At 37.1% G+C, this 144,179-nt stretch overlaps 2 protein-coding genes across 11 annotated transcripts; one reads left to right on the top strand and one right to left on the bottom strand.

Moving 5' to 3' along the window:
* Positions 1-46,340: 46,340 nt before the first annotated feature.
* LOC139672940 (uncharacterized) lies at positions 46,341-68,934 on the bottom strand. 5 transcript variants are annotated; one of them, XM_071557726.1, is made up of 4 exons: positions 67,997-68,934; positions 66,817-67,572; positions 65,772-65,843; positions 65,076-65,086 (listed from the first exon to the last, which is right to left on the bottom strand). In XM_071557726.1, the coding sequence occupies exons 1-2, from the start codon at positions 68,512-68,514 to the stop codon at positions 67,209-67,211; spliced, it is 882 nt and encodes a 293-aa protein (XP_071413827.1). In that variant the 5' UTR covers positions 68,515-68,934; the 3' UTR covers positions 65,076-65,086; positions 65,772-65,843; positions 66,817-67,208. The 5 variants fall into 5 exon arrangements, with proteins under 5 accessions (XP_071413828.1, XP_071413829.1, XP_071413826.1 ...); XM_071557727.1 differs by lacking the exons at positions 65,076-65,086; positions 65,772-65,843; positions 66,817-67,572 and adding exons at positions 46,341-47,149; positions 63,948-64,069; XM_071557728.1 differs by lacking the exons at positions 65,076-65,086; positions 65,772-65,843; positions 66,817-67,572 and adding exons at positions 46,341-47,149; positions 63,948-64,039.
* FLRT2 (fibronectin leucine rich transmembrane protein 2) lies at positions 64,810-133,611 on the top strand. Of its 6 annotated transcripts, XM_071557720.1 has the most exons (3): positions 64,810-65,408; positions 68,080-68,496; positions 120,305-133,611. In XM_071557720.1, the coding sequence occupies exon 3, from the start codon at positions 120,724-120,726 to the stop codon at positions 122,710-122,712; it is 1,989 nt and encodes a 662-aa protein (XP_071413821.1). In that variant the 5' UTR covers positions 64,810-65,408; positions 68,080-68,496; positions 120,305-120,723; the 3' UTR covers positions 122,713-133,611. The 6 variants fall into 6 exon arrangements, with proteins under 6 accessions (XP_071413821.1, XP_071413823.1, XP_071413824.1 ...); XM_071557722.1 differs by lacking the exon at positions 68,080-68,496; XM_071557723.1 differs by lacking the exons at positions 64,810-65,408; positions 68,080-68,496 and adding an exon at positions 66,223-66,583.
* The last annotated feature ends 10,568 nt before the right edge of the window (positions 133,612-144,179 follow it).

Here is a 144,179-nt window from a genome sequence, read left to right as displayed (position 1 = left end):
TCTAGGTTCACTCAGCCTTCTGTATCAGTGTGGGGCTTTATAAGTACCTTTCAGCTTTTAATGGAGGGAAGTAAGTCATTCTGTCATATGCAGCAGGTAGGTGTAGGAGCCATACCTTAAAAAGTAGGTAGCATAATTTCTAACTATTACATGCTTTGACCACACATCCTGGACCTCCTCTTTTCATCAAATAATGTGTCTTTTCATGGCTCTAGAATGCAAGCTGTGATGTCTTATGTCCACTAGACCTGGCAGAGACAACATGTTGTTATTAACCAGTACATATAGCATAGGTAAAATAGACTTAAAAGTGGAAAAAGTTACCTGTCATGTTTTTAGGGATCTGAAAAAAAAACAACCCAAGAACATTAATTTTTTGAAAGACTAGTATTACTTGGGCACTTCTTAATTTTTACTGAACCTGGATTCTATAAAATATGGATGATTCAAGTAACAATGATGCTAAAAATCTGATCTGAAATCCACATATAAAAGCACCCCTAGAGATTATTAAAGCAATATTTTGATTGAAAGACGAGATTATCAAAATTTTTAGAGAACTAGAAATTTTATGATAAAAGTATTGTTTTCTTCCTAGGAGTTCTGGGTTTGCTGAGTATTTTTATAAGGGGTTTTATTCTTTCCTCTACAGTTTAATGCACAACTATATTCTAGCATCTTATCAAACTAATGTTCAAACCCACAGAGCTATTTAGATTCATATTACTTATCCATATTACTACAATATCTTGTTAGTCTTCTTATCATATAGGCCTTCCAACTAATACATGAGCACATCTAGTTTGTTACTTTCCCAAGTGCCTGGAAGTTCAGATTCAGTGTGCTCTTCAGATCTGAATTTTGAACTATTTTTCAGTATCATGAGATTAACTAAATGCACTAGTTATCTCATGCAGAAATTTGGAAATGTCCAATAAAACTATTTTTTCCAATAATTAGTCATCTACTTTTCTCACGTGGCTTTCAGAAAGTTTCTGCTAAAAGTATTAACTTCGTGATATTGATATATTTTTCATAAGTTATGATGAAAGAACTTGTCATACCTAATGCAAGGCTTAGCACAGGTAGAGAAGCTTTGCATGGAGCAAGCTGCTTAAGTTCTCAAAAGTGATTGGTACCTTTAAGATGACATAATCTACCAATGAACATATAATTTAATAATATTGCTGATACTGAGATTTGTGAGACATTACACAATATGAGTCACAAAAATAACTGTGTCTTTATTGGTGATTGATGTGTAGATATTCTATCCATGTTTGGTGGTTCCTTTTCTGACTGCCACTATTCAATTATTTACTGGTTTTTTTCATGAAATTCCTGTATTTTCTCTTCAAGTTGGAAGTAGATATAGAAAAAAGCAAGGTATGTGATGAGCTTCTAAGAAATTATACAGCAGAACTGCTGTAACTAAAAATGGATATGCCAGCTGGATATGCCCAGCTACCAAAATTTTCTAACAGTGCTTGAGTTTGGGCAAGGTTGCCATTCACACCTGTAGCAGGCAGCAATAAAATTACAAACTCAGGCTCTAGATAAACATGTATACTATTTCTACTTCCCAATATCTTCACTTGGATTGCTTACTTTGTACAAAAATAAGATATGCAAAATAATTTGACAAGAGACATGACATGCAACTCCAAGATTTTTGTGGAAAAGGGAATTTCACTCAGAATAAAAGGCCTCGTTCGTTCATCCTGTTAGTGTTAAAATTTGTACAGGTTTTCAATATAAAAATTATAAATCTAACTACGGTATTTCTTAAGTTACAAGTTTAATACTATTGACCTCTGGAGAAGTTTTGTTCAAGTAAAGACTGCAAGTGTGAACCGTAGATACAAAGGGATTTTTAAGCACTAACCTGGATCTGTCCCAGGAGGGAACTATACTCAGAACAAATAAAATTCTTCCCCAATTACTTGTTAGAGTTGTATATAGATACCAGCTGAGATTGGTGCATCTCATTTCATAAGGAATATTAAATATGACTAGAGAACACTGGCAATCTGATAGGCTTGAGGTTTGACCCAGAAGTATTTAATCTGTCACAACTTTCTTAGAAGGAAGTGGTGTCCATCCTGCAGTAGGTCTGAACACTCTGCTTTTTAGAATTAAATTAGAAATGAGACCCAAATGAGATGTACATATCACTTTACTTTTTAATAACCTGCTTCTTAAGGTAGTGTTAATGGATTTTTAATGTTGAAGAACAAAGTTCTTGTTAAAATAATGTATTTTACCTTAAAATTGCAGTATTAAACTGTTTCCTGAAGAGCCTCTTTAAGCACAGGCCCTTTAAAACAAATTGGACACTCTCAGTAGAAGGCATATTTGCATTCCATATCACAAAGTTGGTATTATACCATAATAGTCATTCTCATGATGAGATTTGATGGCTAACCTGCCAGAAAATGGTTGATTTTTTTTTGGCTTTCTTCCTCCATTTTTTCACCCGCCCCCCTCTGCTCTTTATAACATATTTAAATAGAGAAAAAAATCACACATTTTTGACAAGTAGGAACTGGGGTCAGAATCAACCCCATCTCTTTCCCAGCTTTCATCTGCATGAAGCAGCATGGCTTGTTTCATCTCATACCTAGGAAACAAGCCAAATGGAACATGCCCTAAGAACTGACTCTCATATGAAGAGCCTGTCTTTTCTGGACAGACGCCTCCTTCCCTTCTCCTTATCTCAGAATTACTTCCTACAAAGTTCTCAAAGAAAATAGAAAAATTCTAACACTCCACTAAATATTAAATTTTTCAGTAAAAAGGACATAAAAGTTTGGACTCTTAAGGACTAAAAGGTGGGAGAACAATAATCTTTCTTCTGGAACAGGAAGAGGCCATAACTGCAGTGCTCATATGAAACAGGTAACTTCATAAGAAGTTTGCCACTGCCACGAACAGAAGCATATCAAGCCTCAAAAAGGCTATGTGATTCATAAAGAAGTCAAAATGGCAAGTGCAATTTAGCTTTACAAGTCAAAGGGGTGTGGGTGGGGTTTGCTTTAGGTTTTGAGTTCTTTTCAGGTTGAAATTGTTTTGCTCTTTTCATAAAAGAGTAAAATAAAACAATTTGTACCTTGTTCAAACATTTCAGCAACATATATAAAACAGTTGCCAGTCACCCACTGCACTAACGGCATTTCAGAAGTGCAGTAAATTTAAAGGTCTCACTGCTCCATGAAGGATCATAGCACTGCTCACAGAAGGTAAATGACAGGTAGAAAAGGACTAATAACAGTGTCAAAACTACTTTGTTGCCTCTAGGCAAAAAGAAAAAAAGCTGTCTGAATGAAGATGTGAGCAACACATTCTTGTGACAGCAGGGTAGAGCTTCCTGTATGATCATTTATTAGTTGTTTAAATTAGATCTGAGGAATCTGACTGCTGCAAACCCACCCTAGGAAATGCATGCAAAATATTCAGGGGAAAGAAATACATGGCTTGTCCATATAACTAGTTCGAACTCTTTCTTTTTACTTAGGTTCCATGACTTTAAGTTTTATAATAATGAACAAGACACCATATGCAAAAAAGTCCATAAAATGAAGATATTTTTTCTATCCTCTGAGAATCTAATAAAACTCATATTAAAATTATCTCAGATATCTAATTCTAATAAAATAACACTAGCATATAATTTATTATTTTCAGATGCAGCAACATAAATAGGAACTGCATTATAAAATGTTAAATATCAGTGATTTGCTATTATTTACTTATACATACATAAGCCAGATTCCTTAGACAACATCTCCTAAGCTTACTGGACAATTTCAAAGCACTAAGGAAACATTCAGCATTTAAAAGTCAGTGTTATTGTTTAGTTTTAACTCTAAATAGCATCTTCTTCATTGATGGACTGCTAACATTTTTAATTTCTCAATTAACTTACCTATGATACATAATAACTTTGACAGGCAGGTAACACTTCACAATAAAGGCCTATCCAACCTCTTAGGAAAAGACGATCTTATCTAATGATTGCAAGCTGAAGACAAGCAAATTCCAATCAGAAACTAAGCACACAATTCTTAGAGAGAAAGTGAAAAAGCACTGGAAGAATTTTGGAGGTAAGCAGCTAAAGGAAGCAATGTGATTCTTCAGATTCTGAACTGGATTTTTTTCATCCAGATTCAAGCATTTTAATAATGCACTAGCCATAAAGAGTCTTCACTCTTCCAGTAGATAACTGAGAAGAGAATATATCTTGCAAGCATGATTCTGGATCTTAATATCTTTAGGGTTTTCATTTACACAAGATAGCAAGGTCAGTTCAGGGAATATTTGGTGAATTTAAGATTTTATAGGGAGTATGAGAATGACAGTTCAGTTGTCTCAGATGATTTTAAATTTCCCTGCTCTACTTTTTCCATATTACACTGCATACATCTCATTTCTGCTTTGAAGGAGCTACTTCTAGAGCTGATAGAGCAGTTACTTCATTCCAGTCAGGTGTCAGTTTCTACTGCAGTAATGAGCATCTATGCCAAAGAAGGCCTGCCGTGGAAGATATTTTAAGTGGTCCATTCACTATAACGAATATAGACAATTTAGAGACCATGGAAGAGTCATCAGCTAGTGATGACTTGGAATACTAAAGTTCAATATATACAAACTGTTGACCTAGAGATGATTGTATAAGTCATTACTAATTTTCTGAGACACCTAGATGGCTCTCCATTGGGTCTTAGATAATGTCTTATAGCTGAACTCAGAACTGCTAACACAAAGCTATAGCAACTTCTCACCTAACGATTACTCATCCTCAACTCTGTTGGGTGTAAATTTGATATGAAACATTCCTCAGTAGTTTCTGCCCCCACACAGCCTACAGAACGTCTGTTCTGAGTGAACACTTAACTTCTCTACATTTCTGTAGCCTTAAGGGAATAAACTTATTCAGACGAGCAGGACAAAAAGGCTGGTTCATGCCCTAGTTCTTACTTCCCTTGAATTCTAAGCAGTCATCCATACAAATGTTGATTGTGATATGGATGTAAAGTGAACCGATGTTTTAGCGTGGTGCTTCTCACAAGTGTAAATGACTACATAATGTGAGTACTGAAAGAGGCTCAGTAAGCACACTCTTCCTACAAAGAGCAATCTGATATTGAGGTACAAAGTTCATATTATACTTCAGATAAGTGAATTACTTTCAGATATATCAAGCACTCGACTAGTCAGTGAGAGGTTATATATGAAATTAAACGGAATCTTTTGTTTTGAATAGAGTAGCTGTAGAGACATATAGAAAAAGTAAAAATCTGAGTGTTAACTCCCTGTTTACTATGGTGATTCACAAGCTGCATGTTTTCTTTCCCTATCAAAAATTTAACTTTTTTTTTTTTCTCTGTAAGACTTTGAGTACCAGATTTTCTTTGCCTTTCTGGTCTTGAGCACATGTTCATCTGATTGTTTACAGGCATTTATTTTACAGTCTCTGGCTAGGTGCCACCTTCCAGCTTGCTTTCCCACATTCTTGAAATGATCAGTCTATTCCCCAAGTTAGGGGGGAAGAGACCTCATGGTTCAGTCGCCTTTCCTCTGAGTTTGCAGGAGCACTTCCAGAGAGCTTCCTTTTACCTGCCAAGATACTGTTCCACATACACATATCTAATATCTTTCTTAAATATATTTGGTCATTTTTTTCCCTTAACTTAAAAGCAATACTATTTTGGGATTGTAATTTCTTTTGTTTTTGCTACACAATGCATACTCATATTTATATGTATGTCTGTATGTATATGTATATAGGTCCAATAGTAATTTTTTCTTCATGTATTAGTTCAAGACTAAATAGGTTTGTCTGAGTTTTGTTATTTTCTGCATTCTTAATGAGCAACTAATAGCAAGTTCATTGTAGATTCTGTCTCATTCCATGGTAGTATTCAGGAGTCTGGAATTTCCAATTTTATTCTTCTAGTTGGGTCTTAACAATTCCCTGGTTTCTGATCTATTCCATTAACTTTGACAAAAAGGTCTCTATAAGGAAGGTGGAGAATAAGAAATATTTTATATTAATTATCCAGGCCATCTTTGAGGAGATGAAGCTTCAAGGTCACAGTTTTGCCATCCTTATTCTTCTTTTGATTTATCTCCAGTCATTCAGAGGAGATATCACAGAGATGCCCTGTAAGCTTACTGCAATACAAGTATTTTCCATTCTGCATAGAGTTGAAACTTGTTATTTTCCATAAAATTACACCATGCTCAAAATAGAATCTGATTCTTTTGTCCCTATAAGAAGAATCCTACATATGGCAACTGTATCCAAGTCCGTGGCAGATCAAGACTGTGTGACTGACCTATGCCCTTAAATTATAGTCATTACATAGTGTCTCACTATATATGTTTTGGCATTCACTTCACCTAATAGGATTAAAGTTTATTTTCTAATTCAGTGGTTAAAAACTTTAAACACGTTAGGCTAACATACTCTCGATCATATTGAGGAAGATAAATCATCATAGCAATTAACACAACATTATTATCCCAATGTATATTTACATCTAAAATCCATTATTAACTGTTTTATTATGTGGCAAAGTTGGCTTTGTGTTTTTCTGTTTCATCAGTCAAAATGTACTGTGAAAACCAGTCAAATAACTTACAACACTACTTTTAAAAATATGCTGTAGATTGAAGGGCACAGCTACATGCAGCATGTACCAAGACATATTCTAAAGCAATAAAATGACAAGAGGGAGTTTATGCTTGAGGATGTAAGAAGTGAAAGACAACTGTATATACAATTTATATGTGTATATAAATTCACTTACATGGTTACATATACGCTTCACTATATATAAAGATGTTTGAACTCATTTTACATGAATACATCAGTTATGATATTGAAATAGCCTTATGGAAGAGTTTATAATGAAGCCATCCACAGGATTACATGAATGAAAGGATCACTAATCACCAGCCTAGGCTATTAAAATACTCTCTGTCATAAAAATTGTCATTTATGAATATACTTCCAATATTCAGTAGAAGGTAAATAATTTTTGCTAAATAAGGATCATAATTACATGCAAAAGGTCTAGATAACCTGGGGAATTGCAGTAAAACTTAATTGATGTGTTTCAACAGAATGAAATGCAAGGTCATGCAATAAATCTTACTTCAGCATTAGACCAAGTCTGTCTGCACTAGACTGAAAGAATTGAAATCACAGCAGACAAAAAACTTTTTTTAAGTCATGTTAAAAAAAATAAATATCAAGAAATATTTTCAACAAAGAAACATAAAGCACTGAGATCTCAACTAAAACACAAAATTGTAATCACCAGTTTTCAGGAAGAGTAACTAAAATTCTGAGATGACTGAAATGAAATTAATTCGTTCTGAGAAGGAATGAAAAAAATAAAAAAAAAAACTATAAGATTTTGACTTTCATAGTACACCAAAATAAGACTTTCAAGGATACTACTTTTGCCTTATATAAGTAGAACAAGTTAGTTAAATGCTAGAACAAATTTGTTATGTGACTAGAAGGTTTTTAGTGGTAAAAAAAAAAATAAAATTTGCTTCATGATCTCTCTGTCCAACGCTTCTCCAAAAACTGTGTCTCTTTAGTTGAGCACACACAGACACAAAAATAGATTTAATATTGAATTTAATTTGTTTCCAAAATAAATACTAAAATACAAATAGTTACAGAAGTATGAGATTGGGTTTAATTATTAGTTCCCTAAGCTGCAGAGCCTAAAATACCTCACCACTTGTGACCCTTGTCCACTCACTGGGAATGCATTTAATTGAAGGGCAGCATTTAATTTCCTACACAGTAGTTATAGAACTACTACCGCATGATATGACAGCCAGTGATAAAGTACATAGACTGAATTTCATTAGGCAATTTGCTAGCAAAGTGTCCCACATCCCATTAAGAATCCCATGGGCTATTTTGTGGCCCATTATCAGTCTTTGTCCCCATTGGGGTCAAAGCCTTAAAGCTTCCTACGAGCTGCACAGCACCATATTAGTGGAGCAATTAGCAACTCAGCATTGTGTTTTCCTGGTTAATTTATGTTCGACATCTTCAGAATAGTTCCAGGTCAACATAGGTTTCATCCATTGCAATTCCAGTTTTGTAATATTTATTGAACTGGACTCTCACAATTCCATGGCTATAGGGATTTATTTGTGCTTCTCACCATTTTAGGTGCTTAAATTAAATCAAGCATATGCTACATAAAGCTTAGGGCCGTGAATGACAAGCAAAAATATTTTCTGACATTGTTTCTATTTCATGTTTTGAGATCCAAGGCCCATTTGAATGCTTTTATCTCTCATACACACAGCAAAATAAAATGAAGTTCAGAAAAGCCCATCTGGGAAGAGAATGCTAGTTGTTTTGTTTCCTCCTCAAGAAAGATTCTATCGCTATCTGTGCCACAGACCCTTTTTCCATAATTCTGAACAGTATCAAGCAGGTGCACCAAACAAACTTGATTTAAGGAGAGTTCAATAAACTCAGACTTTTCAGGATCACATCCCTGATAATTGTGTTCTTGTCACTTAATGTATAAAATGAATGTTAATCTCATGACTCAAACTTGCAAGAACATACCAATGTTTCATTCATATTGAATTTTGTTACTAGAGTTTAAATATTGATTTAAAATAAGATCATTTTGAACTACCTATAAAATATTCTATGCTTTTCAGAAGCATATTATGTTATATACCTCTGTGAAGCTGCTCAGGCTTGAGAGTACATAAAACTCATAGTCTTTCTATGACATCTTTCAGATATATTCTGGTACAGAGAAATCCTTGTTTGTGCCTGAACTTCTCTGTATACAACATACATGGTTACAGAAAAAGGGTTGCTAATCATATGAAAAACCCCTCAACCTAGTAGACCATAATACTTTTTGAATCATTACTGTGCTAGAAAGCCAAAAGAAAAAAATTCATGACAAGTCTACCAGGAAATATAACTTCTGCCTCGACTACTTTGATGTCAAATCTCACAGAATTTTTTTCAGAGGAAGGGACGAAATTAAAATATGATGCTCAATTTTAACTGAGGTAGGAGCTCCATATGAGAAGAAACCCAACATTTTTTTCATATTATTTTACATTATATTTTTAAGGAACATCATGGTATTATAAACTCTTCAACTTTGACACATCAATGAAAAGAACATATTTATTTTGGAAATTCTCTACAAGATACATTTTGCCTCTAAATCCTGCTGTGCAAAAGAGTTTTTAGCATTAATGAAAATGTAGGTGGAATAATAGTCTAGTGTTATGATTACTAAATATAGGATTTTGTGACTAAGCTACACCTACTAGTTGGTCAGTCTGGTTTTGGTTTGGTTTTTTTTTTTTAATATCTTTGAAGGAGACAGATAAATGAACTGTAAATACTTTTACATGTATCCCAAAACACTTTTAGCTTCAGAAAAATTTTCTGGAGTATAGTTTGTGCTTTTTAATTGCTAAATAGAAATTAACAGGTTTTTATACTAACTTCTTGCTCATGTCAAAAAAAGACAAGTGAAAAAAAACAAACAAAAACCCCAAAACAACAAACAACTGAGAAAGTGAGTCTTAAGTTCAATACATAGTACCTGACTGGGATTGGAAACAAATGGACAAATGCAAAATGGCTGTTTAAAGAAATAAAGCCTGAGAATTTTTTTTTGTTTGGTTACCTATTAGAAAGATGCTTAAAAAACATGGAAAGGGCTCATCAAATGGAAAACTACGAGATAGAAAGTTGTTAGTTTTTGCAAGGTTGCAGATTTTGGAGCTTGGTAAGACTTACTAAGCATTATTTATATTTATAGCAAGATTCATAAGCACAGTCAGATTTTGGGTCCCAATCCACTAAAGCACTGAGCATGACTGAATTCTGTATGATATGATTCTTCTGCTTTCCACCCAGCTGTATAGACAAATAAAGATGTGGGCACACTTCTCAAATCAATATAATGACATGAGAAGATGTAATGAAATACTCGACAATGTAAGTAGAAGAGTGGTAATAAGACAATATTTTTCCCCCAGTAAAGGAATTAGTATGATTGATTTTGAATGACTAAAATCTGAAACTAAAATTTTAAACTAATAAGATCTACTACTTATACAGGACTTCGAGGAAAACACACAGAAGAGGCTAAAAAAGTGTAGTGAGGATGCATTGAGAGGTCCATCTCTTTTACTTATCATAAAGAAGGTGTCTTATTATAGGTGTTTAAGGACCTTGAGATAAAAATACTAAATGAATAATCAGAGAAAACCAAAAGAAAGTTACTGACTGAAAGTTGAAGGTACACACTGAAAATAGCAATAAGGCTTTTCTTTTCTTTATGGTGGTGGTGGGTTTGGGGCTTTTTCATGGTTTTTTTGTTGGTTTTTTTTTTTCAGTGAGCTACCTTTTTGTTAGATGATCTAATCAAATATGTTACTCTTATCACTGTTGACCATAGTTCTATGACTAACAGGTAGCTATTAACTTCAAATGTTTATTAATGTATTATAATACTTTACAATACTAAACATAACAGTGAAATCCTTATAGCAATTGAAGAAAAAATCTCAACAAGATAACAAATCAGTCTTTCAAAGGGACTAAAGGAAAATATGCTCTTATATTTAGGAGATTTTGGGGAAGGAAAATCTGAAAAGGATGACAATATTATGGAGTAATGAATATAGTCTCCACTGTACAGTGTTATTGAGATAACCACAAATTTACATTTCAGCATCTGAATTATCTAGTTTTGTTGTACAATGGATGGAGAATAGTATAGTCCCTTGCTAGCACTTGATTCTAAGCCATATAATAAGGCCAGAAGCATACAGCTAGTAAAAATCTAGTTTTGCAATCAGTGGGGAAGACATGATCAGACCTCAACACACTGAAGTTACCTTGTTTCTGATACATGGAATATTTTCCAGTTGCTGGCAAAACATTAATCAGACACTGCCAATTCCTCCTCCTGTGCACACAGGGTACACACAAAACAAACACTGGTTGTGTGATTTGCACCTTTGTAGCATCAACACTAGCAAGTAACTCTTACCCATCCAAGTGTATGTTATTTTAAATAATCTAAACAACATGGTGCTCACTGAAAGTGAAGAGAGAAAGACCCCATTTATCTGTACCATTTGGCAAGTTCACACAGATTTAAGGGGGAATTTCCTGAGCAATGAAATAAGAGCCTAGTCAAGGTATTACATCAGGAGACATCAAAATGTAAAGGCTAAACTTATACAATTAAATACAACCACATACTTGCAGGAGAAGTCTCAGCACACTTGGTCACTTGTAAGGAATAGGTTTGCTCTACAGGAACATTCGCCAATGCACATCAGGAGTGTCATCTGATTACAAAATCCTACCAATTAGTAGGAACTAACCAGCTGGAAGAATTCCCTTGCCAAACAAGCTCAGCTGCAGCATCAGAGTGATATGAGGCCAGCAGTGCTGTTCTAGATAAGCATCTGTGCAAGACTATTTTTAAATGAGATAGAACTAACAATATATAGAGAAAATAATCTAAATAAGATTTCTCACATGATTATGAGACAGCCATTTCTCCTCACAACACTTATGAAGAGGATCTGTCTTCCTCCAAGCTTCAATTTTTTTTTTCAGTATTCAGTTTTATAACAGAATCTTTTACTCATTGTCCAGGCCTTAAGAGAAATATCTTCTCAGTTTCAGCTTCAAGAAGCAGATTATATTGAAAAACTGAACTGAGACAAGATGTTAAGGCTGATCCTGCAGTTCCTTTTGAATGCTTGTGGCCTCTCACACTTTGATTTTTAACTCGTTAGAACTGTACCTCAAAAAGTATTTGCTTCAGAAAGCCATTTGTGAGCAAATTTAAAATAGTAAAAATATAAAGAAGCCTCAATCACAGACATCCCCATAAGTATAATATATAATTACACTATGGAATTCACTGTTCCAGAGCATTACTGGGGTACATTCTGGAAAGAGATTATATATTTGTTAATAAAAATATCAAATCTTACAGATAGTTACTGGTACAAAACTTCAAGGCTTGTCAGTAAATGTGTTCCAAAGCATGAAATGGGGTCAGAAGGAAGTAACAGGATGAAGTATTGCAGTGAGTTGGATTGTGAAAGTAGGAGTGAGATGGAGTGCATTAAACTTCTGATTTCCACCATTATCCATAGAATAAGACACAGCTCTAGGACTGATAGTTCTACTAAGTCAATTCTCACATCCCTAAGAAAATAAAATTTGTAGAATTCATTCTGATAGTGAGAATTCTGGTAAAGCGATAGGTCATGATCTTTTTTAATGTGTGCAAAGAAAAAATGTAATGTGAAGTAAATGGTTGTAAAAAGTCTTAATAATAATAATAATAAATCATTATTAAAGGTTCTGTCACAGACTTGCCAATTTTAGGCTAATTTTACAGAAAAAGAAATTAAATACTGCATTAAAAGGTTAGTGTCATAACCAAATCATTTCATAGTCATCATAAAAAGGATGTTATAAATCTAAACATGGGTGACATAGTCTAACTGACAAATGGTCAGAGTGACAGCTTCGCCGTTTGTGATTTTCTCACATACAGCTCCTCAGTTTGTATCACATAGATCATCATGCTGCTCTTACTTCGAAATTCCAAGTAGAAAACACCTCACCATCAATATTATTTATATATTTCTCAAGGACTTAAAGTTTGGTTCTCCAAATATTTTTTCCCACACCTTCACTTGAGAACACAAGTAGTTCTGTGCCATACCTAGTTATCTATGGCATGTCAATAAAACCCACAACAAGTAAAACACAGGCTCAGATGTGCTTTTCACTGGGAAAGTTCTTTCACTTCTAAGTCAAGACTAAAACAACTAAAGGATAATAATCAGCCTATACTCCTCATTGGGTAATGTAACGATAAGTAAGGGATATCTTGCAATTTTTTTATTGGTTACATAAATTAAGGATTGTATCGAAAGAACTAGACAATTATAGTTGATTTCTCTTCTTGAATGAAGGATATTTTTTCCCAAGAACATAACAAAGAAAATCAAAATAGTTTCATCACATTTCAAAGTTTCTGAGCTGCATCTCAACACAGAAGCCTTCTTCCTCTCCCTGTGAGGTCATCTCTGGACAGTCCTGATTTTCTGCTTCTCTGAATCTATTGAAGCCCACTGCTTCCTCCCACAAATATATTCACCTCCCTACTCAAAACACTGCCTTTCAAAGCTCCAAGACCACATAGTTTCAATTCCCCAGGAGCTTTTCATGTTGCTGTTTTAGCATTGCTGTCCTGTGTTTGGGTAGGTTGTTTGTTGGGGTTTTGAGGTACTTTTTTGTTGTTTTATTTTTGGGCTGTATTGGTTATTTGGTTGGGGTTTTTAAATTAACCTCCTTGATTTCTCATATTTATCTAAAAGAAGAATCCATTTGCAACTGCATATAATATAGCTTTGAATATTTATAGTACAATATCTTCATAAACACAAGGGGATAAAAGAGACACGAGGAGGAATTTCTTTGTGCAGTTTACACCCCTAACTTCTTGCTTCCCACACCATGTAAACAAATAACAGATTACACTCTTCTTTTCAGCAATCCTTTGTGTCTTTAAAAACTGTCCACATATTTATCTTCATCTGTGATGCAAAATATAGCTGTTTCATTCTTGTTTTATAGGTTATCTCCTAAACAGTTTTCATTGGGCCAGCAATCACTCAAGCAATGAGCTCAAAAGTACTCATGGCTGAAAGCCTAATCTTTGAGTTTTTGCTTGTGCCTGGCAAACTACAGCTTTTTTCACATGTCCGAGGCTTGTGTTTTAGCAATAGCATGAATGTTTTTGATTTACTTTGTGGTCTACATTGTCTATTTTTTCCTGTCTATCTTGCACACATCTAAAGGTTTTCAGATCCTGATTGTCTACACTTAAAAAAACAGTGAAAAAATGTTTCAGACAATATCAGACAAAGCTCTACTCACTAAAGACAAGTCTCTCTAAAGAGAAACTGGAAAATACAGTTTTTATGACAAGTCCTAAAATTAAATCCATCCCTTCTCTGAAGACTCACGAGTAAAAATTACCTGACTTCTTGAAAAAAAAATAAAGAAACTATTAAGAAATTATGAGAGACATGGCTTGTCCTAAAGGACTGAACTAATCTGAGTCCCAGTTTCTTCATCAGGACCCAGTCTTGGATATCATCTTAGACATCCAAAATGTCTACTTCTTAGTCAGGGTAAGTATCAGGGTGACAGTGATATGCACCTGTCTTTACATTAAGACACCTTCAGGAATAATAAACTGTGACAGTTGTTACAGAATTGCTTATTGCCCAGACAGTCATTCTCTACCACCCCCATCATAAAAACACAATTTGGATGAAAAATCCCTTGTGTCTGTTCTGGCCTACAGTTTGCCTTTAGGATTATAGTGTGATGATGAACTAGATTTTATCTTAATTGCAGCCCTCTAACTCAAAACAACCCCATGAGATTTCAGGGATGTCAGCAGATTCACAGCAGCAGCAACACAGAAACCAAACCACTCCACCCCTCCCCCAGGACCAATCTGGCTATGATGCTCTCTGTTGTATTATCACTTCTATTCTTGCCAACAAAATGCCAAAAAGTATTTTAAAAAAACTACAGACTTTAGTTCTCAGATAATTCCAGATGGAGTTTTGGCTCAACATCTGAAATATTTATTAACTGACACAAATATTCTTCCACAAGACAAATATTTTTATTTTTCAATTGTAAAATCAAATATTGAAGAAGTTTGGGATTAATGCTATGTGCTGTCACAGGTTAATGGAGCAGACAAGGTTTAAAATGAATCATCCTTACTGTGAAAATATATTCATTAGTACAGCTAAAGAAAACACATCATCTTTAATTCAGCAATCAATTTAAAATTAAATTGGCATAATAGCTAAATATTTCAAACCTTGGAGGACACTGTATTTAATGGTAGGTGTTGTAAAGAATAAATTTTTATAGCAATGTAATGTTCCCTACAACTTTTAGGTTTGAAATATCAGAAAAGTAAAACTGATCCAATCAGCTTTGTTAAGGTCCTTGATCCATATGCACAGACTCCACTTTACTAATCCTGACCTTCAGGTTCATCCAATATCAGCAGTCCTGTGGGCTGGGGTAAGTAATTCTGTTGAATTTTTTTCTCAGAAGACAGACTAGTGCCTGCTTAGAACTCTAGAAACACCCTATTCTATTACCAAGAAAGTTCAACCTTGCTTGTAATGAATGAAATTACAGTAGGTAAAGACACAGAAAGCATCCATGCCAAACTGGAGCAATGGTCTGTTAGTTCAGGATCCAAAAAAATCTACAACAGTATTAGCTGAGGTTTGTTTTTAATGCTAAAGGTCACGATCAGCTTTACAGTTTTAATATGGAAAGGTGATGAGTTAGGACAGTAACTGTCCTGCAAAATCTGTTAGAAACAATACTCAGATGGCCCTGCTTGGTCACTCTAATTCATTATCACATCCCTTCTATTTTTCATCTCAGAGGAATGCAACTAAAATGAGGGTTCCATAATGGCTAAAAACTATTAAACTTTAAAAAACTATAAACTATAAGACTCTAACAGCAATTTCGTCAAAGCAGCATCATAGGAGCTTCACAGGTGTCAGCTAATCTAAAGGGGAAATCTAGGGGAAATCTAGTACCTATCTAGTACCAATCAATTTTTTATTCAACCCCCAGGTTAATCTGTGTGACACTGTAGCACATTCCTAATAATTCCTCCAAAAACTGATCCTTCCTATACCTGATTAACCACATTTCTCTAAAAGTAGCTAAAATAAGGGTGATTGTCTATATGTTTGTCCTTTAAAATAGAGCAAATAGCCCAAATGAGAGGAAAAAAAATAACAACATGGTTGTAATTATTCAGGCAAGACATGACAAACTTGACTAGGGCTAAAAACATCCTTAAGTGAAGCCTCTTTTTGAAGTAATTCCAGTGGTGGCATTTTATAAGAACAAGCGCTACTGAACATCTCTTAGATGCCAGGAAAATCATTCTGGACAACAAATTTTAAATCCTGCAAGTGATCTCGTAATGACATTAGATTATCCTTCCATTTATGGTTAATAATCAATAAATGGATAATTTACACCACTGAAACGTCAACCTGCCATAATTTAATTTGTAGTCCTTAGTGAGCCAGTTACATAAATTCTTTCTTACTTTAGTTCTCTGACTTCCTTTAATGCATATTGATCTGATGGTATACAGTATATAAACCTCTCTCATCTGTGGAGAGAATGAAACAAAGTTTACAAATGACAAGACAAATTTGAGTATTTTAACCTAATCAATCTGTCTTATCAAATGTCATTCACACTTACTGATAAACTGTTGAAGCATCTCCTGCATTTAATTCACGAACCCCAAAACCTCTGAATATAACAGGTAGATGTCAGGTTCAAACTCTGAAAATCCAAAGGAGACAAAAAAAAAACCAAACCAAACCAAACCAAACCAAACAAAAAAACCCAACCAAACAAAAAAACCCCAACAAACAAAAACCCCACAACCTTTCAGGTAATACAAATTAAATTGAAATTAATAAGTATTATAGCATTTTGTGCATAACATGGAACAATGAGATGAATAAAAATAATGTTTCTTTCCTGATCAAAGCTGAATAAGACTAAAGATCATTATTGTCTCATGAAGAGTTGACAACTTGTAGGAAAACACCATATTTTGCCTAGATTTCATCCTATTCATGTACCTATAAGAGGCTCCAATTTATTTTCAAGGTAAGAGGTATGATCAAGGAATGAATGGGCAGGGACAGTCAATTCCATTTTGTTCCATATTACATTTGGGATTAAAAACTGTGCAGATACTTGTGCTACCTAATAGGTTTGTTCTGTTAGTTCTAAAGCATTTCTTATAAACTGATAATTTTCATATGCATTTAGAAAAGCCTGCATGAAAAGAACTCTACATTTGCTAACTATGGCTCTACTAGGATGGACCACAATTAGCAAGACTGTATTCAATAGGTGTTTGTGTCAGTTATAAACTAAATTACTCACAAAAAATTCTCAACTTTATTCAAGCAGTGTTAAGTCTGAGTAATGACAAAGATTGGAAAGGACCTTGTTTTTAGCTGTCATGGTCCATTACTACATCATGCATCTTTCCAAGATGTTTAAGATTATGAACATCTCTTCTATTGCAGCTGCACTGAGCTTGATTTGAACAATTAGGTATTTTCTGGAATGAATAATTACTAGTTAACACAGCCAAGAACCATGTCAGGCACTTTCCATAAAGCTCGGAAAAATCTGAAAATACTTGAACTGTTTAAAAATACCAGGAGCTTGGGTTAGATTTCAGGGAAAGTCAACAGCCTCAAAGCAAAAGTTAACCAAAATGCCCCTAAGAATCATCTCCACATCCAGCAAAGCAGTAAATAATTTAGGATTAATTAAGTTAATTTGATGACTATACTTTCTCTGGAATGCTTGGAGTTTCTGAAGAAATTCCCAACACACAAGTGTTTTTATTAGTAGCTTTGTCTTAAGGCATCTCTGAACTTCTGTTTTCATCTCATTGGTGTTTAGGTCCTCCAGCTCTCAGAGACAAACTTCATGCTACTGCTTAGATTTAGCTCATACCTTCATCTCAGTGCCTTAATTTTACCAGTCTCCTCTACTAGTAGATAAAATAGTAGCTTATTAAAAAGCCTTGTATCTCCATAAACACAGGCCATGATATCCTGCAGCCTTAATAGCCCTGTAATCATTACAGAATGGCTCTACCAAATAATGAAATTACAAAATCTCAAAATAAACAGCTAAACCACCATAAGGACTAATATCAGCTCAGCTGCAGATATTTTCCTGTGCCAGAGGAAGGAAGAAGGTTTCCTCTTCATGCTGAGTACATAGAGTTTTGACTCATATTACTAGGAAGGCTGGAAAGAGAGGCCTCCCACAAGCTTCTGAACTCATCTGGTATCTACTCACACAAAGACTTCGATGTTCTGAGATAAATTAGCCCCTGCAATGTTTTTGTTTTTAAAACTGTGTTCTGAAAAAGCAATGTTTGCCACACATCTGGAAAAAGTGTGCATAGGTTAAGGATGAAAATGGGAAAGTCTTGAGAAAACAAAACATGAAAAGGAGCAGACTGGGTGGGAAAACTGCTGCATACTAAGTGAGGGGGTGAAAGGGGACTATCCTATCAGGAGGATGTCATGCAGAGAAGCTTACAAAGATAGCATTTTCTTCTGGGGCTTGGAGACACATTGCTTGTCACACATCACTCCCCAGCAGAGTGGGAGGACAGATAGCTTGAGATTTCATATGAAAGTGAAATCTTTGAGATATAAATACATGGAGAGGATCATAGAAATTTTACACAGGGTTGGTTGGAGATTTTTTTCTTGTTTTTTTTTTTCTTGTTTTGTTTTATTTTTTTGGTTTTTTGTTTGTATTTTTTAAGACATCCCTTTCTGCCAGAGAAATGGCTTACTATATTCTGACTGTAGGGCATAGTGGGTGGAAGAAAAGAAAGACACAGAGGCCTTAGATGCTACCTTCTTCTGGCCTGTTTTTTAGTCTAAGGCTTTCATAACTGTACTTAGTATGAAATTATAATGTGTAAACAATATGTGAGGTGTATTGCAGCACATAATATTCCCAGAATGTCCAATGCACTGCCTGCTGCAGCCTTTTCTCCAGCCTATCAGACCTCAAACCTACATCTGATATTCAGCTGATAGTTATGAACATCTTACAGTTCTTGCTCTCCTTCCAAAGAACAGTCAAATACTGTTTTTACTGAGTGAAGTTGAAGCTCATTTCTAGTAAGCATAATATTGTCATTGCTAGAAAAAACATCCCACTTAGATTTCTAATATGGTCTTTACAATTGATTTCAAATGATCTGACCATTCTCATCCCTAAAGACCTACATATATCTTTCTGTTATTTCTGTATATACAGAAAAATAAAACTAGGCAGCATTTGTATAAACAGACATGCTCTGTAATGAAGTGGGGGGAAAAGCATGCTAATAATATATAAATATAAAACCAATAATTGTCTGATAAGACAATAATTAATAGCCAGTAAACTCAAGGATATTTATTAGCTTGCAGGCATTATAGTATTGCAAAAAAAACCAACCCAAAACCACCAAACAAAAAACCCCAAAAGTCTGATTCATGATCAAGACTGAAAAGAAAGGAAAGGTCCAAAAAAACAATCTTCTTCCATTACAATTATGTGAAAATGACTCCAAGCCCAATGGAAAATCTCAAGAACGGTTCTATCCGTTCTGCAAAGTGATGAATTCTACAACTGGGAAAATGATTTAAAGCACATATCAATACAATGGATACAATGAGAGAAAAAGCAGTGAAGGTGAAATCATACTCATTGAATACTCTAGTAAAGATTAGCTGTTGTCAATATATTTTAAGGCCAGAGGTGAGTATTAGATTGTATGCAGGGTATAATCTAGGGATTTTAGTTAACTATCATTGACAGAGAGCCAAAGGCTCCATGTAAACTGTATCATTTCAGTAAAATACCCACTTGTTTTGAAAGCAGCAAGCAAGAGACAACTACCATTTTCGTAAGCAGTATGTTGGAAAATGCTGATCTGGATGTTCACAGACTGGCAAGAACTTGAATTTTGGTTTCCCATTTCAGAGTTCCAGTCAGAGTAGCTCACCATAATGGTCAATAAATATACAGAAGGTCACCACTGTCCCACCCCTATAGAACCATTTCAAAGGAAAAGTTTGAATAAACACATAAAAGTTTTGAGACTTCAGCCATGAAGCGAAGAGAAAAAGACAGAGGGACAGAATCAAACACAAGCCTTCTCTCTGTTTCTCTTATTAACTAGATAAGGGATCTAATCTATCTTTTTTCTCCAATGTTCCCTTCCCCAGCTGAGTCTTGACTGTTGAAAAACCTGGTCCTGATGTCTAACTTTCTAGCACAATGCCCAAGAAATCTGTTTGTCCAAGGTTTTAAAAATCAAGGCAATTGCCATTTAAAGAAGAGACACAGCAATAATGAATTTCATCACTCTTGAAAAATTTCACTTTCAGGATTTTAGTTTAATTTGTACCTTTGCAGGGGACAGAAAAGTGTCTGTTGGTATGGATGCCACAGTGTCTCTTTCCCTTCTAATCCTGTCATTAATCAACACATACTAACACTTGATAAGCCTCTGTTAATGAACAGAACTTTGGTAACATTAGTATGTGACACATATTTACACATAATTTCCTTATAAGCACATTTTTAACTTATCAAGAATTTGTTTCTCTAACTACTTCTTCAAACTTAGACAAGAACATACCAGAAATGTACATTTTCTGGAAAATGTTGGACACTTACGTGTCCTCTTTACATAGCAGTTCACATAGCTTTTTTTCTCTTGGTTATATGCTTACCCAGCAGTTTTTATTAGAAATTTATCACAGAATGTAATGCCATTGTGCAAAATAAGTGGTAATAATATCAGCTTAATTAATTTTTGTTTTGAAAACAAAACAAGAGGGAAGAATAAAAACTAAGAACAGCTGAGTAAAGGAAAGGGTGATGCACAATGTAAATGGGGAGGTGAAGGATGAATAATTGAAGCTGATATTAACTAGTCTTATGTTGAGCCATGTGTACACACTAACGAAACTTGCCAAAAATCATGGAGCTGTGAGCTGCCACTGTTTATGTTATACACCCATGAAAGCTGTTGCAGACATGAAAGGAGCTGTCAGCGAGGTAGCTCAGTGTCTCTTTTTTTTACCCATAACCATCAAACAAACAAACAAACAAACATCTAAGTTTAGCAAGGGTGGTTTTGATATCAGCTATTCTTTTAAAGAAGTATTTTATATAGTACTATCTCTCTGTGCCCAAGTGTGACTGCAGAGTCATTGAAACCCTTGCCAACGCAGCATATAAATATATTAAAAAAAACAAAACAAAACAAAAACCACAAGAGTATTTTGTCTTTGTTTATCTGTCACTGAAAAGCATTGTATATATGTCACATGTATGCATTCATGTTAAGAGTCCTTCACACATGAATCTCTTACTGTACCTAAGGGAAATGTAACTGAGGCTTTATACAGAGATAAATTCTGTTTTCAATTGTTTTCCCTCTACTTTTGTTTGTTTCATAGCCCTAGTCAAAAAAAATTAAAATGTTCAAAAAATTATTCTTGTAAGCATTGCTAGCAGAGATTGAACACCAGCTGGCAAACCTGAGAAATAAGATCATTTCCTTAGGTCTAATTTAGTCTGAACGAGTGTTTCACTGTAAACTATGAAATCTGAGCTGTTTTTTCTTGAATATGCATAATAGGTTTTGCAAAATGACAACTAGTATCTATTACTGGTTTTAAACCTGTGCTAATAAGTAAATCTCAAACATTTGCCTCAACTTTGTTGGCCTAGACTTGCATATTTCACTTCAACAAAGGGCATCAAGTGAATAAATTGATCTCTTTTCATGCCACCATAGAAAAATGCAAAGGACTTACATCCAACCCCTAGCTTTAAATGCATTAAGATGCAACATATACCAGTGACAGCTTCAAATTCTCTTTCAGTATTAGTAGAGATTCAGACCCAACAGGACTGACACAAGCAAAGTTCTGAGACATACATATTCACTCTGCCCCCTTTTCACTGCTGTAAAGGCAGATATAGGATTAAAGTCAATCCATCCTGCACCTGCAGCAAAAATGTTCCTCTCCTGGCTTGCATACTTGGAACATACATACCTCTTAATCATCTGTTTCTTGACTCCACTGTAGGAACACATTAAGAACATATCCCAATTACTCTGTGCTTTAGTTACCTCCAAAAGGTACAAACCATTTTACAGAGCAATCAGAAAAAGTGGAGTTATTAAAACTTTCCCAAGCCTTGGGTAAGGACCTCAACATTTAGGGAGTTGGGTTGCAGAAGTGCTGAACACCATCTGCCCCTGATGCAGTAACAGCTCTTCCTCACTGTCTTTGAAAATTAGGTAACTGTATTGTAAGTTATCATGTAATCCTTGATTATTTAAGAAAAATCATTCTTCCTTTCTCTCTTGTGACAAAAGTGATGTACTAAACAAGGGAAAACTACTTCCAGAATATAACATCAAAGCCATCAAAATTGCCCCGTCTTCTGGTGCACTGCATGGGGATCAAATGGCATACATGTGCTGCATATCAGGGAACAGCATGGCCCAGCTGCCCCCTCAGCAGCTGGGGCCAAGTGAAACAGAAGCATAACTCAGCAAGCAAACCCAGTGCTGGCAACAGAGTCCAACAGAGCCACCAGCATAGCAAGGACAAAGCCCAGTCAGTGACAAAAAGCCCTGGGGACAGAAAGAAGGCTGGAAACAACAAAACATACCTAAACAAGAGGTACACAAAGGACTAACAAGTTCACCTCAGGAAAAGACTAAACTCACAAACTTGAGCTTAAATTGGGCTCTTGAAGCTATTTCAGTGGCCCAGTGGTGGCATGACAGGTCCATTAAAGCCTATCAGCATGCTCAGGACTCTACCACTGTAAGATATTGTTGCTGCCTCTTGCTGCAGTGGAAAGGAAAGGATTTGGGAAAAAATCCCCCAAAAACACAACACAAAGAAACCCCAAACCCCATTTGTGTATCTGTTTCCTCTTAAGTTTAAGTTTTTGTGCTGTTCATCTTTGTGCTGGGGACACAAGGTCTACAACTCTTCTTAGGGAAAGGAAAAGCAAAACATAGACTTAGTCCTTTAAAAAAGAAAAGCTTAAGTGTAAATATTCCTGCAGGTCATCTCCCTGATGCCTAAACTATTTGAACAGCTGTGTATCACAGCTAGCAGAATTAAGTGCCTCCTTTAGTTAGCTGTGAGCCATTTTAAGTAAAAAATCTGAAAATGTCATAACATTTTATATTTAATCTATACAAGTGCACATTGAATGGGATGTGTGGGGAAAATATCTCTTTTGTAATGCTTTAATCTCTCTCTGTTTACAGTGAACAATTGCAAGCACAGTGGCTTTTTCTATACTTGGAGGTTTTGGGCAATTAATTTCCAGTGAGTACAGTTTACCTGGTGATAACGTCAATGGGAATGGCATTGTTGCCAGGGTTCATGAGCTTACAGTCTCATTTCATGTCTCAGTGGGTATGAGCAGTCTCAGGTTACAGTGTAACCATAGTTATAGACTGTAGAGCCTCACTTTCTTAGGCATAAACAGATGCTGCAACAGTTCCGACCACTGCTAATTTTCCCCAGCTCTGTCATTGTTACAAGGGAATTCACGGAGTTCTTGGTAGAACACGAGACAGTTCCCCCTTATTATACTGTAAAGATCACTAATATTATTATAGATTATATGATTTAAAAGAACTTTCAGCTGTGTTTTGCTTTTAATGTGTTTTCCACTCCTAACATCCATTTACAGCCCAGATCAGATGAGCAATACTGACCAAAAACCATGTTTGAAATCAAAGGAACAAATACAATGGTTATCCCTCCCTTTTAAAGAAGGGATCCTAGCATAGTGTTATATTGTTCTTTCCATGAAAGACAACTGCATGACACCAAATCTCTGGCCATGGATCTGAAAGAGAGATGCCACTGTCTCAAGTCTCCTGGGACAGGGAGAGAAGCAGTGGCAGGGGGGCCTGACATCTTCCATGAGAATAACCACTAGTCTCATGGCTGATACTGAAGCAGAGAAAGGCAAAATTAAATGTTCCACCTTTACTTCAAGGATTCTGACACACCCAAAGAAAGAAATCCTTTGCTTCTCTTGTAGTCATTCACTGAATAACAAGAAAATTTCTGTGACTTTCTCACTTCCAAAGTTAAAACCAGTTATGCTCTGGCATTATAGAATCACAGAATCGCAGAATATGCTGAGTTGGAAGGGACCCACAAGGATTATCAAGTCCAGCTCTTAGCCCTGCACAGAACATTCCCAAGAATCACACCAGGTACCTGAGAACATTGTCCAAATGCTTCTTGAAGTCTGTCATGCTTAGTGCTGTGACCACTTCCCTGAGGATCAGGATGTTCCAGTGCCCAACCATCATCCCCTGTGCGAAGAACCTTTTTCTAATACCCAACCTACACCTTCCCTGACACAACTTCAGGCCATTCCCTTGGGTCCTGTCACTGGTCATCACAGAGAAGAGACCAGTGACTGTCCCTCTTCTTCCCCTCACAAGGAAGTTGTAACCACAATGAGGTCTCCCCTCAGTCTGAACAGACAAAGTGCCCTCAGCTGCTCCTCACAGAGCTTCCTCTCAAGGGCCTTCACTATCTCTGTTGCTCTCCTTTGGACACTCTCTAGTATCTTAATATCTTTCTCTTATATTGTTGTGCCCAAATATGCACACAGTATTCAATGTGAGGCTGACCCAGCACAGAGCAAGGTGGGGCAATCACCTTCCTCAACTGGCTGGTGATGCTTTGCCTGATGCCCCCCAGGACACAGTTGGTCTTCCTTGTTGCCAGGGCACTGCTGACTCAGATTCAGCTTGCCATCAGCCAGGACCCCCAGGTCCCTTATTGCAACACTGCTCTACAATCACTCGTTCCCTGGTCTTACATACATCTGGACTTGCAGCATCTGCCACTTTCCCATATTGAACTTCATGTGGTTGGAGATTGCCCAGTCCTCTCATTTGTGGAGATCTCTCTGCAGGGCCTCCCTGCCTTCAAGAAAATCAACAGCTCCTCCCAAATTTTTATTATCTACAAACTTGCTTAGTATCCTTTCCAGTCCTGCATCCAAGTCATTTATGAAGATATCTTTGGGATGATGGCCCCTGATAAGCCTGGATGGGTTGAGGGAGATGCCTCAGGCCCCTGGAGGGGTGCTCCAGCAGAGAACAAAGGCTTTCAAACTGATGAGATTAACAAAGGGTAGAGTGTTAAAAAATTACACGTCCTCCCTTTGCGATATCTTCTATGACCAGTCAAGGAGCTACCCCCCTCAGGCATCTGTATCACCCCACCAAAAGATTGACTTTTAATCACACAAAACCACATGGAGGAAAAAAATCTATAAAAAGTGTGGAGTTTGAACTCCAGCAGAGAGGGGAAAATGCCATGTCTTTATTGAGGTAGCTGTTGCAGCTTGTCCTGCCTTCTTCTACCTCTTGGAAAAATGTAGGGGTAAAAAGACCATGTACTTTCTATTTTTCTATACTTTACTTTCTTAACTTTATATTCCTACAAAGCCTATTCCTTTATACATTTTATCTTACATCTTATGCTAACAGCTGCTTTGATTCTTACTTTATAAACATCTCCTTTACTAACTGTGTTTTGCTACCTTAATACTAATAACAGTAGCTTGCTTCACACTTTGCGACTTTATATTAGTCGTTGCTTTTTGCTGTTCTTACAAGACCAGCTCTGTTTTGCAACTACTGTGACTTGCTTTACTTTCAATGTGCAGTTTCTTTTACAACATGTGTGTTGATAAAAAAGCAACTCCTTTCTTTTTTGTTTTGTGTTACAGAGAGAGTGGTGTGCAAGACATTTCATTGTCCTATGTTATTGAGAGAGTGTCTAGAGAAGTGTTTTAAGTAGCTGTGGTTTTAGTTAGCAGTTTTTTGTTGCTAGTTTCTGCCTGTTGTGAAAATTGGCTACATTGCTGTATTGTAACTTGAGTTTAGTGTGTTTGTCTCTGTAAAAGGTGTTTTGTGCTGGTTTCTTTTGGAGGTTTTTATTAACAATTAAATACAATCTTACAGCTGAACGTTATCACCAGCAAAGCAGAACTCACAATAACTGTCACATATTTGTATTAATAAATGTTATTTTGGGAGCTGTTATGGGGAAAGTTCTTTTCTAGCTATTAAGTGTGGCATCATAAGCAGAGGTCAGAAACCCTTCCAACCTGTGTGCTGTCTGTTAGTCGACAGACAGCGTTGGGGACATAAGGATACGATTGTCTAGAAGCACTTATTGCTAATAATTTCTCCCTGGCTTAAGTGTGGTCCTCATAAGGGAGTCAAAAATCTTTCCAGTCTGTGTTGTGTCCTAGTTTGGCAGGCAGTGCTGGGTTCATAAAGTTCTGATTATCCCAAGGGCGCTTGTAGCTAATAACTTTTATTAATACAGTTAAGACTAGAAATCTTTGCATTTCTGTCTCCCTCCTCCCTTTCACGTGACAATATCAAAGAGCACAGGGCCCAACACGAAGCCCTGCAGAACCTCACTAGTGACAGGTCACCAGTCTGATGTCACTTCATTCACTGTTACTGTTTGTGCTCAACCCATGAGCCAATTGTTCACCCACTGCATGATGTGTTTATTCAGCTGTGTGCTGGACATTTTGTCCAGAAGGATATCATGAGAGACAGTATCAAAATCTCTGCTGAAATTCCAGATTACATCAACTGCTTCCCTTGATCGACTAGGTGGGTCACTTTGCCACAAAAGGAAAAAAAAATTTGACAATCAAAACTTTTCTCTTATGAAGCCATTCAGGCTGTATCTGATGATGGTGTTTTCCTTCAGGTGGTTTTCAATACCTCCCAGAATAATCTTCTCCATAACTTTACCAGGCACTGAAGTGAGACTAACAGGCATGTAAAAATTAAACCCAGCTGAGTTTTTCTTGACTCTGCTGTGTAATCTGTTCTCAGAAACAAATGGAATACTTTACAAAACCAGAGAGAAAGATTTAGATTGTACTTTGAAAGAAATGCAAATATAATACTTCATTACCACAGAATGACAGATTATGCTGAGTTTGATTCAGTCAAAATTACCTTTCCGTTTACAAAGAAATAACAAAATGGGAAAAGAGCAATGAAGAAAAAGTAACAAGACAGAAATACTTGTATTTGGTGGAGAGAGCTCTCTCCTCCTTCTCCTTCACTTCTCCTTCACTTCTCCTTCTCCTTCTCCTTCTTCTCCTTCTCCTTCTCCTTCTCCTTCTCCTTCTCCTTCTCCTTCTCCTTCTCCTTCTCCTTCTCCTTCTCCTTCTCTTTTCCTCATATGAGATACCAAAGCATTGAAAGAATCCAAGGAAGGCTAGAGAGCCTTCTTAAGACACTAATGCAATGGGTCTTAGTATATTTTGTTCTATTCTCAGACAGGCAGAATTCAGGACCACGGTGCTGACTCCATCAATAAGATGAAACTAGCTTTAAATCCTTCAGGTGATCATTATGATATCATTGATGTACTTTGGTTTTGTTGTTTTGGGTGAGGTTTTTTTGTTCTTTGCCTTTTTTCTTTTTTACCTTTTCGGACATGACAGAATTCTCAGAGTTCTCTACATGTGTTTACCTTCCTAAGAAAGCTGTAACTTGCAAAATTTAGTATGGCTCCAGAAGATGAATTTTTAGGAGAAATAGAAAATGGCTATTAAGCCATGTCATAAAATCTTGCAAATATGTGGATTAATGAGAATCCAAGCCTCTATAGTTAAAGATCTTCCTTCCTGAGCAGAAGATGGTTTAGGGAGTTGTGTGACATGAGGTCCAGGATGCTGGGGAGCAGCTATACTGAAAAGGAAGAGGCTTGAATCAAATAAGACAAGAATACACTTGATTCTAAGATGAACTATTAAAAATTCATCTTTCTATGAAGATTTTCTTAACAGCTTTTCTAGGGTTTTTTTACATATTCTATTCTTACTACTTTTATGGCAAACACAAAAAGTGATAAACTTGTTTTATTGCTCTTCAGAGGTACTTTTGTATCCAATTAGTTTGGTAGTACAGTATTCTCTAATTAGCTGGGAAATACACTTCATAGTTAATCACACTGTACACCCTTCAGGAGGCTGGAAATAAATATGTTTTCATTATTCAGCTGGCCTGGAAAATACATACATTTCAAGCACTAGTCCTCTTTCTCTTTCAGATACTGACAGTCAGTTACATCAAAACTTTCAATAAATCCTGAATAGGTTTTCAGAAATACACAGCAACAGTCCAAACAATAAGCCATATGCATTCATGTAGTATATAATTTTTCCTTAAAGGAGAAAACTGTATACCTCAATGGAACACCAAGAAAAACAAAAAGTCAAATAGATTATGTGAAAAATATAAATTTAATACCAATGAAGAACATAACAAAAACAGTGGCATATAAGCAGAGAAGCTAACTGAAACTATGCACAAAACTTTGAAAATCAAACCAGATTTTTTTTTTCAGATTTGACAAGTAATAAAAAATCAACACTTCCACTGCAAAATGTGCAGTAAAAATAGTACACTATGATATCTGAACAGGAGATGATCTCTGTTAAACAAGTTTATAGACCTGCCCTACATGTCCTCTAATTCAGCTGCAGCTTTCCTTGTACTAAAGGCTTGAGTCTAAAAAAGACTTAGGCAACTAAAAAATGGTCACAGAAACCTCTGCACTGAGTTCTCAGCTCTCTGCAGATCACATTCAGAGAGCCAGACTCTTCACAGCTGCACGCCAAAAGGCAGCCATGGGGGCTGGAACCACTCTGTGTGCCCCAGCTCAGCAATCACTAGATGAGAATTAGCCAACAGGGAGAGTCTGTGGTCAAGACCACATCAGAAATGTCACCCATACCTGCTCAGATGAGAATCCCAGTGCCACGTGAGCACTTGCCATACCATATCTCCAGTCCTGGGTATCCTTCTGGAGGTAAAACCAGTTTGTTCCTTTCACAGAATCACAAAATGGATAAGGTTGGAAGGGTCATCTGGTGCAACCTCACTTTCCTAATACTAAAGTGGACAGACTTCATGTTTTACTTTAAAAATAACCCACAGAACCAGACTATCACTGTGGCATTGTAACCTTTTCATTTTAGACTGCCAAGCCTGTCCTGAATTGTCTGAGACGTATATCTATGACATCCTCAGTTGGTGTCCTTACCTCTGCTTCACATGCACAGATCATTGGACACTTTGTGAGAGGCTCTTGCAGAATTATTGCTCTTTTACATGCAATCTGAATGGAACAGTAAAGGTCTTTTAGAAAATTTGTTTACAGTGGGAGCAGCTCCTAGAGCTGTGCAGGAGCTAGAGTTTCAATTTTGGGAAGAATTTCCAAGGTGTAACAAACTATCTAGACTCCAAACACTCCAGGAAGGTAAATTTCAACAGGGGTGACATAAGGGATAAAAAAATGCTGTGACTGGTTCAACTTTTAATGTGTTCTAATTTACAGAGTGGGAAAACACAAAATAGAAATAGAAAGTAAAATGCAAGTGGTAAAATCAGTGAAAGTTTGTAATGAAAATGTTAAAATGAGATTTTTTGATATTGTGGTGATTTCTCCCCCCCCCCCAAACTTTGAAATTGCACCCACTATAAGAAATGTAGTTTTGGAAGAATTGTTCATTTCAACAGAATAAGATCCTCTCAAGATTATTTTGTGCTGGACTAATTTTTAATTATTTCAAAAGATTAATTCTGAATAGGAAAAAAAATTACATTTAAACTTGATTCTTGTCAGAACATTTAGAAAGGTTATTAGAGGAAATAGACAACTAGAATAAAACTCTTCATCAAATTAGCTTTTAGACTCTAATATCTCTGGTAGTTTGAGAAATGAGGGGATATGCTTACTGTGAACATCAGCTGGAAATAGTTTGCTTCACCTGGCTTTACAGATGAAGCAAATCAGATACAAAATTTTCGTTAGGGACTTTGCAAATTTGAAATAAATAATTACTTTTTGAAGCTAAGACAAATGAAATTTAACCACCTTATAAAACATTTTTCTATTTAAAACTGTCACTTGTATGATCTGAATTTTTTTCATGACTGGACAGCTTCATTAAACAAAAAGAAATTTAAACCTGAAAAAAAGAATTATGCATTTGCTGTGTAATTTAAACTTCAACTAGTAACAAAATAAAATGTCAACAATGAAATGTTTTCAATTTAAAACAATATCAAGATTAGAAGAGCCATTTTCCTCTGTTAATTATGTTGATTTGAATTTCTAAACATGATTATTTCAAATTTCTGACTTATACAAATCAAACATATTTTTACTTAATTGAAGCCATTCATGAACCACCAAATTCTTTTCTAAAATTATGCAAGGAGGAGGCACAAAAGGATTTTAGGAAATTCTTGTTTACATTTTACTATAATGAGAATTCATTTGTGTAAAAGCTTCCTGAACCAAACTAAGGAAACTTTGGTTAATAAGTGAAAGCGAAATAGTCACACTTTAAGAATGATTACTTTTGTTGTAAATACTTTTGTTTACTATTGCAGTCAAAACACACATCTCTGGTGACATAGGTACATATATTCAGAATCTAACTGAAAACCCCACTGAAATCACTATTTTCATTGACCTTGAAGGGTCAATGTAGTCTTATGACCTAACCTGTTGATAGGCAACTATATCTGCTTTCCAATTCAAGGTACATTGTCCATTTATAGCTATAGGAAAATGCAACAGATTGTATACAATCTGCTTTGCATTATGTAGCAGCTACATACAAACTCATTTACATGTACATGACTGTTACTTCTCTGTCCATTGATATATAGCAGAAATATTCTAGAATTAATAGAAAAAATTAGAGAGAATAGTTTTATTTCTGTAGAGTTTTCTATCTTAATAATGGCATTGTGATTTACCATACCAGAATCATAAATGCATAATGCCTCTTAAAACTATGACTTAACCTGACATAGCATTGCTAGATGAGCTTGTTAAAATAAAAATCACCATATTGAATTTGTTTCTGTCATATTACATTTAATACAAGCCTGCAAGTGACAAGAACAAATAAAAGATTGTCAGGTTCTAAATGTTCATGCATGGAAGGCACTTTACAAGAATTCAGACTGCCTGAATTAGCCCAGTAATGCCAAGCATAGCTGTTTGGCAAATTTCTGAATGTCTACATGTTCCAGATTCAAAGGAAAATGAGGATAAACTGAACATCACATTAATATTTGCTAGACCAGCAGCTTTATGCAAAGTTGAAAACTTCAGGAAGAAGAGGTTCAGACTTTGACCTCAGGCTGGAGTGATTTTTACACACTTGAGAGTTTCACAGAGAGTCCATGAAACAAAAGAACTTTCTGACATGAAGTCCTAGGTAAAAACCAAAACCTTAACACTTCAGCCTTAAAAGAGTATTTTTCAAAACTTATTTTACTGTTAAATGTAAATAATGATCATATAAGCTTCCATAGCTTTTAGTGCTATGGGGGCTTAGGCTAACAGCCTTTTCACTATTTTATGGGTTACTGAATATAGTGCTATTGATTTCAAGGAGCTTGGAGGATGAGAGGCTGCTAAACTGAAACCTCTGTAACAGCAGAAGGTGGTGTTGGTGTTGTGACAAATAATACAGTAGTACCAATTTAATGAAGCATTTCTTTGTGTACATTAGTAAAAAATTAATTTAGAACCTGGAAGCCTGATTCTGATTTCAAGAAAATCAATGTTTAAACACCCACTGAACTGTACAAAAGGGAGATAAACTTCCAAATTATTGACTAATGCTGCTTATGTCATTTGTTTGCAGTTCAGGGGTCTGGTTTCTTAAAGGATTTTAGAAAGACTCAAAGTCTTTCCTTATCTCAAACACTGAGCAAACTCAGACAGACTCAGACATAATCTGTACCACAGAAGGATCACTCTGATGAGCCAAGGTGATGCATCACTCCCATGACACTCTAGACTTTTCTAACACAGATAATTACACTAAATAGCTGACGCTTCACCTTTGCTCTCCAGCTGTTCAGAGCAGGCAGATCCAGTTCTGTCTGTGCTAGATCAACACTGCCTCTCCATACTATTAACAGAAGGATATCTTTACCTAGACAAATAGTCATGGCTCCAACTTCTTAGTCATGGCTTCAGCTTCTTAGTCACCTTTCAGTCTGCTGGTCTTTCAGGATCTCTTTGTTTCAGTAGCATGATCACAGACATGATTGCTTAAGGCTAGGAGAAATTCAGATTTTGTAGGAAGAGGAAATGTTTGTCATTGAAATGAATGATAGTACAGCTTTCTGAGACAGAAAGGAAAAGGCTTAATTTTAAGTAAAAAGACCTCAAACCCAGTTTCTGCATAAAATGTTGTCTGCTTTTTCCAACTACAGTTGTTTTAACTTCAGTTAAACAAAATTGCTTCTCCTTCAGGGTGGGCTGTCACACCTACACACGGTGAGGATTTTTTGAAATAAAAGTGATAATATTAGTATAAATCTGATATATAGGACCTTTCATATGTAATGACATGAAATCAAATTTGCACAATTAGAACAACATATTTAGGGGCAATAAAGTCAGATTCTTTCCTCATATTTTGAAGATTCATGCTTTAATTTTTTTTCTTCCTTATTCAATTCCTTTTTGTATGTGCCATTAGGACTAGGTGTGCCCCATTTTTATGGATCAGGACAGCTCTGTATCAATCACCAAAAAAAGACAGATTTATGCTTACTAAGAATTTGAAGGAGATTGTATAATGAGCTGCAAAGCAAGGTCAGAGAGACCATTTAAGGAGCGGAGCATAAAAAAAATTCACTTACTTTGTCTTGTTATAATATACATCTTGTAAATTGGGGTTTTTTTGGTGACTAAATGGTGAAAGTGGGGCAAGCTGACTGAGGAAAGGAGAATAACAAAGCACTACAAAAACAATAGGAAGGGACTATTTAATCTTTTCAATGAAGCTGGTCGAAAAATATTTTGTATTATCTGATTCTGCCGGTTTTACTACTTTACTTGTTAAATTTTTAGTGTAATTATATGTTTAAGTATCCTAACCAGTAGAATTTTCTTACCTGCAATGACTACAAGTGGGTATAAGTGTGTGAGGAAAATGAGATTTTCTGTCTTGTAAATAGCTATTTTACTTTTTTATTGTTTCTTTTCAAATTTAATTCACAGCAATCTGGCTAACATTTTTCTGACAATCAAAACATTTATTTTTGCTAAATTTTGGATGTTTCTTCAGAATTTTTTAACTTCAGGGAAAAAAAAGTAACTTTCCTTAGTAGAACAAAAGATACATGTAATCCTTTTTCTTGCTTGCAGTACTGATCAAGGGAGATCCAATAAGAGTAGAGTCATCTACAGAGCAGTATAGAAACATTGCAAAATTTATTAATCTGCTTTCTTAGTACAATCTAACAACTTCCTCTGATCTGAAGTTCAAGGCCTTCCTGAGCAGCATGTTGTATCTTATGTTTATCAAACTTTGACAGATTATTCTTCTCTGAGTCTGCTTAATGAGTTTTTAAATTTATGTAAATTTTTTGCAGCAGCAAAACACTTTAGCAACAAGTTACATAGACTAATACTTTTTATGTAGGAAAAAAACAAAACAAAACATGTTTGGTTTGATCCTATTATATGAAAACTTAAATTGATTTCCATTGTTTCCTGTATTTAGAGAAATAGTCACTGCATATAAACACACCTTCCACAGGCAAATAATACTGCTTTAGATCTCTGTAATTTCCCCTTCATTTGTGTCTTTTTCATCTTGTATAATCTTCATCTATTTGAATGTTCTTAATATAGAAGCCATTTGCTTCCTTAATCAGCCTTCTCTCCTCCTTTCAATGCACCTTGTCTTTCTTACTGTATTCCATTTTAGGACAAGAAGATCAGAAATTAATTAGGTGTTGAATCTATGGGCACTTAACCAACATATATGGTAGCACAATGATGTTTTCCCTTTCATATTCAGTCCCTTTCTTAGAATTTCCTAAGCCTCAATTGATTTATGAGTTTGTTTGGTTTTTTGTTTTGTTTTTTTTTTTTGTTTGTTTTTTTTTAATATCAGATTTAACAAGGTTAAAAATGTCAACACTTCTGAAAGACCTCTTTTGCATTCTAGGGAGGACACAAAAAAGGAATAATGTTTGACATGAAATATTTAAAATTTAAATCTGTAAGATCTTGAAATTAAAAAAAAAATTGTCAAATATGCATTTGCTTTAAACAAAGTGACTTAACATAAATACAAACAACAACTTATATAAGTACTATACTTAGTTAATTTATTGAAAACAGTTGAAAACCAATTGCATAAAATGCCCTGTTCAGAATTCCTTCATCACACTGGCATTTTTGGACTAACTTTTCCTACCAGTGTTGTATTTGGATATATTTTTCAGCAACTGTGATGTTTTTAAATTTTTGCCCTAACATAGAACTGCCTTCAGTTCTCATAGGAAGCTACTATAAACAATATAAAAATGCATTTTGTTCATTCCAGTGTTCCATTTTAGAGATTGGAGCTAGGTGAACTAGCTCGTGCCAGCATTCCCATATCTTTGCTGAGAACAAACCATCCATCTCACTGTCTTGCTCTCTGGAGTGCTTGCTTGGCTCCTGGTCTGCCCTTCCCCACCATGGAATTTGTACCACAAGACTGTGCATGGGGGAGCATCACCTGGGCTGTCAAAGTTTCGCACATCACACCCACCACACATACCTACCTCTGCTTCCTGGCCATCTGCCTCTCCACACCTGAAAGCAAGAATGAAGCAATGGTCCTCTTGACTAATCACAAATGTGATTCCTGTTTTTGAAATAACTGATGCTTTTAAAGGGATATGTTCCTTCAAAATTTCGTTCTGAACACTCTGACTTTGTGAATCCTATTTGCACAAGTGATATTTGAAAGGAACTGTAATTCGCCTTTCCAGTTTTATTTGAACCACAAATTTAGATGAAAAGAATAAAAATATTTTTTGATTAAAATGAAAGGGAAATTGGTTAGGTGACACTCAAGAGTTTTATCATGTCTTCAGTGATCTGTAAAAAGTTAAATATTTGTTTTGCAAAGCAAATTCCACAGCACATTCATCATCACTGTTCGGCTCTGCAAGATAAAATTTAGCTGTGGGAGCACAAGAGACATCAGGGCTCTGGCACTCTACTGAAAATACATGCTGATTCTCTTCTTGACCTAGAAAATGTCACTTAACTCTGAGTCATTCACCTACCAGATTTAAATAGGCAACAATTACTTCTGCCTGTCTCTAAAGGAGCTTGTGAAAATCATATTTTACCTGGTTATTATGAGGATGTGTAAAGGAAGTGCAGATGCACTATTATTTTCCCTCAACCTCAGAATGGGTTAGTCACATTTGGTGGCATGATACAGGGACAGCAAGTATGGTAAATGCTCACTACACTCTATCCTGCTCACCTGCCAACAGTTATTATGATTGTTACCTCTGCAACAAGAGCCTATTTTAATGCAAACTGAACTGGGACCAACTGCATTCTTGTTTTAACATAATGACATAAACTGAAATTGCTGATAGATTCCGGCTGATGAGGTGCTAACCTTGAGGTGGACAGCTGCTTTCCTGTGCCTTCCACCATATCACAGCCAGCATCCACTCACCTTTTTCCCAAGAATGGGACTGCTTTATAATATCCTCTCCTTGGAGAGGGTCTCTGTAGGTGCTGGCCACCTAAAGGTATGGGAAGGGGGTAAGTGTCCACACACGTGTGCATGCACACAAACACACACACACACAGTTGCTGAAGAGGGTCATGCTTGAACAACTGAGGAGATTGCAGTAGACATTTCCCTTGCACAGTCAGAGTTACCTCGTAAAGGTGCTTTACCTGCATGATCTTTTTGAGAGGGGAATCTCTAAAATAGACTAATGAAGGTCTTAATGGAACAAGCGGACTTTTAGTTCATATTTACCCTAAAGTCTCAGCACACTGTTTCAGCAGCATAGAAGATTATAAAACTTCAATAAATTATAGTTACAGCCACTGTAAAGCCTCTTTACAGTATGAAAGTGACAGAAACAAGAAGCAGGTATGCTTACAAAGTTCTTTGAAGGTAGCCTTGTTTTACAAATTGGAAAGCATCATAATCTTTCAACTTACTATCTCAAGAAGGTTTTTTCACTCTTTCCTACATTTGTTGTGAAGAAAGGTTGGCTTCCAATCACTTTACGCTTTTGGCTGACAAGAATAAGTGGCACTGCCATCCATACGACAGTATCCCTACTAACCTGATGAGCATGCTAGGGAGGCTTGCTCTCGCCAGATCTTTCACCATCCCAAAGGCTGTCAAACCTGTTGTCACTCACATGTTTTGGAGTGTGACAGATCCAGCATGGGGGTTGTGTATGTGGGAAGCTGAAAAGTTTAAAAAAATGGGAATAAATTAGGAAAAGAAGAGGGAAAAAAATATGAGGTCTTTCTTAATGGTACCGTACAGTACTACAAACTATGACCAATAGCGTGCTAAAACTCCCTCATAAAGGTATTGGAAATGCTGATGTCATGAACAGTTATTCCTCAATCATATCTTTAACTTCCTTCCTTAGATTTAAAATTCTTCATTCAGTCACTAGTGCAGGTCTTGAAACCGATATGATTTTTTTTCCTTTACTCCAGATAAAGAATTGTAAATTTGGCCTTTTTTGTCTGTATGATTCATTTCTGCAGTGTCAATCTGAGGTCTTTAATGTTTGGGTTTGATAACTTATTGTATACAAGCAATTTATCAAATGTGTTATTAAGTTAAAGGCTAGCTGATTACAAAAGGATTTTTCTATTTGATTTACCAAAAGTGACATAGTAAACAAACATGCACACTGCTGTATGCAATTCATCTATATGACACTTTTATCTCAAAAAAAAAAAAAAAGAAAGGAAAAAGGAAAGAAAAGGGATAAATAGGTCAGACACTACAAGTTCTACTTTCCCAACAAAAGTTAAACCGAAGTGTTGCATATGCAATAAAGAAGTGCTCATGCAAATCTCCAGCATGACAGACCTGTATCTCTTCTTGCCAAAATCACTATAAATTAGAGGGCAGCCCAGGGAAGCCATTATACCAGTATCAAAGGGTACAGAAGAAAGCCACTCCCAGAGTCCTAGTTATGTAAAAAGAAACGTGCTATTTAGAAACCTCACCCTTAAAAGAAATCTGATATGTATAATTTCAGTTTTTTAATAGAAAAGAACCTTGGTATCTCTGCCAAGGAAGGCTGTAGAGGCGGATGTAGGAAATAGGAAGCAAGGGTGGCTAAAACACCACAGTGCAGTAGTTCATGCTTTCTGTTTAACCTAACATGTTTAACATTGCTTACACAAGGATATGCAGTACCCAGAAAATCACATGCCCACAAATTGTTAGAAAGGCCACATAGAGAAAAATTTAAAAAATCTATAAAGAGGAAACTATGGTACTTTAATTTATGGAGTCACTAAGTCCTACTAAGACTGTACTCATGGCCATGATACTCAAGCTAAAAATCAGTCATGGATCTCGTTAATCATGCCTGGAACTTCTTATTGCTGTTTCACGGGCCTAAAGCACCAAAGAATTAGATGTCCTCTGCCAGTGACACACCTATTTTAGCACTGAGCAGGAGTTCTGCTCCCCCAGTCTTCATTTTAAAAGTCCTGATACATATTTTACTCAAACCTTGCAACAAATTTCAAGGAAACGAGAGCAAAATAAGAATGAGATAAGTGAACACACACTTTCTAAAAGTTGTGTGAAGATTCTATATATTAAGATAGTTTCCCTTCAGAAGATATGAAAGCATGGTCTTGCCCTTGCTGCCTTCAAAGTCAACAACCCACCAAACTAGAAATATGCTATAAAGTGCTTGTAACCTTATCATTCTGTCTCACAAGTTTTGTGCTGCACTTCGCTTTAGACAAGTTAATTCTTATTTCTGATCATATTTAGTTAAGAATTAGGGCCACTGGTGATGAAACCTAACAGGTTTTGTCCACTACTCCATTTATGAGCTATTCCATGGGAGAGAACCTGAAGGCAGAGTAAATAGAACGCTGACTTTAGACAATTGCACACAACCAGCTGTCCAGTGAAGTAATTGCCCTGAATACAAACTGATCAGAATTGTAAGTTCATCAAAATTTCTTGGCTTGGAGAAAAAGGATATTTTTCAGCATGAGATCACATGATCCTCTCTCTGAGCAAGAGGCATTTTCCTAGGAAATCTATGACTATGTAAAGATAGAACAGCAGTGAAAAAGCAAGTAACTTTCAGAAGTTATACCTTTAAGTAACTGAAAAACTTTCTCTGCTGTAGCTTTCGTGAACCATAACTCACCACATTTTTAAAACACAATTATGAAATTACAGTGTTATTAGTTACTAAATAGCTGTGCTAATGTTGAATGCATGGTAGCATAGTCCATGAGGGTAAACCCTAGAAGACCCTTTCTGGAAGATAAGAATAACCAAAGCTATTTAATAGGAAAGAAGAAGCAAGGTGAGAAATGATTCATATGAACATGTTGTATACAAGTAACTCACTCTGCTGAGGTCCTTGACAAATTCTTATTTGCTGTCTATCTCTCTTGGTCTATGCCATTGTGCCAAAAGGAGCAACATTAGTGTCTAGTAGCAAAATCCTCAAAGGTATTTAAGCAATTTTCTTCTCTTTTGAACTTCAGGATACAGACAGAGATATATAGATAAGCAGACTGACTGATTCCTAAGCTTTGTTTAAAAGTAATATTTAGATTCTATCTGTTTACTCATGGGCAAAAAATGGGAAGTTTTAGCTTGAGAAGAAAACAGTGCAGAGATGACTCTGGATTTTACTTATAGCTTAAGGATTCAGCATCACTAGGAAGAGCATTATCTCTATGGGATCAGAGGTTCAGAGCAAAGTTCGAGATACAGCTACAGATATTCAAACCTTATTTCATTCTTTCAGTGCTTACTCACTGTCACAAGAACGTGATGTGAGAGCAGAGCTATTTTCTGTAAAGGGAACAATGACTAGAATCCCTATTTCCATCTATCCATGGTTTCTGTCCCTTACAATTGATCCCCTATTTAATTGTCCCTAAACTCAGAAACTGATGTTCCTCTGCTCATAATTAACATGTGCAGTAATGTTAAGCATTGCTCAAAGACAAGCTAGCAAAATAAAAATTTGAATCCATAGCCACAGTTTATCTAAGAAGATTAAAAATACAGTGTACTAAGAAGGCAGAAATAACATCAGAAATACACTGAATACAATGATGAACCTTTCTGGAGTTTTATAAATGTGTCAGGTCTTCAAAATTCAGTTACAAGATTTTTGTGGAACAATTCTAATGAATAAATTTGTAAATATATTTCTAACCTCCTCCTGAGCTCATGCATTATTTCTTCATTTATCATGGATGCAAACATTGGTGAAAAGACTAATTAATATAGTTAAGTCTATAAAACATAACTGGAAAAATCATTGTTGCAACAGTGTAGCATCTCTTTAGTTGTCCTTCCCTCTCCAAGTGATTTCGCATTAGCTCCACCCCAAAAAGCCAGCTTTCAGTTCTCCTGAAACAGCTGTGGCTGCTCTGCCACAGCATATGCCTTGTGCTAGCTGTCATCTGCTTTTGTCCTTGGTAGGAGTTTTACGCTTATCCCTGCATCTTTCCGAGGCAATTTGTAACATACCAATAGGCAATAATTAGAGTTCAAGTCCAAGTCAACCCAAACCCTGAACTAAAGATTTTTCAAAGTTGACAAACAATGAAAGATGTCACCACTGACATTCATTTTACCCAATTTAGGTTTATCTGAATAGTCAAGGAGGGAAAGAGAGAAGCCACTTATTACCTCTTCACCTGGAAATCCAGAATACATCCTGAAAACAGTGAGAGCATACTGAATAGATGGCTTCCATGCAATGCTGTCAGGGTGGGGTACCAGCCTACATCAACAGGCAAGCTGTACTCTGATTTCTGAGGCTCTCAGCCACAGCTTGAGATCTGATTTACTTGGCTAGCCTACTAATTGTCTTGACAGGGAATTCCAAGGATAAGGAAGTGAGTTTTAATGGTGAAATATAATGCACTTTCATTAGCTCTTGTAGATTTTTGTCACCTACTCTTTTAACTAACTGACTCAGTGATTTCTGAGGATGCAAGTTATGAGATTTATTTAAGGAAGTTATTCTTAAGACTGCATTCTCTCTCTCTCATGCTTTTTTTGTTCCTTACTGTAGAAACAGAGTTCCAAACTTCAGTCTTAAGTCCTATAACCGGGACCAAAGAAAACCAAAATATGATATTAGAATCATGCGGTAATTTGGGATAGAAAGGACATCCAGAAGCCACCAATCTGTGCTTGGTGTGAAACCAGTGCCTCTGTAGGGAGTCAGTGACTGGCATATAGAGAGATGTGCCCGCAGTTCCATACATGCCTAGATCTTTTGCCTAAAGTGCTTTGATGGAGCTCTCCAAACAATGAAAAATTGGTCTTCTATGTGCATAAGTGAAAAATACTCCATGGACTTCTCCACAGAGTTTTTAATGGGCTACACTAATGGATATAGAAAATATGTCTTTCCTGAGAATAATGCCGTATCTTTTAAGCATATATTACAGGCATAAGGAAAAGAGGGCTGGAGAGAATCATGGTCTCCTTAGCAGTGCACAGTCTTCCTTTGTTGCTTGAGATATCAGCTAAGAAAAGGAAGCTTCAGCAAGATCATAAGTGACATGGGCCCAAACCCAAAATATAGCCATCACAATCTTAGGGAAAAAAATGGAGAGGAAGAAATTTAGGATATGACAGACCCATTGACTGTTTCACTTCCTTTGAAATGCAGACTCTTCCTGTTTTTCATTAAATATCTTAGTGCATATTTCTACTCTAAGAAGTGTTCATTAGGTCTCCCTTTGTGTGAGAGAGTTGATAACTTCCAATCAATCAGACTAGACCTTAAGACTTCTCTCTTCCTGGCTTGCTGTGACTGGTCTAGCCATTTTCCAGGTCATTATTTCAATACGCTTCTCTTGTAATAACACCAATAGCAACCTTTACAGCTGAAGCCAAAATACACATGGTGAGGTGTAATATTAATACTGCTGACATGGATTACCTTTTCTCCTTCTATAGTATCAAACATGAATTTATTTGATGAAAACAGTAGGAAAATACTTGACCCAACAGAGACCTGCCACTGATCAGGGAATGTGCTGTTTGCAATGCAGGTAGCAACATTAAATCAGGAATAACTGTGCTTAATATAAAGACCAAGAGAACATAAACTACTCATGAATCAATCAAAGAGGTCATAGCATGAGTTGTTCATTGATTCATATGTCATTTTTATTTGATTTTGCTCTGCATTAGATACCTTTATCTGCTATTTTTAATTCTTCTTGGGTGAGAAAACTGCTCAATTTTCATATGCTTCCAAAGCCAAATATAGATACAAATTTCTTTGGATTTTAGACATATGTATGGTGTTAAAATTCACAGTGATTCATGTTAGGGAAGGATCCTGCTCTCATTTCACACTTCTGACAAGCTGGAACACCTCCTTTTACTTCAGTGAAGACACAGTAGTTCAATGATAAGAGAATGCAGGTCCCTGACTTTGGTATAACTTTGTACCTATTGAAGGTGTATTTTTCTTCAAAAATATGCATCCCATAAACAAAAAACTTTGTACACCAGTCTGCCCTTTAAAACAGAAGAATGGAATTATATCAATGAATAAATATCAGACATCCGATTTTATAAAATATTTCAAATCCTGAAGTTATAGAAGTACCTTAGAAAAGTGAGGAGTCTTAGAAAATACCTTAGCAATGTATCAGCTTTTTAAAAACTGTTTTCAAGTAAGTCAGGATGATAATCAACTACACAATAAACAGCTACAAACAGCTATGCATTCCCTTTATAAAAAAGAATCCTAGATTAAACAAGCAGATGGATTTGGCTAATGTTGCACGTTTTACACATATATAGGAACTGCTTAAATATAAGGGTAATGTTTTAAGAAAATGCCTAATTTACCCATGAAAAGGCTATTAAGGCTTCTGCAAAGCAGAAAATTAGTCAATGCACTCAAAATCTTGTTGTCTTTAAATTACATAGTAATGCTAACAGCTTAAAGGCAGTTATACAGGTTTACATTTCTTCCCATGTCCAATACCAGTTGTGATGAATTTAAAGAAAAAATATTGAAGATGTTTTACTGAAAGTAGGGCAAGATAAAGGTGCTCAGAAATATCTTTATTTGGTGAATTCTGGTATCTTCAAATTTAACTGCTCAAAGACTGTCAAGCAGAAATGAAAGAAAACTTCACCCTACAATTCAGATATAATTTTAGTCAAAATTTCCCAAGAAAATTGATTGAATGAAACAGAAGAAAGAAAATGAAGAATTACTAAATCTAGGTAAATTCTTTATGAAGTGTTTTTGGGGTTTCATCGTACAAGAGTTCATAGTTTGTATCTACTTCCTGAACTCCTATAAGTCTGTGCCAAGGTGGATGTGTATCTCCAGTGATTGTAGGCAAAAAAATTCCATCATTCTGATTTATTTTCTGTCTTTTTTCATGTTAATTGTCAATCTTAGGGGCACATTGTGGTATTCCCAAATATCTTGTAAAAGCAGAAGTGTAGAAAGACAAAGAAACACAAAGGCTTCTTTTTGTATACTCGGCAGAACCATGGCAAGAGAAGTATCTCCTTGGGCCACTGCCATCATCCTAACTCTACAGCTGACACCAAAATAGTACAGTAACTGGAGACACATAAATATCATAGATAATTATATTCCCTTTAGTTAATTCCAAAACCACAGCCATACTTTTCAAATGTCACAGTGGCACTGGTAAATCAACACTTCCATGCATTTGACTGTACTATGATGATCTCCCAGGTCAGCCAGGGCTACTATGTGGCTGTTCCCAGTCTTATGCTGTCCCAAGAGGTCCTGCTGAAAACAGGCAGTGAAATAGTCCCTGTAGGGACAGGGTGCTGGTTCCTTCAGCTGCATTTACATATAAACTCTTTCAAATGCCTTGCTGGTTCATAGAAAATTGTTTCACCAACATTTCCTGCATTTTTTTTTCTGAGTCAGTTTCCCTTAAAATAAAGATTTCTTCACATGAACATCAGCAGTTAGCCCAAATGACCTCATATTCATTATCCTCTTTGGGGATGTTCTATGTAAGCTAGGTTGTATGTTTTCTTTCTTCTAAACTTAGTTCTTTGTATTTCATATTTCTTTTTCAAGAAAGAGCAAAATGATAGACCCCTTTTTTCTGTTAAGTTACAAGATCTCCCAAACTCTTTATTTTTAAAATCAGAATTAGTGCCATATTTAGTCTCATTTTTTTCTTTTAGAACATTTTTTAAAAAATATATTACTTGCTGTTTTGAAATAGAAACAGGTAGGATGAAACATATTTTATTTGTGTCATAAATAGGTGTTTATTTGTGGGGCACAATTTAACATTGAGCTGAAAATGGACCATAACTGTGAACACCAATCAGGCAAAATTTTTCATTGTTTCATGTCTTTGTTTTTGAAAGAAGAACTTAATAGATGAAGTAGGTAACACTACCTTACATCATTTTAGAATGAATATTACTATCCAGGAAATGAATATGGAAAAATTCAAGGGTGATTATAAGATTTGATTTAGAATAAATAAAAAAAAGGATGAAAATTAGCACCTTTAAATTCTAATCAAGATGAAACTCGTTGTGTAGAAAGTGGGTAGAGTTAATATTGGAACACATAATCATCCTAATATGTAACAAAACGCCACTTGCTTTGTCTTGACTACAGTTTTAAAAAGCATAGGTTGGATTCAGTCCTGCATCAAAAAAGCTTTTGGCTGCACTGCAAAATCAAGATTTGAATGCAAACTGAAACAGCAATTAAATCCCAGAGTAGCTTTTCTTATTGTGGTTAGCTACCTATTTACAGTTTAGCTGTGGGGAAAATAAAAAAGAATATTAAAAAAAACATATTGTACATCAAAATTACAGTTCACACAATGGCTTAACTCTTCCTGCATATAAAATTTAACTGTACCAGTATATCATACTAATATACTGAGTAAAAAGCTTACATATAGACCGTACCCATATGAATACCTTTAGCCTCTTCTGCAATAAATATATAACTACATCCCTACAATGAGTTGATAAAGGCTTTCTATAACAGTCTGGAATTAAAAATAAGAAAAATGAAAAAAAGAATAAACAAACAAGAATAAATACAAATGGAAAAAAGAAAAGCTAATGTCAGTTCTTTTAGAAAAATGAAGAACGTTTGCTGAAATATTTTTAGTCAGAACAATTGCATCTGGTTTTGCCGGCATAGCAAAAGCTGAATATTTTTGTTTGTTTTCACACTTTATCTGACATATGCCACAAAACTTTCCAGAGAAGCCCACTCCAAAGTCTTCTCAGACCCGTAATTGGGATAGTTATATCGCCATTTTTCCTCTTCCTTTCCTCTCTCTATATGTTCATTATACTTCAGATTAATTTTAAACTTGAGTCTTGCTTGTGTTATAACCATGATCTTATGGTAAGTATTTTGGTCAGGTTTCTTTTTTTTTATTATTAAATTGGTGTATTATCATGAGAGATTTTTAAGGCAACAGAAACTGAGATTAGTAGATTTATGGCTCTTTATCCTTCAGGAATTGCCTGTGAACTGGTAGTGTTTCCACAGATACGTTTCAAGTGGTACAATTCCAGGAGCTGACAAGGCTTTTACATAGCTCACTTGGCAAAAGAGCAACTTACCACAGGGTAAGAGTGTGAAATTACACCAATCTGGTAGCTGCCAGGTGCATGTTCTTATCCCATAGATAGCACGATGGAGCTTACCTCTTACCTGCCAGCTTGTCAAACAAGGCATCAGGGCATAACATACAGCATGCACTGGATGTAAAAATCTTCCTGATAGAAAGCAGACAAGCACCATACATGAGAAATCTTCAGTCATTGCAAGTAACTAAGAAACTACTGGGTTTGTAGCAAACTGCAAAGAGGAATATGAACCAGAGTCTTTAGTTACTTATTTATAAACCCCATACACACCTCTCAGCACACAACTTCTATCACACTTCTTACGTTTCATCAGTACCTTTTGCCCAGAAAGGATCACTGAATACACAGGAGCTTAGGCAGTCAAATGTAAATGTCTTTAGTCAGGGGTACAGAGGAGTAGCAAGAAAACCAGCTGGATACTAGAAAGTGCTCATATAAAGTCTATTCCCTTCTATAGGTAATACCTTTTCAGGCTGCCAGCTCCTCCACATGTAAATCACATCAATTTACACTCCATTTCACTGACTTATACTCTAGTAAGTGTGTGTAAGTAGGCCTTAAAGTGTCTAACTGAGCATAAAGGACTCTAAATTACACATTCTATGCATCACCTCTGAACTTAGCTCACAGGTTTTAAACAAATGCAGAATAATAAATCGATAGTTTGGAGGAGGGAGGACATGAAATGTATGTCCATTTTGGTTTCTTGAGGTTATCCCTGTATTTAATCAAAACTAATAAAAAGGTCCTGCCTTTTTACTTGAAACACTATTGAACTCAAATTGAGGTATATACTAAACTCTTTAGGCAATTATTTAAGCAGGTAAAAACACAAATCAGAAAAACGTGAAGACAATAAATAAATCAAGCTTTGGATTGTTTTTCTGTTCTTTTTTTTTTTTCCCTCTCAGGTCTGATCTGTCCCTGAAAAGAAAGGTTCCAGAGAAATGCATGTTATTTTCTATTTTGGACCATTCTCTGAAATCTCTATTGTTAAACATCATTTTGATTCACTGTCAATTCTACAAGGGAATATGCATTTAAGCAAATTGCTAATGAAATTTGTGGCAAAGCTACAAGGCTATGAATAGCATCTCAGAGTCAGTGAAATAGTATTTAGAAACAGTGGAATCTATTTATTATGAAATTACTTACTCGTGAGGTCAATTATTGCTACAAACATTTAATTAAATGGTGATGTAAATTTGATGAGCCTACTCAGTAAAAGCAAAGTCTGTATTGCACTTTGAAAAGGTGAATAACAGAACTGTCCCTCCATCATTCTAGTTAAAATTAATTGGTCTCTTGGAAGTCTAGTTATAGAAAATATGCAAACTCCTCAGTTCATCTTCCCCAGAATATTATCTCCATTAACTGAGAATGAGGTTTCTCAAAGCAGGATAAGAGAACAATGTGACTTACTTTATTAATGGGAAAAACAATCCTGAGGGTTGTATCTCGCTGAGGAGGGGTTTTGGGGATTTGGTTTTTATTGCCGCCTTCTTTTCTGGAGCTAGGGGGAGAGTTTCTTTAAGGTATGATGTGGAACTGGAAGGGAAATAGTATTTAAGCTAAGAAAGCTGTTATTATTAGTTCTTTGCCTCCACAGTTCTGGTACTTACAAGAATGGGGAATTGCATTTCTCTGTGACTTCCTCCCTGATAACAAGTCAACTAGATGCCAAGTGCTAAATGCTGAATTCAATGCATTCAAAGGGACACTTATGAAAACAAAAGTATTTGGCATCTGAATAGCCTGTGTTTGATTCTGGAAACATTTATTTATTTAAGGCTTCAAAATAATGACAATCTGTAAAAATATAGGACTAACATTTTAGAGCACATATTTCGTCACAAAGATCTTTTATTTCAATTTTAATACAATTCATTCTTAGAAATTATAATTATACACCAAGTTCACCCTGCCAGTTCCACACTGTGCAGCTATAAAAATCGAGAGTCTCTTTTATGCATTTGCTGAACCAAAGATTTTCTTGAAAACCCTTTGTTGAAAGACTGCCCAGTATAACAAATGACAAAATCTTTTGGTCTTCATTCAGACTACATCTTTCCTGAAATAAAAGACATTTTCTGGGGTACAGCACATCAATTTGCCTTTGGTTCAAATCACTTCAACTGGTTAGAACAGTTAGGAGACTTTGTCAGTGTCAGAACCAGAAAGACCCATGAATCACTTGACTTCTTGAAACACAAATGTTGCATGTCTTTAGTGTCTCTAACAATAATCTGAAGGAGGTGATGAAATGCTCTTTCTTCAAGTTTGCAGGTGACACAAAGAAGGGAGCAAGCAGTTGATGCAGTTGATACAGTTGAGGGTGGAGGGAGCCAGATCTGCTGAAGGAATGGGGCCAACAGGAGCCATATCAAATTCAGCAAAGACAAATGTAAAGTCTTGGAAATGGGAAACAGAGCCTGTTGTGCTGTTACAGGCTGTGAATGGACTGGTTGCAGGCAGTTCTGCTGAAAAATTCCTGGAGGTTGTAGTGGTCAGCAAGCTGAGCATGAGCCATCAGTGTGCACCAGCAACAGCAAGGGCTAACTGCATCCTGAGCTGTAGGAACAAGAGAAGAGCACATTCAAGAAATTGAGGGAATTGTTTATTCCTATTTGCATGTCACTCTTTAGAACATTATAAAACTACTTTGTCCAGTTTTAGCCCACTCCATACAGTAAAGACAATGATAAAGAGAATGACAGAATCATCAAATCATAGAATCACAGAATTGCAGAAGGGTTGGAAGAGAACCCGAATATCATCTGGTTGCAAGACCTGCCTCTGTGAGCAAGCATGCCACCCACTAGATAAGATTGTTCTGGACCATATCCAGTGATGAACACTGCCAGGAATGGGGCATCCACAACGTGCTCCAGTGCCTCACCACTCTCAGAGTAAAGAATTTCTTACAAACATCTAGTCTAAATATTTTCTCTTTTTTGTTTAAAACTGTTTCCTCTTATCCTATCACTATCCCCTCTATTCTATAAGCACTGTTTAAGTACCTAAAAGCTGCATTGAGGTCTCCCCAGGAGCCTTCTCTTCTCCAGAGAGAACTACTTCAGTTGTCTCAGCCTGTCTTCATAGGAGAGCTGCTCCAGTACTCTGATCATCTTTGTGGCCCTCCTCTGGACCTGCTCCAACAGGTCCAAATCTTTTTACTGCTGAGAACACCAGAGCTGGATGCAATACTCAGGTGGGGTCTCATAAGAGGAGAGTAGAGTAGGACAATCACCTCCCTTAACATGCTGGCTGCTCCTCTTTTGATGTAGACCAGAATGTTGGCTTTCCAAGCCGTGCACACACTGTTGGCTCATGTCCACCAGAAATCCCAAGTCCTTCTCATCAGGGCTGCTCTTCCTGACTTCTGTTCTGGGCTCAGGTCTGGGATTGCCCTGACCCAGGTGCAGCAACTTGCACCTGAACATCTTGAATCCCATTAGGTTCTTGTCAGACCACTTCTCAAGTATTGTCCAGGTGCCCTTGGCTGGCATCCCATCCTTCTTCTGTGTCAATCATACCACTCAGCTTCTTGTTATCTGCAAACTAGCTGAGGGTACATTCAATCTCACTGTCTCTATCATTGATAAATATATTACAGAGCATCGATCCCAAGATGAGTCCTGAGGGGCACAGCTCACTGCTAGCCTCCCAGGCACAGAGATGAGGCTCACTGATATGTAGTTCCCTAGGTCTTGTTTTCAACACTTTTTAAAAATAAGAGTGATGGTTCTCCTTTTCCAGTGATCGCAGGCTTCACATGGCCACCCTGACTTTTCAAATATCATGGACAGTGGCTTGGCAACTACATCTGCCAATTCCCTCAGGACTCTGAGATGGATCACCACACCTCATAGACATGTGACTATTCAGATTCATCAGGTGGTCTGAAACCTGATCTTCACTTACAGTGGGAGACACTTCATTCCCCTAGCCCTCACCTAGAGGTTCAGGGACTTGAGGAATGTAGAAAGACCGACTACCAGTGAAGACTGCAAAGAACTCGTTGAGTACCTCAGCCTTCTTCATATCTGTTGTTACCAGTTTTCCTTTCTAATTTATCAAGGGGGATACACACTCCTTGACCTTTCTTTTCTGAACTACGTACTTATAGAATTCCTTTTCATTATTCTTCACATTCCTTGTCAAGTCCCATTCCATCCATGCCTTACCTTTCCTGATTCTATCCCTACAGATCTTACGGATGGAGAGGGGTTAGTCTGCAGGTGGGGCCAATGTCATTGGGGACTGGATCTCTTGTCCTGGGACGACAAGTTGTTCAGCCTGGAGAAAAAGCTGATCTGAGGGTGATCTAACATGGAGGATGCTGAGAAGACAGAACCAACCTCTTCACAGTGATGTGAGGTGAGAGGATGAGAGACAAGAAGTATAAACTGAAGGAAGGGTAGTTCTTATAATATAGGGAAAAACTTTCTCCCAACCAAAGCAGTCAAGGTTAAATAGGTTGTCAAGAATACAGTCTGCATCAGTCTGCCTCCTTGGAAGTTTTCAAGTTCTGACAGGATAAAGTCCTGAGCAACTTTATCTGAAAATCTACATTCAGTAATGTGATGAACTAGACTGAAGCCATACTGCAGTATCAACTGAAAAAAAAAAACAAACCCTGGAAGAGAATAGGTATCTTGACTGTAATGTTGTCTTGTTAAGGATTTTGTTGTGAATGCCCATATCACTTATTCAAAGGTACTATTAGAGGTAATACACATCTTTCTGAACAAAATCTACTTTTCCTATTTCATTCTAATTTTTCACCAAGGAAAATAAGCTGTTCTGGACATAGCACATTCTGGAATGACCATGTCAAAAGCATTTGTGACAACCAAGCTGTACTTCACAATATCTCTGTCCATCAGAAATATATTTCACAAATATTTGTGATCTCTGGTCTCAGACCTCTTGTTCAGTGAATTTATATTAAATATACCTGTTCCTCTTTGGTTTTGTTGCATTTGTTTTTTCTTAAGTGTGAGTTATCCTCACAAGCAAGCAAATGAAATTAAAGTAAAGCCTTGCTTATGACTTTTCAGCCAATTTCTTTTCCATTACAATGAAAGGGGAGATTATTTAAGAGATTAGGTAGTAATTGCTGAAAATTCCTACCAAGCAGTTTGAGGCTTCCAGGTAAACATACACAGGAAACTCATTTAAATGTCCTTAATAGTAATTAGCCTGTTTGCCCCTTAGTACTATGAAATATTATTGGAAAGCTTTAAGAAGTGCATTTTATTCACCCACTAAGCCAGAAAAATTTCTTTGAAACCATTATTCTACATTGTTTAAGTACGAAGCCAGTCACATAATGTTCTTCTATTTGCCGATATATTGTATTTTACAGTTTTTTTTTAATTCTGTTTACTTTACAACTGCAAGTCCAGCATACCTATGAAAAGCAATGGTAAACCTGGATATGGCAACAAACCTCCAGAAGTGTGCATAAACTTCCAGTAGGTACATAATTAATCACTGGATCTGCTGAGATCACTGTAGCAACTTGTTCATAATTCAACTTTTTGCTTAGCAGTGCCAAAAATACTGGCATGCTGCAGTCATATGCATGTTTTTATGAGATCTAAAACTAATATAGTTGCTACCAATTTAAGTCCTTTTCTGAGATGTGGAGGATGCAGAACATCTGCCATCTACTTTGCAACAGGTATAACTGAAACTAAGGATTACATCACTGAGCACAACTGACTCCTTAAAACAAATCTAAAATGGAAGGGTGAAGGACCATCCCTGAGAAAATATCAAACCTTCACAACATGATTTGTAAGTCTTTTCCAACTTTTAAGAGATGATATAATAGATTGGTCAGAAAATGGCTACTGCTTTTAAGTCAGAAACAAAACACAGGAAAAACAAGCAGGCAATCAGACTAATGTCATTTTTATGACTTGAGAGTTCAGGGCCTGCAAGAAAACGAAGTCTTTGCAGTTTCAACACAGCAAGACACTGCCATCCATGATGACTTGTGATTTGTATAGATTCTTTTGAAAGACTGGTGTTCGTGAGGGTTTACCTTCACCTAATCATTGCCTTATGAGAAGACAGAAGAGGAATTTCCATCCTGATAATACCAAAAGACTCCTTCTTTATGCAGCATTTCATGATTAGCCACTGAACAAGACGTCCAGAGTAGTAGATGCTCCATGATTCATACTCACTTAAAAAGGGCATTGGTCTTTCAAGGCTGTTCAGATGGATTTGGGATTTGGAAAAAGCTGACATACAATTAGACAATTTCCACTAACCCAAGTGGGAAACAGTCCTGTGATGACAGGATCCCTTCACAGAGCATTAACACCAGGTAAGCAATGGAAAAGAGCATGCAGTAGGACACATACCAGGAAGTGACTTTTGGCTTCTTAGCATTTCCAAAATCATCTCCCAAATGTATGGGTTGTGCAGGGTGGAAAGGGACAGGGTCCCATCTTTGATTAGTGTGCCAGTTAGTTGGCAGCTGGGGTTAAACAATGACAATTAGAAGGCTGCAGACTTGCTCAATTCAGACATGCTATGATAATACAGAGAGGCAAGTTGTATAAAGGTTCATTTTGGCTTAAAGATTGTATCAGTACAGGCAAATCCCTGGCTATGCAAATATATTTATTTCTGTATAAATGTAGTTGTACACTTCACACTACATATGAAGATCCCTGCCTATGTTAGAAAGAACTAAGGAAAAATTATTTTCACAAAATATTGCATTGCAAAAGGTAGTAAAGCAAACAACATTAATTTGCATTCAACACTGAAAAGTTATTTTTTCCATGCTGTTTCATGATTTGAGCAACACATCCAAATGAAAGTAAAAAGACAAAAAAATAAAAAAATGGCAGGCTGCTGTTAACAACACACCAAATCTTGATTAATATGAAGCAGCATTCAGATACCCACTTCTCCCAAACTTTCCTCCATCCCTACCTCACACTTTTCAGTTGACATAATTTTTAACTTTCCTTTCAGCCTTCTTCTCACACTTTCACTGAAGGTTGCACAAATAGTGTAAATTAGAATGTTCCCTGCATCTTTTTTCTTTAGAGGATTCTTTTTGTTGATAGCTTTCAAATGAAGTATGGTGCCATGAGTCATTTGGTCACTCTTTCACCCTGGAAGGAGGACCTGACAATAAGTGAGAGGTCACAGAAATGCCAAAAATACAATATAAGACAGATGAAATATCTGGATAAAGCTGTGGGAGTTGATTAATTTTAGAGAGTTTTCATAATACTTCCTCAAAATATGGCCACTGCATTCCCAAAGTGTAAAACAGGTCAAATCCTTCATTATTCCAAAATGCTTTTGTGCTCTAGTGGACAACCAGAAGGTATCTATTGAGTTTCAAAGACAGCATAGACTTATTGTTACCCAAAGATAGGGAAGGACTTGAGATAAGTGGCCTAAAACACTGTTGGACCCATTCCAGGTAGAAAATCCTTCATCTCAATTTGGCTCGTGAAGAAGACTCTTGGTGGTAATTCCATGGAGTGGTAGACCCTCTTTTTCAGCAGAAATTGTGCTACAGGGTCCCACCTATAGTCAGAGTCTGCCTCTTCCCCCATATCTCTCTAGCTTACAGCTGTCTCACACCAGTTCCTCTCATAAACTTACCTGGCAGTAGTGTGGCAGGAGTGGGATGGAGCACCAAAAACCACTGCATTTGAGAAATTACAGTTAGATGGAGAAGGTTGTGGCAACAACCAGTCAAGCAGACACTACCTCTAAATGATGCTGTCAGATATACAGACTGGAAGAGAGTTTTTGTTTCCATGTGCCATTACTAAGCAGAATTGAGAATGAAGACTGGGGTTGTCCCTGGTATACCATGTGATATGTTTAGATACAACAAAACCCCAGTGGTAAGGCAGGAGGAGAAAATTTTAAAAGATGCAGTTTCGGGGAAGGGAAATTTAAAAAAAAAAAACAACCAAAAAACAATGCATGAATACATGCATATATAATTTCCAAAAGATGTCTGTGGGCTATGGCCATTTAATCTTCCACTTCATATTGTCTTAGCCTATGGGCAGGGTGTGGCAAAGTCAAAAGTTGGCAGTTTTTGCTTTCTGTCCTACAGGGGCAAAAATGGCTGTATAAAATACAAGAACAGAGATTAATGGGGGCATTTTCCCTAACCCTTTTTCATTTTCTTTTGTAGGGTATAACAGCACAGCCACTTGTGCTTATTACATTGCACTTTGTGATTTAGGGTTTGAGATTCTGTGCTAAGATAAGGGAGAGTTAAGAAATGAAAGAGTAGGGGAAAGAAGCAGGTAAAAAGGAGTATAAGAGAAAATCAGGCAGCATAACAAAAGCTATGTCTTTTTGTGAGGGTTTGACCTAGGCCAATGAATAAACAATAAAAAAGTCAAAGTTAAGAGCTAATACTAAGAAATAGTTAATCCACAGCCTACTTCAGCATAGATGAATAAAATGACAACCTCAATTACACAAGTGGCAGCAGTGGAGCAGCCAATCCATTGACAGAAAGGAGCTATAGGCTAACACAGGGGATTAAATGGCAGCAAAGGAGAATCAGTCAATTGGCCTGAGTGTGCTATAGCATTTAGCATGACAAATTATGTGGCAGGAACAAGCAAGCTACAAAATGGCTGGACAAAAAACTGACAATTTTCCACAGAACACCAGAGATACAGAGAATAAAGCAAGTCAGAGATAAAGTCTTGCCTGTAGCCCTGAGGGGCAGGAAAGTGTATTCCTTCTGACTGCTGCAGTTGTAAAGCAGTTTTTCACCAACTGCCTAGGCAAAACTACAAACTCGTTCCATTCAGATTGTGTGACTACCTGTTTGTAGCAGAAGGTCAGAAGTTTCTCCAGAGCTATGTTATGCTTTATGCTGATGAAGATCAGGAAATAGACTAGAACTAGAATTCTTCAATCTTTCAAACACAGATAGCTGCCAGGAGTCTTGGATAAGTACCTACTTCTTGATTGTTTCTTGAGAATGAATGGCAGCACTGATAACAGGTGATGTATTCTGCTGTTTTGGATGGAAAATGAGAGAGTGGCAGCTGGGATGTGTGGGTGGGTGATGCCGTAGTCGACAAGGAACTGGTAACCAACAAAAGAGAGGAAAAGAGGAAAGAATATTTTGTTTCTTAAGGGAGCTAAGGAGATGAATCCATTTTTGTGTGTGTGTTGAGAAGGTTCATGTGTCATTTGATCAAGTAGTCATGTGAAGAAAATAATACATAATCTGTAGTAGCATTCAATAGGTGAAAATTCAGGATAGACAAACTCAAATGTATAATTGGCATTGAAGACAATTAACCATCATGATGGATTATCTGGTTATATTTCCAAGCTATAAATTCTTTCTCAGTTAAAAACTACTAGCTATAAGAAATTTCAGTTTTAGTGAAAGTATAAAAATTAATTATGGAGAGATATGAAAGTAAACTGAGTCTCAGAAGATTTCTTGTGGCCTGATACTATTTCCAGCCTAAAGAATTACTGAGCACTAAATAGTGCTTTGTTCACTTGAGCTCAAGTAAATAAAGTTCCTAGGCCTCTGAAATCAGCCTGCACTGTGCAATGATACGACATTTAGATCTGACTGAATCTCCACTAAATGAAAAAAAAAAATAAGCCGATCTACATACATTTTCCTTTTACATATATCACAACAACTTCATTGATTCCACTTAAGTTTGCAGAGTTCAAAGAATATTCTGAGTTGGAAGGGATGCACAAGGATCACTAAGTCCAAACCTTAAGTGAATGGCTCATACAGAGATTGAACACGCAACCTTGGCTTTACTAGCACCATGCTTATCCCAATGTATATCTGATAAGAATCTGAACCATAAAATGTATACTATTTTATCCTCCTACAGGACTTTCTGTCCAGTAGTCTTAACCTACTCATGAGAAGGATTTCCTTGTAAAGGAAAGGACGCTTCTTTGTCCCTTTTACAGATAAGGAATACAGTACTGGTACAGCCCATAATTAATGTTTGACATTTTTTTCTTTTTAAGCAGCCCTCTGAAATTTAGGTTCTTCATCTAATTCACAAAGGACCCTCTAGAACACAGCTCTGCCTGGTCTTTCAAAGTCAGATGTGATGAATGGTGAAACAAGTTCTTAAGAGGAAAATGATCTCAAAGACATACATAAGCAGTTATATTATAAGAAAAAAAAAGGGGAATACTTTAATTTAAAAAATCCAAAGCCATAATGCATAATGAAACCAAGAAGGAATGAAAATCATCAGCAACTGCCCTTACTCCCTTCTGGCCACTAATCTAGTCATTATCAGCTGAGAATTTTATGTCACAAAAGAAATCACTTACAACAAGGAATTTGGAGGGCTCTTGAGTTTTAGGCTATGTCAAAGACAATGTCCAGAGCATAAAAGACAGATTAGGAAACTGTCTCTAGGCAACTGTAGGGTACAACAGATCCCCAATACCGAGATTTATCCTGCCTTGCTCTGGCACACTGTACTTGTAGATAAACAGTAGTGTTGAGTATAAACACTTGCTAAATGTGGGAAAAAACCACCAGTATTTCTGCGCTGAAACTGCTAGAAGGTTACAAACACATCTGGTAATTAAAAATAATATCAAAAGCATAAAGGTGTTAGCATGCAGTAACGGATGGTCCAGAAGGAGAAGATCATGAGGAAAAATGCAGACAAGTGCAGAAAGACATACAGAGCATCAAAATGCTAATAGATGACAGTTCAATGCAGATAAATTAAATGCAATTATGACTTTAATGAGACTTCATGGCACAAGACTACTCTTTGTTCGAGATAAAATATGGGAAATATAGATGAAAATAGCTAAAAAAAAAGGGAGACAAGTCATTGTGCATCATTAATGACTGATAAGTAACCAAAAGAAAAAGACAAATCAATGTGTTTAATGAGTCTTAATAGTCCAATTGTCTGTGTCTGTAGATTAGTATGTGTATGTTTCATGAAATATGATGATTTAGGGAAAAAAAGAGAAACAAAAGGAAGCTTCTTCATGTACTGTTAAATACAAGGTGTCAAACTGAGCACTCAACTAGAGAAAGATCATCAGTTACCCTGAATTCTGCTTCTTCATCTATAACTTTTTTAATCAAGATATGTAACTTGAACAATTGGCCAGGTGCTTTATGGATTTTTTGCACATTTCTCTAGTGTCAAACAATGTCATGGCCAGAAATATCAGACTGTTGGCACAGCTATACCAATTCTTTGATTCATGGCATCAAAAGTTGTGCAGTTAAGTGTGATCTGACTGCTGACTCAACAGAGTTTGCTCTGCAATAGCACGAGACATTTTTTGTCCATTTATATCCACTGTCTCGGTTTGAGGGGAAAAACCAAAATGTTTTACCCACAAGCAGGGGAGGGGCCTCCTCCACAATAATCACACCACTCTTTATCAAATTTAAGAAAAGGAATTTTAATACAAGAAGGATAACTGCTATATATATATATATATATGTAAACAGACTAGTGCAACCCACTTCCCCAACACCATAAGAAAAAAAAAAAAAACCAACAACAAAACCCAGCAGGTTTTCCTCCGGGAGAAAAGGTTATACTTAAGTGTCCTTGTCACAGCCCGGCTGGCTGCAGAGTGAGTTTCAGTCCCTCTCCAGCGAAACAGACGAGCAGTGGGCTTTCAGATGGACTCAGTCTCTTCCCCCTGTGTTCCCCGTCCAAGAAGCAGAAAGGTACGAGCAACCAGCAGCAAATCCAAGGCAGGCAGCAGCACGGCAGGAAAACAGCCGTCCGAAGTAGGCAGCGGCAAGACAGCCAGGGAAAACCCCAGCAGTAACCAGCAGGGCAGCCTGCCTCCTTGGAGCCCCCACTCCCCCGTTCCGCCGAGCCAAGACTGAGAAGAATATCCAAAAAAAAAAACCAAAAGAGACAAACCTGCCCCCACCCCAGCGATCACAGTTAACTGCTTCTTTTGTTAACCGCTGGCCTGGGCAGTTAAGTGGCAGGGGAGAGAATTTACATAATAATCCCAAACTACAACACCACGAAGTATAGAATTCCAAACCTAATCCAAGCTAAATTGAATAATTCTACCAGAAGATAAGGTAAGTGGCAGACCACACCCAGAGGATATGGAAAATGAAGAGCTCACAGGTACTGACTGCAATGCACTCCTTAGCTCCTGTATCACAAGGCAAAATCAGGATACAGCATTTCTAGACAGTTTAAAACATGGAAAGAAAAAAAAAGGGGGGGAGGGGGGGCATCAAAACAAACAATCCAAAGCAAATAAATGCAATCTTAGCAGTAACAAGAAGTGAGATAAAACTAGACTTAGCTCCAATCTTCCTTTAGTCACAAAATTGAAAATCATGAGATTCAAAACCTGCATATCTAGTGGAAACCATAATAGCAATCTATGGTGTCCTGTGGAAAACTAACCCAATACTGACCAAGACCCTTTTTTTACAATAATTATCTTGCTAATTTACTTTGTATTTGTTGGTTGATGGGTTTGTTGGGTTGTTTTGGATGTTTTTGTGTTTTATTTTTATTTTTCTTCTAGCTTGAGGGATCTTGACAGTTTGAGACTTCTTTTTTTCTTTAAATTAGAGCTGTGACTACTGACTCATTTGCAGTGGGGGATTAAGCAGGGCTAATTCAGTTTATTACCCCTCCCTGTTGCCTACCCATCTCTTTCTTCATTCTCCCACAACAGGAAGAGTTTTCTTAGACTGGCAGCAACTCCTGATAGTTAGCAGTTTACAGCCTAGCATAAAAAAGAAAGCTGGAGATTGACCCTGATCAGTGCTAGATACAAATTTTGCTGTCGTCTACAGATGTTCAAAAATACATCTCAGTAATAACTGCTGCACAAAAAGTACCTGCAGGAGCACAGTAAAATCTTTGATCAATAATTGCTTAAACCACCTGTTTAGGTGACGGCAAAAGTCTGCATGTCTCCAGTAATCACCTTATTCTAGAAATATCTCTGCCAAAACATCATCAATAATAAGGGAAATTATAAAACAGCTGTTCAAAATGGTAATAGTGCATCTCCTCTGTGAGACTGTCCAACCTCATGTACAGCAATGAGAAAGATTAAGAAAGAAGCACTGACACCACCTTCAATGGGCTTAAAACTTTCTCACATGTAGAAGAAATAGCCTATCTTTCAAATATGTAAGGTAGTAGACTATCCAGTATGGTAAAATTACCTACGGTCTGAGGAAAGAACTGGAGCTTGTTTGTGAGCTTATGATGTGGCCCTTCAGACAGCTGATGTTATGTATTAATCAAATATTAGATTTTAAGTAAGTCAAATGCACAGCTACTGGTGGTTAGTGTCATAAATGTCATAGTCCTGGGGGAACCCATAGGCCCTGACTGAATCCATCCTTCCCTGCAAGCTCCCCCCGTCCCCCACCCCATTCCCCCCCCCGCCCTCTGCCCCTTCTGCTCTGGTGTGGGGGCTTTCTGTCAGCTTGAGGCTGACACCCAGACCTAATCTGGTCACTGCTAGAGCTGTGCAGGTCTCCAGTCCTGTCTTCTGGATGAACCTTGGGCATACATAACAACCTTCTTTCCAGTCCTGTCTCCAGTCCTGGGTGACACCTGAGCCTGACTCTTCACCCTGCCATATCTGGGACTGTTAATGGACCCTGTCCCAGGTACCCTGCTCTGCCCACCCTACCTCTTCTGCAGGACTGACTAAGGGCACTGCCTCTTACTGGGGTCACCCTTGACTTCCAGCTCATCCTCCCTTCTTCTTGCTGTTCCCTACATTAAGTCCAGCAATAAGATGAAAATTAAGATAATGCTAAGACTGGCTATAACAGTCTTCAACAGCCAACAATGAGCCAGAGACCAGAGAAATGCAAGGACAATACCAAGTATATAATTAGCTGATTTTGCTCAATAGTAGTTGAGACAAACTGTGTTTAGCAAATGCATGGAACTCCAAAGATGTTCCTGTAGTGAAAACTCAGCTTCTCTGAGCTAGTAGAAATATGTCCCTCCAATAAACAAACACTGAAAAACGTGCATATGCTTCAAAATTAAAATGAATGAGTCAAATCCTGAAAACTCTCCTTTTCTTTACTCATTGCATTTGAACTTACTAAAATTCACCAGTAAACTATGACATACTTAAGCTGCTTCATTCTCTTCAGGGAGGATGTCACTGTCTTCTCTAACCCTACCAAAAAGAATAGCTTAACTTCTTAGCATTATTTTTGCCGGAGGCACAGAAAGAAAGATCATTTTATGATGCAAGTAAAAAGTTCAGTTTATCCTGGAGGTATATTCCTGACTCTGCTTCATAACTATTCCACCTAGAACATTTTAAAGAATGAAATGTTTAACTAAATAAGATCATGGTTGATTTCAAGTTAAATTTGTCAAATTTGATAAATCTTCAAGGAAGGAGAATTAACTGAATAGAAAATAAATGAATTGATGAAGGGTCTGTTTGAGTGAAAAGCAAAGAAGGTGAGCACAACTACTTAACTATTAATTCTGCGATACAGTATAGATACAATCCTGAAAATGAACTTCCTATGTGCTGCCATCTTTGCATATAGTTAGTTTCTTATACAAAATTGTCAATACTCTCTCAGAAGCTGAATGAATATGGTATCTATAAAGGTGATATAGGTCGTTCTTCAGGGATTCTTCAAGGCTTTGAGAATTGCAAAGGCTGCAAAACGGAAAACAGAATACAACTAGAGGAGTGGAATTTCCTAGCAATGACTCCTAGCTGAATCATTTTCACTCTAAATTTGTAATCCTGGTGCAATTCTGAAGGTAGGTTTTCTCACCAGAAGGTTCCTTCAGCATCCCATCAGGGAAACAAATTTAGAATCTTTCCCAGTTCCGCTATAGATAGTATGGGAATGAAATTAAGAAAAAAAAATCTGCTAGCACCAGCCACTAAATATTCTTCATAGCATCCATTAGTAAGCAGCCTTACACCTTCCAGCAGTGCATTTCTACTTCTACATAACACATGTCCCTTCTATTTCTCTGTCAGCAGGTCATGGTTATCTGGATGGGTGCTGAATCTTTCACAGGTTCAGCACATCTAATCAGAGATCCTTGGTTATTCTGACATTTCCCTTAAGTATAAAAGGCAATGTCTTCCTGTTCATAAAGAGATTATTGAAATGAAATAAGTTTTCTGTTTTACTAGATCTTAAGAAAAAGTTTTAGGTCTGAAAAAATTAATCTGGTGTCCCATGTTTTGAAACAGTTGAAGAGTTGTTGACTGCTGTGACAACTTTCATATCCCCCTCTGTCCACCAGTCTATGATGTGGGTGCTTTGCACGGCTGAAGAGCAAGACAAATGGTTTCATAGATATTTTCACTGCCTCAGAATCCTCTCAAAGACCTCAACACTTACTGCCGTTTTTATCAGGATTGAAAACAGATAACATCTGTGTAGTCATTCTGCCTGTTTGAGAGTTTTATTCTTTCCTTTCAGGTAATTGGTGTGTACCATGGCAACATGTTTTTCTGCCCTCTGGTAACAACTGCTTAGAAAGGGGACCTCCTGGTTCTAGGAGAAGCATGCAAAGATTATTGCTGATTTATTTCTGAGTTTAGAGGTGTAATCATGTAGCCTCTGCTCCTTAACCCTGATGGTCAGTGTAACTGCTTTATACTTTCATCTTTAGGTAATTGAAACCAATTTTCATTTTCACCTATGCCTTTTACAACAATATGTTCTAAAGTAAATAAACAGAAAGGATTAGAAAAGGCTTTACAAAATAGTATTGCCAATTTATTGGAATATAGGGATTAATCCAGAAAATGTGAAAGTCAATAAATTTCAATAGAAAATTTACCTTCCCTTTTGTATCCATAATTAACTCATACTGGAATTGGAAGAAAATTAACAATAGTTGTTAGATAGAGCTCAAAGTATTTTTTAAAACTGCAGAACAAAGTTAGCTGGTCTTCTGTAAAGTGCTCCATGGAAATTAAAGCTAATATAAAGCTATAAAAGCTATGTCTGAGCCTGGGTCTATATTACAAATTGTAGTGCTTGTTTTCATGTTATCTCCTTAAATATTATCAAGAGAGTTTGAGCAGACTAATTGTTAAAAAGTAATTTTCTTCTGCCAAAATTTTATATATTCTCATAATTTTAATGTTCATTCTTGCCTATTGAGATGAAAAAACCTGTTTCCTTTAGATTTATAGGCACTCTTTCATAATTGTAGCTATCCTCACTTGAAAATACTAAACTTTACAGAAATGGGCTCAACAGAGAAAAAAAGTGAAAGAATTATTTGAGCTTGCTGAACCTGTGGATTAGAAAGTACAAATTATTCTGTTTTTTTTTAATCAGTAGAAAATTAGAATGAGTGAGTTTTTGGGGTCCCTTCAAAGACAGAGTAGATGGCAAGTAATGCTTTCTCTAGAATAGATTGACAGTCTATCTTCTAGCCTTGCCCACTTAGAATACAAGAAGAATGAAGAATGTATAAGGGGCAACTTAATGAATACTGTGTGACTTTCACTGAGATGTTTCAGCTCTATATAGGGCAGCAATAAAGTGCATGTTTTTTTTCCAGAAACGTAACAATTCAGTGACAGAACCAAAACCAGAAAATGTTCCTTTATTTTAAAGGCAGGCTATGACAATGAAAAGGACCTTAATGATTTTGCTTAGAAAATGTGAAAGAAAAAAGGTATGTTGGCTATTTGCATGCTATTCTGAAGGTTTTACTTATGTCTTCCACTCTCACCATGGTAAGCAGTTAGGTCAATCATAATTTTTATATATATATATTTGCGGTTGATTTCATCTTTTTTCATTATTCTATTTTCCCCTGACATTTCACATACATGAAAAAAACACCAAACAAAAAACAACCCACAGAAATAATGTATAACAATGTTTAATGACTGATGGATTCTTATGTCCATTATGATTAGCCACTTCATTTACCTTAATTTTATCAAATTTAATTAACTGTTGGTTGGATTAATCTATAGTTGTGAAAACTAAGTTGAGAAACAGCAACATATACATAGAATTTTGTCTTACCTATAGATTTTTTGCTTAAAATAAGATGGCATAATATTTGATGCAATTTTTCATAGTTTACTTTGGTCAAAAGACATAGTCAAAAAAAGTATATTTTCTATTTTTTTCAAATACAATGAAATGTTGCAGTCAAGTCTTCCCATTTTTACCTATTTATCTAATTCTAACATGTCCATTGGTTGTCATCTGGGTAGATCTGTTTTGATTTGAAAAAAAATTTGACATAAGTTTCTTAGGTGTTCAGAAGGGAAGGGGGTAAAAAAAGAAAAATATTTTCAACAGATTTTGATCAGCTTATTTCCTGGTTTTATTGGAAAACAACTTGACAAATATGGTCCAAACAGAAAACATTGGAATATTATTCTCATTCTGAAGTCAAAAAACCACACACAAACAAAAAGCCCCCAAACCAAAACCAAAACAAACAAAGAAGACCAGACACACAAAAGAAGAGAGAGAAATAGTTATAAGACTCACAGATTTCTGTGTCTCCTGGGACAAGGCAGTGAGGGATGGCCAGAGGCAATCAACAGAAATAGTTTATCATAACACTGTCAAAAGCTAAATGCAAAAATTGCTTGGAGTAAAATAAGGAGAACCTCTGCTCGGTCACGGCTATGACATTCAGACACCCAAATCATTAGGCATACTATCAAAAGGTGATACCTAACAACATATACAGCTCATTAAAAAAAGGTAATGGGCTGAAGGGAAAAGGTGAGGGAAGAAAGAGATGATGAGTCACATCATAAGCATGAAGAGACTAATGGCATAACTAAGTTTTATTATTAATTTTATTTGGAAATCAAATCCAATCCCTACACTCCAAAATGGTAGAAATTTACTATTTGAGTTATTGAAATGGCATTGAAGTCATAGAAGTGAGAGCTCAGAGAAAGCACATTAATGAGTATGGTTGCTTCCCAGTCTAATGTAGTTCTAGTTAAGTGCTTCATTTGTTTCACTGAAGTAGAAAGGAACACATTCATACCTTCATTTTGTCTAGAATTCAGTACAATATAAAAATATCTTAATAACTCATTTGTCTGCTATTCTAAACAACCTTCCCTTCCCTTCCCTTCCCTTCCCTTCCCTTCCCTTCCCTTCCCTTCCCTTCCCTTCCCTTCCCTTCCCTTCCCTTCCCTTCCCTTCCCTTCCCTTCCCTTCCCTTCCCTTCCCTTCCCTTCCCCTCAATTAGTTTCCTTCCCTTTCCCCTTGTCTCTTCCCTTTCCCTTTCCTTCCTCAAAACCTTTGTTTAAGAAGCTGATTTTACAAAATTTGATGAAGAATGTACTTAGTGATTTTTATCGGTCAGCTGCATGAATTTAAGGCCTGAAGTAAATTTTTACATTACTGACAAAAATTGAGATTATTCAATATGATTTAGACTAGCCTTCCACTTACAGAATTATTTCCATCTCCTTTTGTCCTCTCTCTTGCAAGCTGCAGAAATCATTCTAACGATATAGATGGGAGGCAAAAAAAAGAAAAAGACACTTCCATTTCTATATTTCTTAATGTTACCCATTTCACATTCTCTCTAAAATAAGTGAGGTTGTATTACAGATCAGTGGACCATCACGCCAGTCCAGCGATCATGTATGATCACAGATAATCGATAGAGAATATATTTCTATATTCTCCTTTCAGATTACAGCATTTCAACCATGCAAAGTGGTTTCCTAGCAAATAAATAAATAAATACCTGCCTGACACATTTATCATGTAGTAATAGGCGAGTGGGGGGGCAGCGAGGGGGAATTGTTTAAAGGCTAAGTAATCAGACTGTAACCAAGATTAACGGGGGGCTGGGGGGAGTGGAGTGTGTGCATGGGGCGTGCACCAGTTTAAACAGAGCGTGTTGGAAGGAGAGGATGGGGGAAGTTTCTCCCCGCTGGCCGACTGCCGAGTGTCCTACAGCTGTGCTCTGCTGCCACCTTGGCTGCGCCGTGGGACCTGCAGGCGGCTCCGCTGCGCGTCCGCGGAGCTCCCACTGCGCACCTGCGGCAGCGCTTTTCCTCCTGCCTGCGCAACCACCCACGGCCGGGGCTACTCACGCTCCCCCATCGCGTCACACGCTCTAATAGACAGGACAAGCATATATGCGGTTTCTTCTTGAGTGGGGCTAGGAGCTGTTCTTCAAAGGAGATTTATTTGCCTATTGTGCTTAAAATCGGAACATGGAAATGTAGGTGGAAGAGAATAATTCTTTTTCCTCCCTTTTGGTTATTGTTGGATTCTTCTCCTCCCTTGTCCAGACTTATCTTACACATTTAATGGAGAGAGGATTCAAATTCCCCCCTCATACACACCCACCTGTCTCTGTGTCCTTCCTACTGTGTGACCAGTGGGGCTGTGGAAAAACTCGCAGCAGACCAGCCCATGGATTGGCTCTCGGTGGCGTTCCGCTGCAGTGAGAAGTCGTGTCCCCCTCTTTTCTATTTTGAGGGGGGCAGGGGGCGGAAGGAAGGCAGAGAAGGTGACAGACACATCATAATGCACTGAAATATATCTAAACGAATATTAGAAAACCAATGGAGTTCACTAATCCTGTTTCCCTCTCTGTATCTTCGTGTTACAAGTGCTACTGCGTTGTCTTGACATCAGGCTCTGGGCTGGTGGTACCGACTTTGGAAAGCTTTCATGCACTTCATTTCATCTTTGAATTGCACATGCTTTTCTCTCAGTTTAAGGCTTTCTTATGCTTTGGAGGAAACATGTTCTGACATGCCGGAGTTTGGTGGTGGCAAATATTTCCTTTGACTACAAAGTGAATGTATGAAAAAGGCTTTTTTTTTTCTTTCTCTCTCATGGAAATATGTTTCTCACTCGCTGCTTTCTACGTCTTAGTTAATAGCCTGTAAATGAGCTGAATCTGGAGGTCTGAGTGAAATAGCACTTTTGGAAGTGTACTTTTAGTCATACCACACTTAAGAAAGTGCAGAAGCTCTGTATATGTATGTATGAGGATTCATGCCACGCATATGGCAGTTTGCATACCAGACTCGGTGGCAAAGAGGAACCACAGGTGAATCCCCAGCGATCTGCTTTACTGAGATTTTTCCAGCCCCTAAGCACAGAGAAGTATCCAGCTCTCCATTTGCTCCCAAGAACTGGCGGTTCTGATTTGTTTCAGGTGAAAATAACCAAGAATAGAAAAAGAAACGTAATAAAAAGTCCCAAGCCAAGTAGCCGTGTTGTCCTGTGCTTCCCCTCAAGCCAGCACCCCCCACGTGCTAAGGGCTCGGTGCCCGGACAAGAGAAAGGGCTGCAAAGAGTTAAGCCGCTGACTTGCTTGCTAGGCAAAGTTTGAGGAAGAATATGTTTGAAGCTGAGTACGCCGCAGCCCCGCGTTTGAAATCTGTCACCCTCACTTACGAGCGCCGCATCTCTGGTTGTCACAGGTGAATAATGATCGCACGGCGATAAGATCGCTCGGCGGCGGTGCGCCGGGGCTGCCGACGGAAGAAAAGAGGGGAAATTACGAGGCGTTTAGCCACTTCAGCGAGGTGTTCTTCAGTGTCATCGGTGGGTGTCAGGGTCAAACGACTGGCTGGGGAGCATCTTGGGAAGAAATTTTCCTTCCTCTTTTTCTTGAGAGAAAGCTTCGTTGATGGTGATCAGTGACAGCTATGGAAAACAGAGACCTCGGTGGTGATCCTTAAAAACAGTACCATGCCGGAGCCCAGCTGTTCCGCTACTTTCTCCCCTTTCAACCTGCCGGACCCGGTGGGCTTTGGGTGAATTACCGAGGAGGACCCATCTCCAAAGGAGGAGGTAATGCCTGGTTGAGTAATTTTCTGGATTGACACAATCTTGATTTGTCGAGAAAGTGTCCTGAGTATCATTCACTGATTTGAGGTGTGGGCTGGTTGAGGGTCCAGGGGCAGGGAGAGGAACAGGAATAATTCTGTCTAATCCCTCTGAGACTGTGGGGCAGGGCAACTTCCTATAGCCTTGCACAACTTTTTAACATTCCCATTTTCCTCGGTAACTGGAGGCACAGAAATGCCTGCAATTGACAATGGTCTGCTCTGCCTTGTATGTGGGCGACAGGTTGCTAAATATCGGGGACGTGGAGAACGGAGGAACGGGTGGCCTGAGGATGAGAAAGAGGGTTTTTTTCACCAGAAAACGCACCGGTTGTCCACAAGCTTCGTGAAGGAAGATATAAATCATGCTCAAATTAGTGCTCTGGAAAGTATGCAGAGGCTTAAAAAAAGAAAAAAATAAAAGGACACATCTTAATAAGCCAAAAAAAGACCTAGATCAGTATTTTAAAAAGGGTGTTCATTCACCTTTGGACTCTACGGAGCTCCTGATCCTATCATCTCTTTTGGGACTTGCTAGGAGCTACAGGCAGGCTCGACTACAGGGCAGCCCCCGCTCCCAGCCAGGATGATGCAGACTCTCACCGCAGATCTGACCCGTGCCAGACCCGCTTCTTCCCGGACGGCTAAGACCCGCGGAGGGCCCCGGGCTGCCTCCCTTCCACGTCAGGGGCATAGAGCAGACCTCGGCCCTTCGAAGGGGAGCGGTGTCTCGTCCTCAGCTCCCTTCCTCTCGCTGAGTCCCCTGAGAAATGTCAGGCTACCTGCGCTCCTCCTTCCGCGCCCGCCGACCTCCGCCCCCCTTCCCCCTGTCACCCTCCCATCTCTCCGTGTAGGTGAGGATACAACTTCTTTAACCGAGCGGGAGGCAGCGCGGCGCGGCTGAGCTTGGCTCCGGACTATCCATACGTGGGGGCTCTGCGAAGCTCTCTTGGAGGGCAGGGGGTGGAGGCCAGGGCAGGTGCGGTGGAGCCGGAGCTGCGCCACCTGACCCTCGCCGGGGCTCCTCAGCTGGTTCCTCGGTGCGGCTTTATTGAGCCTTTGAAGTCGTGAATAGTTTAGCCCCCCCAAGCGAAGGGCGAAGGAGTCGCGGAACTAATGGCGAGTGATTCAGCTTTTGAGGTATGGCTGAGCAAGTACAAGCCACTGACCAGCCAGGGGTGAGGGGGAAGCAAACCCCGAGGCATTTCGGTTGCCTTTTCTGTTTCCTCGACACATGGCATTGATCAGCTCCCTCTCCTTCATCCCTCCCTAATCCCTCTGTTAAAGTAACTCGCAGCAAAAGCCGTATTGTGCATGTTTTTTACTAATGGAGGAGTTTGAGGCAAATTCACTTCGCATAGCCCACGTCCTACCTTGACGGTTGTATCATATCGCTCAAGTGCTTCTCGGTATTAAATAGTCTTGCCTTTAAGTGGACTTGTCAGGACAAGGCAGTTGCCTACTAGAGAGCAGGGTGGCGGGGGTAGAATTACTCCGAAACAAGCGCAGACAGTCCGGGATGTACATACACACTCTCATACGGACACGAACTGAATCTGCACAGAGGGGGGTGTGGTGGGAGTGGGGTGGGGTGTGGGGGTAGTTTTTACTGCTTTAGGGCAAAAGGCGGTTTCTCCAGTGGTTTTAAAGTCTTTCTGACTGATGATGGAAATCAGACAGAATACTAAAGGAGATCCGTCTCTTTCCTGAGGGTTGGAAATTCTTTTATTTTGTGTTATATTTGCTGCGCACTGCTAGTGCCTACCTAAAAGTGCGCGAGGGTAGAAGGAGAGGGAAAATAGGGGGGTGGGGGAGGCGGGCTTGCGGCGGCTGCACATGAAATATCGCCATGTTGGTGGAGAGCACGGCTGCAATTACTGCTAGAGGGGGCATCTCCCAGGACCGCAGCTCCAGGGGTGGTTTTCAGCTCACTTCCCGGCTTCCGATACACCCCGAGAATCGCCGGAGCAGCGGTGCCGGGGCAGTCCCACCGCGAAGGACGGCGATACCCGCACCGCCCTCTCCCGCAGCGCCGGCCCGGCGGGCTCGGCGGTAAGGCGGGGCGGAGGTCGGGGGTCTCCGCAGCCCACACACATCCTCGGGCAGCGCCGACCGCTTGGTTCTCCTCGCTGAAAGCAGATGGGGAGGGCGAGTCCAAAGGGACGGAGCTCGCTAAACTATCCTCAGCAAGCAAGAGGTTAAAAACTAGCGGGGGGAGCAGAAGGGGGGAAATAAGCAAGAAAAAGAGAAAATCTAGCCTGACTTTGCCTCTTGGAAAGCTTTAGGTTGCAGCCCTGCCTTCCAAGCATTCTTTAAACTGGAAATGTGGGAGGGACTCCAGGAGAGAGAGAGAGAGATGGCTATCAACTGAATTCATTACTGTAAACATCTCCCTGGGGTGTCAGGCAGGGAGGAAAGAAAGGCACGACTTACATTAGCAGGGAATAGTGAGATCTGAGGCATCATTACTGCTAAGATCAGCCTGCAGTCCCGGCTGGAGGCAGGCTCAAGACTTGGAGGGAGCCAGACACACACACTCACACCCATACTCACATATGTGTCCGATGGCTTCTCCGACTTTCGAGGGTCCTGGGTCGCCGTGCCTGCTCCTCATGTGATCCTTTCAACATTTCCAGGGAACAGATAAAAAAAAGAAACTCCAACAGCAAGCGTAGCCGCGGTCCCTTCTTGTTTATTGTTTTACCGGAGAAGGAGGAACGGCGGTGGGAAGAGAGAGCGAATCGAGGAGAAAAAGTGCGTTGGGGATGCCAGAGCCGTGGGCTGCGCGCCGGAGGAGGAGGTGGCGGAGCAGGGGGGAGGACGATGCCGCCGCCTCGTAAGGGCGGAGGAAGGCGCGGGAGGCGCGGGGGTCGCTCCGAGCGGCGGCGGCCGGCGGAGAACGGGCCCACGGGGCCGGCCGGGAGTGGAGCCGGGCAGAGGGCGACGGAGGCCACCACCGAGGAGCGGCGACGGCAGCAAAGTTTTGGTGTGGGGGCCAGAGCGCGTAGGGGGATTAAGATCGGTGCCGGCGAGGGATTCTCAGACGCCTCCAGGTACAGTAGGCATTTCATTTTTCTCTCTTTCCCTGCCTGGTAATGCTAGCCCTGGGCGTTTTGAAGCTGCGGTGTTCTTTGCCTTCTTCGAGATGGCAAAGTTGAGGAGCCGGGATCAGTCTGTGTCAGTAATGTCGCCTTCGCCTCGTTAGAGCCCCATATCCGCGGCGCCGGGCACGCACACTCAAGGATTTATGAATGGCCGGCGGCAAGTGCTAGGAGGGTCCCCGGGCTGTTTTACGCCAGCGTGTGGCTCAGAGAGGGACGCGGAGCTGGCAGCTGCAGCCAGGTCCCAGGGTCCCGATCGCATTTCAGTGCCGAGCGGCGGGAGGGTGACGAGCCTGGCCCCCACCCCGTGGGGCGGGCAGAGCCGAGGACTGACCCTGCGGCAGGGGGACGGGCAGGGCGCCTGTGTGAGCACCACTGGCACTACTGTTTGGGAGGTGGTTCGGAGAAATGGGATCTTTAGAGGTGAGCCTTGCTCGGAAGAGGTAGTCGGCTTAGCTCGGCGCTGCCAAGTATTAAGGAATCTACTGGGAGAGTCGGGAGCTGCGCCCGCCAGGAGAATCCATCAGATCCCCATCAGCAGCCCCCGGAGCAGGGCTGGCGGTGAGTGGGTGGGGGTGAGGTTAAGAGAATCGGATCAGGACTTCGGAATACAAGGGAGTCGCTGAAAGACCTGATGAGTTAGACGTTGATCTGACAAAATAAGAACAAATACTTCGGGGGGAGGGAGCGGGGGGAATATGTGGGGTGGCGTGGGGGTGGTGTAGGAACAAAAAATAGCAGATCGCGAGAAGTCAAGCAGCTGAAAAGACCTCTCTTGAACATAATAGAGTAACCCATAAAAGATAAATAAACGATCAGTAAAGTAAAGGAATAACACTCTCCACCTTCTTTTCGGAATGGGAATCAGTCAACAGGAGCTTTTAATTAATTTTAATGGAGGAAATCTGTTTTAAGGCTTACTATAAGCTAATAAATCCAAGGCACAAATCCGTGTAAATTCCTGTATTGTGTATGGAAGGTACTGATTAGACTTCTTCATATGCTACTTTTTGCAATACAGAGCTCAGCTAAATAGGAAGAGGTTCCTTGTATGAGGAGCAGGAAGATACTAAAGCAAGTCAGACCTCTCCTTCTCTCCCCTTCTTGCGCCTGTCTCTCTCTCTCTCTCTCTCTGACACACAGGGTGTGTGTTAAAGACAGGTTTATTTACCATATCTAACTTTACAGTGCTTGCAGGGAAATGAAGAAGTTCAGAGGCTGAGGTTGATCACTCCTTGTGTTTAAAAAATGGAACCAACCATACAAAAAACCCCTCAAATTTCCATGGAATTAGTTCCATTCACTGACATGCTCCTTCTCCAATAGCACTTTTATGTCCTTGTAGTTGTAGAGGAAACTTAATGACTGGTTTCAGAGATATATATATTTGTGGAAGGAGTAAAATCTGTCCTGGCATTTTTTCAAAACACTTAAAAAGTACCGTACGTATACCTCTATCCACCTTTCTTTCCTTTCTTCCTTTACAGAGTCAATATATGCAATCATTGAGACATAAACTTTGCCTAATTAAAAAGATATAATAGGTGTAATTTTAAAGGCACCATTTCTGCATGACAAAACTGATGTTAAAATGTCAGTGTTGATCTTACTTCTGAAAATTATGCCAGAGAGCTTTCAAGAGGCTTGCTATTTAAAATGGTTATTCACTATCCTGACAGAGGAGCAAAGCAGTTGAATGCAGGCCTGGAGAACTGTAGGTGAAATAAGTCAAGAGTACTGTGTAAATACCGTGTCTGTAAAACTACCTGTGACTAGAACAGTCATCAGTGTCTTCCAAAGTCCAAGGGTTTAGCACGAATTGCTTCTGGAATGCACCCAGTGTTCTTAAGAGTTGCTCCTCACACACACACTCTTAATTTTGTATGAGGTGATGTTATCTGTGTTTGGCTTTGAGAAGTCTGGGTCTAATTTGAGCCAGTATTACAAGTCACATTTATATCCTGGCCTGCTGGATAGTTTGATTTAGGATGTAGACATACCTTTTTCGTGCAATCCTACACCCTCCCAGTTGGAATCTGCATTACATAGGCTATGCTTTCCTTCAAGAATCAAGAATGTGCTTGCATTTAACTGCTTGAAATAGCGGTATCTAAAACGTAGATGTCATTAGGGCTGACTTCCCTCAGCAGAGAAGGAGAGACATAGTTTTACCAAGTGAAGAAAACAAGAACCACTATCAGGCTTTTCCTGTACTGCACTTTCTATTTAAAGGACTAGAAAGAAAGCACACTTAAGATAATATTGTTTCCAGGAAGGTGAGAGCTTTATTTATAAATAATTTCTGCTACCTCTTTAATCTCAAAATGAGTTCATTTTCTTCTAGGATACTTTCATGTAACTTTCATGCTTTTAGCAGACGGATTCAAATCTAGTCCATTAGTGACCTCTATCTGTGAGAAGTGTATAGTCAATGTTGGTTTTTTTATCCTTTTTCTTCACCACAGTGGATTGGAAACACAGACTATGAATTGTGTTGGTCTTTAATACCTGAAAATCACCTAGTTTGTCAGGTTATCAATCTCATATCCTTTACAGACATGCGATTTCCTAGTATTTTAAACAGGAAAATAAGAAAAACAAACTCCAGTTCTAAATACGCATTCAAAACTTTAAAAGAGCTTTGAATCTGTTCCAGCTATTCCAGTGATAATATGATGAATATTTGCAAAAATCTGAAAAATAAGAAGTGTACAGTGGTATTAAACATCAGTACTAAAAGAATTGTATTTATGTCTGTCTGATACAAACATAATGTTTTGATACTTACCCTACAGCAGGCTGAATTTGTGTGAAATTTTATTGCCCCTCAGTGCTTACATAATAATTGAAACTTGAGACAAACACTCTGACCAGATATACTATAAGTAGAATTTATAGTAGCAAGGTGTTTCAAAAATGTAAAAAAAAAGAAAAATCCAGCTGTGTCTACATTAGGAATATATGTCAGAGATCAAGGAAAAAGGGGTCTTTGTAAACAGATGGACTCTTTTAGGGGATTATTAAACCCAGCTTCCCAATACTAATTTGTCTCTTGTTTATATCCACAGCTATATTCCATGTTTTAGTTAGTGATTGTAAATGGCAGTTAAGGACTTGATCAGCAAAATCTTTGGGTAGATGAATACAATTGTTTGACATTTTCCAGATTGTAGTTGATTACCTCAGTGCTTGGTAATATGATGTTTTTAGGTGTTTCCTTCCCTCCCCCTTGGGCAGTCTTTTTAGGAGTCTTTCTGCCAATGCTATTTATTTATTTCCTCAAGAAGCCAAAAGAGTTGGAACTTGCCCCAGAGGTATAAAAATTGCTTTGTCTTTTGTTTTTGTAAAACAAATATTTGTAATTTTTCTCTTACTAAAACAGTAGAAAATAATAATATGTAGTTGTTATTTTTTGTAAAGAAGTCTAACATGCACTGAAGATATGAACTTTAGTTCCCCTACAGCTATATGTAACCCATACCTTTCAAGTAATTGACTTCTTTTAAAGAAAAACAACTACAGAAAGATCATCATTAAAATATGTTTCTTGACTGGCATGTTTTATGCATTTATTTTAACCAAATACAAGCCTTAATCCACAGGTGATACTCAGGAAATAATTGTTTGAAATAAAAACTCTTTTCCATTTAACAAGTTATATTCTAGTCACATCAAACAATATGCCCCAGGAATAGTCCAGTTTAATATGGTATTTTCCACCACTGGTGAAGGGTGTTGGGACCTTCTTAACTTTTCCTGTTTTAATTGATGATTTATCGAGTTCTCAGGTGTTTGGATTTTTTCCCTGTCTTTGATTCTTTCTTCTGACATAGTCCCTTGAACTGAATCAAAATTAAATACTAGCAACAGCTTAAAACCAATCCATCAAGCTCTATTCAGCATTCCTGAAAACTTAATGATGCAGAACAAGATCTGTAAAGTACCCCTTCTAAAAGAAATCTTGCACTATCTCTCAGCTCTACCTGTAAACAATCTCCTGTATATTTTACTTCAAACTGTAAATGCTATATTTAATAACTAAAAAAATCTCCAAACTATTTCTGGCCTAGTTCAATACAAGGATGTATTTATAAAGGCATATAGCACAGAAAAATTCTGATACTTCAAAGATACTGTCATTGAAACTGATTCTCAAATTCTTGCAGGTAAAACTGAATAGGCTTTTCATGTACAGGATCAGATAACTGCTAGACTTGGTCCTGCAAAGTGATGGTTTTACTTTGGCCCCAGGTGAGAGGTGACCTGCTTTCAACAGGCCCTGGTCAGCATTTTGTAGGATCTGCCTCTTACTAAGCAGAATATTAAAGGTCACAGATAATATGCTGGCCTTCAAGGGAACAGGCCACTCTCATAACTCTTAAACTTCAGCTAACTATTCACAATATAAATTATCATGGTAATTTTCTGCAACAGTTGTGGAGTAAAGACTGCAGTCAAAACATTTTGAAGAAAAAGAATAATTTTGAAAGGTAGTTCGGGTAATAATCTGTAGATTACTGTAATGGTCTGCAGTGTGGTTTTTCAAATCCTATCCCAGGCAGAGACCTGTGTAGAGCCACAGAATATGGTATTTACTTCCTTTTATTATGATTTATAATTTATTTGTGAATATATCCCAGTGAAAATGTTTGGATGAAGGGACAGAAGTCAAAGTTCCTTATTGTGTCCAAGTTGTCATTGATAATCTAATTATCTTAAATATGTCATATCAAGCTAATTCCTTCTTGAAAACATGCTAGATGACCAAATTAATTGAAAAGTATTCCACAGTCTCTCTTCAGACAAAATTGTGAAGATTGTTTTTTTAACATCTGGGATCTTGAGGGAGACTTTACAATCAGAAGATTTTCAAATTCCATATGTGATTTATTAGGTATTCACTGTCATGTATTTCTACATTCAGGAAGGTCTGGGCAGGCTGATGCTAGACACTTCTCTTGTGGTAAATACTGCAAATGTTATGGAAGTACTACATGACCTATTAAGAGCAGCAACGGTCAGAGCTCTGAATGAAAAGCCTCATCAGCACCTCCTGAAAACTGAAATCCGTATGTGCAGTGTCACTTCCAGTTCCCACTGGCAGCTTTTGTCATTCCTCCATCAAAAATAACAGGGGAAATTAAACTAAAAACTGGAGATTTTCTTGACAACACTCCCAGTCCTGCCCCACGTAGCCACACTAGTAGTTTGTACCTCAATGAGCTGCTCCATAAGAGTTATCCAAGAGACATCATATTAAAAAGGGTTGCCTATGGGGGGAATGGACACAGTGCTCCATCAGCATGTCAAAGCTCGGCTGTGAGGCTTTGGTGATGCTCATGCACAGTCTTCAATCTTCACATAGGTTGCAGAAGATCAAGCCATAGTCAAACTGCAGTCATAGGATCATCAGCTGCAGACTTGTAGGTTCAAAGTAACAAACATTTATTTCTCTTTAAGATTTACTGCATGTTTTTTCCTACAGACAAAAAGGTGACATTCACAATGTCATTGGAAACTAATGCAACAAAAAATAAGTATTATTTTATATCAATATCATACTGATAGAAAAAGAGATTTAATATGTGTTCTGAAAAAGAAGTGCAGATATATACATATATATACACGTATGTATACAATTTGTGTATGTGCTACATATAGAGATGACTGTGACTTTGTAATCACAGAGGTCTCCCTGAGATCTTTCAAAGTGTTTATAATTAATCCAAAATCAATTTTGTTGGTGAACTGCAAATCAAAAAATAAGTGAAACTTACTTTTTTTCTCCAGTGTGTTGGAAGTTTCTATACTGGGTAGAAAAGCTGAGGTGCTCCCAGGAGGTATTGTTCCTAAGAGGCCAGTGGAAAGAGTCTGTAGCAAACTTACCTGTACTTGTGAAATAGAAATTCACAGCTGTAATACTGCATTTTAAATTAATGTATTTGATTCCAGACTCAATCCTTCTTTCTTTCACTGGCAAGTTAATTTCACAGGCCCTCTTCTCATGATTAGAGATTACTCATGTGAGTAATAATTTGCATACCCAAAAGTGATGTCATTGAGCTGTAATTGAAGATGATACAACCCCAACAGTATGTGTCTCTAGTTATACTAATGTATATATTCTTTCATTAGTAGTTTCTTCATGTGTGTATGGGAAAACAAAATATCTAAGTACAAGTAATTTAAATTACTAACATTACATCTCTGTTAGGATTGTAGCAGTATATGTGTTTGACACAGGTGCAGCCTGCATAGGTATACTTCTGTAAAAATCATCCATGGACTAGGCATCATGTGAGCACATTATTTAATGAATTTTGGTAAGTGAAGTGGTGTTAGTGAGCCTGTTTCATGCCTGAGATGCTACATGAACCCATATGAGGTGTCTCTAAATGAAGGAGTATTTGTTAGTAGTACATTATAATTTCATTTGTGATCTACGAAGTTTTTCCTAGGTGGTGCTTCTTGTGCCATTGAGAGATTTGCATCAAACTAAATGCACTCTGTTTAGCAGTCTTGTTCATCTGGTTTCACAGGCCACCTCATTGGCTCATCTAGGTTTAACTTATCTTTAACCACTTGCCTTTGGAGCTAGTTGCAAATGCTCCAAGACTAAACATTAATTCTTGAACCATATCAGTTGAAAAATTGTTGTTGAGTTTCATAATTTGCTATAATTACGTAAAAAAAATAAAGTCACTTTGATACCTGAATTGTTGTTGTCCTGGATCAGGTGATTGGAGCACTCCAATTTATAATACATTACTGCTCTGTATGCATTTTGCATTCATATGTGCTGTAAACCCCCACATTATTCACTGAGGAATAGAAACTGGAGGTAGGAAAGACATATAGGGCTAACCAACAGCTCAGAGTTATCTCTTTCGTACACTCATAACATTTTCATTCTTGATTTAAATGTTTTCAATATTTCATCATTTTATCCTTTGAACTGCCCATAGAAAATTAATTTTCAATGCAAAATAAGTAAACTAAACAAAGAAAAAAAGACCCTTATTCAGCCTGATAAATTTCTCCTCTTTTAAAACAAATAGTCTAACAACAAATTTCCTCACCCTGAAGATGAGTATATGTTTAGGAACTTAAAATTAGCAGAACATGATCACATACACACATACATAGAGTTGGTCCCAACTGTGTTGCTAAATCTTGTGAATCAAGTTGGTATATGCCCAACAGTGATTTTTAAAATACCTCATTCTGGCCCTGTGCCATGCTGCTTAGTGAAGAGCTGCTTCTTGCAACAGTTCAACAGTAAATTGTAAAATGCATTTTGCCAGAAGTCTTTTTTTTTCTTATTTGAGAAATTACTTTCACTGTTTGACAAAATTAATGTCAAAATCTTACTCTTTAGCAGTTGTGCAACAGAATAACAGTCTTTACTCAGGGAGAGAAGTGTCTACCACTGTAGCTTTAAAAATACTTAAGAATGAGTTAGGAAAGAGTCATAATGGCCATCTCTCATTCTTTTAAGAATCTGCACTTTGAATGCCACAGACAGAGCCAAGTTGCCCAGAGATACCTAAGCATCTGTGACAGAGCATGTGGCAGACAGTAAGGTTACGCTAATTGCTTTATCTATGTTGTGTCCTATAAAAATCTCTTTTTTAACTTTTTATTCATGTATTTATAAAAATGCACATTCATGCATTTAGAGACACATACAAACAAAATGTACCAAAAAAAAGAGATTTCCAGGAGAGAATTAGAATGGCAAAAGGCCATTTAGCAAAGTGTATTTCCTTTTGAAGTTTAGTTAGCATCTGCCTTTTTGTATTATTTAACTAGGTAGTAGGACAATCAGTGATTCTGCAGAACTTTGAAATGGAAACTGTATATGAGTTTTTCTAGTTTGGTTTTCTACCATAGTGCTTTCCTCCCATAGTTAACAGAGAACAGTTTTCACAAGTAGCACTCTGTTCAATGCAGTTTTTAAAAAAAAGCGAGGCAACTGGCTTTCTTTTTTTAATTCTGGATATAGGGTGTTGTATCACATCTTGTGATACAAAGAACCTTTGTTTTTAATTATTCCAGTAAAATGCAGTGATTAAAAATTAAATAAAGATGAAAAAAAATAGCTAAACTCCCTCACCAGCAACCAAAACAAAATCAAAAGCAAAACCAGAGGAAACCCAAGCCTACAGCTCAGGAACTATGGGAATCTCAATGCTAACAAGATGGTTGTTTTCTGTCCCACACCAGATAATCTTATCAGTATCAATTTGACTTTATATTTAATATCATATAAAGGTTTCGACTAGATGGTCTATTATCACAGAAGTCAAACACTCAGCTCTATCCTCAGATCAGCACAGTGGATCTTTATAAATCTGGAATAAATGAAATGTTAGAGGTGCTGCCAGCAGCTCTGGCAACAGAACTGTTGATCTGCCGAGATCCTCTTTCCTGCAAAAATGTCTTATCAGCAGATCCACACATCCTACATGGTATGACTGTGAATTTACAGATAAGAGGACAGAATGACCGAAAGCATATGGATGACATGAGCATAAATAGGTCATGAGTTACCAACTGTGGAGTTTGATCCCAAGCGCCAAGAGAGGCAATTACAGTTTTGGAACCCCTCAAAGATAAGGAGCTCTCTGTGTAAAAGGGTTTTGCTTTAATTCTTCAGCCTTCATTTGTCCAAAGTTGAAAGTACATGAATCAGTCTGTACGAGCAGAGATGACTCTGAAATTCATAACCACTCATCTCTATGACATTGATGGAAACTCTATTGGATAAAATGCATAGGTATTCTAATTACGAACTTCTGATATTCAGAACTTCCCTTAGGCCATCAGTATTCCATATGCAATCATATTTTACAAGCTGCTGAATGATAGTCTGGTTATGCACGTGCTGACCAAGAAAAGGCATCTTACAGTCTAGCCAACCAGCTGCATAAAGATCATCCTTTTAAAGCACAAAGAGAATAAACACCTTTAAATTTCAGGTATCATCAGTGTCAGTTCACATGTTGTTTACGTCGTATGAAGAAATATTTGTCAGTCTTGGGAAGAAGTGTTTAAATATAGTCCTCTATATTGTCTGTGTTGATCAATAGTCATAGTTTGTCAAAAGGTGTTCTTTTTAACTCTTTCAGTGGTATGTTAAAATATTGTGTCCTGTTTATTACAAGAAGAAATAACATAAGAATCTGGAACCTTGCTATGAAATTTACACTCTCAGTATCTGGGGGACTTTTATTGACATATATTTATATTCTGGTAGCAGCATTCTTCTTTCCTGTTTCTCTCTCTTTCACCATCTCTTTATTTTTGAAATAAATGCAGCAGCATAGGCCAAATCAGAATTTTTAGTTAGCTCTTTGGTTAAGTGGAATCTCTCCTATAAGCCAGATTTCATCCTCTTATGTCTGTCATGTCAGGTGGATTGAAGGCATCAGGTATTCTAAAGATACTATCAAAACTGAAATAATAATGCTCCTGGAAGCTTTTATTTTCATTTAAATATTTCTCGTATCATATTTGAAGGTCAAGCATTGCAGTATGCTGGAAAGGAAAGATAAAAGCAGGAAAGGGAAAGTGACTAGAAAATAGCTGTGAGAAAACAGGATAAAAGTGAGTAATCAAAATTGTTCAGACTAAATGAAGTGCAGAGATAAGCAACTTTCTGTGCAGCAGGAAATCAGAGTTTCCTAATGATCACAGTTTTAACCACCTAAGCTGTTATTCTTTGAGAAGAAGATGTCAGCCATGAGAGGGAGAGGTAGGACAATGCACCATCCAGGGGAGTAGCTGAGGCAAGAGGAAAGGATTTGTGGCATTCCGCCAGTTGTTTCTGTGGTGGGCATGGCACATTGGAATTACCTCAAAGAGTTAATGGTGTATTAGAGTGTGTTACTTCTAGAGTAGAAGCCTTACTGGTTTTGTGAATCTGAGTTGTTCTAAGTGTTTTCTGGCTTAATATTATTATTTGGCCTTATTTTTTGTGACTTTAGAAACTGGGCATGTGTGTCATAAGAAAAAATGGCTACAGAATAAAGCTGGGATGGATAAAGGAATTAGTGAGAAACTAGTCTCAAATTTTTCTTTCAGGAGTGGATTTATACACAGAAAGTCTGCTTTACGTGGATAAATCAAAGGGGAATAATTAATAGTATTTTTTATTTAAAATGTTATGTAGATCATAAGAGATTTTTTTTTCGGATCTCTCATCTTAAATAAGAGAACCCTTATGTGACAAAAACAGAAAGACTGAATTAGAGGAGCAATAGGGACAGTACTGCTGGGGGCAAATGACACTGAAGTGGGTCTTTATTATTGTTTCGTATTAGAAAAATTCTGAAGGAAGTGTTCATTGTGTACTGTAATACACAGAATTGTGATATTTCTTCTGCGTCATCAGTGTATTCATGCCGTCCTGTTGATTAAATCACTGGCTAGGTCAAACATTGATCACACTCTACATAGTAGTCTGCAGTATGCTTTTGCCTCTTGCAGCTGAAGGCAAGTCAGAATTCAGAACTGGATTCTGAAAACAGCAAGGGAACAAGAATTAGCACATACTGTGGACTAAACAGGCAATAGCTGCAGAAACTCTCTGTGCATGTACATATGGAAGGATTGGCATTTCTCTTCCCCCCGGCACACCAAATGCCCACAATCAGCAGCAGCATGAAGTCTGAGCACTCTATATGAAGGAAGGAGATAATTTATGGTGAAGGTTATAGTAAAGATGTACGTCCTTGCTTTGTTAGTGAGGGTGTGCAGTTTTTTTTAAAAAATATCAACCTTTTCCATGAGTGTTCTGGTAGCAATAATATTTGGAACAATATGTAACACTAGTTATTTGCTTACTTGTAATCCACCATAAAGTCTAGTAAAGCCTCTGACTAAAATTCTGTTACTGTGACTATAAAAGGAGAAGAAAAAGCTCAGTGTAAGATGGGACTGTATGAGTTAACATGTTAGCCCTTAATTCTTTCAGATCAAGCTTCCTGTGAGTAATAAAACACAAGACAGATGAATTTGGCTGGTCTCAGTCAAGCCTCTCATGGATAGTTGCCCACACGGGAATAACTACTGCATAGATTAGCTCTGTGAATAGTTCAGGACAGGTGTAGGATGAACTGCACTGGCAGAACTGTGCTGGGGAACTTGTGTGCGCTGCTTCACTCAGTGATATCTGTCTTCCTTTTTCATGAGCACTAAAATTTAGTTAAACATGTTTTTTAAGTAATTGTTTTTAGGGAATTGGAGAAAGTTTTGTCAGATTTGCAAGTATTTTATTAAACAATTCAGAAAAACATAAGTACATGTGAAAATTAAACTACCTTGAATTATTTCTTACTAGTCAACATTTCATTACTGAGAACAGGAACAATGTTACGGCTTCTGATCCATCTTTCCTAACAGGCTAAAAAAAATAACAAAAAGAAGTGCAGTATTTTTAAAGCCGACGAAGGGACAGAATGTTTGTCCTGCTGAATACAAAGTCTTTTTGTTACTATTAGAAATCCAGGCATAGTCTTTGGTGATGTGTATGAAATGAAAGGTGGACTCAGGTAAATCCACCCCTACTAACAGGGTCTTATTTTCCCAGTCTCTGTCAGAAGTGAAAAGATTTGTTGGTAAGGAGGACAAGCTGCTCCACATGCTCTTCTTCTGTTCGGACAAAGTAGAAGTAACCCTAAGTCACATTGTACAAGTCCTTGTAAAAAGGACATTATCAGAAACAAACTCTGCACTACTTTTCCTGACATAAAAGAGGCAACAAAAACGGGAGACGGGAGGAAGAGTTAATAACAGCGTTCAAACAAAGAATTCTGATGCACAAACAGATTCAGAAGGCTGGTTGAATCTAGATGTGTAGCACTTGTGTAAATCAGGGTTTGACCAATTTACAGCGGCTGAATATCCACAACATAAAACAGAAAACTTCTCTGTTGAGCTCCTTGTTGAGCCATGACTGTAGTCCAGCTTTCCTTCTTTAGCAGTAAAGGAAAAGGATTGCAGTCTGGGAGCTGACACTGCTGTTTGTGCCCTGGCTGCCTCTGAATCAATAGACGACTCTGCTCTTCAAATCTCTCACACAGAGTAAATATTTTTTTTCTTGATTTAACTGGTGATTTAAGGAAATGCTTGGTCATACAGTTGGCTAAGGTCAGGCTTACAGTACTGCTCTAGTTATTTGCCACACAATTCGGAGTTTCAAAGTCATATGTGAACAGAATTAAGGAATTTACTGAGGTATCTGTTTAAACTGCTGTTATGTTTCTTATATCTGTCTCATAGCAATTGCTATGGTCATTGTGACTGATGTATTTTCCATTACATTTCTCATGCATTCCACCATTGCTATATCTAATGAAGCTTGATTTTCACATGCATAGGACCATTGTGGGCATGTAATATGATTCTAAAAAACTCTACCAGCCTTACCCTCATCTCCTTTTGCTAGAGGACTACAGTCATAATGCTTTTATGAATGCAACTCTGGACTTGGTGCTTGCATTAAATTTCGAACTTACCAGTTTTAATGAATTAAATAGTTTCTACCGGAAGTCTCTATTGCAGGAGTTGGGAGAATAATGACAGGGGTCCACTATCAATTTGTCGTTTTAAAATTTCAGTTACGCTTATAGTTGTGCCTGCTCTGGTGTTATCTAAGAAAGATAAGAACAGCATGAGAAAATTGCTATAATGTTACCAGAGATAGTTGAGTGTTACTGCTTTTCAGGTGAATATTTACTTCCAGAATTTACAGTGAGACTTTACACTGTTGACTCCAAACAGAAACGGGCAGCAAAGTGTATGGAGCTTTGCTAGCTGGTAAGTTGTGATGTCTTTTCATTCAGGATTTAGTGGCCTTTTTCTATTACAAATTTCAGTAGTACCCCGGAGGCAGTTAATGTCTAAGAATAAATGTGTCCATTTTGTTAATCATAGTGTTTTTGCAACTAGATATAGAACAGTGTGAATAATAATGAGCAACATTATGTTTTGTTCTGTGTGATCTTATTCTGCTCATTGCTGTTCTAGCCTAACACTAATATGTAAAACTTTAATGAAAGCTGCATTACAAAATAATCTACAGTGTTCAGTAATATCAAATGTCTTTCTGTCATGCAGAGAATTATTAATATACAAGATGAGACCTGGTCAGTCAGAATTGCAAAGCTTTAAATTCCCTTCTGATTGTGAAATTCAGGGCACTGGTTTGTACACACGTTATTTATGAATGCATTGATCATACTTATAGCTCCACTGACTTTATAAAGATGTACAATCTAGATACGTAATTAGCAAAATTACATCAATTGTCCTGTATATTCCAACTGTAAATGACAGTGTTGCAAAAGTTACTTCCAATGGATTGTTGTTCTAGAAATGTATTATACAGTAACCCTCTCTCAACTTTGCTCTCTCTCTCTCTGCGTCTCTCTTTTTAACTACTATTGTAACCTTTCAAAACCTAGGTCTTCCCACCAAGATTAGCGGGTTGTGCTTTCATGATCCTATGATACTATCTTATTTTAACATCTCCTATCAGAAAGAGCTGCTTTAGGAAGGAATCTACAGGTTCACTAATAGATACCTGTACAAAGCTGTCATTTTAGACTGCGGAAAAATTAGAGCTTATCTGAAAAGAAAAAAAAATATCTCCCCTTCCTTTCTCCCATGTAAATATACAAGTTGGATTCATAAGCTCAGTGTATTGTCTGCTTTTCAGGCAATTTCCAGTAGGAAGATTATTATAAGTAAGTATTGGGGGTCTATAATTGCTGACAGTCATATGGGGAGCCTGATTTCTTTCCCTTATATACATTGCTATGCCTCAAATAAAATTATGTCTCTGTGTTTGTATTACTGATCTTAAATAGAGAAGAATCTTTAACTTTTACCTGTTTAAGTTTTCTCATGGTGTAGCACTACCGATAAGGGAAAAAGACTTAGAGAGCCTGAAACAGGAAGAAATAGTGCGTGACTGGTCCCTCTTTCACCTCTTATTTTTCTCCAGTATAAATATAGGTTTGTTCTTCTAATATCTGTACATTATTTTATACCTGTATAAATGAAAATGAAGAGATGTGCTCCTGGTTTCAAATCTTTGTCCATAACATAAAGCATAAAGAAAGTGAGTATCCTTGTATCAGACCAATTGACAATGTTAGTGCAAAACCTATTCACGGCTGTAAATAATAAGAAAGGCAGTGAATGAAATGCCTGAAGTAAAGCAGAAAGTGCTGATGGTTTATGAGTCAGTGTATAGATACCAGTAAATTAACAAATCAAATGGGTAACTACAGCTGTCTGCCTATTTGTGCTTGCTACCTATATCCATAGTAGTTTAAAAAGCAATTATGAAAATCCATGACATTTTTGAAAACAGAATATTTAGTAGTATATTTAGTTCAAAGGGCATGTTCAAAAATCTGTGTTTTTTTAAGTGTGTTAGATTTTCATTAAAAATACTAAGTAATAGGGAAACAAAAAAGAGTCCTCTATTTTTAATATAAATGTAAAAATAAATTGCATTCCATAAACTGCAAAACTGTCACATTGTTGGAGCAAAACTTCTTGATTTATTTTGATGATAAGCATGCCATCCCATAAAGAAACTCATACCTGTGCTTAGTGTGTGGCCACTTTGCTACTTGAGTATGTGGGCCACAGGAGAATAATAAAAATAAATCCAGCAAAAGAATTGTCTAATTCCAAGTAAAGCCCAAGTAAAAACATTAAAAATGCAACTGTAATCAGATAATTCCTAAGGAAGCTGCAGCTTCAAAATACCTGATTTTTCCATATACAAACTGATTTTGGATTGAAGAGAGAAAGGGCATTGTAAGGCTGTCCATAAAGTACAGTGAAAATCTGAAGAATATTGTAACAAAGAGACTATGACTGTTGCAACTTTTGTATATATCAGTTTTTACAGAGATCTCCAGGCAGCCATGACTGCTTTCTAGGGGCTCTTCTCTCTACTGTAGCAATATGTCAGGAATATTTTCTCATGAATATATCAGTGCATATTAGTGCTCCTGAGGACAATTGACTCCACATTAGTTGATTAATCATTACTTACTTAACTACATTACTGACTCAAAAGTATGTAAAAGTGTGGGGCTTTTTCCCCAAAGCTTAAGAATCATGTATCTGTACTGCTGTCAAACATGCTAAAAACAATAGAAGTCTCTTTGATTTCTTCTCTACCTTTCCACTGTTTCCCAAAAGTGACTAAGATATTATTCATATGAAATGTAGGTCTCTGTTTTATGCTACATGTGACATTGACTCCTTCCATTTCTAGCTTGATCAAAAATGAATTTGTGAAGCAGTCCCCTTTCCACAGCTAAGGTCAAGTTCTTCAAATTCTGCATACTTTCAATCCCAATCAAAGTCAGTTGGTTTTGAACATGATATTTTGAAGGGTCTCCACATATATTTAAACACACAAAAGTTTGTTACTCAAGAAGCACCAGTCATTATAGTTTTAGGTTTTTGAGTGAGAAAGATTTAGTTTCAAAACATAGTATGACCTAAAATATAAATCTGAGACAGTTTGAAATAAAAGTCCTTTCTGAAGCTCAAGGTGACTTTTTTTTTTTAATTTAAATTGTAGCAGTATTGCCTGCAAAGTCCACAAAACAACAGCAATAAACTAATAAAAGTCATAAGAATAGGCAGCAGGTTGTCTGGTGTGCAATGAGAAGTAAAGGAAAGACTAACCTCCCTTGGTAAATGTTGATATGAATAATTAAATGAAACAGTAGCAAAATACAGTCTGTCAAAACCAGTTTCCTTAGAGAGACTTGGAAGGAATTAAGATTTATTTCAAAGCAAAGTTTAATGCATGTCTCCAACATCTTGGTTTGCATGAATTGCACAACTTGTCTCTATACTAAAACTTCTCGAACTAATTTCCCAAATAAAGAATGTTGGAATATTTTTTGCAGTTTCTGAATTTTCCTTCTCAAGTGTTTCCTGAAAATACTGCAGTATTGTAGTGGGTAAGATTCAGTGGGACAGAATAATGGCATCCGGTTATTAATGTGATATTTAGTGTATCTGATGGTGCTAGAATATATACTTTGAACATGCAACTCCTCAGTTGGTCTTAACTGTCTCATCATTAGGTTAGTTATGCTAGTTCAGGACGTGAATCAAGGCGTGAACAGTCTACTAGAGAATCTGATCTGATTAGCTTTCCAGAGAAACACAAGATTAAAGAGAATATAAGATATTAATGATCAATCCATTCCTTTTAAATTTAACAGTCATAAGTTTTCCTTTCCGTATTATGTTCAGAATTAGGCAAAAATTTTAGAAATGCTTAAATAAAATTAAAATAAAACATTTTTATTTGGTGGAACAGGGTATCTAAACTGATGAAGAATTACTTATTTGTTGTCCTAAGTACTATTTTGAGCTGCATAAACCATTGAAATTTAATATCAGCCCATTGTTACAGGTAATTTTTTAATTTGGATGTAGTCCATTTTTAGGTACTTGTGTGGCTTAATAGCGTTGAAATAGCTAAGAATCTCTGTTTTAATATAAGTGATTAAAGTTCCTGGAGTCTGAGACTTAGGCAATGGTTTGGCCTTCAGCAAAATCAATAGAAATAGTTCACACTGACATCAAAGGAATGGGATAACTTCTGACTAGCCTTTCCGTGGTTAATAAAGACTTAATTCAAACGCATCATAGAGTAGTTGCTAAAATTTTAATATGCTTATGAGGTCTTTATGCTTTCTCTTATGCAAAGGAACATCCATCTGATAAATAGCCACATATAAATGTTTAACTTGTGATTTGATTGGCTAGTTTTAACTCTGCTGTAAAGTCCTACAAGCCACTGGAAGAGGATGTATTCCTTTTCTCCTTTCTCTGCATCGTGAAACATGGGCACTGAGACAAGAATGCATCTCAGAGGGAGGCAAAAAGATATTAACAGGCACCTGGAATCTAAGCTAATATAATATATAGAAGTTCTGAGTATAATGCAGGCTCAGGCATGTATGTTAGCCTTTTTTATCAAAACTGTAAAAATTACCTTGCACTTAGATGATCTAAAGAAAGTTTGCAAAACCAGGTAGTTTGCATATATACTTGAATCCTTCAAGACCCTAAAAAATTGCCTTTCTTAAAATGTGTTTGTTTTCACATAATTAGACAAAAAAACTCCAAACAACTGAGGAATGCTGAGTGTTCTTTGAGAAACTGAAAATCATGATACTTGTCTTACTAGCAGGAATGCTATCTTTACTCTTTTAAGCTTTGACAGATAAGCAGAACATGAGGATATTTTTCTAAAAGCAAGTTATTACATAGTCTCCAAGAAATTATGTAAGCCTCATTTCTAGGCACAAATGAAATTAGCTTTGACAAAGCACCGATGTATTAGTGTTGAAAATATGTCTGGAGTGGCGGAGCAGGTACAGTTGGCATAAGGTAACCTTGTTACTTAAGAAAAGTTAATTAACTGAGTTTTGTCATTTGTAATATTGAAAAAGGTTTGGCTAGTGTTGAGCCTTATCCTAGGCTCTCTCCTTTCACATAGAGTGCATTAACTACAACATCATTGTCTTCAACTGTAGCTTGAGTGAGCAATTAAGAAGAACACAGGGCACAGAAATAACATTAAGAATCTTTTGAACACCGGCAGAGTTTTTGTCCAGGCACCTATTCATAAGTTCTGTTATGTAAATAACTCCAGATCTTATATCTGTAGGCCTTATTTGCTAAATCCTTACAAATGTCTAAATATCCATTCATTTCAGGAAACCACATTCACATACAAGAAGCACATATATTGCAGCCAACAGTTCAAATTGTGTATTGTAGAAACCTCTGGAAAGATGCTGTGATAATTTATGTTATTGCACTCTGCATGCTTCTGGTTCTTCTTTCTTTTCCTGGTCCTTTCTTACTTCCACTGTGCATCTCCTCAATTTTCTTTTCCTTCCTTGTGGACTTCAGTGCAATAAATCAGTTTGAAATAAAACATTGCAAGAGAAGAAATGCCTTGCTGAGAAAAACTGCTACACTGCACGCAAGATAGGGAGGTATATTTTATACTTGAGTACTTTAGGTGGATACTTTAGGTGGCATTAATACCATCAATATTTATATTGCCATAAGCTTAGCTTGCACTAGAGTGTCATTTATATAGTGTTATGTTTCCTGCAAGTATCCTTCCTGTCACATTCATTTTTGGCTTTTTGAAGGTAACCATACGGCAGAACAAAGTCATGTGTATGGAGTTTCCAGTATTTTTAATGTTACACCTACTAAAATAATGACCTTTATGCAGCCATCATCTGCAGCTCTGTGCAATGCCTTCAAACTCAGAGGTTCGCTCAGATTATTAATAGCAGTAACATTATCTGAGTAATATGAGAACTGTGGATGTCCAGATTGAATGTCATGGGTAAAATTGCACTGGAAAAATATGCCCATCTGAATTGGTTAAAAATATATTGGTTAAATCAAAGAATCACTTCTTCCATTTCAAATATTTCTCAAGCATTTTGAGCAAAAATCTGGAGGGTCACTATTATCAGAAAATTATTAGGATTGTCAAGAAAGTGTTGAAGATGTACAGGCTTTCCACTAATTTTTGAGTGTTGCTACAAAAACACAAAAAGCAATCTGGTGTTTACAAATTTTTGTGATAAGTTTGTTAAGTAATGATTTTTTAAAAAGTAGCTATTTTGAGTAAATATCTGAACAGCTATGTTGCTTTGAAAAGGAGGAAGATTTAAATCTGCTGGCATATTCAAGGTTCTCCAGATTGATAAAAAAGTCATTTTATTTCATTTTATTTGATTCACAGTTTTGAAAGATTTAGGATAGAATATGTTGCCATTGTTAATAGAATGAGTCCCATATATATGAACAAAAATTGCTGAAGTGTTTCTAAATCAAGTACACAAATATTGCACATTATCATCATGTTCTAGGATGCAAATAGCCTGAAATAAGATCTGTCTTTTTTCAGAAATTTAATTCATAGTTTACTTTATTCAATTTCCATATTATAGTGTCATTTTCATTCTCTATAATAAGTTAATGCTATGCTGGAACTATTTAAAGGGATTATAATGTCAGTAAATTTTAAATCATGTTACTTGCCTAGGCTTATATTACTGAAATAATGATTGATAAGCACTTTTGTGAAATCATGTGAAATCAAGTACATGAGTGGGCAAAAACTATCACCAGCACCACCAACAAAACAGCCTTTAAAAGTTTAGTAACTGAAGAGTTTAAAAATTTAGCAACTGAAGAGCCACTTACAGCTGTTGTGCTTTAGTGATTAGAGGAGGCAGAATCATATCACAATTAGTGTAGTGAAATCCTGGCTATGTAGAAAATGTTGGGAAAATCATGTTGCCTTCAAAAAGATGAGATTTCACTCCTGGGGTTTATTTCTTCTTCATCTGCTGCTGACTCACAGAGCTTACTTGGTCAAGTCATTTAACCTTTTGTCCTTTTTGGTTAAAAATTTTAACCGATCCCAGAAATTTTATTCAAAGCTGCGTCAGTGAATTGTCTTTTCTCTAAAACACTTAAACATGATGCAGTTAAAGATGATCTTTGTATGAAATATCCCATAAAAATCTCAATATCTTTATTCCTTCAAAATTTCACTCAAGAGCAAGAGAGATATTTTTGTATTTGGTTTTACTGCTTTAACACCATCACTCATCCCCACTCCCCCTCAAAGGAAACATGCATTTTTCACAATACTACACAAAATAACTATATTTAGCTCAGAAGGGAGATGTCCAAAAGGAGCTGATATTATATTACTAAACTATTAGGTATATAGGGAGAAATAGAATATTCCAAAGTGCCTTTTTTGTTAGATCAAGGAATTGGAAGACAACTACATGCTAAAGTGATTGTGTTCTCTGTAGGTAAGAACCATACTGAACCAAGTGCCACAGAACATCCATAAAGTCAAAAACTTCTGGTCAGAACAAGTATTAGCTATTTTTATGTTTAACAGGGCATTCTTGGATTAAAAAAAAATAATAAATTCTACATTCCCTTGTATGGGCGTGAATAAACCAACTCTTATTCAATCAGGAGCTAGGCAGAAGATCAGAAACTTGTTTACAAACATGAACAATTAAGAGTTTAGGCTCTCTTCAATGCTTTAGTCTTCAGGGCTTTCCAACGTGTCTGGTGATGGCCTCTGCCTTTGATGGTCTGGTTTACCCCTTTTTGCCCTCTTTGATCTATAGCATATATTTTCCATATCAAAAAATTATTTTTTCTTCTCAGGATCTTGCCATTTACCATATTGTTAAAGAAGTTACACTATGTTCTTTTTCATGTATTTTTAGCACTAATTCTCTCCTACTGTCTAATATTGTGTGTTCTTTCCAGTGTTTACTTACCAGGTTAGTACTGGCTAAAGTGCATTTATCTAAGCTACCAGCCTATGTTACTCAGCTATATTCTACAAAGAATTTTGCGTGTAATATTATCTATGCTGCATATATTTTGGATTACGATTTTCAGCCTATGCATGCAATATTTTCTGCTTCTTATTTGATTCAAGGAATTATGAAGCTATTGTAATAAAACTGTAACAATTTTTGTCACTGTAGGATGTCTGTAACAATAGCAATGTTATAATAACTTATTATATAGCACAGCAGCGAAAACATAGACTGTAATGATTATATCTAGATAATAGGCTCCTAGAAAATAGCTAATGTGAGAGTTTTTCATCCAGAAGAACTTGAAAGAGACCCAAAACAGTTAGCATTTGAACCTTAGGGGTATGAGATCTCAGTGTCATTTACTGGAGATACAATTGTGCCACGAACACAAAACCAGCACATAAATACAAGCAAAATGAATCTGCTCTGAGTGACATAGATTTCATAACGGATGAGAAAATGTTTTAGGATTTCATTCCAACCAAGTAAGTTAAACTAATCTTAGTGGCAGAGTTAGAACTCTGTTACTGAGTTTTCAGTGGATATGACTTTGAAAAATTCAAGGGCAAATAGAAAGGCTAGTAGAAGCATATATTTAAGACTGATGTTTCTTCATCTGAGAATACAGCAAGTGTTAAGGGTGCATAAATTTCGCCCTGGAGATCTGGAAAACTTGAAACAATAACTCCTGATGCATCCTTCATTAATTGGACAAGATATGAAAAGGAAGGAAAAGAAAAGAAGGAAGTGATCATCTTTGTTAGTGTGGCTAAAGGTTCTTTTTCATGAGCAAAGATTTAAAGCACAATTTGAGACAAATATTTAAGAACATAAATATCTATGTAAAATGGGATGGAATACAATTTACATTAGGCAAAGATAGAGGAGGGATTCATGCTAGACTAGGCTAATAGCTGTATTTAACACGACAGCTAGTTTTCTTGAAGAAAATTATAGTGTACCTTTTCTATCTGAACTTCAAGAGAATATCTTGGGGATATGACGAAATTACTTAGCTTGAGTAAGTGACTTAGAGACTTACAAAACTTGAAACTGTTAGTTTTATGAGTCTTAAACAACTAAAGGGAAAAAAGCTGAAAAGAGGAGTAATTTTCCTCTAGAGATATTATTATTAGAATTCCTCTAGCATTATCCTTGATAGTGACAATTATTAGAATTTTCATGTAGAAATTTATTTCATTAGAATAAAATTAACCAATGATGCAAATATGAGATAAATTCTCATTGGAGTACTGTAATAATACCTGAAAACTCCGATTGCTCTAAGACAAGAGGTATGATGAAATTAAGGAAAAAGAGCATTTTGGCTATTGGTACATTTGTATTGTTATTTAATAAGGCTTAACTTGTAGGCTAGGAGAACAAGAGCTGGGAAGGGAGACTTGAATGTATGAGTCAATGGCAAAAGACTTGAGTGCCTTGGCAATGACAGGGAGAGGGAAAAGAAAGAAAGAAAGGGAGAGAGAACAAGAGGAGGAAAACATCTCAGTATGTATGAAGCGAATTATTTCCAATAGGTAATGTAACTTTGATAGTTAGTAATAGGAAGAGTTGAAACTATTTAAAGTATGGTGGAGAGTATTAAAAAAAAATAAAGTGTGAACTGGAACAGGTACACAGACCAGCTGCTTTGATAACTTAGAGAAATGAAGAACGTATTTTGCATGAGGGGACTGAAAGAACTGGATTTAGCCCAGCAAAATTATAGCTGAGAAAAAGTATGATTGCTTTCTATAAATAAATAGGGGGTGTGAGGAGAATGAGTTGTCTTTGCTAAAGGACAAGGTTACATGGGAACAAATGAATATAAACTAGCTACAAATGCATTTAGTCCACAAATTCATAAAAGGGTTTTGAGATGGAGCTCAAATGAGATGAATGGGATTATATGACATAATTACTTATGATAGCAGTGAGTTGGATTCACTGACCCAGGATGCCTCCTCTAGTTCTACAGCATGTGCTCATACAAATTATGGTTCTGTTGTTGGACTGGTAGATCACCTATTTCTGTGATAAGTTTCTTCCTCTGCTGCGATATCCTGTTCAAATTCAATTTTTGTTTCCAGCAGTGGTGCAGTCAAAGAGTTGAGTTTAGATTTGTTTGGGTTTTTTTCCTTCCCCATCATCTCTCCCCTTCTTCCTCCCCTCCACCGTCTTTCTCTATGTTTTTAATGTATACGGGAAATAGTGCTATGCTTCTGAATTTCCCAGTATTTCTGGCAAAAAACAGATCAGGGTGACTGAAGGCGGAAAACTACATGAAAGGTAGTTGGTAAACTTGCTGAGCAGGAATTATGTATGAGTAGGTATGAACAACAGCTACAACAGTTTTACAGCCACTGTAACACTATTTCAAGTATGAGCATTAATGTATACATGCATATTATATTTTAATGTTGGTATAAAAACTACTAACAGTTACTTTAAGTTAACATTAAAGAAGTATTTTATTTTACAGACATGAAAGAAATTTGCATATAGAGATGTAACTATTTATTTGTAGATTTTTTTAAGTTCTGCTGATTCTGCAGAAAGTTCTTGCTCTCTGATCACTGAGCTGGTTTTGTGAGTGACCTGATGCCTTGAAGTTCCACATCGACTTAGGTGACCTAATTGGCTCAGGTGACTTAGCTGATCAAGGTACATCTGCTCATGGTGACACACTTTTTGCTGGATGAGTGGAGTAGACAGAATTATCTTTTCAAGAACATACATTGTTAATTTGCATAGAAGGACATATGTACAAGCCTGGAAGAATTAGCTCTGTAGTCATTGGCTAAGATGTTGCAAGAGCATGTTAGCAAAAACAAAATGATTAGCTACTGGTAAAGTGCTATATATAAAAAATCTCTTTAGTAGACAGTTTCTCTTTGCCTTCTGTTTTGTTTTGGAAAATAACTACAGATATCTTTGTAGCACAGCTCAGTGATTTGGGAAAGTGGTATCAGAAAGAAAGGAAATTTTGGGAAGACTTAAATAAGTGCTAAGTTTTTTGTTCATCCACTGGGAGTTGCGAGGGCTGTTAGACAAAATGGTTAATCAGTCAATGGTGTTCAGAATTTCAGCTCTGTCTTCCTGCTGCTGAGCATGTGCTGAGTGTGAGTGTGGTATTGTCAGGCATGTTAGACAAATATCAAAGGAGTGTGAGAGCAGCAATGCAGAAAAATTCAAACTTGTGTTGCATTATGCCCTGTCAGTCACAGTGAATGTGGCCTGACACAGCATGGTATTTGTGCCCAGATGGTCTCAAGGGCTTAACATACTTAAAAGGAAAGTTTCTTGTGAGCTAGGTTATTAAGAGTTTCATCTGAATAAGGAATGAAGGTTGTGGCCCTGTAGGAACAACAGGGTCCCAAGAGATTCCTGTGTCTTTGTCAATTTAAAAAGATAGCAAGCAGTAGCATCATACTTACTGTGTAGCAGTATTTATATTAATAGCCACTGCATAACAGCTGAAAAACATTCCTTTTCTATCTAGGCATGTCGCCTTAGTACATTAGCAAAGGGTCAAGAACAGAAGATGACAGGCTTTCATAGAGAATCATGCTGTTAAAATAACATTCTCTCCTGTGCCATAGCTTCTGGCACTGGAATCCACCATCCTATTGTAAATTGCTGACATCAGTGTAGTAGAGCATTGATATCATGCCTTTAACCCTTTTGATACCATTTTTCTGAGTAAACCTCTATCATATCTAGAAGGAAGAGAAAAACTTCACAGGAAAATGTATATGTATAAACACACACATGCTGTGTTTTACAAATTTCAGAGCACAGACTTCAGATTTTCTTTAGAACTCTCATCTCTGTTTCAAATGATGACCTTAATGGTTATAGCTCTTTTCATTTACAAGTGAAAAAAAAATTAGATTCTGTATATTTAAAATGTCATCTTTCAGACTCTGCCCACATCAGTGTATTAATTTACATAATAGAAGAGTTTCATGGGGAAGAGGAGGAGGCACTCCTTAGCTGTTCCAGTGGTGTTTTCTTTGCTGACTGTCACTCCTTTCACTATAACAATAATAAATCACAGTTCTTCTGTATTTAATGCTATGCAACTTTTAGATTACATCTGTTATTGTGAAGCACAGTCTTTGTCCTTTTTTTAGACATTTTGCTCTGCTGGTTCTTTATCCATAAACATATAACTATAGATATGACTGAATGCAAAGTAAGAAGACAACTAGAATGGACAAAGATTTAACCAAGGCTTCTTGGTTTGCAAGAGGGACAACCTATTTGCAGTGTCAATTTACAACCCATGGAAAAATTTCTGAACTTCACTACAGTGAAAGCACAGTAAAACCAATCTGTGGCTAGTGACTTGAATAAATTACAGAAGATCTTGAACATTTTTTTGAAATGGGCAACACAGGTAATCTTTCACAAAAATGTTAACCAGACCTGAGTTTCTTAACGTAGATTGATGGTGGTAATCACAACTCAGAGAGAAGTCTCTAATATGTTAATACTTGAATTTAATTTTTCCTGTTGAACTTCTTAAGAAGCTGGCCTTTTTCTAGAACACATGGTAAATGAAATCTTTATTCCTTTTGTCTGCCCTGCATAAGTACGCTGTTCTGCAGCACAGCTCTTTAAGGTGTAAAGCTTTCTCATATCACATACTGGAGATCCCCTGCTACACTGGGTCTGCTTTAAATTCAACATCTTTTCTGTCTTTCAAATGGCTATTTTATTTAAAATCAATATTTTTGCAGCCCCTCATGGAATGGAAAGGATCCATTCTGATGTACATTTGTCTACAGTGAAATTCAAAGATGGTAACATAGTAAACAAGTTTATTAGATTTTCTGCTCCTGTGACCAAATTCACTGGCAGAAATTCTGTTACATACAGTTGACCCAAAAGTATTCTTGTTATAATTCCATTAAATCTTGCTTTCTGTTTACATCAAATTCTTCTCTTATGTAGAGGGTCTTATTTGATATGGGATTTAACTTACAACATGTGGGATAAGGGAACGGGAGTTGTTATAAGATACAATAGCTTAGATTGCCAAGACCGACATATTCACCTCTGAATGTGTTCACATTTTCCTTCAGTGCACATACAGTGTGAAGAGACAAAAAAATTGAAAGAATGAACTTTTATGCTGCAAAATTGTATTTAATATACAGCCACCTCTGATAAAAGCTCAACTAGTTTAAAATACTATTTTTACTTTTGTGTACTTGGAAAAGCACAGAGTTGTTCATATATGTCTCCTTCCATGTCCTTTGAAGCAAGGACAGATAAATTTCTTTCCATGAATCCAACTACCCATTAACAAAACAGAAAGTATCAGTTTGATTGATCCCTGGAAAATAATACCATACCTTCCATTCTGCACCATCATGGGAGCATATGCCACTATTTCTGGATGTGATGATAGGCTACTGAGCTTTCTAAGCTGCTTGGACTTCTGTCTCTCTTCTTCACACCAGCTCTATTTTTGCCTCTTCAGTACCTTATTAGAACCCAGCAACCCCATTCCTTTGCAAACTATAAACTTTTGCAGTGTTTTTACTGTCCTCCATCGCGATTCCAGTTACTGTTTGATTTCTGCTGATTTTATTTTCCTATTTGTTAGGTCTTACTCCACTGTCTTTTCAGCTCTTTCTTAAATTATAAACTGTAGGTGTCTGTTGCAGGGCTTGGGGAGTTAGCTGAAGGCTGCCATTAGTGTTAATGGAAATGACACTTAAATCTGTATTTAGCATAGAGAATTTTTCCTTTTTTTTTTTTGGTGAAGGGTGATAGGAATGTGATTATTTTTAATTTAATACCATACTAAGAAAGTTAAGAATAAAAACATTTAAATGACTTTTCATTTTAATACAGAGTAGAAAATATTCAGAGATGCTTATACATTCTGCTGTATTTGCCTGTCTTGTCATTTCAACGAGTAGAAAAGATTTTTTTTTTGCCTCACAAAGGCCCAGTTATCCAAATGGGAATTGTGATTTTTGCTGCTCCCAGTGATAACAGCACTGGAATCTGCTCCCTTATTTCACACAGTACTGCCATGAGTTGGTAACAGCTGTTAGGTCCAGCTGAGATTGATTTGAAATAATATGCCAAAGAATGAGGGATTTTCTAATCTATTTTTGAGTTTTTCAACAAAATAATTTCTCATAATTTTATTAACCTAATAGTTTGTATACAGTCTATGTTCTTTTCAGGACATTTCCAATCTAAAGTTTTATAGGCTGAAGCCAGGTGCAGGTGATGCAGAAAGTCTTAAAGATCTGTCATGGATTTGACATAGAAGGTAGGGCTAATTACATTTGACCTCTAGTGCTTTGGGGCAAATCTAAACTATCCCAAATCTAACTCCTGATTGTTTTCTATTTATACCTCCAAATCAATCTGTGAAAATGAGAACTATGTTGAATTTTATAATTTTAAAATATGGAGGGTTTTGTCTAACAGTATTGACAAATAGAGCTCTTGAGATTTTTCAAAGCATCTTTCCTCAGCCTTAATGAAGACCTTTTTCTTTTTTTTTTCTTAGACTTACTAGATGCTTAAAGGTAGTTTGTCTATCACTGGTAACTGTGAGACTTGGACTTGGATTTGTGAATATGTCTATGGCACCTTATTGTCAGAATATATGCCCGGAAGAAATACTGAATTCACATCTGCACTCATCCAAATCCACCTTTTCTACCTTCCTGGGAGCCAGAGTGGCTATGAGAACATTGCCATTAAAAGGTGCAGCGGCTGATTATCTGTTCCCTGTGAAAAAAGTGTGAGAGTGGTCAGAATCAACCCTGAGAGTTAACTAGTTCCAGATCAGTAGCAGGAAGATGCTGGTTTAGATGAACAATGAAAATGTCAGCCATGTTCTTGACTCCAATTTACGATTAAAAGCCTAATGATAGCAGTGCGGTAAAAAACCGTTTAATGTCATTGATTCAGGATTTTTCATCAGAAAATACACACTGCTGAAAAATACATCCCAGTCAAGTACTAAACACCTAAAATCATATTAGAAATCAAGCTACCTGTGGTTGCTCATGATCTCCAAAAGATAGCTCTTCATTTTATTGCCTCAGCTAGTTTGCCTATAGTATTTATCTACCCTACTGTCTTGGTTTGAGATAAGCAACTGCCAACCCCCCCAAGCACAGAGAGAAAAGCCTCCCTCCTAACACCAGGGAAAGGGAGGAAAAGAGAGGGGAAAGAAAAAAAAACACTTCAAGCTGCATTTATACTAAATCTACATATATTTTTCACAGAAAGAAAGAGACAATTAAAAGAGAGTACAAATATACACTCAAACAAGCCTACAACGACAAGTTCCCCACCTCAACTTCTTAACGAACACACAAATTCTACTGTCCTAACTACACATTACTTAAGAAGAAGCTTATTACCCAGGGAGACAAACCCAAGCAGAAAGGAGAGACCCAGAACAACACATTTTACTTTCCTGAGGTACCCTGTGAGCCAGTGGTGGGCCTGGTCCTCTCCATCCCCCCTGGGACAGCATCGTGCGTCCTCCCAAGAGGAGGGCTGAGAAGCAACTGCCTTAACCACTCCCACACTGGTTCCTACTTCCTTGGAGATGATGTCATAATGTGGTATGGAATACAAAATTACTGGCTAGAAGAGGTCAGCTGTTAGCTCAGCCCAGCTCAAGTCAGCTGACAGCTTCAGCCTAGTCCACACTTCAGAGCCCAAATCTAGGCCCACCTAGGTGAACCCATAACACCTACAGAAAATTTTAATGACTTGTTCATATTTACAACATACTTTTAAATGTATAAAGGCATGTAACTCAAGTGTCACAGTGATGCATGCATTGTTAACAATGCTTAGTCTGAAAAACTTCTGATCTCACTCAGAGCTTGCCTACTATACCTTTAAGCTTCATTAATTTTTGACAGTTCTTCTTGAGTCAAGATCTTACTTTTTTGTATAATCACAGTCTCTAAATAGTAGGTATAATAATTTGGCATTTAGAAAACACTCAGATGTGAACTTTGTTATAATTATGTGTTTGAAAATGGGCAATGTTATTAAATAGTTTTAAATAGTGTTAGATATCTCTACATTAAATATAAGTAGAGAATTTTATTTTTTGTGTCTATTATTCCCATTTGGGTTTTGACTCAATAATTATAGTGGGAGCTAATTGCAAATTTAGTATTTAGGTTGGCTAGCAATTCCTTTACAAAGGATTACAGTGAGTTCTTCTTTCAGAAACTTTCATATCTGTCTTATTTACAGCAGACATCTGATATTAGTCAAGAGATAGCCCCATGACTTTTTCCAAACAGTTCAGTTTTTGATAGGCTTTTAATAAAAAGTGTTAAATATTATAATTTTTATTTTCTTTCTTACATAATTAGTATTATTGGGAAAAGTACAGACTATCAGAAGCTGATATCAGATCTATCAGAAGCTGCTGGTAATGTTCTGACAACATTCTCCATTTTTGACAGGCTATAATAGTTGGGGTGGGGATGAAGGCCTGAGCTTGCACATATGTACATCATTTCCTCCCCATTAGTCCAAGAGGAGGCAGGTGAGCCGAACGCTCCATCACTGAGACCAGGGACACGCTTGAGCCCTCCCTATAAACTCTGACATATGTCCTCTTCTTGATCTGCTGATACAGTCAGTGAAGCAAATGAGATAGAAACTCCTGCATGCTTCTAACAATGGAACTTCTAAATTGCCTCAGTGGCCAAGAACTGAGAGTGAATCTCACTCAACAAGATTCATGGGCTAGGAAGAAACAGTAAGAAGTAGTGCACTGTCCCTTCTAGGGGATTCATGAGCCAAAGCCTGGGTACTCTCATAACTTGTCCTGTCACCTGTTATGTGAAAAAAAAAGTGGGGAAAAAGAAATCTCTGTGGGGAAACAGTGCGTTGTTACCAGGATTAATTTATAGACATCTATATAGCGTGCTTTGAGTAGTTCTTCATATGCAAAACACAAAATGCTTCAATTATTTTTTTACGCATATATTGTTTACCCTGTAGAGAACTGGTTTGAAGTTGTCCTGCAATCAATCCAGTTTTGCTCCAGCAGAACAAAGTAGTTACTAAGTAACACTACTTATTCCCGCTTGACAATTCCATCACTAGCCTGGCCTCCAAAAAATGTGTTATCCTGGGGGTCTGATGGGCCAGAGCCAACCACTTGGCAATCACTTGGCATCTGCTTACAATTTCTCTCACATGGCAAATAGTTGTATGGAGCCTGCTACCAACCAGAAGGGTTTAAGGCAATATCAAGTGCCTCTAAATTTTGCAAGTGCTGTAGCTACCTTAAAGCAATAGGTCAAGCATTACCGTAGAGCAGAGATCAGGCCAGAGAATATGTTTTAAAGCCCAGTTTAAGATGAAAAGTCAAAGCAATTCTGGCAATAAGAGTAATATGTGATTCAGAAATAAGAGCAACATCTCACTGGTGAATTTATTAAAGGAAACTCTCCATCTGACCTGCCATGTGTGCATAGGAAGTAGAACTCTACCCATACTAGAAAGAACCGCAAATTATGTCCTCTTCCAAAAAATAGTGTAGGTAAGAAAACATTTGTTTTTAAATCCAAACTTGACAATAGATTTAACTGTGAAACCATTTTTTCATCTGTGTCAAGCATGCACTTGAGAGACCATGCTGCTGCAAGGAGCACAGAACAGCACCAAGAAAAAGAGGGCAAGGTGCATCCACTCCTTCTCCCCTTCACAAGTGTTTTCAAGCAGCCAATAATAGAAAATGTTTCAAACGCTGAATTTTTCAACTAAACAGGCAGAAAAATATATACAATATGTGACCATCAAAGGCCTTGAAGCAAATATAACACAATCAAGAATTTAATCTTTTCGAACTCCTGTAGGTAGTAACATTCTAGGCAATCAGGACTCAAACCAAGTTTTTATTGGTTTTTATGTAGAATTTGTCTATTCTGGTTAGACACTTTATTGAAGTACAGTTTATTTTCTCTGTTTTCCAGATTTTTGCATTCATCCTAATTATGATTGTGCGGGAAAGTCTACTTTTGATTGTAGCCATGACAGATGTTTAATGCTGTGCTGCTTTTTCCATAATTTTTGAGTCTGTGACAGCTTTTTAATTCCTGATTCCTAAACTCACTGTCTGCAATCTTTTCCTAATAAAAAATCACTTAACCAATGTTTAATAGTAATTTTATTCAGGTCTTCGTTCAACTTACTACAAGTAATTATATTTGGTTATGTGGTGCCTCCATGCTGGCTACCCAGTACTCCTTCTTTGATAGTTAACCTGTCCAAACCTAGGCATTTTGTTGATTATGTATTTGCTGTTTTTCTGTTGGACTGGAGCTTCATTACTTAATGTTTCTACTGTAATTGAGAGATGAAAAGTCATTTAGCTCTGAAGTACATTTACTGTTAAGTGTTAAATGCTCTTGTTATCTCCTATCTGTACAGCCTGGACATTCTTAAATCTATATTTTTAGCAGAGAGAACCTCTTTCAAGAAAAAATTATTTATTTCCTATGCTGTTTTCATTGATGCTGCTTTGGAAAAGTATTAGCACATGAAAGGAGACAAAAAGTTCAGCTCACAAATCTAAGAGGATCTTGGAGTTGCTGAGACCTAATTATTTTTGTAAGTAAGAGGGAGAAAAAAACCCTTAGAAATTCTGTTTGAACAATCAAGAATCAAAGTATTTATTTCCCAACCAAGTACTGTTCTTTCAAAAATCTGAATGCCATTTAATTCATTTAAGTCACATGAGGGAGAGAACATCAGTCGGAAGCCAGTCCAAACTTGCTGAAATCCACAGGAACCTCCTGGAAGGGATTGTACTTCACCTTGGGGAGTGCAGAGGTGAGGGAAAAAGAATGTGGAACAAGTGTGCAGTACAGAAAAAGGGAAAGAAAAAATGGTAGTACAGACATGTGTATGTGAACTTAGGCCATTGTTACAGAATAGAGAAAAAACATCCAGTACATGGTTCCACTAGGGTTTTTCCTTAGCATTGCACTGGTGGCAATGAGATCTTCCTTAAGATAGACGTGTTAGAGTAGGCATTGATGTTTTTAGAACAATGTGAGGATACAAGTAAAAAAATAGCCTGGAATGAGTTAAAGTTCTGGCTGACATTCATTAGCGAAACTGATGCAACGTGCAGTGGTGTTTTTATCTCTGCATCAAATTAAATCAGACCATGGCTGCTAGATTTTACACAGTGCATGATGGTGCACTGCAGCACCAGATGAAACTTTAGGATAAATTTTCATTTCAGAAAGTGAATTAGACACTTGAATATCCCATGAAACTGATAGAGCCCATTATCTTGTTTGTTATTCAGGTCTTTAAAAAATCCCTTGACAGAGCAATAATTGCTTGCCTGAATCAACTGAATTTATGTAAAACAAAGTTTCAGCTACTTTCTTCAAAATATTTCTCTCAAGCCTATTACACTAAATGTCATTCAGAACAGTCCCAAGAAACTTGGAAAAAATTGCTTCTTTACTTTTTTCCCTAATGTACTGAAACTACTCCCTTTCAGTTTTATGTCCTTGCCATTCCACAAAGTATTAACTGTGTTTTTCTACTGAGCTGCCATTGTTAGCAGTAAGCTGCAGAGCTGAGTATCTTGAATGATAAAGGGGGATGGAGATATCAAGTAAAGTGATTGGCATTCCATGCAGCTAACAGAATACAGCGCTATAAGTGAAGATGTTTGGTCCAGCCCTCCAGGCTCATTGACTTCAGTAACTCTCTCTATTCACGGGCATAAAAACTCTTTCAAGGACACACCCAAAGTCAAATCATGGGAACTTGGAAATGGGAAAATTTTAAAAATGCTTCTGAAGATAAAACAAAGGGCCAACTGAAACTAATGGGAAAATTTCCATTGACTTCAAAACCAGTAGAATGCATGGGAAAGGAATCCATAACTATGATTTTGTACTAGTTTCTCAAAATTGTACTTTTATTATAGTATATATTCTACCAATTTTAATAATTTCTGGCTTCTCTTGAAATAAAGCACATAGTCTTGCAGCCTAGTGCAGACAAACCTATCTGTACCTCAAAACTACAAAATATGAGAAATAGAGCATTATAGAACTTGAATATTCAAAATTGAGCAATAAAAAAGCTATCACTCACTGTAAAGTCTTTTTTATGCTCTACTAACAATACTAGTAAGTAATTTTGTTGAGAAAGCTTACAGGAGTAGATATTATTCTGACTTATTAGCATATGATGCCAGAAAGAAAGTTACAGTGGATGGGAGGTTTTAGTTTGTTTTCTTAGAGAGGAAGATTCACATTCTCAAACTTCATTATCAGTGTGGCATCAGTTCTAAGATATAAATATTTCTCCACATATCTTAGATACATTTAGAAATGCATCTGAAAAAAAAAAAGTAATTTCTTAGTTAGACTTTAGTCTGAAATGTCAAAATACTGCTTCTCAGGCAGACAAACACAATAAATGGCTCATTTTCATTGATGGAGAATTTGGCCCTGGAGGCAGAAAATCCTGAAAATGGGAGAGATGCATTTGCTACAATCTTTTTTCCTTGTCATTTGGGGCAGATCTACATCAGTTTTGAGAAGGCTTTGAAGAGTGAATTGTGAGATGTTTTGTTCAGTTTGTCTTACCTATCTATGAACATTTCCACCAGAAGATCAATCCTAGGAATTCTGAGGACTGAATATGAAACTGAAAGCTCTCCACTTGACTAATGTGACCAACTACAATTAATGACACTTTCAGTAATAAGACATCTCATTGCTGTAATTTGCAGGATATTTTTTGTGCAATTCCAAATAAATAATATATTTTAGAAGATAGTAATATTTTAGTCAAAAGCACTCCAGAACAGAATAAGGGGTGATGTTTTCAGTTCACTATTGCAATTTCTTTTTTTTTTTTCAGTTTGAGGACTGACTCATTCAATCCAGTGAATAGTTAAAGGAATTTCAAGAAGTTCTGAAAGGCATAAATATTATTTAAGTTTGGCACAAAGTTGTCTGCTTGATATTGTTGAATCAAGAAATTGTGGTTATCTGGTGGCATTAGCAACATGAGGTTTATTTTTTTGCTCCTGTAGTAAAATAACTGCCATGTATTCTATTATGCCTCATTCAGGTGGCGTAAAAACCCAGATGCTGTAAAATATAGGCACTTCAATTCATGTGTGTCTCAATATACTAGGTTATATTTCTTTTGCTTTCTTCTGGATGTATTTGACATAGTATGTGCAACTTCTCCTGGTTTTTGCTCTGCATTGTCATTCAAAACCCAAGAGGACAGATTTCCTCTGCAGTTCAGAAAAGGCAGACTTGCAACTTTTGAGCATTTCAAAGGCCTTTTGTTACCCACTGTCAAAAAGAACAAGGTAAAACCAGCATGGTTACTTTAATAGTTGGTACTTAAAACAAAGATGGATTTGAATAGTTGCTGTGGCTTTCTGCAGCGTGTGTTCGTGCTGTTCTGTCACAAAGTGCAATAGTTTCCAATCTGTCTTAACCACAGCATCAGGGGAAGTTGTGTACTTGTTTCCCTGTAACCTTGTAAATCATACTGTCCATTTACATTCTTTCAAGAAACAAAAGAATTTCTGCAAGTGCTTTCATTAAATCGAGTTCCCCACTGTGACACCAGTCATCCTCCCTCTCTTTGCATTGAGGTTGGTAGTAAAGGCTCTAGGGAGAAAACCAAACCAGAATAACAAAGCTGGAACAATCAAACCTCAGGCCATTAAGGGCCATGTCTTCAAAGCTGTATGTCTAAGCAGAGAGGACATGTGGTTTCATTGATTGAATGTAGACTGGGAGACAGGAACTTGTAACTTTTAATTTTACTTGTGCTTCCGTCTCACTTTGCAAGCCTTAAGTAACTTCATTTAACTGTGAAGATCTAGCATTGTATTTTGTAGAGTTCACAACACCAATCCCAACAACCAAGAAAGATTTAAGACACACTTTGAGTTGTGCTCATTTTGGTCAGCTTCAAGAGGGCAAGAAGGCATCCTGAGGGAAGATCAGAATATCCCTGAACTAGTACAGTTATGTGTGATCCTAAAGCCCTTGGCCTTACTCTTTTATATCCCATGTGCTGGGATCCCATATTTTGCATTTCTTGGAAAACTCTGAGCTGGTTTTGATATTGGCTGTGCCAGAGCAGTTTCCTCTGAGACTAAAGCTTTTCTGCAGTGCCTATATTCTACCACAAAGCTGTATGCAGTCTACAGCTAAACCCAAAACACAGAGCCCCTGTGTCTCAATATCTCAATCCAAACTGAAAAATAGAAGTGCTTTTGAAATTCCAGGAGAAGGCTAATGATGCTTGTCATGTCATGACTTTGCAAGGAAACATTAGCTAACCCTGGGAACAAAAGCAGCTGAAGCACAAGACCTTACCTCCCAGGAGAAAATGGGGAGGGCCACGAAAGGATTTTGTAGCAGGAATAGCAAGCCATACATCAGCTCCTAGCCAAGGTATTACCTTTCAGTGACAGGGTTGCCTGCGATAGCAGGGGGCTGGACTCCATTACCTAGGAGGTCAGTCCCTGGCCCATGTTCCCATAACATACAAACGAACCAGGGAATTAGCTCAACTCCTGCTGACAGCCATCTGGTCAGCAACATGGTCAGTGCTGCTGTTCCGGGACAGAGCTCTCAAACCCCAAACTGACATGAGTAAATGAGCATTAGGGCAAATATAATTAACTGTATCTGGTATTATCAAACAGTACCTTCACAAGTCAGTACATGACCATATGAGGTCTGAACTTTTGATTCCTTATTTTAAGGATGGAAATCCAAAACCTTACAAGTTTTAAAAAAAATGGTAGAAAAGGAAAATGTCATCTGTTTCTACCATGACACTGGCTCAGTGAAGCCTGGGGCACTGCTACAAACCTGGTTTCTTTGCCTATTGAACACAAGCAGAAGAGAATACTTTATCTCGTTTATTTTCATTACCTTTTTGATGAGATATCTGGGACAGTCTACCCACATACCTTGATGGAGAATGATGTTTTTAGGTACTTGGCTTCATTTTGCCTTCTATTATGTTCAGGAGAGATAGATGTGTCATAAATATTCAAGGGGAAAGCCAGATAGGATAATTAAATTAATCAGTCATATTTACTTAATGCTCACACTAAGTTTAAGGAACACATCCACTGGTATTATGCCTAATTATAGGTTTTGACTTGAAACCTTATTTGACTGGAATCTTAAGATACTTGGCATTTCTTTTATGGCTCCTTCTCTTGGAACCTGTGGATCCAGAATTACTTAAGTTTGTCTTGTCTGAGATGCAAGACTTTGTCCTTATAGGTATGTGAATAAGGCTTGAAAATGTGAATGCTAATAAATGTTCAGGCCACCACATCATTTCTTAGAAAAATTAATTGCTTCATCAATAAACACACCACTTAGAGCTAATCAGGGTGCAGGGGTGTTTTGCTTGCCATATATTAGGAGAATCGTCTCATTTTCCATCCTGGTTTCTAACTGTAAGGTAGTTTTCATTCAAAGGACTTAGCACAGAAAAATCAGTATCCACCAAGAAGAGAGACTAAAGAGTGAGGTTTTTTTCCTATCAGTGAAGTGACACTTGTCTCTCCAAGCTCCGCTTTTAGATATATGCCTGACTTCTCCTATCTCAGAAATTAATCAAAGATTTGGTGTCAGGAAAGGGAAACTATCACACATATATTGCCTTCTCTTCACACCACTTCAGACTCTATTTCTCTTAAAGAATAGCCTTGAGTTACCACCTCATTTTTCACCATACTCATCACCAATTCTAATGACTGATGGCTGGACACTACTGTCCCAGTCTAGATTAGAAAGGACGATCAGAAAGTGAATAATGATATGTATAAGGACAAGTATGACTGTGCCCAACAGATCCTGGGATATAATTATGCTTTAGGAATAAAGCAATGTTTGAATTTTCATGGCTGTGATCACAATAAGATTATGTTGACTATGTCCTACAGTAGCTGATGGAAAAGCTGAGCTGACTCTCTCAATGAAAGGCTGCAAATACAACATGGAAAGGAATTTCTTTTCTGTGATCACAAATTTGGAACTGCTTTTTTGTTGTTGTTGTTTAAGAGAAGAAGAAAATAAACCTTGCTTTCTGTTACCAAGCATTTACTAACTGCCAATACCAAAGCTGTCAAAACACTGTCTCTGGATTTTATTTTATTTAGCTTTAGGGCATTCAAACAGCAGAAAAAATAGTGATTGCTTAGAAAATAGACTTTTAAAATTGTGATTTTTATTACTTCAGTTAGCAATGGCAGAGAAGAGTGAAGTTTTTAAAGTGTTCATTCACCAGACGGGGAGAAGGATTAATAAGCTTGGGTACTGAGGTATTATGGGTGCTGGTGGAATGAAATTGAGTGCAGAATTAGAAGAAGAAAAGATGTGGTTATCCTGTGTTTTGTCTCTTTTTACCACCATATTTATTCTGAAATTTTATTTGTTATAAGTGTCTAATTTAGAAAGGAAGACGTTTTTGCTAAACCATTCTTACATTGAAGCACAAGCACAGTTACAGATTCTATAGGTTAGTGGAAGATGAGGATCTTTCTAAGTATCTTATCTCAAAGGAGGTGAAGTGAGCTAGTGAGCAAGTCCTCCTTCAAAGGACTCTGTTTGACAATCTTCCAGCAGTCAAAAAGAAAACGACATAACCTAGAAAGTTCACAGACTTTATAGAGACTTTATATAGAAGCTGGTCTAATGACCTCTTTCACCAAGGTTTGTGCAGGAGACTGAGAAGAAAGATTCCATCTATATCATAAAAAGAATACAAATGTAAATGAAAAAAAAGGTTTATTCAAAAATTAGATAAATAAAAATTTCAGGTGTGTTCTAACTGAAACACTAGCTTCAAAACAGTTTGAGTTTCAAGGCAATGCAATTCTATATACAGACATTGTGGCTTGGGTTTTTCTCTACAGGAAAGGTTCAGAGGTCATTGAAGGAAAAAGCCCAAAACATGATGATATGTTTCAGTTCATTCTGCGGTCACTACTTCACTGTATAAAGTTTCCAATCCTCTAAAGCTAAAGCAGAACATTGCTATTTAGGGAACTAGAACTTACTGAAGCCCTGGGAGCACATTTTTGCACAATCATTTCACTATTTTATTTTTGTACTCACCTTAAAAACTCATGGCCTCAGAAGCAGAATAGAGAAGTCTCCCTTTTTCTTTTTGTTGCATCTGGAAATCTCAGGCATAAATAACAATTATTTGCCAATATTTGGTCAGTTTAGGTTTAATAGTATTTTTATGGTCAGTAGCAACTATCCATAGTTTCAAAATGCAGAATTTGAGCTGTGTCAATGACTTTTAAGCTATCACCTACATTATAGAGTGGCACCATATCTAATTTCTGACTCAAATACTCTGCAAATGTAATGGACAGATCCATGCATGTTGCATTTCTGTTCTTGTGCTTAGTCCTGAGTTCTGACTGTAAGATGTGACTGACTAAAGTTTAAGAAATTCTCAGGTGGCACAGGCCAATAGTCCATCTAGCTCAGTGTTTTCTCCCCAGCAGAGACAAGAAATTGTTGGAGGTGCTTTTGCCATCCAGTTTCCCACTGTATGCATCCAGCAGAAATGGTGGAACTAGACAGAGGGTGCATCCCTTTTCCTTCTCTTGAAGGGAACCTGCTTAAAGATCAATAAATTGGGGAATCCTTTCCACAGAAGTTTTCACTTTACTGTCTGCTGTGCAAAGGAATACTTTTTATCTGTTTTAAAGAGGTATCTTTCTAGTTTTAATGACTCTCAGTGTCTCTTGGTATTAAAAATACCATTTTCTTGCAGGAATTTTCCTACTTCAATGCTTCTTGTTGGGCAGTGGGAGTCAGGAGCTTCCCAGGTGAAGACTGGGATTTGTATTTGCTATTAATTTGCCACAGATACCGATGCAAATCACCTTAGATTTTCTTTTGTTACAGTGTAGCTCAATTATTTGTGGGAATTGAACTCAGAGAGTGACCAGAACAGCCACGGTGAATATATTTATACATTCAATGCTTAGTCAGTCCTTATCTGTGCTTTAAAGTAGTTGGTTATTTGTAATAATAATGAACACTTTTCCTTTGGCAAACCTTCCTCCTTCATGTAAGGCCTACACAGAAAATGTGAACATATTCTTTTTGGCAAAGAAGATTAATGCTTGAAATATTTTCAGTGAATATGGAAATAGAATTCTTTTTTCCTCTTGAATATAAGAGGATTTTCTGCTTCACTGAATCAGAGGGCAATATCTCCCAAGAGATTCAAAAACCTTGAAGACAGGTGCTGCCAAGGTGGGTTAGTTTGAGCATGTGTTTGGATGGAGCATGTGGCAGCATCTCTGGGATGTATGGTTTTAAGAAATGCAGTTTATTTTGATTGAAATAGCAAGGAAAGAATTTCTAAAGGAATACTTTGTTATAAACAAACTTGACTACTGTGGTCTGAGGTCACTTCGCCTCATATGTTTCAGTAAGTCTTATCCACTGGAATAACACAACTGTTATATTTTTGTCCTTTACTACTTCACATCACTTTTGAATTAAGGTCAGCTATTTACTATAGTGGATCAGAGATGCCTAGACAGATTTGAAGTGAAATGTCTGATAAATTCTTCCCAAATTCAAACTGAAGGCATATGGGAGTGGGGTGGTGCTGATGGTGGGTAAAGGCTCAGACAATTTTCCCCCTTCATATTTATTCTAATTCTCAGTGCCACTTTGTTGTCTAATCTGTATTCTGTATAACACAACACAGATGCAGTAGCCCAAAGACAGAGGTGGAGTAAAAGGGAATCTGCACTATAAGAAATTTCCTTGGTGTAATCAAAACAACATCTGCAGTTACTCAAGTTCACAAAATCCTTTTTCCAGGGTGCTTAGAGGCTCTCCTGCTGTTCATCTGTCCATAAAGCAGAGGATTTTGATATATTTCCCTGTCTGTTTCACAGGGATCTTCTACATCTGAATGTGCATATCTAGTATGAAATGAAACAGGAAGGTGCAAGCCTATGACTGCTGTTACACATGTATACAGTAGGAATATTTCCATGGCTGATTTGCTTTCTAGTTCCCTTAGTTTATAGCCTCCTATGCAAAGGACTATGTAGAAGTCAAAACAGATGAGCAGAGGTAAAATTGCTGAAAATATTGTGGCTTGTATGTAAAGCTAACACTGTCTTTACACCCTACATCAGTGGGTTACAACTATTTGTCTTATTAGCAGAAGCATAAGAACTGTGCCTTTAGTATCTAAAATTTTGGTGCAGGCATACATTAAGATCTAAGATTTCCCATGCTTACAAGGTATTTGTATTAGGGACCTACCTCAGTTTTTAGTCCAAAGTCCTCAGTTTTTAGTCATCAAACTCCCAAATCCCTTAGCAGGTCTTTATATGAGGTTCATTTAAAGTACCCAGAGGTCTATATGGAAAACATAAGAGTGTCTTCTTATTTGATTCATGCAGTGACCTGAATAGATACAGCTCCCTGCAAACAAAAGAAAACAATCATTGCATTTTTGAGCAGGCATGTTTTGCTGCCTCTGGAATAGCTTAAAAATATCTCCCTTTTTAATGTATTTCCCCATCTGGCCCTCTCTCAGATTTTGTTGTGCGCTGCCTTTCTGCCTTCCTGAACTCATTTGAGATGTCTAGTTTTGTATAAGCACAAAATGCTGATAAGAATACTGTTGTGATTCCACAGTAACAACTGTGCTGAAAAGTAGCACAAGGACATGTATTGATAAGGACTCCATTGCCTGAAATGGTTTGACACATGCCAGATGGAATTTGCTATTGGGCTGAAGGCCAGCTCCAGGCTTCTGCACCTCTTAGGACCCACTTAAAAGCTATTAAGAGAGTTTAAGTGATGCATGAGTCTCTTGTTGGCTGTCTGCACATGGCTAAAGATCACCTACTGAGAAGTATTAATGGTAAAGGACTATGGTCTCACTGATGCAACCACACACAGACCTCAAAACTGAAGGGGAGAATTGGAAAAACAAAGCAGATTGCTTTATGTGCTCTCTTCCATCTTTGTCAGGATTCATCCAACATGAAGGTTTTAAACTTCTTAAGTGAAATAAGCTTAGGTGAGCTATTTAAAAATGTTTTAGAGCAGTTATTGAGAAAAGTTAATGACAGAAACTTCAGGACAGTACACCAGGGATTTATTCTGCTCTGAACTGTTTCTTCATAAACACGCAGGGATGGCAGGGTCTTTCTTCCCTATGTACTCAGTATATTGTGGAGAAAATTACACCTATTGACATTACTGTATCCTCTTTCCTCTGTTCATGGCAAGAAGACTTAACGATTCTGTATATCTTGAAACTATTCACACGGAATATTCTGTCCTGCAGTCACCACCATGGGGCAGAAAAAAAATTGGCTGGAGCAGCATATTTCCAGCTTCTGAAAATGATGTCCATTTGGCTCTGCTTTGTCTTTGAGCACCCTCTGTGTTGTCAGCATCTGCTCCTTCATGGAGAGAACATAGCAGAAGGAAGACTGAGAAGTGACTTAAATCACAACTGCATTTCTTTTTCTGCTCTGTCTCTTCTTCCCTAGGGAATTGAGCTGCTGCCAGAAATTGAAGGCAGCTAGTAGTTGATGTAAACTGTTTCAGCCAGTGTTTAAACATATAATCGGTACTCCTTCATCCTGCAAGAACAGTGCTCGTGCTGGCTAGCACCACTTTCATGTATTATTTTGTGATCCCTTAAGATTTCTCATGAGCTTCTTGTGGTTTTAATTCCACAGCTGAGAATCATTGGGTTAGAAATGTCTATTTACTATTTCTAGCTTGTTCTTATTTCTACTTGTACCTAAAACTGAAGCTGCCCGGTGTTAAGTTGTGTGCAGTCCCATGCAGCCTTCTTTTCTCAAAGAACTTTCAAGTTAAATAGGAACTCAGGATGACTCTTGTGGAAAGGTAGTAAAGTACCGTTTCACTAAAGAGGAACCAAACCAGAGCAAAGGGTGAAAATGTTTGCTCTCTGTCAGAGTCAAGACCTGGGGATTCATAACCCCATTGCTGCAAAAAAATTCTTTAATCCCAGGATTCATCATATTTTCATCAGCCCTTTTAATCAGATGTGTACATTCCTAGGATACGTGCTTGACCATCAATACTGAAAAGGGGAGACATGACCCTCTCACTGAAAATAATTATTATCACAAATAGTTACTCAAATGCTGAATGAAAATTTGCCAAAATATAAATGGCAGAACCAAAAAAAAGTAGATGAGGAAAAAACACATCTGTAAATGGTCTGTATCCTTGGCAAATGGTTCTGTCCTTCTGTCTCTGGTGTTTCTTTCCTCTCTGTAGTCTTAAGAAAAATCACTGGTTTTACTGGTGTCCAGATAAAACATGGATTCTGAAAGAATGCCTACAAATGATAGATAATTTTATATTACTGTAAAATAGTTGCAGCTATATCTTTAGTGTTCTATATTGCTGATTTTTTTTGTTGTTGTTCTGATGATCTGTGCGAGCACAAGTTGTTTCCTGTATGAAGTACTGTGTGTCATATCTGCAGTAGTGAGATTATTGCACTTTTCCCACCTGTGCATACAGAAAACTGTAATTGGATCACTGGGAAAATAAACCAAATCCAGATCCCTAGACTCTTGTCAGTCAGTGTTGGTGCTGAGATATTGTACAGTTGATAAATAATTCAACTATTTAGCTGAAGAGGGATTTTGAAGGCTTAGCTGTACATTCTTCATCCATCATTTTAATGTCTTTCCCCTTTTCTGTTGACTGGCTCTCTGATGGCAATTATTAAAAAATTTTGTTTGTTAACCTTCTGTTTGCCTGTTACAGGGGCTGTGTCATATAAGCAAGATTTGTTCTACAGCTGGGGAACATCTTTTGTTCACAGGCCCCTTAAGTGACTACACCACACATGACAGGTTCTCTGAAGCAGTTAAGAGTGCAAACAACTTTATTAATCTTTCTTTATAGCTCCTTAGCAGCGTTTATGGAGTAGTTCTTAGTGCTGTGAGGGAGCAGCATGCTAACTAATATTAAAAGAGGAAGGAGAGATCTCCATCTGTCTTTGTTAGAAGGATGAACATATGATGACACTTTTGATTTTATTTGTATCAAGGTGTCTAAGAAGTTGAGGGGCAGGTAGTGTCATATTTTCTGTCCGGGCCATATGCTACAAATATGGAAGATAAGAATATGGCAGCCCACGCTCATTTGCCTACGATCCTAAATGAATGATACCCCACAAGGTAATGTGACACAGTGAAGAATCTCATTGATGATGTAGCTCCATGCAACATGTTTAAAATGTGTCAAGATGTTGTCTCCACAGAAGCAGTATTTAGTCACTTAGGTCAGTAAAAGCAGCTTTTTCAAATTCTCCACAGACGTTTTGCCAGGCTGCCCACATATCTCTAGATAAAAGCAAAATGTTTGCTTCACAGTGTAGAATAATTTATAGGTAGGGACCAATTTGCTTGGAAAGAAACAGCAGGTTGCCATCATTTTTTCTTAGTACAAAATGCATTATGCTAAGTGCAGTGCAGAACATATGTGTTCCAAAAGGGGAATTATTTTAAATTAGTTTAGTATTATTGGTTTTTCTCAAACCATTGTGTCCAGTTTTGTCAAGGAAAGCTGTAAGCCCTCTGGAAAAGGGTCAAGAAGGCAAAGAAAGAATATCTTTATTTTTCTTTCATTGTGTTAAGTGCAGCTGTCCAGGGGCAGATAATTCCACAACAACTTTCACGACTTCAAAATATGGAATGCAAACACTTATTTTACAAATGCTTTCATGAAATGTAATTGTGTCCAAATGTATCTTTTTAGGTAAAAAATTCAATTTTTTATCCTTCTTCTATCCTTTTTTCTCTATCTCTGGTCACTAAGGATCAGAAAACATTCGACTTTAGGCACATTTCCTACTGAAAACGTTATCAAAACTGACAAATCTCCATGCAAGGTTTTGGCTTCAGTGAAATCATGTATTCTAATGTAAATATACTTCGTTGAAATGTTCTGGATAGGTGCTCATGTGAGATTCTTTTCATCTGCCATTTCCAACTTTCTCAATCCAATTTTACATCATCACCCGATACATTGTAGAGTTTATGGAGTCCTAGATGAATCCATCAAAACCATTTCACCTAAGGTATGAGATCAGTTCTTTGGGACTGAAAGACTAGGGAATTGATTCACTGCCATACTAAATAGATCATTCTCACTTTTTGACATATTTGTTAAGTTTTGAACATTGCAGCATTAGACTGGTGAAAAATTAGTCTAGGCCTTGGGGGAAGGTTAATAAAGACACCAATAGCCCTTTGCTGGTAGGTGCAATACTCCAATTAATATGAGTCCTTGAGGTGATCATCTGTTCCTTTTTGCCCGCTGGAGTGAAAATATCATGACGGTCACCATCTGGAGTACATTTTTATTAATCAGCAATTTTAACATGAAAACAGAGATACTGCCTTATAAACAGATGCTTGGGCTATCAATGACTTTGGGCTGCCTTGAGAAGTCCTGCACAACTCAGAAGTTCACATTAGTTAAAAACCTGGAGTTCTGTACATTTACTGTTCCCATTTGTTCTATGAGGGAGTCCTGTCTGCTTGTGCACAGGCAATTAAAAGATTTTGCTTTTTAATTTGCTATGTCTCCTCATTACCTTTTGCTCTAACAGCTGCAATTAGTTGAAATTGTAAGTTTTGATGTTTCCTACATTAGAATTCAGGACTCCACAGGCAGGACATCCCTAGTGGCAGTTTTCCATTTTCTAGAACTCTCATCCTGGTTCTGCCAGAAACTGAAACTACTAGTAGCATAGGTTGACAAGATTAATCCATGCAGACAGTCATTCAGATTGGACAGGATGATATGACAAACCAAAAGATAAATTTGGATGGATATGTTTTCCATTAGATATTCTACACTATTTCATTTTTGTTTTTATTACTACTACATATAATCTTATTTTTAAGGCTATTTAATGGCAAAATTTGTGTTGACCTATGCGGCATTTGTGTGCACAAGCAAGGATGGGGTTTTCTGTTTTGGTTTTGGTTTGTTTTTATTTTTTTTTTGGGGGGGGGGGGGGGTGGGGGTGTGGTTTTTTTGCCACAGACTGGAAACACAGATGTGTCTGGGATCATAGGTTTGTTAATTGTCACAGGTCATGCAGTCTCAATGAAGTTGTGCAACATCAATTTTTGAGAATAACTTCCTTCTGTTGTAAATCAATAACTGTTAAACACAGGAATGAAGATGGTGTTGGTCTAGGCAGTCTGTATTCTCCAGACCTGAACTTTGGCACTTCAACGCCCACTTATGGAGAAGTCTGCAGAGCTGAGCAGGGTGTGTGGCACAGCACAGTTGCCAGCAGGATGCCTGGCAGCCTTGAATTCATGGCCCCACCTGAAGCATTAATGTTATTGATCTTGTAGCTATTTCAGCCCTGCTTCCTGGAGTACAGCGATCAATCCAGTGATTACGTCTTGTAGTATGTGCTCTCTTTTGACCTCATACTGGTTCCTGTTAATCTGTACAAGGAGAAAAATCTGCTCTATCTGAGCTTTTTCCTCCACAAACCTGTCTTTTTTTCCATTACTATCTCTCTTCCCCCGCCCTCCCCCCCGCATGCCTTCTCATGCCTATGAAATAATTGCACTTTGTAGTAACCTGCAAGTAAAAATGTCATGAACCATAAAGCATAAAATTCAAGCGGGGAATAATGCTTTTTATAAGAATAAAGAAGTATTAATTTTCCCAATAACAAACTGCTATACTACTCAGTTTGTCAGGCATCAAACAAGTCAGCAATCACAGACACCTGCAAGAAGGAAGTTCGTGCATGTGTGTGTGGACAGGCAAAGTGGGAAGAAAACGAGTCCCACATCTATTAAAGTATCTGTTTATTCAAGGAAATAAAATTTCCTGCTGGCTTAGCTCCCCCTCCTGGCAGTCAGGAATAGGTCTCTAGCAGAGTCCTGTTGAACATGGGCACTACACAAATTTGCAAAGACAAAGCTTTTGTTGATTACAATATCATGCCTTTTAAAAAGGTATTTCCTGAAGTCTGCATTCTTCTGGGCAATGTGTCTGCATAATAATTTGCAGGAACGTAGCTAGAAAGATATAAAAGACTTGTAGGAGCTGAAGATTACAGAAGAACAAGGAGCAGAAGGATGGCAAATGATATCTTTATACCCATTGTGACAATATGAACTGCTGTAAACTTTTTCCTGTCTCCACTAAGGCAGATCCAAATCAATTTCATTTGCCTCCTCAGGCTGCCTGATCTGAGATTTTGAGAATAATTATAAGCACAAATTGAGACGCAAAACCAGAAACGTCCTGATCAGAGCAGAAGAAAGCACAAGAGTTCATTTGTGTACGTTTGCTGAATCATTTTGCTAACAATACTGCAAAGGCAATAATATCTTTCTCTGCCAAAATCTGTCCTTATAGACTTCATTGTGACTGTAACAGTGTATGGAGATGCTTTAAGGTTTCCTTCCTGTACTGGGTACTGATAATTTCTGTGTCATCAATATTCACTTAAGAAGAAGACACCAAGGATGACTTTTTCTCTTCCTTTTCACTCCTTTTTCTTCACCTCTTCTTCTTCCTCCTTGCCTCTTCTTCTTACATAATACACACTCATAACTATGAAGCAGTCAGAGCAGCAGGCATGCAAAAGGGTTTCCTGTAAAAGCATTTTGATTCCTTTGGGTCATTTTCCCTATGCCTTTGATTCCCCATACTAAGATTATAGACATTAAAATTTGAATGCAAAGTTCAAACCAAAGATTTCATGGAGAAACATAAATGGCAAACCCTCACTTATGGCTCCTAATAAGAAAAAAAAAAAGAAAAAAAAAGAGATGTTTATTCATGTGTAGATATGAATTCTACTTTTGTGGGAAAAGGGAATTTGTCAGGTGTTGCTCCATAATTTTTTCTACTACCAGTTAAAGGAAATACAGGAACATTTTCCTTAAGAACTAGGAACTCTGTACTAGGTTTCATAGGAATGGAATTAGATTTGCTCTCTGTTTGTCATTCAATTCCAGACATAATAGCCTTGTACTTACTGTATGTTATAATTATAACGAGTAAGATTATGACTTGATTATAACTTTGGTCTGCTGTATAGCCAAGAAAATTTATGCCAAATGGTTTAGTGCTAAGAAAGTCACTGACTGGTAGGAGTGAAAAGAATAGGTATGACCATTTGGTTTTGGTTTTGCTTGCCTTTCAATATATGTTTCATGGCACTCAGGTTCAGATAAATGGATGAACTGCTAGGAAGAGTGATGCTGAGTGGTTAGAATGTCAGAGAAAAAAACCTTGGATTCTTGTGACCTATCGTTGATTATTTTCATGATTCCTTGAAGGAAAGAATAGTCAAGCATTGTTAATAGCCTTAATATAAACCATGGGAAGACTAATGAAGACAGACAGCCTGGCTTTAGGAGCACAGCAAAATTCCTGTGTTTAGAACGTGAGGCTGTAAGTATTCATATGCAAGCTTGAATCCATATGCTTTCTCCTCCCTTTATCTCCGTTATCTCTCCAGAATATCACTAGGCTCTCAAGTAGTCCTTGACTGCAAGTTTGGAAGAGTGCATAATGAAAGGTAGGAAGGATGGCCCTGAGAGCAGCTTTGGAGCTTGTTTAGACACCATAGTCACAGCCACTGAGGCAATATGCTGGTCAATGAGGTAGGAAAGAGTTCCATAAGCAGACAGCTAGTGAGCTGACTTTTTTTCCTCGATACTACAGATTTATATTTGACTAGCATTTTCAATAATATATTAATTATTTTGTCATGACTTGTAATGGGTTTGGCCAGATGGACCTCTATTTAGGTTTTAAAAGTTCAGCTAGGCCTGGGAATTGTCAGCTGACTTGAGCTGGGCTGAGCTAGCTAACAGCTGACTTCTTCTGGCCAATAATATTGTATTCCATACCATATTGCATCATCTCAAAAGGGGTAAGAGCTGGTTTGTGGGTGTGGCTTGGGCAGTTGCTTCACAGCTGTGGTCCCAGCAAGACACTCTGCCATCCCTGGAGGGATGGGGAGGCCCAAGCCCGGAGCACCGGCTTACCATCATGTTATCTTAGGGAAGTAAAATGTTTGTTCTTAGCTTTTCTCTCTGCTTAAGTCTGTCTCTGAAGAATTGACTTCTTTAGAATGATTTGTAGATAAAATGGTAGAATTTGTGTTTACTGGGAAGTGGGAAATTATTTCTCGTTATACATAACTTGTGTAAGTGTGTGTTATATTGTAGTTTCTTCTTAATTTCTCTTTTCTGTACAAATACACATTGTTAGTTTCAGCATAAACCTGCTTTGAGGTTGTTTTTTTTTCCCTCCCCCTCTTCTTTTTCCCTTGGCTGGTCGGGGGGAGGAGGAACCCTTTTCACTCTGTCCTGGACAGTTGGCGTTTTGCCAGCTCAACCCAGGACATGACTATACACAGGGGAGTGGCTAAAGCTAGTGAAGTTGTATGGAGGATTTGGACAAGTAAATAAAACCTTCACCTTCCCAACTTGCAGCCAGATGTTTCAACCGTTAAATATCTTTAATCAAAATGCTTTACATTTTATCCAGTACACAAAGCCAAAATTATTCTTCTCCAGCTAGTATGATGCCGAAAAGGAATTTAAACAAGGCAGGTTTGGAAAAAGACAGTGAGATTAAAAATGTTGATTTGAAATGCCACTGAAGATATGAAAAGAAACATTTCCATTGATGTTAGGAACTCGGGCCACTAAGCCAACTTTTCAGACCTGGCCACCTAATACATATGATATGCTCTCATCTATTTCAATGTGCTTTTTCAACTTCATTGTGTCATTCCTTAAGTCCTAATGGGATTTAATATCCTGGCTGTAGTAAGGCAGGAAATGTCTTACACACTTGGAAGACGTGAGTTGTGCTCTAAGGAGAATGTAGTGAAAAATAATAAAGAGTACAGGGTAGAAAAGACAAACAAAAATGACCTAGGTGATGATGTACAGATGTGTTACTATTGAGGCATTTGCTTGTTGGTTTCTTTAATTTTAAGTTAATCATGACAGCTTGCTTTTTTCTCTTCCTAGGTTGGTTTACAGAACCTTTTGACTGAACAATAAGCAAAGTTACTGCCATCTATAGTTTGAGTCAGTTGCCAAGATTTACAATCACAATAACTAAGGAATGCCCTTAATTCCTCCACTTCCAAAATGCTACTTATGAAAATGATCAGTAAATTTGCAGAGACTCATTTTAGTGCTTTCAATCATATTGAAAATAGAGAGCTTGCTTTAGAGAGCCAGCATGTCAGGAATGGAGGAAAAGCTCAATGACTCTACCTGCCTTCAGTTTTGGCAGTTTGCTAAAAATAAACTGTTTAATCTTTTCCAGCCTTCTGTAATTCGCGATGATGCTTTTCCTTCACAGTTTCTTTTTTTCCCTTTTTTTAAAAATCAAGCAGGTTGCTCAGTACTTCGATCATTTTAATGTCTTTAGGGTAGTAATTTCTAATGCAGAGACACAATTCACTTTTGCATTAGGGTCCCTGAGATTTGCTGAAAAACACTGCAGCTACGATCCCTAATATAAGTTGCTATTAAACCATTGTAAAAGACTATTGATGTAAAACTTCTCCCCAAAAAATATTAAAATACACTCAGTTGTATCCTTGCTTCTTCACTCCTTCCCTCTGTCTCACCACACTCAATCCTGAAGTCATAACTATCTAGTTAAATATATTCTTGTGCTCTTGCTTAGTACAGTTGAGAGTAGTTCCAATGCATATTATATGTACTGATTTTTATTGTATTGGTTTATTAAGTACTGCTATCCAGAGATTAGTATACTGGCATTAATAAATGGACTGCATTTCTCATGATCACAAGGGGAGAAAACATTAGGAAAGCTTTAGAAGATTTCTAAGGTCAAAATCCATTTAACAATAAAAAGCAGATCAACTCCAGAGTCTGCCTAAGTGACTGTCCAGCCAAAGCTCTTTTATATGTAGTATCTAATGATGAGGGCTGTGTGTTTGTCGCAATGTGCTTAAATCGTTACTGATATCTTTAATTCAGGTGTCATGTTTACTTTTGTGAGAGGTACACTGGCAGAGTCCTAGGATAAGGTGAATGCATAAATCAGTTTCAATATGAGTCTCTTCTTAGGAGATTCCCAGCAAACCAGGAACTGCAGCTGCCTGTGGCTGCGTGTCCTCAGCTGGGCTTTCTATTATACCTAAGAGTCAAATAAAACATAATCAGCAATGAGGCTTATAATTGGAAGCAAACTTAGTGCAGGGTGTTGGCTCTGTTAGGAACTACAGGCTGTCTCTCTTCCATGATGGAAAAGGAATGAAAGAATCTTAGAGAAGGTTCTGCATGTTCATTCTTATTTTAAAAAGAAAGTGTCAAGACAGATCAGAGCACTATGATCCAGATGGGAGCCAGGCTGTATTAAAGAGGGATAAACTGTCACACTTAGGCTCATGTTAGAATGTAATCCTGTTAAGAGTTTCTCTACAGTATCACATCATCTGACATAATTGAAAAGAAGCGACTCTTGCTGAAACACACCTGCAAGAGAGAAAACCATGAACAGTGCAGTAGGGAATCTTACTGTTTCTATAAAGGGGCAGTGTACAGTACAGGCTGCATTACAGCATGCATGCCTTATAATTTGAATTCATAATGATAAACTACAAGATTTCTCACTTTTTTTCTTCAACTGTTTGAACCTTGAGGCTGATACCTGATAATGCTCTAAATAAATACAATAATCTGCAAGTGCAAGGTTGCAGGGTTGTAACACTTGGATTCCTAAAGAGACCTTCTGCACTGTCAGTCCATAGGATTCCCAAAAGTAGCATTTAGGGCATAGTATAAACTGCACTGCAGTATCAGAACAAGTTTCATATACTCCTGAATTAAATTTCTTTCCAAATTACCTGGGTGTTACGCAAACTGCCTAAATAATTGAAAAAATAAAAATTGAAAAAGAACAAACAAAAAAACCCACACCAAACCAAAAAAGCAAGAAAACAAAATTAAATTTAAAAAAAAATCCCACCATTTTCAAACAGGATTTCTTTTCACTGAAATTCTATTTCCTTGAAATCCCAGAGAATGAGGTTTGATCTGAGTAAACAAAACCTGGAAAATTGCTGTGTTCATGTCACTGCAATTCCAGACCCTAATATCTACACACGCTTGGTACTTGCCAAGGTTTATATCCTTTCTTTGATTCAAGTATAAAAAATGCAGTATTCCCCCCCTCCCACCCCAGTCCTTGGAAACAACATATAACAAGAAAACATCAAACAACATGGTGTCTTTCATTGCACACTGTAGAGAATGAGTATGTTTCGTTATAGATCTGAATAATAAATAGTAGCTGAGAACATAAAAATATGCTAACAAGCTGAAAATACACATTAAGGAACTCATCTATACTAAAGCTAACGAATTTGTTTATGTAGCCATTCACAGACAACTGGGTAGCAGAAGTAAAAGTATCTAACCTTTATGGTTTCACAAAAAGTGTTCTGGAAAACTGCTATAGTTTGAGCTGATCTAAAACAATAACTTAGCAGATGTGAGCCTCATTTACTGGAAAGTTCTGAAATCTATTGACAACACAGTTCACATCAGAACCAATATCAAGTTGGTAGTTTTAGCAAATCCATGTTTTACAGCAAGGTATCTTATATTTGAGGATTACCATACCTTGTTTAAAAGGCTCTCCTCATAGATTTCTAATTCACTCTAGTGAGTACAATAATCTGGCAGTGTGCATTAATTTGGAGAGTATACATAATGACATTACAGAAATAGAATGTTCTAGAGGCTGGTAGGAAATAAATATAGAGTGTGATTAAATAATACAGCCTAGAGTCTATTCTGTCAGGCATCAGTGAATAGCATTCATTGAAGTCAGTGGTTCTGCAAAATTAAAAATAGTTACCTGAGCAAAAAGTCTGTCAAAGACCGGACATATAGTATGCAAACTCAAGTGACAGATCTAGCCTTCACTGAAGTCACTGAAAGTCCTTCAATCACTGCAATGACTTTACATCAGATCTATTTCAAGACTATTTTAAAATAATATTAAGCTAATGTTTAATATTAATTTTTTTCCCATTTTTTTTCCAGAAATTCACTAAAAGCTCAGTCTTTACATAGTCTTCCAATGGACTTGATCTTCCCTGTTAAACATTTCATGCTATTCAGCTTTTTCTTTTCTCTTTTACAGGCAGACCAGATCTGGCAGACAGCTGGTATAAGGACTTTGCTGAGTTCAGAAAGCTGAGTGTGACACCAACAGACCTCAGTGAAAGGAAATATTATCCCTCCAAGCACAAAGACTTTCGGTATCTTTAAATTAACCAGTTGTTCATCTGCAAAGACATGTCTACTGTTTCTTTCAGCACACATGGAGGAACGCAACAAACTTTGTAACCCTGGATAATAAGACTCTGTTTTTCTTATCAAAAGTAGGAGGTAGGCCAATTATAAAAAGTTTATTTTGTACTTAGCCTGCAGGACTTTAACTCTCGCCTGAACACTGGACATAAATAGAAGCCAGTTTTAATCACCTGAGATTTTGCTACCTGTGCATTATCATTGTTATCAGTTTTAAATACTTTGGTACTTTATTTCTTTACATTAGAAATGGGTTCATGGACTAAAATGTGGCCCACAGATTGGGCTCTTCTCGTGAAATCATGGCTTGTCTTTTCCCTGGGGTTTTACATGCAGGTCTCCAGAACTTTGGCCTGCCCAAAAGTGTGCCGCTGTGATCGAAACTTTGTCTACTGTAATGAGCGAAGCTTGACCTCAGTGCCTCTTGGGATACCAGAGGGTGTAACTGTCCTCTACCTCCATAATAACCAAATTAATAATGCTGGATTTCCTGCGGAGTTGCACAATGTCCAGTCTGTGCACACAGTCTACCTGTATGGCAACCAATTGGATGAATTCCCCATGAACCTGCCCAAGAATGTCAGGGTTCTCCACCTGCAGGAAAATAACATTCAGACCATTTCTCGTGCTGCTCTTGCTCAGCTTTTGAAGCTGGAAGAACTGCACCTGGATGACAACTCCATCTCCACTGTTGGCGTTGAGGATGGGGCATTCCAGGAAGCCATCAGCCTCAAGCTTCTGTTCTTGTCCAAGAATCACTTAAGCAGTGTACCAGTAGGCCTTCCACTGGACTTACAAGAACTTCGAGTAGATGAAAACCGAATTGCTGTCATTTCAGACTTGGCCTTCCAAAATCTTACAAGTCTGGAGCGTCTAATCGTGGATGGCAATCTGCTTACTAATAAAGGCATAGCTGAAGGCACCTTTAGCCACCTCTCCAAGCTCAAGGAATTCTCAATAGTTCGAAATTCACTGACCTACCCTCCTCCTGATCTTCCAGGTACACATCTGCTAAGGCTTTACTTGCAGGACAACCAGATAACCCATATACCACTTACAGCCTTTTCAAACCTCCACAAACTGGAACGTCTTGATATTTCCAACAATCAACTTCGGATGTTGGCAAAGGGAGTATTTGATAATCTCCACAACCTGAGACAACTCACTGTAAGGAATAATCCCTGGTTATGTGACTGCAGTATTAAGTGGGTCACTGAATGGCTCAAATTTATTCCTGCTTCCATAAACGTGCGGGGCTTTATGTGCCAGGGACCAGAGCAGGTCCGAGGTATGGCAGTCAGGGAGCTCAATATGAATATGTTGTCATGCCCCACCACCACCCCTGGTCTGCCACTTATCATCACCCCAGTCCCAGCTACAACCATGCCAACTACATTAATTCCCACCTCATCATTTCCCACCCCAGGTAGCAAGTACAATTCTCTCACTCCTATCATAGCTACACTCCCCACTGTGCCTGACAGGGAGGACAGAGAAAGGGTGACACCTCCTTTATCTGAAGGGATTCAACTCTTCATCCATTTTGTGAATGACACTTGCATCCAAGTCAACTGGATGTCACTTTTTACCGTGATGGCATATAAACTCACATGGGTTAAAATGGGCCATAGTCTGGTAGGAGGAATTGTTCATGAACGAATAGTTAGCGGTGAGAAGCAGCAATCAAGCTTGGTAAATCTGGAACCCAAATCCACCTATCGAATTTGTTTGGTTCCACTGGATGCTTATAATAGTTACCGAAATGGAGAAGACACGGTCTGTTCAGAAGCCACAACCAAGGCTTCCTTTTTGAGCAATGGCAGCAACATCCCTTCCAGCCATGAGCAGACAACTTCCCAGAACCTAGGCTCCCCATTTCTGCTGGCAGGGTTGATTGGGGGTGCAGTGATATTTGTCCTCGTGGTCCTGCTCAGTATTTTTTGCTGGCATATGCACAAAAAAGGTCGTTACACCTCCCAGAAGTGGAAATATAATCGGGGCCGTCGGAAAGATGACTACTGTGAGGCAGGGACCAAGAAGGACAACTCCATCCTGGAGATGACGGAAACCAGCTTCCAGATTGTCTCCTTAAATAATGATCAGCTCCTTAAAGGAGATTTCAGACTGCAGCCCATTTATACCCCAAACGGGGGCATTAACTACACAGACTGTCACATCCCCAACAACATGCGATACTGCAACAGCAACGTCTCAGACCTGGAGCACTGTCATACGTGATAGTGAGAGAAGATGGGGGTGTCTAGGACAAATAGAAAAAACTCTAGAAAAAGAAGCCCCCTCAACAATGATGAAAAAAATTACATTTGATAAATGTTACAAAGATGCATTTATGCATTTGAATACTCTGTAATTTATACGGTGTACTATATAATGGGATTTAAAAAAAGTGCTATCTTTTCTATTTCAAGTTAATTGCAAATGGTTTTGTAACTCTTTGCTTTTTAAATCTTTAAAATATATTGCTGAGTACTGTACAGGGTTGTACAATAAGAACCCAATGTCATGGCAAAGGAAAGAATGACTCATTCTTCAAACATTAACCACTTTGCTGTCGAAGCTGTCTGAGGGATGTTAAGTTTCTAGGTGTCCTGGAATACAGGAAAATAAGTGCATATTAAAATAGGGTCACTAGGAAAAGACTAAAGCAATTCAGATAAAATGGGTCCAAATGGGTCCAACCCTTCTGACTTGAACCCAGCAGTTGCTGTTGAGCTTCAAACAATTGGAAATACATCCTTTGCCCTTTGTCAGTTCTGCATTTCCTACCTCCAACTGAAAGCTGGAGTTCTGAGTGCTGCCAAAAAGTCTACTTTCTTGTATGAATAGTTTTCTCCCAATATACTTGGAATAAGAAAAGTAGACAGAGCTCAATGTCAAACTCAAAGTGACTTGATTCCTATTTGCAAAAGCTACTCTGAAAATGTCCGCCACTGCTATACACTTTTATCATAGAAACTGTTACTGTTTTTCATTATGATTAAAAAGCTTTAGGCATTCTATGACCCTTCTCAGTGGGAGGTAAAGGTTATCAGAATGTAGCAGAGGGCTGTCATTAGGTTGTGCCTCTCTTTAATAAAGCAGCATTTGTTGACACAGCGTGTTCAGGTAAAGCCTGAGTGGGGGAAATGATGAGTCCTCCCAGCTTTTCAGTATTCATGTGCAATTTGGAATCTAAAAGTGTATATTGCTGAAATATGGTGCAAAATATAGTGCCAAAAGAAAGGTTACTGTTGATTTTTTTGGTTCAAGCCATGTTTAACTTGGGAGTCTGAGTTATGTTCAGTATGGAAAAATAGGGAAAAAAAAGACAAAGAAAACAAATAAGAAATGTATTGTAGAAGTTTATTTAGTACTGGAAAGACCTCCAGGACAATTATGAAGGTAGTTACCCTTCTTCTTTTATCTTAAGCATTTCAAAGTTTTACACAATGATCTGTGCTTTACAAGCAGTAGGTTGGCTTAGAATTTGGTTTTTTATTCCCTCATATTCTTTACTTGCAATACCTTCTGACTCCTTGAGCTTTACATGCACTATGCAAGATGTCATGCTTGTATTAAAACCATGATTCAGTTCTCAAAATTATGCAATGTTCCAGCCACTTTACTGACTCAATGACTGCCAAGGACTCTGGATTTCTTGTCAGCTCAGTGGTGGAATCTAATTCTTTGGGTTTTTTTTCTTTTTCAGTTGTTTGGGTGGTTTAGGGTTTTTTTGTTTGTTTGTTTCTTTTTTTATGCAGCTCATTTTCTCCTGAGCTTGGGGACAAGCTAAAGTTCACATCAAATGAAAAAAAAAAAAAAAGACAAAGTTTCCCTGATGGAGTAGGGAACCCACGATAAAAGTTTTTACAGTGACTAGCTGGAAAAAAGGAGAAGTTGTAGCAAGTGGATTGAAGTAAAGAGTGAGGCACTTGCACTGTGGAATGCTTACACTTTTTACTTTTTGATGCTCCTTATGTTGGGAGAGAGGTTTTAATCCTTTCCTTTGCTCATTTCACACAACCCATTCTTGAAACTCGGCAGTCCACGAGCATGCAGTTTCTGAAATTCAAATCACATGATAACATTCATTTTCTCCAATGGCAAAATAAACCCAGTTGTGATTGATGGCAAAATAGGATCATTTTATAAGGAACTGCATCCTCCCACCAACACATTTTATAATCACATTTTGAAATTCCACTCTATATTCTATATATTTGCTATTTTCTCCAGGTCTAGCAGGTTTTTTAGGCAAGCTGTGTGGCTACTGTAATAGTAAAGTCATTAAATTTTGCTGAATAAACAGCTTCCATATGATTTCAAATGGTATAATTTTAGGTAGAAATGTCTATGCAAAGTGGTTTTCTTTCTGTGATCTATTTACTGAAGATGATGATGAGAAGGCTGATACTTTCCTTTTTTTTGTTTAATTTTTTTTTTGATGACACAGCTCAAAAGACAAGCAGCAAATAGTTGTGCTTCTGCACACTCCCATTGCATGCTAGAATTTGCTTGAAATTAACTAAAGCCAGAGATCCCACTGGGTGTGGACGTAGTTTTTTCACTGAAATAGATAGTTGTACATTTGATTTCCTAAAACATCCTTTGAAAGTACATGCTTATTAGTATTTTGTACTTCAATGACTGATGCAGGAGGAAACTTCTGTTCTACACCTCAGGATACCATAGTTCCAAGATAAGCAAGGCACCTTATTTGTAACAATTGACTTATTCAGGGAGTTTGACTGTACTGCGGGTGTATGATCCACAAGCCCAAACTGATGACAGCAAGATGTGGTTACTAACCTAACGGTGAAAACAGAAGGCATTCACAAACTGTATGTTTTGAACTTGGATGATGAAACATTCATACATACATATATATATGTAGACTATTAATTGCTTACCTACATCAAAAATCAAAATTACATTAAAGGTAGCATAGTTTATGCTTCTTTTTCAGTATGAAGAATAATACATATATTGGTATGGCATACTGACAAAAGTTTCTTTTCTATAAATACTTTTCTGGGAAAACTTAGCAAGCCAGTTATACCAAAATTTGTGAATAGAGCTGGGAGTATTACTTAAAAAAAATCAGAGTTGTAGTCAACTGCAAGGTCATATGTTTCATTTGAATATTGTTTCTCCCATTTCTAATTGCTTTTTAGCTACACAACAGTTGATGTGTTTCAACCTACAGCAGCATTTGTGACTTCTTAAATAGCTGAGACTTCATTTTGGGTCACATCTAGATAATTTTAGAATGGGGAAAATTCACTAGCAAAAATATGTAGAAAAAGTCACAGTTAAAAATGGACAATGATCAATGATCTTTTGGCAATGTAGTTTAAGATTAGTAGCCTTTTCCTTGGTCTTTGTAAAAATGGGGTCATCTTCACTTAGTGCAAATATCTGACCACATATAATAACTAAAGTCTATAGAGCAGAAATGTGTATATACAGCTCATCCAAAATTTTCACTTCAAAGTCCTGATTTGAACAACTTAATTGGACCTGGGGATGGACAAATTGTTTTCAGACAAAATCTCACCCATCTTCCTTTTTACACTGCTAATAGCTGACATCGATGTGCAGAAAGATTCGCGAGTGAAATGAAGTAAGCGTTTAAGTGAAATTATGTTAAAAAAGTATTACAACATTGCTGTGCCCAGTGCATGGGTTCCTTCTGAAGCCTTATTTATTTACAAACAGGTCCTTATTTTCACAGATTCTGTCACCATAACAAGTGTTCCTTGCATGTAGATTGCTGGCAGAATGCATGGACTTTGTGTTAACAGCTTCTTATTGGAGACATTATTCATGAATTTTCTCATAATAATATTTAGGTATTAAGTTGCTTTGGACTGAAAGATATTAGCAGTTTTCCCTGTAAGCCAGTAAAGGACTACAGTGAATGTCAAGCACAACAGAAAAATGAAGTAGCATATGCTATTTGCTACTAGAGTAGATGAACTATATTTTTCTCTCAATCATTTTCTTTATTCATGGCAAAAAGTTCCTCTCTCTGAAAAATTTATTGATTTCGATTTTGCAAACAAAAGAACCTTATGCATATTGTATTGTAATTATGGTTTTAAGGGTCTACATAAGGCACTTTATTAATGACATTGAATTCAAAGTTCAGTCTCAGCTTTTGACAGTAAAGTGGTTAATTCCCATTGAATTCTACATTTATAGTACCTCTTCACCTTAAATTTAACATGGAAATATTAGGTTTTTTTCCTTTAGAATGTGTGAATAATGGTTTTACACATGACTTATCTCTACAGCTCAGTTGAAAAACAAAACAAAAGCGAGTGCCAAACCAAAAAGTTACTGGCTCTGAGCCTCGTCAAATCCTGCCTGATGCTCTCATGTAAACACAGAGGTAATCTTAGGAAGCTGATGATAACTTCTTCCCTTAAGTCTCCTGAACAGGGCATTTTGTATCCCAGATGATACTACAAACAATATTGAAGCATTTGGCATTATACTTTTGTACAGCAGAGAATGTTTTGCTCTTTAAAAGGATGCTGGCTAGTAGTCCGTAAGGAAAACTGGCACAGAAGAGATTTGGCAACTTTTCATTATACTGGGGCTCTGTGGAAATGTGCCTCATGAGAGCTGAATTCTGATCTTCTCAGAAACAGATAAGCTACTAAACAAATTGTTATCATCAGTTGGTCCCATATATCTGAAGATGATCTTTCATAATACTGATTTTAACTGAGACATGCACACTTGATTCTGTTCTGTGTTTGGTATATTTTCTATCTTTAACATGGAAAAATAGATGGTTTGAAGTCTGCATTATCTGTTTTCTGCAATCTGCCATGTTGCACGCATTGTTAACTTCAAAACCTCACTATACACTATATATTATCTTGTTGACATATTCAGTAAAGAGTTATTTAAAAAAAATACAACAATCTTACTGTATTTATATGAGCAAGTTAATTAAAATAAGGATGTGGTTATCTGAAAGGGACAAAAATATAAATCTTCCATACTTTCATTCATGGAAATATTTCAGATGTTCTACTGTCTGTTTCCCCCCACTTTATAAAAGACAGATACAATCTTCTGTCTCTCAAAGAGTTAAATAATTTGTTACCTCAATTTCTGAGATTTACTCTTAAATTTTTAAGATTATCACTTTCTGATATGCATATAGGAAAGCACTGTAAAATGCAAACAGCCTATTCTAGTGTTTATTAGGTACACTTAAGCACCTATGCACCTCTATAACAAATATATATATATGTGAAATCTGTGACTCATTATACACATAGTTATGTGATCAATTCATTTGATATTCACCCCTGACAATCTTGAACATGTGCTTCAAGTATTATTATCTATTTCATCTGTTTCCTTGACATGAAATGTGATTTTTATTTTCCAATTCTCCCTTCAAAATTGTTCTTGAATTTCCAGAATGCACAACATTCAGATATAAGCCTTAATAAATTTTTGTATAACACAAATCTTATAAATAACATATATGGTAATATATAGTCTGTATGTAAAGAGATGTTTTAGCTACTTAAAAATGGAAATTATCCCTCTTCTACTTACATATACAAGAACAATTCTTTTGCTTTGTCAGAAAGTAAGATATTGAATGTCACAAGTTGTGTCACTTCAATGATTAGAAATATAATATTGCTGAGTGTCACAATTCCTCAAAAAATTATCTTACTCTTTTTTAACCCTGAATATCATGTAAAGCTTTTGAGGGCTGTTGTGCAATACATTCACATCAAGTCCCATCGCCTTTTCCCCTTAATATGCCTCCCTGCTTTTGATGTTCCTACTGAACCATATAAGACCCTGGTAGCTAAATATTCTTGCCTTACTATAGGAAGGTGGACAATAGAGCTACTAAATATTCTTGCCTTACTATAGGAAGGTGGACAGTAGAGCTAATGTAAATGATAAACACTTGCAATTTATGTATTTCTGACAATAATCCCATCATTATTTTCAATTGACTACATTGTTTTCTGTCAAAAAAAAGGTTGACAAACACTGACTTCATCAGATAATCTTTTAATAACCCCTTTTTTTTGTAGTAGAGATAAAACTATTTTTGATACTTCTAAGCTCAATTACCTGGAGCTGTTCAGGCATGTGTGCAACTGTATATAAGTTTCTGGGCTTGTGTATAGAGGATATAGCTACAAGGATCTCCTAAAGCAAACACATGGAGGAGCATTTTTCATTATTGCTCAGTCTTCAGTATTTTACTTTAGAAAGAGTTCTTCCATCTAAGAAGAGTACCATGTGGAACAACAGTATTCCACCAGTAAAGTAGGAAAAAAAACATTTTAATATGACTTGTGCCACTGTCAGTGAAGGCTGAAACTAAAAATCACTAGAACACTCCCTTACGTACAGATTTGGTGAGTTTTTTAACAATAATTTAGATTTCTAAGGCAAATTAGCACATTTTTATTGAGAAATCTTGACCTCACCGACTTCAGCTATACATCATAGTATTTATAAGAATAATATATCAGAAGGATTGTACAGTAAAACGCATAACATGCCAAACTATGTATCTGCAAATGAAATACATCAACTGAGTAAGGCAGTAGGCCTGTCTCTCTCTTTTGAAAAACTAGGGAAGCGGTGAAATTGACTTCAGGAAATAAGGGTTGAGGTAAATACATACTGAGAACATTGTCCAGTATAAAGTCACCCATAAGAAGGACATTTAAAGCCACAAACAGGCCACTGAACATAACAAGAATGTTCTTTTACACATAAACACATATATTTTCTGCATATAACTCCATATTACAGCTACCATGACTACAATATGAATATTCAGAGTTTATAATATAGTTACACTTGGTGGGGATATCTTTTACAGAATAAGAACCTTGACTTTGTGCACTGGGTCTATTGTTTAGTTTCTCTGTATAGAAAGGATCCGATTGAAGAACAAAAGTCGTGTTGATAGCACTGTCCTGTTTTTCTAAGTGTACAACACTTTGAAGTGTTAAGACAGGATAGAAACTATTATGCAAAAATCCTACTCAAATGCCTATGTGTGTTTACAAGTTCAGCGTGCTCCGTGCAAAAGCAGGAAATTTCTGTGCTAAATACTAGCATTAAGCTGAATACAACCATTCTTGAAAAGCACAATTGCCAGAGAGATCCTTTGATCTGTGACATCAATATTTCCACTCCTTTAAGTTTTGAACATGTGACCACATATATAAACATAAATAAAATTCTTTCTGATGAGGATTGGAAATGTGTCTAAAGATGGAATACTGTAGTTTTCCTACTTTGAAAGTATCTGCTTGTGATGAAGAAAAGGCAGATTTTGTTCTGTCAAAGTGAAATATAGTAATAACGATGTACAGAATATAGATACTCCTCTTTAATAACATTTTATGGACATGAAAAAGGCACATCTGCTGTATACATAAGTTTGTGATATAATTTTAAAATTACTTTAGAATCTTTAGACTCTTCAGATGAGATCAACTTCTAACACATGTTCAATATTCCAATGCCTTGCAATTAATAGAAGCAAGAAAATATAATAAAATTAGTGTTTACAGAAATAATGCACAGTATTAGCTCAAAGATTCATCTGTGATAGAAGGAGAGAAAGAAAAATTTAAAAAAAAAAGAATAAGAAAGAAAAAAAGACAAAAAAGAAAAGCCAAGCAGGAGAGAAAAAGAATAATAGAAAAAGAAAGAAAATATATTTTGTTTGACTAGAAAGTCAATTTAAATGACAGTGTTACAATGGTAGGAACATTGAGTAAACTCAGGTTTGTGGTTACAAGGAACTTTGTGTTCATAGGTTCAGTTTTACAGACTATTACTAGTAGCTGCAAAAAGAGAAGGAGGCAAATGTTTGTTCTTCCTTACTCGAGTATATCAGATTCCTTTTTTTTAGTGATCAAGAAGGAAGACAGCTACTTCACAGAGATAGATCTCTCTCAAAAACCAAGGTGTCCAGAACAGAAGGACAATACCTGGAGATATGGCAGAAGTAGAACTGGATCATACTATGAGGGATGCAGCAAATTACGGGTGCTCTGCAACATTATCTAGGACCTTTGGTTTGTCTAGGATCCTACCAAGGGACCTTCACTGAGATTCATTCCCTTGGAGGTACTGTGTCAAAAGGCACAATCCATGCCTATAAAAGTGGGGAAGGATCTGAGTTTTATTTTGGTTTGTGGACCTTTAGTTAACTTTTTCTGTAAGTTCTGGAGTGCCAGGTACACCACTATATTCAAGGAGTGAGGAACAAGGCAAGTTTGAAAGGTTATATTTTTGATCACTCTCCTTTTATCAATGCGAATATTATTAAGGTCCTTGCAGGTGAAATTCCAAACCATGGCAGATGTGATCATTGTGTTAGCCATCAGACAGTCCTACATGCCCATTACATCTGTCCATTACTCCTTGTCTAACTGTTTTCTTAATATCTGAAACTGAATAATTTATACTATTGCTTATTTGTCACAACGTAAAAAAAAAGTTTCTACAATACCATTATACCTGCAAACTGATGATTACCCAGCAGAGCTAAGCTACAGAAATGCTGGCAGTACAGTGAACCATTTGTCATGAAATAATGTTCTTCTACTGTGATATCAATTCAATTTATATCCAGACTGAAAAATCCAGAGGCACCAGTCTCTCAATTTCCATTGTTTTTGCCTCATTTCTTCTATGCTACATCAACCTTCATTAGCATGATTGGTTTAGAGGACAGATTGGTGCTTGATGTCTCATATGATTATGTAATTTCAAAGTGTTTAATATTAAAACAAGAAAAACAAAGCTCTTTTCAGATAGCCTGCATTTTTGGGCTGCTATAGGAGTAATTTACTGTGCTTCTGTCCACTGCACTGTTTGTTTCTCAGCATTTTTACTCACATATCAACAGGCACACACATAAACATATGCACAATCACACTTTGTTTTTACATTTTTATGTTTATATTCAAGTCCTCAAACATACACTTATATATAGACCTATGCTGTGTATATCTGTATGTATTAATACGGATTGGTCTACACTGAGTCCATTACAGATCTTACGCATCAAGCCAGTTCCCCTTAGGGTTGTGAAAGACAATGGAGATGTAGAAGAACATGAATTTTTTTTTAGGAACTGTACTGCCAGTGAGAGTACTTTTTTTTTTTTTTTTTAATAATGTATGTGCTTTGGCAGTCTGTGCACTAAAACTTGAAAATTATAGGGAAGATTATCATAAATCCTGGAAGTGGATAGTGTGCACCTTCTGAAATACAATTCCAAATGAACAAAGCACATCTGAGCAATCAGTCCATAGCGGGACTGTTCTGTGTATTCCTTAAATAAACTACAGACAGAAGAGAATGTGGGAGAAGACAGTATGTAACTAAAACCCATTATGAAGAAGAAGGGAAAAATTGAGATGTTTCTACATCATTGCCATTACAGTTGGCTTTCTATGTAATTTTATTCTCCGTGGCCTGTATTTCTCTTCCTGTATATAACAGTCTTTCATTGTCATATGAACCGTCTTTTGGCTCACTCTTCACCCTCTGCTTCATGAAGAATACTATTTTTTACCGTGATTTTTGTGCAATGCCCAATACAAGCATCTCTGTCATACATGAGGGAATGTGTGTGTAGCAGCCCAAATGGACAGTGTTCATTGCCACTCATCCTCCTCGGTTCATTTATCTAACTCTTTGAAAAAGATCTTGCTGAGATGAACCACACAGCTGCTCAGCTATTACAGGAAGACTTAGAAATTTGCTGTGAAATACTCTTCCAGTGTTTCATTTTGGTATTCTATATTTGTAGCAAACATGCAAAAAAATTTATGTGCAACAGCCTTGCCCTCTGCAGCAGCAGTAGTGTCCCTGCCTTTGTTCCTTACTGTTCCACTTGCATTTGACTTGAAACAGGAAAAGCTCAAAGCTTGGTTCTGTTGCTTGTAAACAGCTTAGATATCCAAAATCCATAATTAAAGACATGAACAGTCACATGTCAAATTCAACCCTTAGGAGATGCACAGCTGAAGATGTGAGCATGTGCCTGGACTTGTAGTATCCTACAATTCAAGTCCTCTGTGCTCTGTATATGGCTCTTGTCACCTGTGCTGCCCCTTTCTGAGGCATGTCTAGTGTACAAAGATTATTTTAGATCTACAAACATATCCATTCTACACAATTTGTGCACTTTCTGAGGTATAAGTATCACTTCTCCCAAGGTGGGGAGGAAAGGTTAAGATTGTCTCCACCCATTTCTCACAGGTGAAGAGCAAGACGTCCTTGAATGATCTGAGGACAGGCTCCCTCACTGAGTATATGCTATTTCCTTGTACTAACCAGGCTCCATACTCTACTCTCTCCCAGCTACTCTCTTTCTGTCAAATACCATAGAATAATAAAATATGCTGAGTTGAAAGGGATCCATCAGGATGATCAAGTCCAGCTTGATATATGGTAATATGTTAACTATGTAGTAAAATTTGCACCTTTCCAGGTTTATGCTGCAGTTCTGGTGATTTAGAACCTCTATGTTTTACTGTAATTTTAATTGTTAATTTACATACACTGTTTTTGAGAAGACTCCTGTCTTAGTTTTTGCTCAAGATGTAAACAGAGAAGGGCAGGGTATTTCATACAGACTTATGAACCTGACATTTTCCTCTTTTAAACACCTGCCTTTGCAAATTAAAGCATATTTTACTGTGATTTTTCAGGTTTTGTTTTAATCCATAATACAACATACATATTGCTGTGTGACAGTTGAGGGGCATCCAGATCTCAGGAATTAACCCATTACCTGGAGGGGATGTGCTCCTTTGTTCCCCACCACGTGTCCCCCGAGATGCCCCAGGAGAGACACATAGAGACCACCAGTGGGGAAACCAGAGAGAGAGCTTTATTATTGTGGGTAGGGGTATTTAAAGGTTTTGGTGGGATTCAAACTACAACCAATAAGAAACCAGGGATTACAACCAATGAGAGAGGGGGAAATAGGGGCTAATAAGGAAAACTTATACAAAATTTCAAGGCCAAACTCAGGCGTTCTTGGTTGGTGAGATAAGGGTCTCTCAGGGGATTTTGAGAAGACAGTGACTCAGGGTAAAAAGAACAAAGAATCCATTTTGTAACACATATTTACACAACTGCAAAAGCTTCTGGCTTTAGAGCATTTGGGCTTGCTGCTTCATCATCTTCACAAGCCCATTTCTTACAAGATTTTTTCCATTTCTGATACTGGATGTCCTCTGCCACCTTGCAGAATGTATATATATCATTTTCATAAATAGAGAAGCACAAAGAGTGCACATTATCCTAGAATTTGTCAGTAAACTTACTGGTTTTCAGCTAGAGATCATCCCTACTAGTAAATGAAGTGATGCAAGTAATGAAGTTCCATCTAATTTCTGAAGTTCCTGTGACAGACTACTCTGAACTTCAAAGTTCTTTTAATATTTGGTGCAGGGGTGGAGAAAGAGATAGAGACTTCAAAGACAGAAATTGCACCAGTACAAAATGTCTTATGAATAAATATGGGCCAAAATATAAGAGTTCTCTTCAGATCTGGAGTATATAAACACAATTGTGATAAAGATGCAAACATTTCTTCTGTGAGAAATGTTCTCTATTTGTGGGATTTAATTAAGGTTGCTGCTTATTTTAGGTGCCTGAATTAGTACACCACTAATATTTTTTTTGCCTGGGTTGAGAAAAAAACCACTTTGTTTCATACATTTGCCATCTATTAATTTTTAAAAATTTGAATAACTCCAGTTCTTTTTTTTGCATTTTCCCCCCAAAGGTAACAGTATCTGCAAAGTTGCAGAGAATTTGGATTGTCAATTAAAACAAAAATATGACAGCATGCATTCCTCAGCCTTGCTATAGAGTATAAATTATTTAGAGATGAATTTCTGCAAGCCTCAATAATCCAGCAGACTGTTTGATAAGGAGACAAAATTTATCTGTTTGAAAGGCTGATGTTAATTTGAAGTTGTAAAGAAGTTCACTGTCAGGTGAACATCATCTCTGCATTGATTCTAAAAGATGATGTACTCAGTTGCATTTAGCTTTAGACAGCTGATGAAGAATGAGTGAAATAACCACAGCAAATCACAAAATTATGAGTAAAACACTAATGGCATTAGTTTCATGTAGAATATTGTATGCCTGAAATTACATTAATTTTCTCAAGTTAGAATTCACTGCTTGCTGTAAAATACAGTTGTATTTTTTAATGAACATTATGACCTTCAAAATTTCATGATAAGGATATTTCTCATAATTATTTAAAACCTGTGTTTAAGAAGTCATCCTTCAGAAAGATCTTTCAGCCATGCTAAATTTTAGTCCTCTGGTGTATAAATTGCTTCCAACCCTGATAGGTCTTTAGTAGTGCTCTTTTGAATTTGCTTGCAGGTTTTTTCCTTTTGATTTTCCTGCTTGACTGCCCTGGCCAGAGCCAATTTTGTGAGGTATGTACCATCTTTTTCCATGTGCAGGTTTTTCTTAGGGCAGCCAGGCAAGAGGGAAGAGGCAAAATCATAGAGATCCTTTCAGTCCTCTGATGGTGACCCACAAGCAGTTTGCCACGCAGTTTCACCTGCACAGCTAACAGAGAGCCCTCAGCAGGCACTGTGGAAGGGGAGAATTACAACAGCATGATGGACCACTGCCACGTCTGTCACCTCTGCTCAGCGTCACACTGCCTGCCTGTGTTTCTCCAGCATTCCATCTAACACGTGTATCAGCAAATGGATCCCTGCTGAATGATCTCTAGTGTGTTTATGAGCCTGTTGAATGATGTGAATGACACAGAGAGGATTTAGACCTGGTTTGTGACTTAAGCTCCCTATTCTCCAGTTTCTTTCACCAACTACATGCACTTTCATTCTTGGAAAAATGATAGAATCATAAATTAAACTGACAAAAGCGAAAGATTTTGTAACTTAACAGCAAATTCAAAGTTAATGCTGAAGGCTCTAGTTTTACATATTATACAAGAATTTATATTAATATTTTTAATAGGGTATTCACATCCTTAAAGCGTAGTTGGATGCTTCTCTTTACAAAAAAAGATTAACAAAATCTAAATTTCATGGGAGTTTAAAAGAACTGAAATAATCTGTGGATCCTGTTACACTCTTCTTCACAGGAAATTCTTCCAACAGTTTTAAGTTCTGGAATGAATCATGAAGAATACCTTTAGCTAAACCCCTCATAAATACACTGTCAGATTAGAATAAATTATGTGGAAGACCATCTAGATCAGTTATGGTTTCTTCTGTATTCCTACGTTTAAATTTCTAACCTTCAATGTCATCTAATGCATAGAAAATACAGATCCTGACACCAAAATGCTAATGATTCTAAGTCTGCATACCTGTTGATTCTTGCTTATAATGGGAAAAATGATACTGACGTACTGGCGACAAGCACTATGTAAAAGCTAGACATCGTTATTATTTCACACTATGCAGCTCTGCTGAAAACCAGTACATTTAGCTAGGGGCATTACCATTTTTTTCAGTTTTCTTTAACTTACTATGTGAACTCCACAAGAATTCCATAGCAATATATGAAATATAATAGAACTATATCACCATGATATCCACACTTCTACTAAAATACATTACAGGTAAGAGGGAAATAAAGACTATATGTAAAGCCAGGAATTCATTATTAGTGTAACTGAAATTTGAGCAGTCTAATTAGAGAGCTACCCAATGGTCTAACTATAACAGAAAATGAAGAAAATAAAGAACATAGAGGATACCACCATACCAAAAAAGCTAAACTAAACCATAGCAAAAAGAAAAAAAAAAAGGGCAAGACAACTCTAAACAACAATTCATTTAGAAGTGTATCACATATCCTAGCTGCTAACTGGTATGCCGGTGGTGTACTTGCCTTCCACTGCCCTTTGGGATCCTTCCATCTGTTAGGATAGCATATGGTAAATCACTAGCATCCAAACTACTTCACAGGGAAGACTATGATGAAATTGTTGGTTTCTTCTTCATTTCAGGATCTGCTGGGGTAATTTTTGTTTTTTTGCTAGTGGTCTTTTAAACCTTGGTTTTTTTCAGTGCTCTCTGCTACATATTATGCACTTATACCCCCCAAAACCAATTTTGATCAAATCTGAATTCTTTTAACTAACTGTTCATTGGAATTTCCAGTGTGAGGCTGTGACTTAGCTCTCATCCCACCTCAATATTCCTCTGTACTGCTTCCTGTTCTTCCTTTTCTCAAGGACTCTGCCAACATATTGGGCCTGTAAATTCTATCCATTGTCTCATTACATTTGAGTCACATATATTTGATACAGAACAGCTACTTTTTACAATAACATATAAAACATATACCATGAGAAAACAAGCCATAATAAAACAAATTAAACATGGTCAGCTGGTTATGAGAGAAAAATGCTGTTACAGCTCAATCAGGTCAAAGCAAAGTTCCAGGCAGATTGAAACAAGGTCAGACAAAGTAAGCTTGACAACCCATAGTCCTGAGCATCATAAACTCAGTACAAATGCTGCAACCTATTTCTAGGAATGAAAATACTGTATTACTGAGCTACAGACTAGGAAAAATAGTTCACATGTTAAAAATGCTGTCATAAAGTCCCTGTACATCCTCTGTAACCTAGTTTAGAGACTAGTAGCTGGACTACTATAGGAGAGAATCTACTAAAGATTAAAAGGCATTATCTTATGTGTAGGAATACCTATAAAGTTGCTTAAAGTGCTTAAAGATAGAATTAAAAATGTGAGTTTAAAAAACTGGGGCTTTTTTGCTTTTGGCTTTCTACTACTACTGTTCTACAATTTAAGGTCAATGATTTAGTCTGAACAAGGCCTTCAGAAAGAGAATGTACTATGGGAGCCCATGAGAAAGTAAGCAATAGTTTCTGCAGTGATTCAGCAACCTGAACTTAGAAAATCTGGTTTTGAGATATCTTTACAAGCTGTCTATTCCACTTTATAAGACTCTGTCCTTCTTGGTGTAATAGCTAACTTCTCAAATGAGATTACATTCTTTATAAGACGTTTCTAAATTCTTATCCTCTGCCTTAATTTTCTTTTGTGAACAGATTCTGAATCTTTATCCTTACCCATATTTAAAGTAATTGATTAATTGAATCTCATGTTGACATATTGCTCTTTATGTGAAAAATGTAGGGCATAATTTCTTATTCTTAACTGGATAGATATTCCAGATCACTCAATACTACTCAAGAAGCCTAGATCTATGTGCCTATGTTTTACATACTAATTCTTCACTCATATAGAGGGATAGGGATCTGAAATCTAGTTTAAAGTGAAATACATTACTAAATAGATATTAAGGGAAGTTATATTCAAATGGGATGCTTTAGTGCATATCTGTTGTACAGGGCACTTTCTATATTTTATTACTTAAATTCAATCCTTAGTAGGTTTCCAAAAATGATGCAGTCTGGTTCTGATTTCTTATTTTCTTGGTTTTTGAAAGGCAATCTTTCCCTTATCTCTTTCTTGTTTGGTGGACATCTAATTATATCTCTATATATCTAATTATATCTATATATATAACTCTATAATATATATAGAATAATGTGGCTCCTTGATGCATTTGTAAATTTATAGTAGGATTATAGGCTTTTTAAAAATCTAATTAAGGGTTATCAGATGGTTAATCAACTTGCCTCTACAGTAAAGAAAAAGCTTCCTCTCTTAAAGAAGGGAAACGCAGTCTCAAAAGAAAACATTATTTTTGCTGTGTATTCACAGACTTTCTGCTGTTAAATAAAACATCACTGAATAGATAGTGCTGAAATGAAAAAACCTTCAAAATAAGTGCTTTCTGTTGAATTTTCAAACAGATAATATAATTGAAGGCTTATTTATACTTCAGCTGTAAAATTCCATATATTGATTTTTTTAAAAAAATGCTTACCAAAAATGCCAATATAAATCGATTGAAAAGCCTACCAGTGTTGCTTACATTCCTCAAATGATCAAATGAGACAATTTGAGGTTGTTTTCAAAACAGGCTTTTAATATAGCAAAAACAAGCTCCTGAATATGCTTCTTTGCCTGTGATCATTGCTCAGCTGGATGTCCTCCATATGCCTTTTCTTTTTTATTCTTGAATGTCACTTGTTTTTCTATCCCAGATATGATATAAAAATAGGGGTTTTTAAGCTGGCAAAATTTCGTTTTTAACTTGTGGATGAATGTATTCTAGTCACAGTTCTGTGCCCTTCCCATTGATGCCGTGAATGACCCTTCCCCCCAAAAACAGGACTTCGAGCCACATTAGTGTAGGGTAAGATAAAAAGTAAAGGTCCTTTAATAACACAGGGCCTACAGCCCACAGGAATACAGGATGACATGCATGTGTCCCAGTTCTTGTTTCTATGGCTTTTATAATAAGATCCCTCCAATCATCACTTTACACATTTCTCAGTCCAGCCCCAGTCCCACCCCTGGTCCAACCCCCTGGAATTGGGTCTGGGGTCGTCAAGACCCTCTGTCTTCATCAACTCTTCTTCCTCGGGCACACAAAGGTCTCTTGTAGTTCATCCAATTCTGGCTTTTGGGTCACTCTGACCTATGTTTATGTTTCATTCTGTAGGCCTTCTGATATCCTTCAGCTCTTTACCTTGGAAAGGAGTCTAAACAAGATTAATTAACTAAAGGAATTTGAGCTCCCTGTTCTGGGACAGGGGTAGTGATAGAAAGGCATTAAACTTAAACTGTTAGAAATATTAACCCTCTAAAAATCTACAACTACTGTGTTCCTAAAATCTACAAAATGTGAAAATCAGAACAAAAACCCCTTTGGCATCACCATCCATCCAAATATGACTGTAACCAGCATTAGATAATTTTGTCAATTTATCTGGCAAGGATTTTTTTACAGTTTATTTTCTAAAGCTTTACTTAGTCTTAAGAATTTCTCAACCATGTTTCTGCATCTAAATGTTAGCTATTTTGGCTGTTTTGTTTTTTTTTAAGAAAAAACTCTGCTTATTAACAAAGCTTTCCCTTTGATAATTCCATAATTTCTCTTATGCTTAGTGCTCACACAGTTATATGTGCAAGGTGTAGTATTTTAAGTATAGAGAATTATTACAAGTCGGTATCTGTTTCGCTTCATGCTTTTTCTCTTTCCTTTTACCATTTTCTTTGTCACTTCATGAATTCTAATTCTGTAGAATCTTTAAGTGAACATATCACAGAATTCCTCCCCAAAATGTGTTGCAAGCTGCTGAAAAGCGCAAGTTCTCTCTCCACTATAAAATTGTTGCATGAGCAGGTGATGAAGCTGACATGCTATGAATTTATTTAGTATGTCCTATATCTTTCTCAACTCTTTCCCCTCTTTTTTCATGTCAGCTTCCACTTTGTTCCTTCTTATGGCTTGTTCTAGAGCAATTATCTCTGTTTTAACTACACAGCACTTTTAGTTCTTTCCGTATTATTTACCACCATTTAAGTATGAGTCTAGCCGGTTAACAGACAAAAGCTGCTGTAGGTGACTGAGAGAGTAGTGATGCAGAGACAAGGCAGTGCAGGGCCATGGATTGACTGGCTTGTTGAGTTGTATCAAGCTTTCCCAGACAACGGGCATTTACAGAGTCTTTGCAATCTACCCTACCACCAATTTTCACACATTTTCTAGCACCTGGCTGTCTCTGAGACCTTTTAATTTACTGCTTGCTAAAAACAACCAAAAACTTAAAACCAAACAAACACAAAACAATAAAACAACACAAACAGATGCAGCTGACAGTCTGACAGGCAGACACAGGACAAAATGGTTGTGTTCTAGATAAAGCAATCAAAAAATGGTGAAGTGATGCTGCACAAAAATCATCTAAGGGATTACACTAGTTCAGCTGAATAGGGAATAACAGGGTGATGCTATGATAAAAGAGGAAGAAAATGAAACCAGTTTCATTTAGTGTTGTGTTCACAGCAGTGCCATATATTAGATAAAACAGGGTGACTGAGTAAGCCTCACTTAGGGCTAAAGTCTGAAAATTTTAAAACCAGAAAAGATAAGAAAAATAAAAGGAGAATAAGAGGATGTGATTCACCCAGAGCATCAATTTATTGTCCTGTTAAAAATATTAGCAATTGGATAGCAGTTATGAAGGCCTTGTTGTGTTTAAAAAGATGTCTTTACAAAAAACTTTAGAGCCTATACTTTGACACAAGTTAAGCAAAACATATGTGCTCCAAATGGTAAGATTTAATTTCTGATTTTAATTAACCCAGCTGTTGATGGTCCTCTCAACAGAGGTTTAGTTTGAAGCTTTGCTGTAAGCCTAATTACACTATATTGTGCAATACACTATTGAATGCTGGCCCCTTTTCTGTACTCCAGAATATGTTTATTTTGTATTTTCTGTTTTATTTCAAACTAATAACATTACTTCTAAAGAAATGGAAAAAAACCCATTATGTTAATTTTTACAATTTCTAAGGAATTAAATTGCAATTTATATCTGCCGTAGCAAATCAGGAGTCTTGGAGCATCTTGATCTGGGATGGAAGGAGCTGATTCAATTAAATGTTACCAGGTCTATAGACTGAAAAACCTATGAATCAAGACATCATATATCAGACTTAAGTATGAAAATAATGAAAATTTTTTAAAAATATACATTTTATCTGAGCTTTGTTTTCTGTTGCTGTTGAACATTTGGTTATCAGGCAGATTTTCATTCCTTTTTGCACAGACAATTTTAAATTTAGAGAAGTAATATTATGTCAGTTACATAATTTTGCTTGGTTCTAATTTTTAAAGATGGCAAAACACCAAAATTGTCAGTTATGCCACTGGTGATAAAATCGAAAGATTTATAAAACCAAACAATTTTCAGAAAAGAATACCATGCTGATTTTCTTACTAATCAAAACTCATTCTACTGATGGAAAGCCTAGGAATGTGGAGAAAAAGTAAATTCTGGTCTCAAAGGACATATATGAATTTTAGCACTTTGATGCATCTTAAATGAACATGGGATGCCAAAACTTTTAATTTACATCAATCCACAGAAATATCTAAGTTTAATAATAAAAAAAATAAATCCCACAACAACATTTTTTGATTCTGATCTTTCTTCACTGTCCTACTTTCACAGCTTTATTTCTTCCTGAAGTTATGCAAGGTGAGTTCCACATTTAATTTGGCCAAAAAATATTCTAGTTATAAAGTTCTATAAAAAAATGAGTTAACAAGAATAGGTTCCGATGTCAGACCTCCAATATTCACACGGCTCAACATGGTTTTACAGTCCGAACAATGTTCTTAGTCATTGATTTTTGCTTTTCAGATTTTTACCCAATCCACTGTGCCTTTCACTTGGGGACTAGGGAGTCATTTCGGCTGTTGGCCCAAGTGATTACCTGTGAATGTATCAGACACACAGGTTCTTCTAATAACCAGATTCTACTTTTACAAAGACAACTCCAACCAGTTCTGTGTATTCTTTGTAGCTGCTTCTGTAAATGTTTGTCACCAAGATAATCTCTCTGGTTAGTTTCTGAAATGTAAATTCTGCCCTGGACAGACCAGGAGATAATGTCTTGATCTCCCAAATTGTCTGTGGTGAATGCAGATTTGAATATTATAAGAAAAATCTGACAATATAAACTGATGAAACTCAAAGGATGTTTGGTTGGCATGGGTGAATCAGTTCAAAGTTACCAGTAAATTTTACTCAAAATCCCTTGAAAAAAGGAAGTAAGTGAAAAATTGCCATTGTGCAAAGCCGTTGCCAAGTCATATGGAAAATACATTTTCAAAGTATTCTTACTGAGTCTCAGAGGCTACTTAATTTTGCCTCAGTCCTTATTTCCAATGCTCAAAACTCCCTGACTTCATATTACTGGAGCTTTGTCTGATAGGATCTTTATCATAGCCTGGAACTTCATCAGAAACATTTTTCTATTGATTTTGCAAAATGTGCCTTTGTAGAAAGAGACACCTCCCAGAGCAGAATTATGTTCTTGAATGAGTTTCCTTTCATTGCTGGTGATTACATCTGACAGAAGAAGGTTTGGGGGATGCCTCCTTTTTCCTACAAACCATGTTTATAACCTCTTTGCATATGCAATAGACTTCCAAACTATTATTGCCTGGCTGTGTCATTTCTTGTCATTATAAGTAGACTCAGCCTGTTCATTTCCTTAAAGACTTCCCTCCCAAGAATTCTGCATCTTAAAGCAGTTTTCAGAGATTAAGTGTAGCATCAAGTCCTCCACTTCAAAAGAACTCTCAAAACTATTTTGGCTGTACCACGTCTTCCAGGCCCTTTGGCTTCTGATTGTATATTTTTGTGTCAAAAGTAATGTGGATTTTAAATCAACACATAACACTCTGAATATATGAAGTTCCTCTTTCAATCTAGTGCTGCTTCAAAAAAATATCCATTGAGATCTGAAGATTTATGTTTTATCTCTCTATATGGGTGTATAAACTGATGAACCCCACAGTTTCCTGAAGTACCTTGTAGTAGCCTGGAAGAAATGAGGTAACACTATATTGCCATTGCAATCTTTTTGCTAGCATATATTTCAATTTAGCCTTAAGCACTTCGATGAAAATGTATATTAAATAATTTATTTCTGGACAATAGGAGACAGATATCATCATTCAGTAATTCTTTAAAAGATCATAAAAGTTGCTTTTGCCATTGTAATCTGAAAGGGCAAAGAACTTGCTTTAAGATATTAGGTAGCAAAATGTCTTGCCAGGACTAGAGGCAGGGTATTTTCTCCATCTAGCCTGATCTGTAAGGGCATTCATAATGACCATGAAGACCATTAAAAATGGCTTGTGGACCATCTGAGAGTTTAACTTAGTGGGACTTCCCTGGAAGAAAATTTCTTTTCAGATTTTGAGGTCTGGTCACAGAAAGTGCAGTAGTCTTATTTCACTATGCCTGCTAGGATGAAGAAGAATATTTTTTTAAATGAGAAACATAATTAAAAGTATAGTCTGCCTGACAATCTCAATGTGTGTGTCTGACAATGTGAAGGTCTATCTCTGACAAAGCCCCTCATCTTTGTGGTACCTCTCTGTATTGAAACATTTTTTCCATGACATTTCTTTTTTACTTTATTCCTGCAAAGTAAAATAATATGGTATTCCATGCCATATTAAGACAAGGTCTTCTACATAGACTTTATTTTCTGACACACAAAATCTTCTTGTGGTGTGTGGTGGTGCATCCCACACATCCTATAGGCTGCACTATGATGTACAATGCTGATCTCCATATGGTAACTCCTCTGACTTCCCAGAATTTGACAGTGAGTGGATCCTAGTTCTAACATACTTTCAGCTTGCTGGTAGTGGTTGTTCTGTCTGTGCTATAATCCACAGCTACTCTGGATTTAGCCATTCAATGTTTATCATGGAAGAAGAGTCAGAATTTCAGTCAGTGTGCATGCAAGTAAGTAGTAATTCCAACTAGTGAGAGTCCTCCCAGTACTCCCACTCAAAGATAAATTTTTGCTTTTCCCTAGACAATTCCTCCAACTGCATTGTCTTAATAACACTCCCCATTCTTCATGATGTATTCTTTGATATAAAAGCTTTTGTCTATGCTGTCTTTTTATTCTCCCTCACAGTCCTATTATGTTCTCAGCAGACATATTATGCCTTGCTTAGCT

The sequence above is a fragment of the Pithys albifrons genome, chromosome 6 (genome assembly GCF_047495875.1).
Source record: "Pithys albifrons albifrons isolate INPA30051 chromosome 6, PitAlb_v1, whole genome shotgun sequence".
NCBI lineage: Eukaryota > Metazoa > Chordata > Aves > Passeriformes > Thamnophilidae > Pithys > Pithys albifrons.
Note: the sequence above shows the minus strand (reverse complement) of the source record. Positions and strands in the feature narration are given on the sequence as shown.

Excerpts from the sequence above, each read along its gene's own strand:
- FLRT2 (XM_071557722.1), top strand. The coding sequence starts at position 120,724 with ATGGGTTCATGGACTAAAATGTGGCCCACAGATTGGGCTCTTCTCGTG.
- LOC139672940 (XM_071557725.1), bottom strand. The coding sequence starts at position 68,514 with ATGAAATGCCTACTGTACCTGGAGGCGTCTGAGAATCCCTCGCCGGCA. Across the intron at positions 67,573-67,996 it reads AGAAGCCATCGGACACATAT|CGAGGAGAACCAAGCGGTCG; the intron begins GTGAGTATGGGT and ends ATCTGCTTTCAG.